The sequence below is a fragment of the Ranitomeya variabilis genome, chromosome 7 (genome assembly GCF_051348905.1).
Source record: "Ranitomeya variabilis isolate aRanVar5 chromosome 7, aRanVar5.hap1, whole genome shotgun sequence".
Classification (NCBI taxonomy): Eukaryota; Metazoa; Chordata; class Amphibia; order Anura; family Dendrobatidae; genus Ranitomeya; species Ranitomeya variabilis.
Genome location: NC_135238.1, coordinates 3,618,236 through 3,762,414, shown reverse-complemented (window position 1 = coordinate 3,762,414; position 144,179 = coordinate 3,618,236). Strand labels below are relative to the sequence as shown.

At 45.8% G+C, this 144,179-nt stretch overlaps 4 protein-coding genes across 9 annotated transcripts; 1 reads left to right on the top strand and 3 right to left on the bottom strand.

Moving 5' to 3' along the window:
* Positions 1–8,136: 8,136 nt before the first annotated feature.
* On the top strand, positions 8,137–18,822 carry LOC143784155 (uncharacterized). The gene is made up of 4 exons (XM_077272032.1): positions 8,137–8,574; positions 15,036–15,162; positions 15,286–15,359; positions 18,176–18,822. Exons 1-4 carry the CDS (start codon positions 8,256–8,258, stop codon positions 18,601–18,603), a joined length of 948 nt encoding a protein of 315 aa, XP_077128147.1. The 5' UTR covers positions 8,137–8,255; the 3' UTR covers positions 18,604–18,822.
* Positions 18,823–24,651: 5,829 nt separating this feature from the next.
* Positions 24,652–25,815, bottom strand: LOC143785173 (olfactory receptor 10AG1-like). The gene has a single exon (XM_077273874.1). It carries the CDS (start codon positions 25,813–25,815, stop codon positions 24,811–24,813), a length of 1,005 nt encoding a protein of 334 aa, XP_077129989.1. The 3' UTR covers positions 24,652–24,810.
* A 12,694-nt stretch (positions 25,816–38,509) lies between these two features.
* Positions 38,510–39,304, bottom strand: LOC143785172 (olfactory receptor 5AN6-like). Its single transcript, XM_077273873.1, has one exon. It carries the CDS (start codon positions 39,302–39,304, stop codon positions 38,510–38,512), a length of 795 nt encoding a protein of 264 aa, XP_077129988.1.
* Positions 39,305–54,206: 14,902 nt separating this feature from the next.
* On the bottom strand, positions 54,207–123,230 carry LOC143785030 (uncharacterized). 6 transcript variants are annotated; one of them, XR_013217948.1, is made up of 7 exons: positions 123,019–123,230; positions 87,401–87,696; positions 85,868–86,140; positions 84,082–84,132; positions 83,928–83,980; positions 75,822–75,978; positions 54,223–54,897 (listed from the first exon to the last, which is right to left on the bottom strand). XR_013217948.1 is itself a non-coding variant. In XM_077273680.1 (6 exons), exons 2-6 carry the CDS (start codon positions 87,675–87,677, stop codon positions 55,791–55,793), a joined length of 873 nt encoding a protein of 290 aa, XP_077129795.1. In that variant the 5' UTR covers positions 87,678–87,696; positions 123,019–123,230; the 3' UTR covers positions 54,207–55,790. The 6 variants fall into 6 exon arrangements, 5 of the variants coding, with proteins under 5 accessions (XP_077129795.1, XP_077129796.1, XP_077129800.1 ...); XM_077273680.1 differs by lacking the exon at positions 75,822–75,978 and having other exon boundaries at positions 54,207–55,987; positions 83,906–83,980; XM_077273681.1 differs by lacking the exons at positions 75,822–75,978; positions 123,019–123,230 and adding an exon at positions 120,823–121,146 and having other exon boundaries at positions 54,207–55,987; positions 83,906–83,980.
* Positions 123,231–144,179: the final 20,949 nt, after the last annotated feature.

The following is a 144,179-nucleotide window of genomic DNA, read 5'->3' as shown; positions in this document are numbered from 1 at the left end:
CCTCGGCGTTCCGGCCACCGGTAGTGCGCCTCAGTAGGATGTTGCCCCCTTCTCACAGCATCACCCCTACTGGTATTCTCCTATTGCTTCGATCTCGTTTCTCACTCAGCACAATATATCTCTCTTCTAGTCCTTCCTTAGGGCACCGCCGCTTCTCAGTGCAGGCACGGTCCCGTTACTTTCTTTCTTGTAGCCAGGTCTCCATCAGGGTCCCAAACCTGACAGAGACCCTACCGAATCCTCTCCTGCAACACCCTCTGCCACAAGGTGTTGCCTGGTTCATATCCAGTCAGCTTTCTCCCTAACTTCCTGCCTGACCCCCAGTTTTACCTGTAAGTGGAGAGTGGCCTAGTAAATAGAACCCTTAGCTCCCCCTGGAGGCCCGGCGGTGAAATGTATTGGTGTCTGTGATACCTGATCAGATGAACTCCTTCAGTGCCATCAGACGCACCATAGCTCCCCATAGTGGCGGAGCCACAGTACTGCAACGACCAGGACTCTGGGGCGCTGCATACAGGTGGTGTGTGAGGAATGTTTGGATGTATACAGGTGGTGTGTGGTGGAGGGTGTACTGGCTGTGTGTGGGGTGTTTGTGAGGGATATTCGGGGGTATACAGGTGGTGTATTTGTTGGGGGTGTACAGGCGGTGTGTGGTGTATTTGAGGAATGTTTCGGGGTGTACAGGCGGTGTGTGGGGTGTTTGTGGGGGATATTCGTGGGTATACAGGTGGTGTATTTGTTAGGGGTGTACAGGCGGTGTGTGGTGTATTTGAGGAATGTTCCGGGGTGTACAGGCGGTGTGTGGGGTGTTTGTAGGGGATGTTCGGGGGGTATACAGGCGGTGTATTTGTTGGGAATGTTCTGGGGTCTACAAGCGGTGTGTGGGTTCTTTGTTGGGGATGTTCTTGGGTGTACTTGCTTTGGGTGGTGTATTCGAGGAATGTTCCAGGGTGTACAGGAGGTGTGTGGGGTGTTTGTGGGGGATGTTGGGGCATGTACAGGTGGTGTGTGAGGAATGTTTGGATGTATACAGGTGGTGTGTGGTGGAGGGTGTACAGGCGGTGTGTGGGGTGTTTGTGGGGGATATTCGGGGGTATACAGGTGGTGTATTTGTTGGGGGTGTACAGGCGGTGTGTGGGGTGTTTGTGGGGGATATACAGGTGGTGTATTTGTTGGGGGTGTACAGGCGGTGTGTGGTGTATTTGAGGAATGTTCCGGGGTGGGGGATGTTCGGGGTGTATACAGGCGGTGTATTTGTTGGGGATGTTCAGGGGTGTACTTGCAGTGGGTGGTGTATTTGAGGAATGTTCCGGGGTGTACAGGAGGTGTGTGGGGTGTTTGTGGGGGATGTTGGGGCATGTACAGGTGGTGTGTGAGGAATGTTTGGATGTATACAGGTGGTGTGTGGTGGAGGGTGTACAGGCGGTGTGTGGGGTGTTTGTGGGGGATATTCGGGGGTATACAGGTGGTGTATTTGTTGGGGGTGTACAGGCGGTGTGTGGGGTGTTTGTGGGGGATATTCGGGGGTATACAGGTGGTGTATTTGTTGGGGGTGTACAGGCGGTGTGTGGTGTATTTGAGGAATGTTCCGGGGTGGGGGATGTTCGGGGTGTATACAGGCGGTGTATTTGTTGGGGATGTTCAGGGGTGTACTTGCAGTGGGTGGTGTATTTGAGGAATGTTCCGGGGTGTACAGGAGGTGTGTGGGGTGTTTGTGGGGGATGTTGGGGCATGTACAGGTGGTGTGTGAGGAATGTTTGGATGTATACAGGTGGTGTGTGGTGGAGGGTGTACAGGCGGTGTGTGGGGTGTTTGTGGGGGATATTCGGGGGTATACAGGTGGTGTATTTGTTGGGGGTGTACAGGCGGTGTGTGGGGTGTTTGTGGGGGATATTCGGGGGTATACAGGTGGTGTATTTGTTGGGGGTGTACAGGCGGTGTGTGGTGTATTTGAGGAATGTTCCGGGGTGGGGGATGTTCGGGGTGTATACAGGCGGTGTATTTGTTGGGGATGTTCAGGGGTGTACTTGCAGTGGGTGGTGTATTTTAGGAATGTTCCGGGGTGTACAGGAGGTGTGTGGGGTGTTTGTGGGGGATGTTGGGGCATGTACAGGTGGTGTGTGAGGAATGTTTGGATGTATACAGGTGGTGTGTGGTGGAGGGTGTACAGGCGGTGTGTGGGGTGTTTGTGGGGGATATTCGGGGGTATACAGGTGGTGTATTTGTTGGGGGTGTACAGGCGGTGTGTGGGGTGTTTGTGGGGGATATACAGGTGGTGTATTTGTTGGGGGTGTACAGGCGGTGTGTGGTGTATTTGAGGAATGTTCCGGGGTGGGGGATGTTCGGGGTGTATACAGGCGGTGTATTTGTTGGGGATGTTCAGGGGTGTACTTGCAGTGGGTGGTGTATTTGAGGAATGTTCCGGGGTGTACAGGAGGTGTGTGGGGTGTTTGTGGGGGATGTTGGGGCATGTACAGGTGGTGTGTGAGGAATGTTTGGATGTATACAGGTGGTGTGTGGGGTGTTTGTGTGGAATGTTCCTGGGGTGTACAAACTTTTTTGTATCTTGTATATGGAGGTGACTGCTCCTAGTCTGCACCTGTTCACATTAGCCTGGAAATTCTAGTCAGTCTTTTTGTCCTTGTATATTAACTCTCTGACTGAGTACTTTGCTCTTCAACATGTGGTGGTTTTAATTCAGGATCCTACCTACCCATAAATACCAGTTATTGAGAGAGGTGTCCACGTTTACCCTGGAATTCAGACTTCAGCCTAAGGCCGGGGTCACACTTGCGAGTGCAAAGCGTGAAACTTGTGAGAGTCTCTCGCATCAATACCCGGCACTGCCGCCGGCACTCGGGACCGGAGTGTGTATTTCTGTGTAGGTAAACGCTCCGGTCCCAAGTGTCGGCGGCAGTGCCGGGTATTGATGCGAGAGACTCGCGCAAGTGTGTGACCCCGGCCTAAGAGAGGTATTCACAGTAGACAGGTAGGGACCCAGCAGCGTGAGACCACCTTGTCGTTGGTGGCTTGGCATGCATGAATTGGCCACATTATGTGCTAAGTGTCTCCATTTCTTCTCATTTCCAGAGCAGTATTGCTATTCATACTCCATATATTCCATGTCTACATGCTTTTTAATGACAGAGTGCAACTTTTTTTTGTATCTTGTATATGGAGGTGGCTGCTCCTAGTCTGCACCTGTTCACATTAGCCTAGAAGAGCCAGTCAGTCTTTTGTTATTGTGAGAAGTGTCTCGTCCATGTGGCCTCGGCTCTGCTGCTGCCCGGCCATTTTCACCAAATAATTAATGTCTTTAACAATAAAAAAAACACGAGATGAGAACGGCATTCTTATTCTTCACAGCATTTTACCGCACACAATGTGGACAGTCAGGCATCTTCCCCTTTCAGGACTTGTGACTTGTCTTTCTCGTGAGTCCATGTTCCCGGAGGAGGCGCTGCAGGACCCTCCTCATACATAGTGAGGGGGAGGGGGACAGTGCTAGTCTGAGTCAGGAGGAAAGTGAAAGTCTGAGCGATTCCTGGAAATGAGCAAACAAATGAAAAATAGGAGAAGGGGAGTCACGTAGGCAATGTATAAAATGGAGCAGAGACGGCAGCAGAGACCGCAGCAGAGACCACAGCAGGAGGAATCAGGGCAAAAACAAACGAACAAGAATGAATTCTCATTGCTGCACAATGAAAGACAAAAGAACAGATCTACCTGTGGCCAAACATTTTTGTATCCCTGATCACAGCACCATGGACATGAAATTGCTAGCAATAAAAGTGCAAATTGCCTCTTCAGAGAGAAAGCGATCCCACAAGTCACAAGTCACAATTAACCCTTTAATGAGTCTTGCAATATGACTTAGTATAAAAGCTAAATCAGAATCTCAGTTTGCAGACACGGTGTTCCGGGCTGATGGCCCTCGTCAGTGTGAAGTATGAGAACTGATTTGGTTCGATGAGAGACTCTGGTATTAAAAGGTAATTTCAACTTTCAGAGGGACAGCAACATTTGGGAGTACAAGCTGCTGACGTCGGTGACACACTCAGTGCAGGAATGAATGTGTCGCATGGATTTATGTCTTTTTACATCAATTAAAAAATGTGCTCTTCAGACCTTCTGGGGGCATCACAGCACAGAACCAGACCCCAATCACAGGACAATAAAACATTCACTCCTTATCTGCGAACTGTTCCAATATTTATGTTTCTCCCTCTCACATAATGACAATTCTGCTTCACGTCACCTGTCTTATCTATCGCATTATTCCTGTGCTGTATTGTGTATAAATATGTGATTCTTCAGACTTTGTGTTAGTCTGTGCCTGATGAAGAGACCTGAGTAGTCTCGAAAGCTGCAGTTTGTTACCATCTCTTCAGTTAGCCATTAAAAGGTATCAACCACTGAGGACTCTCAATTCTGAATCTGTACAATAACCTTGTTCACCTTTGGTTGGAAACATCAGTTGATGGCCTTGCATAGATAACAAAGATACAAATGAGAGAAAGAAAAGGGGGAAGAAGGAGAAAGAAGAATGGGATTAGGATGTCACTGATCTGAAGAAAACTTTAATATGTATCTAATCAAAATCATCTTGTGTCCGCCATGTCTGAAATTTCTTAGATTCCGGATCCCAGGATCCCATATCGCCAACCATACTGAGTCCGATGTGTTACCGAACGTCCTGAGCTCCTCCACTCGCTGCAGCGCATTTACCGCCTCTACCCAGTCTATTCTTTTTGGTGAGACAGGAGATCTCCATAGCTGAGGGATAATTTGTCGGGTGGCTAACATAAAATATGGTCGCAGATCCCTCTTAATTTTAGAAATAGACCATGAGAAAATAGATGGTAGAGCTATCTCAGGATCTGGCTTAATCCCTAAGTTGTGATGGTGATTGTAGAGGGAGAATTTTTCCCTCCAGTGAGATCTGATTCCTAGGAGGTCCACCAGATGTGAAGCCTTGATCCAGGTGCTGAGGAATACCTCCAGCAAATGTCTGACATGTCTGGGTAAATTCTGTGTACATTGACAGGCGTTCTGTACCACTGGATCCAGATCGTAAAATTCAGTTCTCGTTGTGTACAAGACACGGTCATTTTCTGAGTGAAGATAAAGGACTTAGCCCACCTCTCAACTGGATTGACCCATACAGTTCAAAAGATTGTTACCCATCTATCCCGACCCGACTATATAACAAAAATATGGCGTGAGCTGGTGCTTTTGACATGAAGTATAATTGTTCAAAGTAGGTGAGAGAGTGTGGGAGACCCAGGAGTCCGGGACTTTATATTTCTATGTAGTTGAAAGTATTGTAACCAACATCCAAGTGCTCTCCTCCTACCACCCAAGATGGCCTCTAACATTTTTACTCAGAGTTTGGATTTTCTATCATGGAACAAGTCTAGTATGCTATTTCCAATAGTTGCTTCATGATAGGCCCTCAGATTAGGCAGTCCTGCATCCCTGGTGTCCTTGGACCTGCACATCACTCAGTTGAGGTCTTCCACTATGCCACACAAAATTTCTCATTTACCTAGTTTAGTAAAGAAAAAAAAAACATCAATGTCCCAGAGAATGATCTGTAAGAAGTAAAGTATTTTGGGTAGACTTGCCGGAGGGCTTCAGAAAAATGTCACCAATGTTGGTGCATGCAAAGTTTGAGATCTCAGCTCAATAATAAGCCAAAATCTCAATATGCTAAAGCGCAGTCTGAGGCGCCAGTTTCCTGAAGCCCACCGCCGGTAGATCAATGTGTGCAGCAGAGACTCTGCTGCTTCTACGCACCCTCGTCATTTTCCTGAAGCCCATGCCAGGAAATCAACGGCTTCTGCCTCCCACCACTGGGACACTTTTTTTTCCCAGCCCTTGGCTTGCAGCATCTCCCTAATCCTGCCGCAGTTACTGCAGCAGCGACTCTGTCTCTTGTGACTCCGCTCCACCCCCAGTAAACGAAATTTGGATTATAAAATGCCCCCCATTTTCATATTAAAAAATGCGTGTCTAATGGTCCAAAAAATACAGTAATCAAATCTTTATTGTTTACATTAGAGCATCCAACTTTTGGTGGAAAAAATATGCAGCATGTTGTACCTGTTCTTCTAGTTAATATGGTGAAACTTACGACTGAGCCTCCTAATAAATTCAACTACACAAAGGTGTACCTAGCCGGAGCATTGAAATTTATAGTGGGCCCATGGAGTCAATCCTGCTGGTCGGCCCTAGGCACCACAGTCCGACACTATGTTATTGCAGCTTCCGTCACTTATTTTTCGCCATGTCCTGGACAAGCTGTCTTTGTAGGCGGTTACGTGAACGCAGACAGGAATGCACTGATGACTCTGCACCTCTCAGACGCGTGTACCTATTAGCCCTGCTAAAATTCCCAGCTTACTGCTAGGAGCTGCCAGTTATAGTTTTACAAACCCTGGTTCACATCTCTAGTCCAGCTCCTATATAAAGTTTGGCCCACTCACTGTGGTGAGCATTGACAAAGTGCCGGAGGAAATTGGTCAGGATCTAAACAGACATTTTGAAGAAGATTAGCTCAGAGGGTTATTATAGGAGAACTCATCTGCAGCGCCCCAGAGTCCTGGTCGTTGCAGTACTGACGCGCCGCCGCTAAGGGGGGCTATGATACGTCTGATGGCACTGAAGGAGTTCTTCTGACCAGGTATCACAGTCACCAAAACACTTCACAGTCTGGCCTCCAGGGGGAGCTAAGGGTGCTATGTATTAGGCCACTCCTCACAGTCTGGTAAAACTGGGGGTCAGGCAGGAAGTTAGACAGAAGCTGACTGGGAATCGAACAGGCAACATCCTGTGGCAGAGGGTGTTGCGGGGAGAGACTCAGGGGGGTCCCTGTCAGGGGTGGGATCCTGACAGAGGCCTAGCGAACAGAGAGAACGTTACGGGACCGCGCCTGCACAAGATAGCGGCGGTGCCCTAAGAAAGGACAAGAAGCGAGGTATATTGTGCTGAGTGAGAAACGAGATCAACGCAACAGGGAGAAATACCAGTAGGAGTCGTGCTGTGAGACGAGGCAACATCCTACTGAGGCGCGCAGCCGGTGGCCGGAACGCCGAGGAAGTAATAGGCTCCAAGCAATACTTCAAACCTACGGCAGGACAGTCAGTTATAGGCGGGCTGTCTCACACAAATCACCTACGAAGACACAGGGGGCAACAATAGGAGAGGGGCGACGCTAGGGTCCCGGAAGAACTCCGAGCCTACCCGTCATACAGGTGCGTCCTAGCCATATCATCTGGGGGACGAAGAAGAACATCATAATCGAGTTGTGAGGGAACTTCAGAAACAGACACAACAGTTGTGGGGACTATCCTGTAAGCACAGCAGGGGAGGACCACAACACACAAGCGCTAGAAGGAAGGCACAGATTTCCACCTGCAAAGGGAACTCTGGAGGTGCCATCGGACCGGCCGGACTTGCGCAGCCTGGTTGACCGTATTCCGGACTGAGGATCCTGAAGCCTTCAGTAAAGAGGTAAAGAGACTGCAACCTGGTGTCCTCGTTATTTACTGCAACCTGCACCGCACCACCACAACATCATCACCATTCCCTCCACCTTCATTGTACGCCCCTCAGCAGGGTCACGGACTGGGCCTAGCCACCGTGACAACCCCAGAACAGAGACCGGGAGAGGAAAAGTATAATAGAAATTCGTCACAACTTCTGCATTTGTCATTATCTTTGCCTTACAAATACTGATGTAAAATACTGACCAAATACTGAATGTGTGAATGTGGCCTCAGAGCAGCCAACGCAAAGACTAAGAGCTGCCAGGCGACCACAGACGGAACGTAATAAATCCTCACCCTGTAAGTCTGGGGAGCGGTCCTGTAAGAACTGAGGCACTGCGAATGACTCAGAGGGAGCAGGATCTTCTGCAAGTTCTCCTGAGCTCTCCCCACTCTATCCTCGGCCGTAGAAGATGGAACATGAGAGTAGGACACATATTCATTTCACATTTATAAACTGTGCAAAATATAGAGGGAAGAAGGAGAGGGGGATGGGCGGCTTCTTATTTCTTCCTCTTCACAAAGGGTTAATACGGTGTCCTTTATATAGAAGTAACCGGAAAGTTTTACTTTCACTTTCACCTTCAAAAGACAGTGAAAAATTACACTCCTGAGAAAGAGAGGAACAACCCAATTTTTTTTGTGACAATCGGCTCCTCTCTACAGAACCGACTTCAAAGAAACAGTTCCTTTCCAGAACCAACTATGGATTCTCGGTCCATGAAGGATTATATCAGGAACTTCACCCTGAATAATGGGCCTCATGGTAATCAGGGATACTCCCGGGTTCTCCTGCAGCTCTTCGGTTACACTGGTCATGGAAAATTCTCCTTCATCAACTCCTGTAAGTACGTGGTGGATGATGGACCCTATACGGCCCATGCTAAGGTGGCCGGGTCAGCGGAGAAGCCCAAGACCATGATAAGGAATGCGTATGAGCTGACGGAGACCATCACCTTGGTGGACAACCGAGGATGTGCCAAAATGAACAAGGATGAGACCGGGGAGATCTACGCTCAGCTGGGTGAGTGCCGGGGATGACTTCATGTTGTGCCACAATGTGGATGGCATATGAATTACAGAGATATAAATATATATACATAAAGCTGTACAAAAGCTTAAAACAAGTGTAGAAAAATACTGCAAAGCAAGAAGCTTTAAAAACTAGAAGTGTTAATAGTAGAGACAGCAACTGCACAGTACAGGATTAGATGAACAGATTTGTGACTGTAACGGGTCGGCAATGGGCCGCTCTGGCAGCAGGAGTACTACAGTATAGATGACATGATGGACGGGTGTAGACGCCCGGCTGAGTATGGGCGATCAGCATAGGCTGCAGCAGAGTAGAAGACAGACCACGGATGGTCAGACAGATGGCACTGCAGATGTGAGCATCCACAGCAGCCATAGGTGGATGAAATTCATCACTGATTCATGCCTGATTTATTCTGAAAACGTCAGCTCGTTTCCTCGTTTACAGAAAATTACCTGGTCCACTCAGGTGTGAGAAAGCCACCGGCCTAGCTGAGGAGCCTAACAGACCCCAATGAGAATGTTGTTACTATTTTTCCCTCCATGTATTTCGACCCATATGGACTCAGTATCCTCATTCCCTTCACTAATATCCTCCCTTAAAGAGGACTTTAGACAAGACTTTACATAGAGACAAACCCCTCCTCCTCTCTGATTTTTACGATCCTTTCTAAACAGACTGTAACCCTGTAAGGTAACTGCCCAGTCATAGCTTTCATCTAACCATGTCTCGGTTATTCCCACTATGCCATAGTTACCTGTAGAGATTTCTGCTTCTAGTTCTTCCATCTTGTTTGTCAGGCTTTTGGCGTTTGCGAGCATGCAGTTTAGAGGATTTTGTTTTGTTCCAATCTCCTCCCTGTGGATTGTTTTAGAAATTTTCTTACCTCCCTTCCGAGTATGTTTTCCTGGGTCTTCTTTGCCACACCTCATATCCTTCATCAGTATATTTTCTAGCTTCATGTTTCGAGTTTAACGCGTTTTTCTTCCCGTCCCCTCTTCTTCTAGTTTAACGCCCTCCTGATGAGTGTAGCGAGTCTTCTGGCGAATGTGTGTTTCCCAGGTTTGTTGAGGTGTAGTCCGTCTCTGGCGAGGAGTCCATCGTACAGGTAATTCACACCGTGGTCCAGGAATCCGAATCCTTGTTGACTGCATCATTCTCTTAGCCAGTTGTTCGCATCAAGGATCCTGTTCCATCTCCTGATGCCATGCCCGTCTACTGAAAGGATAGAAGAAAAACTACCTGTGCATCCAGCTCCTTTACTTTCTTCACCAACTCTTCAAAGTCTTTGCAGATTGTTGGTAGGTCCTTCCTTGCCGTGTCATTGGTGCCAACATGTATCAGAAGAAATGGGTGGACGTCCTTGGAACTGATGAGCTTTGGGATCCTATTTGTCACATCCTTGATCTTCGCACCTGTGAGGCAGTGGTTATGTCTGGTCTGCAGATGGCTGCTTCTGTGCCTCTCAGTAGTGAGTCTCCCACCACTACCACTCTTCTTTGCTTCTTGGCTGCACTTTTTGTTGTCACTTCTGGGTGATGCTGTGTGCCCTCTTATTCTTTGCTTGCTGGTAGTGCCTAATCCTTAGGTGTGCGCTTGAAATACCTTCGATGACGTTGCGGCTTCTGATTGGTCGCGTGAGCGTTCGCGTGACCGCTACGCGACCAATCACAAGCCGCGACGTCATCTAAGGTACTTTCAAGCGCGCATTCTTAGGAACAACGGCTCACGGTTACGGCGGTAAAGTCCAGGGGCCGCCGGAGAGGTGAGTATATCCCTATTTTTTATTTGAATTCTTTATTTTACACATTGATATCAATCCCGATACCGATTCCCGATACCACAAAAGTATCGGAACTCGGTATCGGAATTCCGATACCGCAAGTATCGGCCGATACCCGATACTTGCGGTATCGGAACGCTCAACACTACTTCTGAGTCATATTTGTTTTTGAAGACCCACTTACATCCGAATCCAATAGCTCTTTTTCCTTGTAGTAGCTCAGTAAGCTCCCATGTCTGGAGTTGGACTCATCTCTTCATCAGCAGCATTTATCCACTTCTGCGTCTCGTGGACAGGCAGTTTTTGCATCTCTTGCCATGACTGTGCTCTGGCTCAGGAAGTGTTCTGACCCTATAAGAAAGGCATCTAGCTGGGATACCTTTGTTTGGCCTTTCTGATTTCCTGACTTTCTCTCCACCTTTCTCTGCAGTGTTTTGGGGTCTGTCTCTCCTCCTTTCACTGCAGTCGTTGGGGGTCTGTCTCTCCAGCATTGCACATCTACAGGTGACATTTTGCCCCTTCTTCTATGCCCCCTCGCTCAGTGACATTGGATGGAAATGTCTGTAATCAGTAATTTTCACATCTTGTCCCCGATTCTCTGGGATTTGCATCTGGACTGTTGTGAATTCCGTTCTCCCTCCTGTGGTTGTGAATGGTACTTTTGAGAATTCTGCCCTTGGGCTCCCTCTGGTGGTTTTGAGTGGAACCGCTTCACCTTGAGTTTTGTTGTTCAGCTGCGTCCACTTATCGTTTCTCCTGGCTCTGCTATTTAACTTTGCTCTGGTCTTCACTTCATGCCAGCTGTCAATGTTTTCTGGGTTGGATTCAGATCTCTCCTTGGATTTCTCTGTTGGCCTGCCACTTCAGCAAAAGATCAGTTCTTGCTGGTTCTTGTTGTCCATTTGCTTTGGACTTATTGTTCAGCTCATGTTATGTTCTTTTTGTCCAGCTTGTCATCATGATATATTCAGGCTAGCTGGAAGCTCTGGGGCAGCAGATTTGCCCCTCCACACCGTGAGTCGGTGTGGAGATCATATTTTGTAAACTCTGCGTGGATTTTTAGTTTTTTTAATACTGACCACATAGTGACCTTTCCTATTTCTGTCTATCTAGATTAGAAATTGGCCTCCTTTGCTAAAGTCTGTTTTCATTCCTGTGTATGTCATTTACCTCTCTACTCACAGTCAATATATGTGGGGGGCTATCTTTCCTTTTGGGAATTTCTCTGAGGCGAGATAGTTTTCTGTTTCCATCTTTAGGGGTAGTAAGATCTCCGGCTGTGACGAGGCGTCTAGGGAGTGACAGGAACGTCCCACAGCTACTTCTAGTGTTGGTGTTAGGATTAGGGATTGCGGTCAGTAAAGTTACCACCTCCTCAGAGCTTGTTCATGTTTCAGTTTAACCACCAGGTCATATCAGTGTTGCTTCTTAACCACCAGGTCATAACACTGGACGGTGACAGCGCTGTTCACACACATGAATATGCTGTGAGCTGAACCCTCCATTGTAGCTCTGGCAGGATGTTGAGAGTCATTGTCATGCTGGGAGGTGAACCTATGACCCGGTTATAGGATCTTTCGCCCCCAGCAGCTCACACCTGGGTACATTTCGCCCCCGCACATTTTATCCCCAGCATTTGGCCCCCAGGATGATACTTACCTGTCACAGCTGCAGCTCCTTGGGTCACGGAGTGGTTCTCTGTGACGTTAGATGGAAACAGTTTATTTAACATGTTACAAAAGTGCAGCACTCTGTACAGTACTTTTGTGACATGTGGATGACGGATGGGAATTCATGAACCACAAGGACTGCCGGGGGAAAACTGCTGGGGGCAAAATGTACCTGGGGCGAACTGCTGGGGGCAAAACATCCAAATCCCCTATGACCCAATCTCAGGTCTTCTGCAACTTCTAACAGGTTTCCTCCAGGATTGTCCTGTATTTAGCTCTATCCATCTTCCCATCCCCGTTGACCAGCTTCTCTGCCCCTGCTGAAGAAAAGCATCCCCAAAACAGGATGCTGTCTCCACCATGTATGATGGTGGGGATGTTGTTATCAGGGTGATGTGCAGTGTTAGTATTCCACCACACATAGTGTTTTGCATTTAGCCCAATAAGTTTCCCTTTGGTCTCATCTGGCCAGAGCCCCTTATTCCATGTGTTCAATATCTACTATATGGATTTTTGCAATTTGCAAATGGGATTTCTTGTGGCTTGTTTAAAAAGTGGTATGAATACTTTTTCAACGCAGTGTATACTGCGACTGCTTCAGCTACTTGCTCCTTCACCTTATGTGAAGCCTTTGGATCAAACAACTCGACGCTAAATATCCGCATGGGATGAACTACAAGAATGATTTATCTTCTATCTATTGATTATTCATTCTTATCCTCTTGCTGCAGTCGAGCGTTTCCATTCTCATGACTTCTCCTGGATACTGACAACTTTGGCTTCTATAATAGGATTCATGCTTCTCTACAGTGATTGGTTCTTTCTGCATGTCAATCTTCTCCCATGATTCAATCCTATATCCTATGACTACGGGCGCCTGTGTGCGCCAGAAATGCGTCAGGTTTTGTTTTTACTTTTATCATTTTTAATGGCTATTCAATAAATTCTGCTTTTATTGCCGGGATGGCTGTGCCGGATATAATCCTCTTATTTTATATGGTGGCTGAACCTCACCAGCAGAATCGGCACCTACCACCGAAGTTCCAACCCAGACAGACAAGTTGTGCAGCGCGGGGAGCTCCATACCCCCCTTTCAATCGTTGAGTGATACTTGTTCTAACCCTAGTGATGGCACAGGCCGGGATCATTTGTTCCCCACAGAGCTAAGCGGGGTCTCCTAGTCATCCAGTGGTCTGCAGTTGTCTATTCTTTGAAAGCTTCACTGAGCAGGGGACATACCTTCTCCTGGTAATATGCCAATTTTGAAAAAAATGCTTCCATTTTGCGTTTAGAGCGAGAGAGTTTAAAGGTATTCTTTCACTTAATGCTAATAATAAACACGTCATCCCAGGACCAGTTGATCAGATTTTCACCAGCATGACTGAGCCTCATTGGTTCTCTTTCATCATGGTTAAGTTCAACGCAATGTCTTCTTCCACATCCACCTGCTGCTGCTCCTCCTCTTACTCCTCCTGTTCCATATTCTGCTGCAGGAAACATTCATCTTGAGGGTCCCAGAGATACTGAGAGCAGCAATTAACATGTAGAAGCTGCTGTTTTCTGCTGTTTCTTAACTGTGGGTGTTTTTCCAATTTAAATATGATGAAGATGACTCCGGTGATACCACTGTTGTCCCTGGTGACAAATTTAGTATCATTTTTGAAGAACCTCAGAAGGTGACGCACATCCCTCATCAGCTGCCAATGGCAGATTTCAATGTAACCCGCGCTCCAGTTTGACTGCTGCATTACATGCTCAGTCTACACTTTATATTGCTTCTTCAGATGTTCCAACATATGCCGAGATGAATTTCAGCAGGTTGACACTAAAAATCAGGCTCTTTCTGGCAGGCTGGCCTATTTTTACTAAGTCTGGAAGGCATGCTTCACCACCAAAGAATGATTGACATGCTCTTGAACATGGCCACTACTTTCTTCAGGCAGATATATATCTTTAAGAAATTGTGCGCTTTTAAGAGCATGCACCATGCAGGGAGCATCAAGAATGTGCCCCAAATGTAGAGATGCTGCAATGATCTGAGCATTGTTGCTTCTGACAAGGCCTGGGGGCAGGTGGTGGGAACCCATCCAGCATATGTGCTGCTTAAGGCAGAGGAGCAACTCATCCTCTGTTCTGTCATCCAGAGCCACAAGCTGAAACACTACTTGGGTGGGTTTAAGCTTACAAGACAGAAAAGACCGATTGTGAAGAGTGCATGCAATCATAGAATCCTAGAATGGTTAGAGTTGGAAGGGACCTCCGCAGTCCTCGTGTCCAACCCCCTGCTCAATGCAGGATTCACTAAATCATCCCAGACAGGTGTCTGTTCAGCCTCTGTTTGAAGACTTCCATTGAAGAACTCACCCCCTCTCGTGGCCGCCTGTTCCACTTGTTGATCACTCTCACTGTCAAAAAGTTTTTTATAATATCTAGTCTGTATCTTCTCCCTTTCAATTTCAGTGCTGTGCAACCCTCTGCTCTGATATTTTCAATAATGTCCTTTAAGGATCTTGTGGAGGAGTTGTAGTTAAGAAGGAGATAACCATTGCCTGGAGGAGGGACCATCTATGGAGTCTTCACCACCACATCTCCTACTTGCAGTAATCCATTGCTGCTGCTGAACACATTGACCTAGAGGGCTATGAAAGACATGTATGGTGTTTGTCCATAATTGCTGCTTCACGTTTCCAATACCGAGTCCAATATTGTAGATATGGTCTTAAAAGTAAGTTATTGAGTGATTTTATCTGAGTTTGTAACAGCCTCCTGACATTGAGCACGGCTTCTTAGCTACAGTGTAGTCTGTGGGTCCAGGTCCTTGGATCCGTTATTCCTGGTTATGCCCTTCTGATGATGGTTTCTAGACCCCAGAGAACAATGAGATGCCATCAGGAGTGGAACACTTTGACAGAAGACACAATAGCACAGAGCGAGATAAGAAGAGAAGTTTGGTGAGTGACTCCATGACATTTAGCAGATGTCTCTTCTCCACGATCCAGGGAACTTTCTACCTTTGGGCTGTGAAGTCAGATGGCGCTCTGCATATAAAGACATGGTGAACATAGTGCTGACCGCAGACTTAGTGGATCGCTCAGCAGATTTCATCGTTCCTGTGTTCGTCTACAGGTGAGACCTCCACATTAATATCTGCAGATGTTCTACAGTACAAGGAGATGAAATATCTCTGAGAGCCTCTGCTCCATGACATCTCCAGAGATAATCATGGTGTCATTCTCCGTTATCTCACAGTGCGAACACACAGATCGCCTCCGCAGAAGAAAGCGAGCTGAAGGAAATCCTCACCAAGGCCAAAAAAATAACAGGTAACAACAGAACCAGATTATATCCATATGTGTCATATAGTATCAATATATAATAACATACAGTGCCTAGAATAACCGTGCCATACACATATCTGAGTGTGACCTCCTGATGCAGGTAATATCTCATATCACCAACACAATTGGAAAAGAATTAATAAATAGAATTCTCTGCCTTCTACATTACTCTGTGCTCCTCCTCCTAGACCTGTCCTCTGTCTTCTACATTACCCTGTGCTCCTCCTCCTAGACCTGTCGTTTGCCTCCTACATTACTCTGTGCTCCTCCTCCTAGACCTGTCCTCTGCCTTCTACATTACTCTGTGCTCCTCCTCCTGGACCCGTCCTCTACCTTCTACATTACTCTGTGCTCCTCCTAGACCTGTCATCTGCCTCCCACATTACTCTGTGCTCCTCCTCCTCCTAGACCTGTCCTCTGCCTTCTACATTATTCTGTGCTCCTCCTAGACCTGTCCTCTGACTTCTACATTACTCTGTTCTCCTCATAGATCTGTCCTCTGCCTTCTACATTACTCTGTTCTCCTCATAGACCTGTCCTCTGCCTTCTACATTACTCTGCTCTCCTCCTAGACCTGTCCTCTGCCTTCTACAATACTCTGTGCTCCTCCTCCTAATCCTGTCCTCTGCCTTCTACATTACTCTGTGCTCCTCCTCCTAGACCTGTCAGGTGCCTTCTACATTAATCTGTGCTCCTCCTAGACCTGACCTCTGTCTTCCACATTACTCTGTGCTCCTCCTCTTAGTCCTGTCCTCTGCCTTCTACAATACTCTGTGCTCCTCCTCTTAGACCTGTCCTCTACCTTCTACATTACTCTGTGCTCCTCCTCCTAGACATGTCCTCTGCCTTCTACATTACTCTGTGCTCCTCCTCCTGGACCTGTCATCTGCCTTCTACATTACTCTGTGCTCCTCCTCTTAGACCCATCCTCTGCCTTCTACATTACTCTGTGCTCTTCCTCCTAGACCTGTCCTCTGCCTTCTACATTACTCTGTGCTCCTCCTCCTGGACCTGTCCTCTGCCTTCTACATTACTCTGTGCTCCTCCTCCTGGACCTGTCCTCTGCCTTCTACATTACTCTGTGCTCCTCCTCCTAGACCTGTCATCTGCCTTCTACATTACTCTGTGCTCCTCCTCCTAGACCTGACCTCTGTCTTCCACATTACTCTGTGCTCCTCCTCCTAGACCTTTCATCTGCCTTCTACATTACTCTGTGCTCCTCCTCTTAGACCCATCCTCTGTCTTCTACATTACTCTGTGCTCTTCCTCCTGGACCCATCCTCTACCTTCTACATTACTCTGTGCTCCTCCTCCTAGACCTTTCCCCTGCCTTCTACATTACTCTGTGTTCCTCCTCCTAGACCTGTCCTCTGTCTTCTACATTACTCTGTGCTCCTCCTCCTAGACCTGTCCTCTGCCTTCTTCATTACTCTGTGCTCCTCCTCCTAGACCTGTCAGGTGCCTTCTACATTAATCTGTGCTCCTCCTAGACCTGACCTCTGTCTTCCACATTACTCTGTGCTCCTCCTCCTAGTCCTGTCCTCTGCCTTCTACAATACTCTGTGCTCCTCCTCCTAGACCTGTCATCTGCCTTCTACATTACTCTGTGCTCCTCCTCCTAGACCTGACCTCTGTCTTCCACATTACTCTGTGCTCCTCCTCCTAGACCTGTGCTCTGCCTTCTACATTACTCTGTGCTCCTCCTCCTAGACCTGTCCTCTGCCTTCTTCATTACTCTGTGCTCCTCCTAGACCTGTCATCTGCCTTCTACATTACTATGTTCTCCTGCTCCTAGACCTGTCCTCTGCCTTCTACATTACTCTGTCCTCCTCCCTATACCTGTCCTCTGCCTTCTACATTACTCTGTGCTCCTCCTCCTAGACATGTCCTGTGCCTTCTACATTACTCTGTGCTCCTCCTCCTAGTCCTGTCCTCTGCCGTCTACATTACTCTGTGCTCCTCCTAGACCTGTCCTCTGCCTTCTATATTACTCTGTCCTCCTCCCTATACCTGTCCTCTGCCTTCTACATTACTCAGTGCTCCTCATAGACCTGTCCTCTGCCTTCTACATTACTCTGTGCTCCTCCTCCTAGACATGTCCTGTGCCTTCTACATTACTCTGTGCTCCTCCTCCTAGTCCTGTCCTCTGCCGTCTACATTACTCTTTGCTCCTCCTAGACCTGTCCTCTGCCTTCTATATTACTCTGTCCTCCTCCCTATACCTGTCCTCTGCCTTCTACATTACTCAGTGCTCCTCATAGACCTGTCCTCTGCCTTCTACATTACTCTGTGCTCCTCCTCCTAGACATGTCCTGTGCCTTCTACATTACTCTGTGCTCCTCCTCATAGACCTGTCCTCTGCCTTCTACATTATTCTGTTGTTTCTCCAACATCAAGTCAATGTGTCAACAGCAATTCTAATACACATCTTCAACCTTTCCCACCTGGATTATTGCAACGTCCTGTTCCGTGACCTCCCATCTATCTCTAGCTGCTATGTGTTCCTTATAAAGTGACTTTTATATTCTCCTCCATGTTTTGTTTATAGAATAATTTCCATACTGTAGTTCATCTGCTAGTCGGCCATGTTAATATAAGAGAGAGAGGAAACTGGGATATTCTCTGCAGATTCTGTGATCTTAGCTCCGTGGCTGGAAAATGCTGAATATATTGAACTATTGCCTGGATCTGCGGTGAGATGAGGAACCAGGACAGAGCTGAGGGACGGAGTTCTAGATATCTGCGGAATAAGTAATAACCTGCATTCCATGTATAATATCCTCTGCACCATTATCTCCTAGGTCTCTTCCCCACCGTGGTCATCACCCGTAAGCTGAGTGAGCATCTCCCAGACATTCAGGAGAAGTTCAGGAGGATGGGAGTGGACAACATATTCCCCGTGGACAATTACACAGTGGAGGATCACGAGAAATCTCGGGGGAAACATGAGGGGATCCTAAAGTGTCTGTACGAGATCATGAGAGATGTGGATTTCCGGATGGAGGAGACACGAAATCCCAGTGCCGAGAAGATGGAGAGGAAGAAAATCTTATTAGAATTTGCCCATGATAGAGATGTGGAAAAAGTACAGAAAAAATTGGACAGAGACCGTGCCAAGTGGGACGACTTGGATAGATGGATAAGGGAGAGGAATGTTATCACAAAAGGCGATTTGGAGAGATGGATGATGGTGAACAGAGCTAATATAAAACAATGTAGCACGCAATAAAGTGTCACGTCTTATAAGGCGGTGCTATCCTGAATGGAGGACATTCACTCAACGGACATTGTCACATCTGGAACCTGCTGTAAAGGTGACAGAATCATGATCCCTATGTGTCTGACATGTGAGAGTGAGGGCTCCTCGGGGGAGGAGACTGAAGTTCATGAACAAAAATATAGACAAATATAAAAATATATTAAACGGCTAAATAATTGGTTCTCTATCAATAAGACAATCATATTATAGAGACTTTCATCATAACTATGAGAGCCAATGTAATCAATCATGTGATCCATGTAAATCAGTGCAGCCGCTCATCGCAGAGCGGAGGAGGGTGAGGATGCAGTGCTCGGGTCCTGCGGTCAGGTGTCATTACTCCCCTTCACTTTGGTAGCTGATTTGGACACTTTACATTTGGATATTAACACAACAATCGGCAGCAACAACAGATAAGCAAATATAATTTGTGTATAACGTTTTGGTATTTGTCAAAAACAGCAAAAGCAAACAGTAGGCTATTCATTTTACACAAGTAGCCTAAAAGGCTTGCCACCATTTTACACATTTCAGAAGCCAGAGAACATTGCCCCAACCCTAGGCTGTGCCTAACCGGCCTCCCCATAACGTCTTACTGCTATCACATCACATGATATAGTGCAGCCAATCAGGAGAGACTATCACAGCCTGTATAAAAGCAGAGGCAGGGAATGCAGCAGTCATTTTTATAGCGAATATGCATAGCTAGAGCATGTCACAGCTCACAGGTCAGCAATAGATCCATAAATATAGAAGATACTGGATAGAGAGATTGACAGTACAGATGTGAGGAAGAGAAAATAATTCAGATTTCATTGATAAGGAGAAGGACATGATAGCAGACCATGAGGCAGGGGTATGGACACATAGATGGCTGAGGCTTTCTTGATCCTTGTGGTTATAGTGCTGCTGTAATAAAATCACACATTTTTGTTTGCATTTATGCAGAAGCAGGCCGCTAATATTGCTGAAAACAAAAATTATAAGATGAGGTCTCTTGGACATTGCTTATGTTGAGCTTGTAAAGTGTTGGCTACGGTCATATGAGACATATCTTTTGATTAATTTCTAATCTGAATTCGTGGTCACATTCAGTAAAACTGGTGAACTCAGAAGATTCATCCATCACTGCCATCATACATGGTCCCGCTGGGGCCCAGGAATCCAGAGGGGCCACATCAGATGGGTTATTGATGACGGTCTTTAATACGGGAAGTCTGACAGTACAGCAAGTTCTGAAGATCAGGACCTTTTCTCAAGTGAGAAGCTCTTGTCTAGTACTTTACACCTTGGCTATCATTAGACCATCAAGGTGACCGTATCTGGTGATTCTGGGATTGTGGACAACAGTCCATGCAAAGTGACCTCACTAACATGACTGAGGGTGCCAGGCTTAGGGTTATGCCACGGCTGCTGGCTGTAGTAAGTCAGAGGAGACCTGTACGTGGTACTCTACTACTCTTCTTCACTTCTGCATCCCTTGGCTATAATTCTTGGAGTGCTATAAACAACAATAGGCCTTGGAAACAGTCACTGCCCATTACACTGAAGACTTTGATGACTACAACACAATGATGTTGGCTCATCCATGGTTGACCTTCTCTGAACTAGTCTTCCAAAATGTTTGTGCCTGTTACTGTCACAAATTGTGAGGAGTTTGGTCCTCAACAAGAAGAAAGTGTTCTTTTCTGTGGCATTCCCATGTCCATCTGCAGGTGGACAGCATGTCAGTGACACAAGCTCTTGGTATTGCAGATGTTATGCCACAAAGATGCCCTCATGAACCAACGGTAGTAAAATACAGCAGTTCTTGGCAGAAGGAGGAAGAATTACGGTCTTAGACACTGTGCGGCTCCTCATGATCATTTCTATCTCTCCTGATTATAAAGTGGTAAGTGCTCGCAGGACCTGAGGGCTTGAAGATGTTCCACAGATTTTACATTTAGGACATACTGTACATATGCTGTGCTTGCACCAGAAAATCCCATGGATCATACATTTATCAGACCGTGTGTGGCCCTCCCTCCTACCACTAAATGCCACCTACTTTATAAAAAATGGAGGCAGTCGTGGAAAATTTAAAAGTTGCAAATCATTGAGAAAATATGTTGTGCACCATAACTTGTGATACCAGGAAACGGGAATAGGGGGATCATGGATTTCGCACACTTTGTAAAGCTTGAACGTGACTTTTACCAGCAGAAGAGTTTTAGGAGGAGGGCAATCTTTAATGAGTCATGTGGGCCATCACTGCCCCTGTCCTCTACCCCAGTGCACATACTTCTCAGGAGGAGAATGAGCTGGCCTCTTCTTGGAGCAGCCATGTGCTAGCCACCTAGGCTGATCTCTCCTTCGGGTGGCGCTCTCACAGCCCACGCTGCTCCTGCTAGGGCTCACAGTTTTGCAGTCTATCATAGACTCTTTATCTTTACGGATCAGCAGCTTCTCCTTAGTCCACATGAATCCCAAGGCCTTCCTTTATAGCTTGCTCTGGCTGTCCCACGACAGACGCTGCTAGCAATTCACCTCTTCGTAATCCCACCAATACACTCCTAAGTGTCTGGATGGGGCCTGCTCCGTACTCAATGACTATGCTCTTCAGTCAGATCAGACAAAGGGGTGAAAAGCGCCTCTCCATAGACACCTCCGCCCAGGGCCGGGACAAGGTATTTTGGTGCTCCAGGCAGATGATAGCGATGGCACCCACCACCACATGAACCCTCAGCCCCCATGTAAAGGAATGGGTCAGAGACTAAGGTAGCAGGACGCTTCCTGCACGCAGCCACCCTACGATGGATCAGGTAACAAGCTCTGATGACCACTTCCACTAGAATTGTCACCTGTTTCAGAAAAAATACCAGAAAAAGTTAAAAAGTGGTGTACTTTAGAGGTGAGGCGCAATGTGGAATGTTCTGTCATAGATATGGAAACATTCATCCATGCAGAACCTGCAGTGCCCCAGGATCCTGGTCGTTGCAGTAATATCATTCTCCTCTAGGGGGGAGCGATGTTACGTCTGAAGGCAATAAAGGAGATCTCTTTACCAGGTATCACAAACCACACAACACACTTCACACTCCAGTCCACCAGGGGGAGCTATGCTCCTATCTATTAGGGCACTCTTCACAATTAGGTAAAACTGGTGGTCTGGATAGGAAGTTAGTCAGAAGCTCACTGGGCTTCACTCATTCAGTACCTGTCAGGCAGACAGAGGGGAAGGAGGAACATCGAAGAGCTGCAGACAGAGTGGGTCCCTGACAGGGGTGGGATCCTGTCAGAGGCCTTGACAGAAGGCCACGGAGCTGCGCCTGCCCGACGTGCGGCAGCATCCTAAGAAAGAGACACGAACAGCGAATTGTATTGTAGAGGGTGAGAAACGAAGTCATAGCAAAAGGAGAGGAAACCAGAAGGAGTTCTGCCCTGTAAAGGCTGCCTCTTTCTGAGGCGCAGGATCCGGTAGCTGGAACACCGAGGGGGCAATCGTCTCCAAGCCTGGCTCCAGAGACCGGCAGGACAGATAATTCCATGTTACCTGCCTGACCTATACCCAGGAGGCATGGTGGCAACTTGTGGGGGCCGGGGCGTGCTAGAGTCCCTGTAAAAAGCCTCAGGCCACCAGTCATACAGGTTTGTTCCTATCCATCTGGGGGACAGAGAAAGACATAACATCTAGAACATCTACAACAGCTGTGAGGACCTTATGAGAGGCTCAGCAGTAAAGTACTACAACACACAGGCGCTAGAGGAAGGCTATTGACTTCTACCTGGATAAGGGGACTCTGGATTTGCCTTCAGACCGGCCGGACTCTGCCTGCCCTGTGATCTGGTGCTCTGGACTGTGGACACTGAAGCCTTCAGTAAAGGTAAAGAGACTGCAACCTTGTATCCTCGTTCTTCACTGCGCCTTTCACCATCCACCATCCACCATCTACACACCGGGAGCCCTGGGGATATACTTCACCTGTGGGAAGGTATAACATTTAGCTGCCATAACATCACCCCAGCGGACTCCTCAAAGCAGCGTCGGTCACCCTGACCGAATACCACAGGTGGCGTCACGAACACTTTCACTTTAAAGACCTTTCCCCATTTTTCAACGGACGTCCCAAGCGCCACGGACCGGGTCAGGCCACCGTGACATTCCCGCCGAGAACCGAAGGACCCGGTACCGAGTACCCCGCCGCCCTACTGGGGGATCTCCAAACCACGTACATGATACCAGGGAAAAATAGCGAAATTCATCCCTCAGATCCGATATTTAAATGATAAACCCAAGAACGGTCATAGAAACTAATATTACAGAACTATAACGGGGTTGTTTGGTTTCAATAAATCCCCATAGTCAGCTCCTTATATCCCCATGTGATGTCCACACAGCCTATTTCACGCCCCCATAGCATAGCCACTTATGCCCCCATAGCCAGCCCCTCTTGTGATGTCACCATAGCCAGCCCCTCATGTGATGTCACCATAGCCCCATGTGTCCCTATAGCCAGCCACTTATGCCCCCATAGCCAGCCCCTCTTGTGATGTCCCCACAGCCCCTCATGTCCCCATAGCCTGCCGTTCTTGTAATGTCCCCACAGGCCCTAGGTATAATAACCTACACTCATTAGGAAAATATTAGAATACAAATTTTAAAAAGCTTATAGTGAATTAATCCCGGCTCCGTTTCCAGCGCTGCTCCGTCTCCTCTTCCATCTAATGCAGCAGTCGGTGGTGGTTGGTGCGATGATGACACTCCATCGCGATGTCCGATGTCCTCTGCGTACGATGGAGTTCCTGACAGAGGACGGGGCTGATTATTGCTCCTCCGCTCCTGTGTCGGGTGGCGTCGACATCAATTGCACTTGTGTCTTGCAGATGAGAATACAGTTGAGAAGGAGCGACGGCCGAGGCGCAGGAGAGAGAGGTGAGCGGTGTGAATGACTGACACTGATCCCCGTGGGCCCGCGCCTCCGCCGTCACTGGGCTAGATTACCAAAAAATAGTGTGACATGTTATTCAGAGTTTACAAAAACTAGAAACAGTCAATAAGAAATAACTCCGCTAACTACAAAAGGATCCCTATAATAATCAATAGATTAGATATGTGCATACAAAAATAAATACAGTAATACAATATATTACAAAGAGACAAATATTCTGGTGGTATCTAAATAATATATCAATGCACTTCATTAAAATGTTCACTCCATTGCTACAAATATCCCAGAACAGACACATCATAGAAGTGACACGGCCCACACCGAGAAATGTGTTGGATGGGCCACTAATAAAGCCTGACGCGGTAATAAATGTGATAATAATCAACGTAATACTAAATCTAGGCCTATATGTCTCACAGTAATATCTCCCCTGAGTGGGGTAGTAAGAAGTAACATCAGTATGCCGAAATAATGATACTACACAGAGCTGCCACAACAATCACCCAGCTCTTATATCTCATCGGAGCACAGAATGCTTCCAATCGTAAGTTACTAGCGTGCCAGCACCAGATGTGAAGTCAACGTTACAACCATAGCAGAAAGTAACCCATGAGTTTAGGGACTAATCACACAATAGTTACCACCAGACCCTCTGACGCACGTTTCGCACTATGGCTTCCTCAAAAAGGGAAACCTGCAGCCGAAGGAAGGTGAAGACAGACCACAGGAATTCAGCAATGGGAGTGTTTGTTTTATCCGATATGCGCCTCCTTGGGTAGGCAGGAGGTACCGCCGTAGGTAGGTGCCTACCATTCCTACCCCTCTTCCTGGCCCTGCCTTCTCCTACCAGTATTGTGACTCAGTTTTCAGTACCATATCCTCTTCAGGTTCTTCCTGGGCTTGGCACGACATAAACATAATGGAGGGAAAAGATCCAGCTCACCATCATATAATTCCATTGCAGTGCGTAACTCAGACGTTGCCTGGGCGCAATGTAGCCCAAACAAGGAGGAGATGATCCAGCTCCACCAATGGGCAATCCGGATCATCTCCCCCTTGTTATGACATAGACGTACAACAGGAAGGGACTTGTAAACCTACAAACATACAGCTTTACATCAGGAGGGGAAATTCAAGGTTTACCCTGTCACAAGTAATTAGGACACGAGGTCCATGCTGGAGGCTTCACATCTGGCCGGCTCGTTCTTACACAATTACCAGATAGACTTGTTTTAGCTTTAGAAACTGCCTAGAAATACCTTGGCGTTCTCCAGAGAAGTGTCCATATTGCGTTCTTCATCTCCTTGTTCCGCAGACTGTAGATCAAGGGGTTAATCGTTGGAATGATAACGCAATAGAAGAGAGCGATCATCCGGTCACTTTTGCTGGAAGCATCAGAGTCTAAACGTAGGTACATAAACATGGCGGTGCCATAGAAGAGAAGGACGGACGCCAGGTGGGAACCACACGTGGACAGGGCCTTGCGTCGTCCCTCTGTGGATCGGATGATGAGGACGGAGCTCAGGATGTTTATGTAGGAGCAGAGAATGAGCAGCAGAGGTAAGGTCGCTCCGCACAGACAGGCCATGAAGACCGAAACCTTGTTCATAAAGGTATTTGCACATGCCAGAGTCAAAAGTGGGGGAATGTCGCAGAAGAAATGGGCAATGAGGTTTGATCCACAGAAAGGCAAGCTAAAAATAAAGCTGGTTTGACCTAAAGATACAAAAGACCCAACCACCCATGACCCAATCGTCATTCGGCAGCACAGTTTGGGACTCATCACGGACATATATTGTAAAGGGTGGCAAATGGCCATGTATCTATCAAAAGCCATCACTCCGAGGAAGACGCACTCCGAAACTGCAAAGGTAAAATAAATATACATCTGAATGATGCAGCCTACTCTAGAGATGGACCTCTTCTCCGACATGAAGTTCTCCAGAGCCTTGGGGACCACGACGCTGATGGAGCATAACTCGATGGCTGAGAGGTTACGTAAGAAGAAATACATGGGTGTGTGGAGCACAGGGTCCAGTGTCACCGTCACGATGATAAGACCATTGCCAATCAGGGAAAGAATGAAGGAACAGACAAAGAAAGACAAGAAAGACACTTGGTATGAAAACGCAAAGTCTGAGAATCCAAGGAAGAGAAACTCGGTGACGTTACTGTGGACGCTTCTTGCCATGAACTTGGAGTGTTCATTTTCTCCAGGAGTAAAATTATTAGTAAAGTGAAGCAGGCAAAGCATCGTGAAAGGCTCCTCACACCTTCGACATCTACTCCATGTTCTGTTGTGCAGGAACCTAGGGAAGGAAAAGCGATTGGGCACTAAGCAAAATGTTCCAAAACTCCTGCTCAATTTGTGAAAATAAACCCGAACGTTCACACTGTGCACCAGATTGAGTACGTGTATTAGACACTTGAAGGGTACGTGTACTTTCAGAATAAACTGTCCTATGTGCGCACATGAGAATTAGCATCATATCTGGTCATTATATGACGTTTTCACCAGTTTTCACCAGTTTTCGACTCTGCAGCCTTTCTAATTCTCAGTTAACTCTCAGCTAGTGGGAGAAAAAGCCCCAAATCTTATTATCTAAGCAGTAACAGTTTGTTCACACATGTTTTTTGCTGAGCAGCATGAACAGCAGAAACTCTACAGAAGCCAAGATTTCAAAATCCACAGGTTTTGAGTCGAGAGTTGTAGTGTTTCCGCTACAAAAATTCAGCAAAAAAGTCAGTGTGAACACACCCTTAGTGAATTCACACACGGAGGTTTATTGCTGAGTTTCAAGAGCAGAAACTAAGCAGAAGCTTCATGTTTTTGAGGTCTTTTGGAGGAGGATTTGGAGAGTTCCGCTCAGTTTCTGCTCCAAAACCTCCTAAAAAACCTCGAAGTGCACATATTTTCAAGTGGGGTTTCCAAAGAATTGAATTCAAAGAGTTTTCCTAGAGTTTTTGTAGCAATATCTGAGGAGGATTTTGGAGGGCATCCAAGTCACAAACTAAAAAAGTCCTTCAAAAATCTTCAAAAGCAAATGCTGGGAAAACACCAATGTGTACATTTAGCAGAAGCCCTTGAGGACGCCATCCAGGCACCCATCCATCCGGCCATCCATCCATCCATCCAGCTGTCCAGCCATCCATCCAGCCATCCATCCATCCATCTATACATCCATCAAGACATCTGTCTATCTAGATATCCATCCAGACATCCATCCATTCAGCCATCCATCCATTCGTCCATCCAGCCATCCATCCAGCTATCCATCCAGCCATCCATCCAGCCATCCATCCATCCAACCATCAGTCCAACCATCCAGCCAGCCATCTGTTCAGCCATCCATCCACCCGTCCATCCAGCCATCCATACATCAGTCCATCGGTCCATCCATTCAACCATCCATCTAACCATCCATCCGTCCAACCATCCATCCATCCAGCCATCCATGCATTTTTTTTGTTCGCTAGAAATGTTTGCACGAATGTTAGATTTGTGTGTGACGTTTTTGGGGAGATGCAGTGCTTTGATGTAAACAGGTGCAGAAGAAGGTAAAAGACAAAAAGCAAAAACATTTCAGCGCTTGCACATAATTCAAGAACCCCCGAGTGCCACTCAAACAAATGAATGTTGCTCCTAAAAGAAGATTGACTGAAAGTAAAAACGCAAACGATGACTGAGGTCAATAATGTCCAGGATGTGGTACGAACGCTGGTGCGAATGTACGCTGCCAAAAAACAGACGAAACTAAGTAACGTTAACTTTAAAGAAAGTGCAAGCTAAATATTGAAAAGGCACAAAAGTCACTATTAGGACAATTTTATTCCGGAACAAAGAAGTGGAGAAAATGGTGATGAATCGATGCCAGCGTTATTATAGCATGAAGCTCCACTAAAGTGCAAAGTGGAAATACACGGCATGGAGAGGGCGACCCCGGTCTCGGACAGGATGCAGGGGTGGGTTTCTGCAGGAATGCAATCTGCTGCCAGTGAGAACACAATGCGGCTCTTGCAGACAGTGGACTAGAAAGACCTGGACCAACAGCAGGAGTGAGCGAACGCACCGCCATCTCCTCTTGGTCTTACCAACTCGTGAGCTGCCCAATCTTAGTGGCCAAGATGCAGCCGCAGAAGGACTAAGTCAGACACTACAATGACCACACGCACAAATGTTACAAGGACCACAGGCACACAAATGCTACAAGGACCACACACACAAATGTTACAAGGACCACAAGCACAAATGCTACAAGGCCCACAAGCACAAGCGCTACAAGGACCACACACACAAATGTTACAAGGACCACAAGCACAAGCGCTACAAGGACCACACACACAAATGTTACAAGGACCACAAGCACAAATGCTACAAGGACCACACACACAAATGCTACAAGGACCACAAGCACAAATGCTACAAGGCCCACAAGCACAAGCGCTACAAGGACCACACACACAAATTTTACAAGGACCACAGCCACACAAATGCTACAAGGCCCACAAGCACAAGTGCTACAAGGACCACACGCACAAATGCTACAAGGCCCTCAAGCACAAACGCTACAAGGACCACACGCACAAATGCTACAAGGACCACAGGCACACAAATGCTACAAGGACCACACTCACAAATTCTACAAGGACCACACTCACAAATTCTACAAGGACCACACACACAAATGCAACAAGGACCACAAGCACAAATGCTACAACGACCACAAGCACAAATGCTACAAGGACCACACGCACAAATGCTACAAGGACCACTCACACTTCACACTAGCAGGTTCCTTACATGCAGATTCTCCCTGCTGAATGGGAATAATACTTCAATACTGCATAAAAAGCTGCAAATCTGAGGACCGCCTTGTGTTCCTGCTACAGATTCTCCTGTAAAATCGATTGTGTGAACACACAGTCATCTGAGGCGCTCCATAAAAAGCTAATGACTGAAAAGATGCAACATGACCTGCCAACCCGCTGTGTGCCGAGTGCAGCAGAGTTACGACTGTCACCTGCAAATAATGGCAATGGTCTCCTCAAGGAATCAGACACAATCAGGGCAATAATCGGCACAATCCCTGCTATCTCTCAGAGGCAGCACAGATTGAGAACTTGTTTTTATCATCTGGTTCCTCCCTTGAGGTGTTGTCCCTCAGAGATTGACTATTCCCTGTCTCCTGTAATGAGACTGAAAAGTCAGAAGATGGAGATTTCCTAATGGACGTAAGAGCCATAAAAATTTCCAGTGCTGCATTATAGAAGGCGGCATTATCTGATTAATTACTTTCTTAATCTAGAGATAACATGTTGAAGATTTCCCAAAAGTGTTCACGTCCCTCAGGAGCTAATGAGTCCATCGTTAGACTTGTTACATCTTTGAGTCTTGGTGACCGAGGCTCATTGGCTTGTGCTTCTTGGCTAATGGATCCAACGTAGATCAGTGGCACAAGTTTAGAGCTTGATTAATTACCCCAACCATAGCAAGACAGAATCACGAATGGTTTTCAGTATTTTTATGACTCCTGCCCATTGAGCATTTTCATCCCATTGTGATCCCTTTACTTCCAGAATGCTAAGAGAATATGTAGATGGACTTTGCTGTACAGACTCACATTCGACAACTTGATCATGTGCAGATCTACAACATCTGGGTGGCACGACAGATCCACACAGGTCACAGTCACAATAAGAAAGCACTTTTCAGACACTCTCTACCAGAAAGCCTGTAATGTAAGAAGATGGAAACATTTCTCACGTTCCCCATTGAAGACGCGAGTATTGTTATGGTTTATGATGTGCATTGTGACTTGCGTTGCTAGTGATAGAGTTGTGCTCTGCCCAGCAATAGTTAGCAGGGGGAGACAGTGTTAATAGTTGAGACTAGCCCAGAGTGCGAGGTGCTAAAGTGCAGAGACAGAGACAGCTTTCTGTAGTAAAGTCAGTTTAGACCTAGCTTGTAGCCTAAACCTACTACTTTGGCTTCAGCATCTCTGGACTTGTCTCCATCGAGCACATCGTAAATGGTCGATGATTACACAGGAGCTGGCGGCAGTGGATCCTGATTATTTGTACAATATGTGGCTGAACCTTCCCCAGACGATCATTAATAACTTCAGTGATAGCATCTGAGGTTGGATGTACATGGCTTGCAGATCATTAACTTGTCTACCAATCCTGTGATTTCAGTAATTCCATGACTTTTCCTTTTGGTGCTACAATTTCAATGTTGAGGAGTGTATTATTGGCATGGACGTCCACCACATAAGAAGACCTCAATATTATAAATGGTACATAGATTGTGCTGCGCTGCGCATATTTTGCACTTTCATGCAAACCCCTGAATGATATTTTGGTGGGTCCTTACATGTAGGTACATGTGAGTAAAGTGATGAGTACATGTCCTTTCATCCTCACAATGGTTGTGGATGATTGGCCACGTAGTTCCTCATATATCATGGCTACTGTTTTCAGTCTTCCCCATCTTAGACAGCGCCAAGGACCATCACAGGCCAGCATTCATCTACACTGTCAGTGTGAGGCCTGCGACTAAGATTTTGTTACCCAACGATCCTACTGAATATATCAGTATAATATCCAATAACACAATATGCTACTAGATGGAAATCAAACAGTAGATTATGTAATGATTTCTTTATTTTGCGTGCTTATATCATAGCAATGAGGGATGTGAAGTCTGAATGACACTAGGACCGATGTATGTGGGTCTGACTTCTGGGCAAAAGTATGTGGAGTTTGACAACAGGGTGGGTGTTTGAGGTCTCACACCTGAGACCAGGGCAGTTGGACGTCTTCAGAGTAGGAGAGGATTTATTGAGGACCAAAAGATGTAGTTAGAAGATATGAAAAGTATTTGGAATTTTTGAGGTGGAGGAGCCAGTTTCCTGCAATTAGTTTTTAAATGGATGGCTTTGGTGGAAAGCCAAACCTTACGTCCAAACCTTACGTCCAGATGAGATGCTAAGAAAAGGTGGAAGGAGACTCTCTTCTCATCACTCTTCTTTGCTTTTATAGCAGCTGGATTGCACCTCAATGCAAATGTTATGTATGTTTTGATACACATTGCTCACAGCAGGATGAAGACTTTTAGATGGAACTAGCAGAAGAAGGCACTGCAAAAATGGAGATTTTCCAGGTGATATTGAAACTGAATTGTTGTGGGCAAATGCAACCCGTAGAAGAAAATGCAGCAAACTATCTTGAGGGAGGAAAATGTGTAGATTTTGTTCTATGGAATAATCATTTCTCTCAGTTTGTCCATTTTTTGGGGGATGATAGGTTGAGATGAATCCTAAAGGGAGTTTTACATTCTTGCCCATTGCCCTCCAGAACTTGGAGACAAATTCCATGCTACGGTCAGAAACTATACAAGCTGGGAGTCCATGGACCTGCAAAATGTATTTAAAAAACATTTGAGCCAATTGTGGAGCAGATGGAAGTCCATGTAATGGAACAAAGCGAGACATTTTGGAGAAACAGTCCACTAAAATCCAGATAATAGTGAAATTTCCTGCCATGGGAAGATCTGTAACAAAGTCCAAATAAATCTCAGCCCAGAGCTCTAATGGTATATAAAGAGTCTGTAGAGGACCGAGAGGCACCTGATGTGAAAATTGGAGCTGGACACATTGAGGGCAAGATGCCACCAATTGTTTCATGTCTTGGTTCCCTTTGGGCCACAAGTAAAATCTCAAATTGACTTCTGCAGTTGTTTAACACCTGGGTGACTCGAAAGAAAAGAAGAATTGGCGCAAGGTAAGAATTTCTGGTGAAGTACTTTTGAGACCAGAGAACATTCTATAGGGCTCGCTCTCACGAGTGTAAAACATGGCCAACTGCTGGGTGACAATAGCACTCGGACCAGTGTTATTATATGGGACAGCTTAGGTTGAGAATTGGAAGAAGAGATGGAAGCATGGCTAACTTCAGGTTCTATTACACATGAAGGCCTTTCTTTAGAGGCATCACATAGATCAAAGGACCGCTACAGGACGTTGGGTCTTCAGCTTTTCTCAACAGTACAGTAGGTCAGAATGAAGTCAAATCTTAAGAAGATGTGGGACATTGAGCATGATGGGGATTCAGCCTATAGGCTAACTAAGATTTGCCAACAAAAGCTTACTGTAACTACCTCATCCACAGGGATGATTTCTTGATTCAGAGGAGTATTTTGACAGGACTGCTCATTCACCAGTAGTAGAGGCATCCACTTGAAAGAACAGTTGCCTGATTACATGAAGATTTTGTAGGACTGGAGCAAAGGAGAAACAAAATGTAAGTTCTTGGAAAGCTTGAACAGCGTAACCTGACCCGTCCTGGGAAATATCGCCCTTCAGGTTTAGGGCTGTAAGAGGAGCAACCATTTGAGAGTAGTTTTTAATAAACTGCCAATAATTAATAGAGGGCGGAAGACTCTTTAGAGGGCTTGAGACCAACTAGCTGTGGCCAATGCAAAATAGGGCAGAGTTTGTCTAGATTCATACCTCCAGAAGAGATGATATATCTGAGAAATGACAATTTGTCATGCTCAAAGAGACATTTGTGAAGCCCAGCATGGACCGTAACAAAGGATGGCAGCCACTTGAGAAGGAAGCAGAGCCAGGCTTAGTCACATGAGGAACGAGCAAGAGTGGGGTCCGATATCAGGGCTGATGTATGGGGGATCTGACACTGGGATACCAGGGCAGGTGTATGTGAGGTCTGACACTTGAGGAGTGTATGTAGGTCCTTATACCAGGGTCAATGTTTGAGGGATCTAAAACCAGTGATGTAATATGGGGGGTATAACATCAGGGCAGTTGTATGTAGGCTCTGATACCAGGGCAGTTATATGGGGGGTGTAACATCAGGACCGGTGTATGTGGGGTCTGACACCCGGGCCGGTGTATGTGAGTCCTGACAGAAGGGCAGTTATATGGGGGGGTGTAAAACCAGGGCAGTTATATGGGGGGTGTAACATCAGGACAGGTATATGTGGGGTCTGACACCCGGGCCGGTGTATGTGAGTCCTGACACCAGGGCCGGTATATGTGGGGTCTAACATCAGGGCCGGTATATGTGGGGTCTGACACCTGGGCCGGTGTATGTGAGTCCTGACACAAGGGCAGTTATATGGGGGGTGTAACATCAGGGCCAGTATATGTGGGGTTCTGACACCTGGGCCGGTGTATGTGAGTCCTGACACCAGGGCCAGTATATGTGGGGTCTAACATCAGGGCCGGTATATGTGGGGTCTGACACCCGGGCCGGTGTATGTAAGTCCTGACACCAGGGCTGGTATATGTGGGGTCTAACATCAGGGCCGGTATATGTGGGGTTCTGACACCCGGGCCGGTGTATGTGAGTCCTGACACCAGGGCCGGTATATGGGGGGTGTAACATCAGGGCCGGTATATGTGGGGTCTGACACCCGGGCCGGTGTATGTGAGTCCTGACACCAGGGCCAGTATATGTGGGGTCTAACATCAGGGCCGGTATATGTGGGGTCTGACACCCGGGCCGGTGTATGTAAGTCCTGACACCAGGGCTGGTATATGTGGGGTCTAACATCAGGGCCGGTATATGTGGGGTTCTGACACCCGGGCCGGTGTATGTGAGTCCTGACACCAGGGCCGGTATATGGGGGGTGTAACATCAGGGCCGGTATATGTGGGGTCTGACACCCGGGCCGGTGTATGTGAGTCCTGACACCAGGGCCGGTATATGGGGGGTGTAACATCAGGGCCGGTATATGTGGGGTCTGACATCAGGGCCGGTGTATGTGGGGTCCTGTCACCTGGGCCGGTATATGTGGGGTCTAACATCAGGGCCGGTATATGTGGGGTCTGACACCTGGGCCGGTGTATGTGAGTCCTGACACAAGGGCAGTTATATGGGGGGTGTAACATCAGGGCAGTTATATAGGGGGTGTAACATCAGGGCCGGTGTATGTGAGTCCTGTCACCAGGGCCGGTATATGGGGGGTGTAACATCAGGGCCAGTATATGTGGGGTCTGACACCCGGGCCGGTATATGGGGGGTGTAACATCAGGGCCGGTATATGTGGGGTCTGACACCCGGGCCGGTGTATGTGAGTCCTGACACAAGGGCAGTTATATGGGGGGAGTAACATCACGGCAGTTATATGGGGGGTGTAACATCAGGGCCGGTATATGGGGGGTGTAACATCAGGGCCGGTATATGTGGGGTCTGACATCAGTGCCGGTATATGTGAGTCCTGACACAAGGGCAGTTATATGGGGGGTGTAACATCAGGGCAGTTATATGGGGGGTGTAACATCAGGGCCGGTATATGGGGGGTGTAACATCAGGGCCGGTATATGTGGGGTCTGACATCAGTGCCGGTATATGTGGGGTCTGACACCCGGGCCGGTGTATGTGAGTCCTGACACCAGGGCCGGTATATGGGGGGTGTAACATCAGGGCCAGTATATGTGGGGTTCTGACACCCGGGCCGGTGTTTGTGAATGCGGCACACTGCGTTTTCTATTGAGTATTGATGAGATATTTCGGCATCTTCTGTCTCCGCTCAGGGAGAAGTAATGTGGCTGTGGGAGAAGGAGGTCTGGGAGCTTCAACGGGATCCACATGCAGCACCATATGGGTAGAGCCAAATCAGAAGGCAGGTGGGTGCTCGCAAGGCTGGTGAGCATAGCCAAACAGGAAAGATAGAGAGGAGTACACCACTGATGAAAAAATGGAGAAAACTTTATTCACACATAGCAAGCCATAGTGAAAACATGAAAAGCCTTACGCGTCTCAGGTGCACTCAGCACTACAGTCATAGGATATACAAATAAAATCACAGCCGGAATAAGTATTAATGAAGAACCAATCATAGATGGCAAATAATTAATTACATATGCACAAGGGGTGGATTCAAACACAACACAGAAAAGGAAAAAAAACAATGAAAAGACCATATCAATAAATATAAAGTAAATTGTTTCTTGAGTTCATGCCCAGTGGATATCTCGAGTCCAGCTTTAGAATCCAGAACGCCTCCCTGGAAGTCAATAGTTTCTGTTTGTTTCCATCCCAAAAGGGTCATAACTTGACAAATGGATGTTACCAGCTGGATGTTTCCTTGTGCTACAAGACGCCCACATAAGTCCTGATTATTCCTGTCTCTGCGGGGTGCGGAGCTCACTGTGATGCTCGGGGGGTAACGTCATTGTCATTGCTCTGAACTGTTATCATTTTGGATCTTATCATCTCTCTTGTCTCCATCCGAAGACAGCAGCGTCCGATCGTCCCAGCGACCCGGTCCAGGTGAGGGGTGAGGAGCCCCCCAGGGGTCCTGTATCATTATCTGCCCCCAGGGCCAGAGTCAGAGTAGAGAGAAATGGGGCAAATCTGCTGCAAATAAATAAAGTGTGAGATTTGCCCCGCGGCGTCCGTCCTACAACGTCAGGTCTGGGATGAGGTGGGATCGGGGTTATGGCAGCAGGACACTGGTGTTCCCAGGGGGCGTCCACCCCTCACCCACCTATAGGACATAACTGCAGAGCCCACGAGTCAGAGCCTGGCACCGACCCGATGAGTCCTCATGGGGGTGACCACAGACCCCACTAATCAGATGAGTGATGGAGAATGACATTACACCCCTCTCCTCTTCTCCTCTGTGGCCTTATCTATTCTCTGTGCTACATTTCTCCTCTCCTCTTTGACTTCCTACATTCTTCTGTCCCGTCTTCTCTCCTCCGTTCTTCTCTCCTCTCTTCTTTTCTTTTCTCTCCTCTCTTTTCATCGCTTTTTCCTACATTTCTCTTTTCCCCTCACTTTCTCATTTCCTCACCTCATGTTTTGTTTTCTATCCTCGCTAGTCCTCTTCTTCCCTCTCCTTTTCTCTCTTCTTCACTTTTCCGTTTTTTCTACTTTTTCCCCTCCCTGGTCTCTTCTTAACCTTAAGTAAGAAGCTTTCACAACTAAAAGAGTTAAAAAATAACTGATTATTAAGGGGAGCAGCTCCTGCCGGGCAGTGGCATGATACAGAAGATACATGGCCAATCCAAAAGGTGTTCCTGCAGGTCCAGGTCCATCCGACAAACATGACCCCTACATGGCCGCCACGGACTGCTAGACCAATGGCAATGAAGGGCTCAGAGGCCTCCAGCCATCGTTGCTTTTTCTCCAGTTTTCTGGAATCCTTCCCTTCTTTGTAGCTGCTTTAGTTTGTATCTTATTCTTTATAGATGTTGTGCCACTTTTTAAGTTAATTTTCTTTTTCTAGGTCTTTTTTTATTTTTCCTCAACAAATTTGCTTATCAATATGATTTAGACAGATTCACGAAATGTCACTTTTATTTGCTGTCTCGCACTGGAGAGTTTTCACCTTTGTGCACTTTTTCTTATCCACTTAGCAACCAGTGTTGTGCACGTACTACGCTGGTCAGCAGACAGTGAAGGCAAACTGCCCAGGAACCGGCCTGCCCTACTCCGAGCAGATGATGGCTGGGTCATTATCTGCCTTCAACAGCCACAAGTGGAGCAGAGCTACGACCATCACTGGTAACCTGTTAAATGCCACTGTCATTCTCTTTACATGTCCTGGGGGGTGCGCTGTTCTAACCCCTCATCGGTGCTCCCATGATGTGATCGTGAGGAATGATGGTTGCCATGATGGCCGGATGTCTGCCTGTCATGATGGTCCTCCTGTGAACGCCAGCTTCTGGATGACCGTGATTTGTGCTATACACAGCAGTGCGGTGGTATTGCAGCACAGTATTTAGATAAAAAAGTGTGAAAACCATGCCACCGTGACAAGGTGTATCCAGCAGGATGGTCCTATCTCTAGTATAAAAATGTCACATTGTGTCAGGTGATCTCAATATAGATGGGGCAGAGCAGTACCGTGACCCGACTGTTCAAAAAACATTAAAAAAATATTTCTAATAATAAAGATGTAAAAGATTTTAAAAATATATATATAAAATACACATATGTGGTATCGCTGCAGCCATAAAAGTCAGATCTATCAAAATATAAAAATAGCTAACCGGATCTGTAAATGCGGTAAAGTAAAAAAAGAATCAAAGCACCAGAAATGTGTTTTTTTTGGTCACCACAACGCCTCAAAAATGCAAGAAGAAGAGATCAAAATGTCATATCTTTGAATTTGCACCATATTCATGAACTCTGACCACAATTTTGAAAAATTTGTTGGGGAAAAGCCATCAACAAGTACCCAAAGCAAAAGAAGAAAAGTGACTTCAATAAATCGCAGATCGAAATGTTGCCACAGGAGGCGGAATAAAATGTGATTCTTTTCACCAACGTTTGAGGCGCTGTCTTTTCTACTACTTGCAGAACACTGTGGTCACAATTCTGGGCAAGTGTGCATTGAATTTGGAGTAAATCACCAACACTGTCAACAGTAAATCAATGCCAATGGCATTATCTACCCCCCATACTTCACACAGGCACCACATCTTAATGTTAAAGGGAAAGTGAACCTGGAAGTGGTCCATGTTTACCAGCATGTAACCACACTGCTCCCGAGGACAATTCCTGTCCTCAGAGCTCCTACACTTCAGATTGTCCCTCACACAGAGTTTCCCATGGAAGCAGCGCCAAGCCAAGTCCCAAAACTTCGAGGGGATCCTGATAGAATTCAGAAGATGCAAGCACACCCCAAGATCCTGACTTGGGCAATCCCTGAGCGCCAGAGGCCTCTGGAAATGAGTGAACAGAACCCTATTGTCAAGGAGTTTCCTTGGCAGAGTCCTGATCTCCCACATTCTCAGACCCCACCAGCGAATTACCTTCCGAACCAAGGTAGCGAAAGCCAAAAGATGTGCATGTGGTGTGCGAAGATCCTTCACTTGCCCTCCTGTCTCCCATTCCTGGAAGAAAGGCTGAAACCATCCCCTACAGGAGAATACCCACGGAGGAGCCCTCTCTTTCCAGAGGTTTGCAATGTTGATCTTTGTGAAGGTATTCACAAGGAATACCACAGGGTTGACCATACCCAACCCTCCTAGTCTCCTCGTACGGTAAGTAACCTCCCTCTTGACCAGGTTCAGTCTATTCCCCCATAACAGTTGGAAGAACAAACTGTAGACCCGAGTCCAGAGAGACTCCGGCAAGATGCTAGTAAATTTACAAAGGGAGCAGATAGGCCTTGGTCAGATCTACACTTACACTTCCTTTCCTCATGGACAAACACCATTTTATCCATTGGTTCACCTTCTGAATGGTGACATTAAGAGAACCTGTCAGCAGGATTTTGTCTATAATGGGGCCATAATACACAATAAATTGATACCTTTAGTGAAGAAATTTGCTTTGTGGTTCTTCTTAGATTTTAGTGCACAAGGGCAGAACTGTACACGGGTCTTCTCCTCCCTGCCTGTGATTCACCTCCACCTGCCTCCAGTCTGTGATTCCCCAATGCCTCAACCAGCCTCCAGTCTATGGTTCCCCAGCCCCTCTGTCTCCAGACCATGATTCCCTGGCCCTTCCACCTGCCTCTTGTCTGTGATTCCCGGCCACTCTATCTGCCTCCGGTCAGTGATTCTCGGCCCCTCTGCCCACCTCAATATGTCATTCCTGCCCCTCTGTCTGCCTACAGTTTGCGGTACATGTCCTACAGTTTGAAATCCCTGTTCTCTTCGCCTGCCTCCAATCTGAGATGCCCGAGCCCCTCAGTCCAGGAATATTTCTCTTTGTTATAGATCCTTTATACCCCCCCCCCCCCCACACACACACACACACACACACACACACACACCAAAGTAAATACTTTTTCATTGTTCACTAAAACCAGAGTTAAATTTATTTCCTTTTACCACTGATATCCTGATTATAAACGATCCATCAAAAATTAATCTGTGAGACGAAGAAGTGAAGATGAAGAAGCAAAATCATGGACATAGCCTTCAGAAGGTTCTTGTTTTTACATTCGGGTTCTTTCTCACACATTAATGTAAAGTCATTCTCAGGCTGAGTTTACTGATGGCGTCCTTCATTTCTTTATTCTTCAGGCTGTAGATCAGGGGGTTGATGGTCGGGATTATCACACAGTAGGAGAGAGCCAACATCCTGTCCTCATAAGGGGAAAATGGATTGTCCAATCGAAGGTGAACAAACATGGCGGTCCCAAAGAAAATAATAACAGAGACCAGATGAGAACCACAGGTAACATAAGCTTTATGACGAGACTCTGCAGAATGGAGGAGCAATATGGAGGTCAGGATCCTGATATAAGAGCAGATTAATAAAATTGGGAGCAAGGATGAAGTTGCACTAATGACTAGTTGATAGATCTCGACTATGAATGTGTTGGCACAAGCGATACTCATCATTGGCGGAATATCACAGAAGAAATGAGCAATAACACGAGAACTACAATATGGCAAACTGTATATGAGGAAACATTCGATGAGGGCATTCCCAAGTGCCAAAGCGGAAATATAAAGTGTCACCCGATAACAAAAGCTGACAGTCATCACAGACATGTATCTGAGAGGGTGACATATGGCCATGTACCGGTCAAACGCCATCACTGTGAGTATGGCACATTCACAAGCTGCAGCTGCTATAAAGACAAAGAACTGGGAGGCACAACCAACTAAGGAAATGGTCCTTCCCACCCAGAAAAAGCTCTGAAGAGCCTTAGGAACTGTAGAGCTGATAGACACGAGCTCAACAAAGGACAAAACCTTCAGGAAAAAGTACATAGGAGAGTGAAGCCGAGGACTGAGATTAACGGCCATGATAATGAGACCATTACCAACCAAAGAGAGAAGATAAGAAAGTAAGAAGAACGTGAAGAGTGAGATCTGGGATGTAAGAGACAAATCCGAAAACCCAAGAAGAATAAATGTTGTCCCATTACTTAGGGTCTCTCTTCTCCTCATCTTCTTTAAGGAGACTCTTTCCTACAAAGCATGACACAACAGTTTTCATATAGACGAGGCTATTGGTTTTGGCTCTGGACAAGTCATTTGTAAATAAAATCCTCTCAGTTTCCTTAGGGACACGTTATACACTGCAGTGATTGGACAGTGGTTGTGTGGCAGGAGACACAGAGATTGTACAGATGTCCTGACAGGAAACCTCCAGAGGAGACGCCTCAGATCTCCTAACCTCTCATTATCTGAAAGACAATTAAATGAAAGATGGTGGGAAGGAAGTAAAGCGCTTCACCATCTGTGAGGACTTATTGGGGTGATTGGGTGATCCCACATCTCCAATACACAGGGCAGAATTAAGAACCACCATGGACAAGATACAATGGAGACTCACATAAGAGTGATATGGAGCAGCACTTGGGTAAAAAGTTCATACATTAATTTGTTAAAAAAGAGAATGGACAGCACCTCCAAAAATCATACATTGATCTAATGCCGCTAGGCAAAAATATATATAACTGACCATGAGGTTCTTAGGAGAACACTCTGATCAGACTGTTTGAAGCCCACTGCCATGTCATGGTGAACCTCTCAGTAGGTACCTGTAGCCTTAAAGGAGCAGTATGTGCGCTAACCACCATCGCAGTGACAATGCACCGGCAGGGTGGACGGCCTGATGCCTCACACCACCCGTGCTGGAAGAGCGAGTCCCCATGACTCCAGACCACGCCACCCCACCAGCACAAAGCCACAGCAACAATGGCTGCCACACATTAATTTATCACCGAGTTTCGAATATCACATGCGCATCTCTGAAGCCCATGTTATATCACACATATCGTACAGAGTATACATAGAAATTATGGATGGAAAATAAATGTAATGTTTGTGATTGCTCTAGTAATGGGGTGACAAAAAATCTTCCCACATATCCATGTAACGCCCATTATACACATACACATTCATGGAATGAACTTGCACCCCACTTTATTCTTCGGCTGGTCACTTAGTCTGGATGTTGTACTGAGGGCCCTGCATCTATGAGTGCTCTGCATGATCTATGAGGGCTCTGCATCTATGAGGGCTCTGCATGATCTATGAGGGCTCTGCATCTATGAGGGCTCTGCATGATCTATGAGGGCTCTGCATCTATGAGGGCTCTGCATGATCTACGAGGACTCTGCATCATCTATGAGGGCTCTGCATGATCTATGAGGGCTCTGCATGATCTATGAGGGCTCTGCATCTATGAGGGCTCTGCATGATCTACGAGGGCTCTGCATGATCTACGAGGGCTCTGCATCATCTATGAGGGCTCTGCATCTATGAGGGCTCTGCATCATCTATGAGGGCCTTGCATAATCTATGATGGCTATTCTGACTCTTCAAGGCAGTATGAGTCTCTAAATCCTTAGCCACCAATCCCTTAGATAACTGTATGATTGTTGTACTCACATGCCAGGCGTCCTCAGACAGTGCCAAGTCAGCCACACTAACTTGTAACAAGTGTCCAGGAGAAACAAAGTCGATTTTTTCTGAAATATTGTATTAAGTGCAATGCAGCAGGTGGAAAGAGTAATCCAATCAGAGAAGTATACCTGTGCATCCAAAGATGGCTACAGCAACTGATAATGAAAGGGAAGAGAGGGGCAAGGGCTAACAATCAACTACAGGAAGGAAGAAGGGACAAACTTCAAAAGGCAGAGCTTCTCCCTAGCAACAGCATAATGAAATGCACAACACAGAAAATACACAAAAAGTTGTTCCAGTCATGGGAAACAACAATGGCCCTGCATCTATGAGGGCCCTGCATCTATGAGGGCTGGGGTGGTACCATCTATCTGTTATCATTCCCGCATGGTACCTGACCCCTATTACATCTACCATGTCCAATATCGCTGCGTTCTACTAAGTCTATCCTCGGCCCACCAGATGATCACTATAGCATAAAGAATATTTTTTTCTCTATCTCACACACTCATCATGGACCTCCAGATGATGTAGAGCTCTCTCGGGATAATGTATGCAGATTAGCTCCTATGCAGGGGAAGACAGCTTCTCTTTGATGCCTACTCTCTAGGTATGACCCATTGATGAACCTTGTATTATGAGTGGGGATACCAAGGTCATGCCTCAGCAGAGCAGAGCAGGGTAATGGTTGGCTGCAGGGTTTGGATGGGAGTCTACGTGGACAGATAGGCTTCCACAGTTTGATGAAAGTGAGCATTAAGAACCTAGTAAATAAGAAGACAACGCCATTCACAATAATTCAGATGTTCTCGGTCTCCATATGTCTGGGCGCGGTTGTATCTGTTGTGTTTGCTTTTCATTTCACTAACTGCAGCCGGTACTCCAGCATAATTTCTTGTTGCCTGCACCGGCTGCTGTCTCTTTATTAACCTTTATTAAGCTTCTGAAATCATTCATGATGAGAGTAAATCACAGAGTAGGGAAGGATGTGTGCTATAACACATGGCTATTGGTCTGACTCCAGCATGGAGCACTTTAGGGGTCCTGACCACTGCTGAGATGCCAGAGTTCTCAAAGATCTCCATAAGTTTGCCTGAGGTCCCTGGTATTGGTCTTCTACTGTAGACATTGCATATGTAGCTTCAGGACGCGTTATCATCATCTCAGTAAATGAGACCTTTGCTGGTATGAATGATGTTTCCAGGATAAACCTATTGATAAAGTCATTATAACATTTCTGCATTTAGCATTAGAGCATGACCCAACCTGGACCCAAAGCCCAGAGAGCTCGAGCTGTCTGACCCTGCAGTGAGGGGCTGTTGAAGATGCTTGGTCTATAGGATGTAGCATACTCCAGGTGTATGGCGACTCACCTCAGTATATGTTCACTAGAGCTCCAGAGACATAATGTGCTGCGGTAATATAAAGTCTCATTAGTCCTTAGAGATCTGAGATCATAAGTCAGTGATGTGCCTGGGGCTCTGTGCTATCGTCAAAGGTAGAAATAACTCAAAAACCTTTGGGAAAACCAAGAGGAAAAACACAAATATTGTATTATTGTACTGAGATCAAGCAGAAAAAAATTATATCAATCTGTAAAATGAAATCAATAACTTTGTTCCTGGTAAAATTACTTATAAACAAATTAATATGCGGTATATCAGAGAAGAGCCCTCACTATAGTGTATAAGGAGCTGACCTCGCTATGGAGCCCGCTGGTCACAAGTCTAATTTACAAAGGAAATTCATTACTAGACAGGAAACCAGTAAGGCATGAGGACGGTTCTGCTGCTGAATGTACAAATCATCAGGATCCGCTGCCGGCAGCTCCTGTGTAATCACTAACCAAAGGTGTCAACGATGTGCCCTGTGGAGACAAGTCTGGAGATGCTGCTGGCAGCTCCCATGTAATCAACGAGCAATAATGTCTCTGATGTGCCTGATAGAGACAAGTCCTGAGATGCTGCCGGAAGCTCCTGCGTAATCACCAACCGATACCGTCACTAATGTGCTCAATGGCAACAGATCTAGAGATGCTGCTGGCAGCTGCTGTGTAATCGCTAACCAAAGGCAGCCCCGATGTGCCCTGTGGAGACAAGTCTGGAGATGCTGCTGGCAGCTCACATGTAATTAATGAGCAATAATGTCTCTGATGTGCCTGATAGAGACAAGTCCTGAGATGCTGCCGGACGCTCCTGCGTAATCACCAACCGATACTGTCACTAATGTGCTCAATGGCAACAGATCCGGAGATGCTGCTGGCAGCTCCTGTGTAATCACCGACCAAGTGGCAGCAGGTGAAAACTGTGACCCAAAGAGGTGGCACCAGGTGCTACTCCATGGCTGACCTACAGAAGGTGGTAGAGCGGGTAAGCTGCTACAGCCCAAAGGAGGGATGAAGAATGAGGGCAGGCACTGTAGGGACTCTGGAACCACGGGTGCAGATTGGACTGGCTGAAGAACAGAAAAGTACTGTCAGGTGCGGGCTGGACCGGGTGTGAGACAGATGGGCAATGGCAGGTGCAATCTGGACCGGCTGATGGACAGAAGAGTGCAGAAAGGCACATGCAGACGGGCACAGACAGGTAAGAGCAGACAGGTACTGAGTAAACAGGCAATCAGGCGGATCTGAGGAACCTGACAACTAGCAATCATGCAAGGCATACCAACAATGTAGCTCAGGCACCGCCATATAGGAGGAGAAGCCTTAAATAGAAGAGAGCAAGAGGAGAGGTGGGAGAGTTCAAAATGTACACGTTGTTCCAGTAGTTTGGAGGCATAGGGGAGAAGTGATATGGGGCGATAGGTCAAGGGTGGGCTTTTTGAGGATGGGTGTGACCGAGGTATGTTTCAATCAGGATGGAAGACACGAGTTGTTATTGACAGGTTGAAGAGGTGGATTAGACTTGTGATGAAGACTGTGGTAAAGTTTGGAATGAGGTGGGACGTTTTTGTGTCACGTTCACAGGTGGTGAGGCAAAGTCTTCAGCTGACATGAGAGGGAGGGGGAACTGGTGGACGCAGGAAATAACTGAAAGTACTGAATAGCTGTTTAGGGTTGTGAGACAGGTATGATATGCGGGAGGAGAAGTCGGGTTGTTTTGCTGCAGTCAGAATTTGCACAGCATTTTTACAACTTCTGTTACTTGACGGGCAACTCCGCTTCTTTTCTTTGGCAGACGTACAATGGTAGCATTGTAGATGAGGGCCATAAAGAACATGACATAATTTTGTTTCCATTTCCAATTATGAATTGGAAATGGAAACAAAATTATACTTGGCTGAGTTGCGACGTTGTGTCGCTGTACACAAGTATACCCCATGACATAGCTATGAGAGCATTACAATTTCATCTTATAGATTTTGGACAGTACTCTCAAGATTTAATAAATTTTGCTTTACAGGTTATATTTTTTCTTATAAAACATAATATCTTTTTGTTTGGTGATGAAATATATGTTCAAAAGTTGGGAATCCCAATGGGGGCGAAATACTCACCGTCCCTAGCCAATTTAACCATGGCATATTGGGAACAGAAATATATATATTCGGCAGAGAATCCTTTTATTGATCACATCTCCTGGTATGGCAGATACATTGACGACACCCTCATTATTTGGGGGGGCGATGTGTCTGCCATACCGGGATTTGTGGAGCATATTAATGAAAACGATTTTGGTATAAAATTTACATATGTTTGTGATCAATATAATATATCCTTTCTTGATCTTGATTTGTGCGGTATTGCTGAGGAATACATCATTAGCAAGACGCACGTAAAGCCAATTAGTGGGAATACGATTTTACATGCCAGTAGCCATCCTGCCCACACAATTAAATCTATACCTGTGGGAGAGTTCACTAGGTTGAGACGAAATTGTAGCAGGGAAGAAGATAAATTAAAGGAATTTGGTGAACTCAGGAACAAACTTAGGGCTCGGAAATATCCGAACTGGTCGCTGAATAGAGCCACAAACATAGTAGACAAAAAATGCAGAGAAGATCTATTGGCACCTAACATGACTAATGGCTCCACTAAAAAGAAATATAGTGATAAACCTCATGTTTGCCAACAATTTAGCTCTCAGTTTAACCAAATTAAAAAAATTATTAACAAAAGGTTACCTATTCTGTATGAAGACAACACGCTCATGAATATTCTGAGGGATGGAGTGAGTGTAGTAGCGAGGAGGGCGCAGACTATTGGGGATATAATTGCCCCTAATTCAACCTTGCCTAAATTTAGATCAAATACATGGCTTGAATTTAAGAGTTTTTTCAAATGCGGCATTGTAGCTTGTAGCACATGTGCACACTCGCATTTGGGTAATACCTTCCAAAACTCAGAAAAAAACAAAAATGATAATATAAATAGTTTTAGCAACTGTCACACCAAAAATGTGGTATATAAAATAGATTGTGTGGCATGCCAGGTCTCTTATATAGTATGCACGTCAAGGAAATTAAAAACACGGGTTACCGAACATCTGAGGGATGTTAATAACTGTAATATAGCAAATAGAAATGTCTCAATGGTATCAAGACACTTTGGCATAAAACACAATGGTGATACCACAGCTTTAAGAGTACATGGCATTGAGAGAATTTACCCTCAAAGCCGCGGGGGTGATGTTAAAAGACACCTACTCACTAGAGAGGCTTTTTGGATTTACAATCTTAATACTCGTTTCCCTGCAGGTTTGAACAAAAGAAACGAAATACTGTATCATTACTATTAATATTTTATTGTTTATTGTTTTTTAAGCTTTGTGTGCTGTTTTATAATTGTATTTGGATATTTTGATAATTGTGATTTCAGGACCTTCTCGGTTAATCATGTGACAAATGAAGGGTTTGTGATAGGTCTATGGGTGCTATATGTGTAGTACTCTTTTTAGAAATCATATGGGCATGAGTAACATCTATAGTGATTGAAACGCGTTGCCATAATCCATGCAATCACCTGTTTTGTCTACCACCTGTAAGGATTATCCTGTCATGACTATGTTGGATTAATAAAGAATTTCACCATACGTTTTTCGTAATTGCATGTGCTCCAGTAGATGGCAAGTGCTGCATCAAGTGGTCTCTGCTCCTCTTCCTCCACCTTAACATCACACACAGTACAGTCCTCAGCGGTAGCACCCCAATCACCTTTTTTTTCCCCTACATCACAACTCTCCAAGTGCCCAACTGACTGTTGGGCCCCCTAACAGCCGTCGGTCCAGTTGACTATGTGGGGTAGCTTCTTCCTGGTGAGGTCCGTTAAGGGTTTTGCCAGGCTACTATAGTGCTGTAGGAAGCGCCTATAGTACCTGCAGTGCCCAGGAAGGACATCACCTATTTCTTGGTCCTGGGAGTGGGCCAGAACACAATCGCGTCCACTTTTCCAGGTTCTGGCTTTATGGAGCCCCGCCTATCCTGTGCCCCAGGTAGTGGACCTCACTCATGCCCATCTGGCTCTTTCCCGGCTTGATGGTAAGACCGGCTCTATGAATTCACAAATTCACCTGAGCACCTCCTCAAGGTGCTGCAGGTGTTCACCCCAAGAGGAACTGAAGATGGCAATGTCATCCAGGTATGCCACAGCGTACTTCTCCAGTCCCTGAAGCAGGTGATTTATCATCCACTGGAAAGTGGCAGGAGCATTCTTCATGCCGAAGGGCATAACCGTGGACTCGTACAGTCCAAAAGGTGTGATAAAGGCGGACTTCTCCTGCGCCTCGGGGCTCAGGGGAATCTGCCAGTATCCTCAACTCAGATCCATTATGGTTAGATATTTTGCGCCAGCTAAACTCTCAAACAGCTCATCGATGTGCGGCATTGGGTGCGCGTCAGAGGCTGTGATGGTGTTGAGCACCCTGTAGTCCACGCAGAACTGGGTGGTCCGATCCTTCTTTGGTACGAGAACTACAGGTGAGGCCCACACGCTTTTGGACCATTGAATCACCCCCAGCTTTAACATCTCATCGATCTCCTGGCGCATAACCTGCTGCACCTCGTCAGAGATCCGATAGGCTGTTCGCCATAGTGGGGCATGATTCCCGGTGTCCACCTCGTGGACCGCTAACTCAGTCCTTTCAGGTCGGTTGGAGAACACGGCCTGGAAGAGTTCTAGCTTGGTCCGCAACTGCGACCGCTGAAGTTTGGTTAGCAAGGCGCTTACCTCCACGTCCTCAATGAACCCACCGGCCTTGGCTTGGGCCAGCATGTCCAGGAGGGGGTCTTCTACTCATCTTCGGGCAGGCTGCAGACCAGTAGGATGTAAGGTTCACGTTTGTGATGAGCCTTCATCATGTTGATGTGAAAGGCCTTTCACCTACCCCGAGCGTGGACAAGCGTGACCACGTAGGTGACTGGGTTGAACTGTTGGTGGACGACGTACGGGCCTTCCCAGGCTGCCTGAAGCTTATCCTTTGGTACGGGGTCCAGCACCCACACCTTTTGACCCATGTGGTAAGTCCGCTCCCGGGCATTCTGGTCGTACCAGTGCTTCTGATCAGCCTGAGCCTGCGTCATGTTGTCATGCATCAAGTCTGCATTTTTTCAAAGAAGCGCATGACATACTCCACTGTGGACACTTCAAAAGGGTTCAGCTCCTCTTCCCAGGATTCCTTTACCAACTCAAGGGGTCCCCGGACTCGCTTGCCGTACAGGAGCTCGAATGGGGAGAACCCCCGTAGAGGCCTGCGGAACCTCTCAGTATGCGAGTATTAGGTGTGGGAGGTACTGCTTCCAGTCACATCCTTGGGTCTCAACCAGCATGCGTAGCATCTGTTTGAGGGTACCATTGAAGCGTTCACACAAGCCATTGGTCTGTGGGTGATACGCACTTGATACCAGACGCTTCACCTGCATTTTCTAACATAGAGCCTCCATTAGGCGAGACATGAATTGAGTCCCTTGATCGGTAAGCATCTCCCTGGGAAATCCTACATGTGAAAAGATAGCCAACAGTGCATCCGCCACCTTATCAGCCCTAGTTGAGGACAGAGCCACTGCCTCTGGGTACCGGGCTCTCTGTCCATCACGAACTGTCGCACCTCAGCTGGGAAAATATGTAGAAACTAGTCTTTGATCATCAGGTCCGCAGCTGTGCAAAGGTGGTCACTGACAGTCCTTGGGTCCACTGGTCAAAGTGGGTCCCGAGTCCATGCACCACATCGCTATGACTGTCATGTGGGCCACGTTGGAGGTTCCGGAACTTTTTACTGTAAACTTCAGGTGTAAGCTGGTACTTCTTTATCAGGGCCTGCTTGATGTCCTCAAAGTCATCATCTTGGTCTTGAGGAAGAGAAGCAAATGCATCCAGAGCTTTGCCTTTTAGCCCTGGGGTCAGGTATCGGGCCCATTGGTTCCCAGGCAGCCGGTACTGTCAGCAGGCTTTCTCATAGGCCCGCAGAAAAGTGTCCAAGTCCCCGTCCTTTTCCATCAGAGGAAAGTGCTCTGGCCGGGGCTTAGGGATCTGAGCGCTGTTGGGCTCACTGCTAGACTGCAACGTCCTTGGCATCTGGAGTCAGGCTAACTCCTGCTGGTGCTCCCGCACCGCTTACCGCTTGCCGCTCAGCTCTTTCCGCCTCCCGCTGTGCCTCCCGCTCAGCTCGGTGCTCAGCTTGGGCCTCCTGCTGATATTGCTGGATCATCCTCAGATGTCCATCACGGTCATCAGTGGGGAGTTGTTCCAAGGCCGAATGCAGGAGGGGGTCTAATCTGCCCTGGTTGCTAGTAGGGCTGGCATTCAGTGGTTGGAACTCGGCTGCAGCACCATTTTCGCTTGTGCTGGTTTCTGCATCCACTGGTCTCGGAGACCAGGCTTGGTCTACTTCAAATTGCACCAGTTCTGTGACCATTGATCCCTGGTTTTGCTATGGGGGTCCAGGATGTGGTACATGCATACTCCAACAAGAGTTTCCTTCTTCTGCTGGGTGTACCAGGCGTCTCCTTTTGAGGCCATCATTGCCAAATAAAAGGTAGGATAGAAAAACAAAGAGAAGGGAGGGGGTAATCGCAAGTACACACGGTATCGTCTCAGGACTAGTAAACACTGAGCTTGCTCTCCAAACTTATTTGTGCAGAGTCCTCTCCAAACTTATTTGTGCAAGTTTTTAGTGAGAGGAATGATTGCTCAAACCAGATCACTAATGCTCTATTATCCCACCACTCTGCCACCAATATGTCACGGTTCACACTGTGCAGCCAACAATATGTCACGTATCCCAACAATATGTCAGGGATCATGGGGAGGATAATAATAATAATAATCTTTATTTTTATATAGCGCTAACATATTCCGCAGAGCTTTACAGTTTTGCACACATTATCATCACTGTCCCCGATGGGGCTCACAATCTAAATTCCCTATCAGTTTGTCTTTGGAATGTGGGAGGAAACCGGAGAACCCAGAGTAAACCCACGCAAACAAGGGGAGAACATACAAACTCCTTGCAGATGTTGTCCAAGGTGGGATTAGAACCCAGCGCTGCGAGGCTGCAAAGATACCTGTATCGTCCCCACTTCTCACACCAATTTGTCACGAACCGGGGTTGTTTGGTTGCTCCTGGTTCCTTCTGAAGGGGATTTATCTATATCCCACCTCCCTGTTCCGGTTTGGAATTTGCAGATCTCTGATGCCACCCTTACCCTCAGGTCAGAGGAGGTACTGCACCTAGGGTAATTAGTCGACAGAAAGGCTGCCTGCTATGTACTGGCTATTGGCCATGCTGCAGCGAGGGCAATATAACTACTCCCATGCAGGCAGGAACAATAATTATCAACGCTGCTGTCGCTACAAAGATTCCCAATCGCACAGAACAAAGTATGCTGCAACAAGCTCTGATTAATGGGTCCGGAGCCAACCCAAATCAGTAGCGTAATTTATCTCAGTTTTTTAAAAGAACGAAAGAGACAAGCTAGTAAAATTAGATATTTTACTCCATAAAAGGTAGGCAGTATTTACAAAGTATTAAAGATATTATAAAGAAGACAACATCATGTGTACATTGCAATTACAAAAAAAAGGGATTAACATTGAAAAACACTTACAGGTCGTTATATCATGGCATCATTATGGCAGCCGTGTACTGAGGAGGAGAAAGGACTTCCATATATATGTAGATGCATGACAACAGCTTGCCGACTGTTGTTAGCTCGCTTCCTGGACCTACTCTGCCCCCCCTTAGCAGGGGTAAGAGATATGCCCTCTCCTCGTAACATCACTGAGTGGCTGAGTAATGACATGTACTCCTCTTCTACTATTTTATGTTTCTGAGTTCCCAGAACAAAGACATTCCTGAGTGAGCAGGGAGGGGGAATGAGTGCCTTTACGGGATTAATCATCTGCAGCCTACAAGCCATACCCTGCTCACACATTGGTATCACGTTGCAGTGTCTGTTGGTTTGTGGTATGAGCGAATGCAGAGGGTGGAGAAAAGGGGGGTCGAAGCTGCAGTGTGTAAGTTATAGAGAAATGGCGTGCCCTCAGTGAATGGTTAGGTAGGTGCTGGCTGAACGTGGAGGTGATCCAGTCAAAGTCATAAGACTGCCACGACTGTGGGAGCATACCTGAGAAGACTGAGAATTTCTGTCCTCTGCCAGCCTCCCTGTTGGTCCTCTCTTAATACAAAGTATATTTTGCTATATTATAGTCTGAACTCTGTTACGCCATTATAACTAATCCGTTTGGGCTTTTTTTTAAATTTCCCCTTGTATATAGTCCTTGTATATATTTCTGTATATATTTTGTACATATGCTACAACCACAAAAAAAAATTTGTACCTTTTTCACATGTCTGTGTATAGCTCGGCATCCCCAATGTTGGGATTGGTATACCAATTTCTCTGTTTTTTTGTATTTATCATTTCTTTTACTCTGCCTCTAATTATGTGTATACTTGTTTTCTATTGAGGTTTGACAAAGACCCATCACGGGGTCAAAACGTTACCTACTTTAAACCTACTACGGAGACCTTCTCTAAATTGCCTTAATATTGTGGTGACTTTAATAAACGTTTGCTCTTGTTAGGCATTCAAAAATCCAAAATCTGAGTGTGGCTGTTTTCTCAAATATATGAAGCTGCAGTGTGTGTCTGACATAGTACTTTTTAGAATGAATCTCACATTATGACATTTTTTACATTACCTTGACATGGTGGATGACCATTGCGGCTTTTCTATTTTTGCAGATGTTTCCTGGCCCTCAAAAGAATCCAGTAGAATGCAATTCAATTGTAATCAAATCCTGACAGTGTTGTTGCGATGTTCTGCAAGGTCATGTAGCGATGTTCTGCAGGGTGACATGACGATGTTGTGCGGGGTGATGGGATGATGTTCTGCGGGGTGACGGATTGATGTTCTGTGAGGAGACAGGTCTCTGTTCTGCAGGGTCATATAGCGATGTTCTCCAGGGTGATGGGTCAATGTACTGCAGGGTCATGTAGTGATGTTCTGCAGGGTGATGGGTCTGTATTCTGCAGAGTGATGAGTTGATGTTCTGCAGGGTCATGTAGTGATGTTCTGCAGGGCTGTGTGTCGATGTTCTGCAGGGTGATGGTTTGATGTGCTGCAGGGTGATGGGTCAAAGTTCTGCAGGATGACAGGTCGGGTGACGAACTTCTAACTCCCAGACTTTCACTAACTTCTAACTCCCAGACTCTCACTAACTTCTAACTCTCAGACTTTCACTAACGTCTAACTCCCAGACTCTCACTAACTTCTAACTCCCAGACTTTCACTAACCTCTAACTCCCAGACTTTCACTAACGTCTAACTCCCAGACTCTCACTAACTTCTAACTCCCAGACTTTCACTAACCTCTAACTCCCAGGCTTTCACTAACTTCTAACTCCCAGACTCTCACTAACTTCTAACTCTCAGACTTTCACTAACGTCTAACTCCCAGACTCTCACTAACTTCTAACTCCCAGACTTTCACTAACCTCTAACTCCCAGGCTTTCACTAACGTCTAACTCCCAGACTCTCACTAACTTCTAACTCCCAGACTCTCACTAACTTCTAACTCCCAGAATTTCACTAACTTCTAAGTCCCAGAATTTCACTAACTTCTAACTCCCAAACTTTCACTAACTTCTAACTCACGGACTCTCAATAACATCTAACTCTCAGACTTTCACTAACTTCTAACTCCCAGAATTTCACTAACTTCTAACTCCAAAACTTTCACTAACTTCTAACTCACAGACTCTCACTAAATTCTAACTCCTAACTCCCAGACTCTTACTAACTTCTAACTCCCAGACTTTCACTAATGTCTATCTCCCAGACTTTCACTAACTTCTAACTCCCAGGCTTTCACTAACTTCTAACTCCCAGACTCTCACTAACTTCTAACTCCCAGAGTTTCACTAATGTCTATCTCCCAGACTTTCACTAACTTCTAACTCCCAGGCTTTCACTATCTTCTAATTCAAAAAACTTTATTTAACTTCTAACTCCCAGACTCTCACTAACTTCTAACTCCCAGACTCTCACTAACTTCTAACTCCCAGACTCTCACTAACTTCTAACTCCCAGACTTTCACTAACTTCTAACTCCCAGGCTCTCATTAACTTCTAACTCCCAGACTCTCACTAACTTCTAACTCCCAGACTCTCACTAACTTCTAACTCCCAGACTCTCACTAACTTCTAACTCCCAGACTTTCACTAACTTCTAACTCCCAGGCTCTCATTAACTTCTAACTCCCAGACTTTCACTAACTTCTAACTCCCAGACTTTCACGATCTTCTAATTCAAAAAAGTTTCACTAACTTATAACTCCCAGACTCTCACTAACTTCTAACTCCCAGATTCTCACTAACTTCTGACTCCAAGACTCTCATTAACAACTAATTCCAAGACTTTCACTAACTTCTAACTCCCAGAATTTCACTAACTTCTAACTCCCAGACTTTCACTAACTTCTAACTCCCAGAATTTCACTATCTTCTAACTCTCAGACTTTTACTAACTTCTAACTCCAAGACTCTCACTAACTTCTATCTCCCAGACTTTCACTAACTTCTAACTCACAGACTCTCACTAACTTCTAACCCCCAGACATTCACTAACTTCTAACTCCCAGACTTTCACTAACTTCTAACTACAAGACTTTCACTAACTTTTAAGTCCCAGACTTTCACTAACTTCTAACTTCCAGACTTTCACTAACTTTTAAGTCCCAGAATGTCACTAACTTCTATCTCCCAAACTTTCACTAACTTCTAACTACAAGACTTTCACTAACTTATAACTCACGGACTCTCAATAACTTATAACTCCCAGATTCTCACTAACTTCTAACTCCCAGAGTCTCATTAACATCTGACTCCAAGACTTTCATTAATTTCTAACTCCCATACTTTCACTAACTTCTAACTCCCAGACTCTCACTAACTTCTAACCCCAGACATTCACTAACTTCTAACTCCCAGACTTTCACTAACTTCTAACTTCCAGACTTTCACTAACTTCTAAGTCCCAGAATTTCACTAACTTCTAAATCCCAAACTTTCACTAACTTCTAACTTCCAGACTCTCACTAACTTCTAACTCTCAGACTTTCACTAACTTCTAACTCCCATAATGTCACTAACTTCTATCTCCCAAACTCTAACTTCTAACTCTCAGACTTTTACTAACTTCTATCTCCCAGACTTTCACTAACTTCTAACTCTCAGACTCTTACTAACTTCTATCTCCCAGACTTTCACTGACTTCTAACTCCCAGAATTTCACTAACTTCTAACACCCAGATTCTCACTAACTTTTAACTCACGGACCCTCAATAACTTCTAACTCCCAGACTTTCACTAACTTCTAACTTACAGAATGTCACTAACTTCTAACTCCCAGACTTTCACTAACTTCTAACTCCCAGACTCTCACTAACTTCTAACTCCCAGACTTTCACTAACTTCTAACTCCCATACTCTCACTAACTTCTAACTCCCAGACTTTCACTAACTTCTAACTCACGGACTCTCAATAACCTCTAACTCCCAGACTTTCACTAGCTTCTAACTCACAGACTTTCACTAACTTCTAACTCCCAAACTTTCACTAACTTCTAACTCTCAGACTTTCACTAACTTCTAACTCCCAGACTTTCACTAACTTCTAACTCCCGTAGTTTTTTACTTTTCCTGTATGCAGTTTTGTGGGGTCTTACTTTATTGTGTGCTCACGTTTTAGTTTGCCATTTTAGGTGCATAACATTTTTCGATCACTTTTAAATTCATTTTTGTGAGGCGGTATAAGCAAAATCCAGCAATTCTGTAATTGTTTTTTATATTTTTATTCTTAAATCGTGCAGCATGCAGAATAAGTAGTGATGTAGTTTTGTAGTTCAGGTCAATAGTTACATAGATATCCAGCTTCTATCATTTTTGTACATTTTAATACTTTTGCACAACAAAATCACTTTTTACCACCATTTTTATTGGCATCATTGCTGAGAGCCAGAACTTTTGTTCTTTCTTTCAGTTACAGAGATGTCTGAGGGCTTGGTTGTTACATAACAAGTTGTAGATTTATTGGTACCATTGATAGTGCTTGTACCGGTGAGAACACAGGTCCTCGCAGTCCCACTGGAGCCTGGCTGTGTGTAGCAGAGGGATACTGGCAGCTGACCACATCAGGACAGAGCTGCACCATGCAATTCACATGACACACATACTCGTTTTAGAGCACAAAGCCACCAGTACTCGTCATGGATATATCCATCATACAGCATTAGGAACTTAATGGGAACGTGTTCTTTCCATGTTTTTCACAGATAAAACATAAATGAGTCCTAAGATGAAGAAGAAACCAGGATTTTGCCTTCAGAAGGTTCTTGTTTTTTTATTCCGGTTCTTTCTCGCACATTAATGTAAGGTCATTCTCAGATTGAGTTTCCTGATGGCGTTCTTCATTTCTTTATTCTTCAGGCTGTAGATCAGGGGGTTGATGGTCGGGATTATCACACAGTAGGAGAGAGCCAACATCCTGTCCTCATAAGGGGAAAATGGATTGTCCAATCGAAGGTGAACAAACATGGCGGCCCCAAAGAAAATAATAACAGAGACCAGATGAGAACCACAGGTAACAAAAGCTTTATGACGAGACTCTGCAGAACGGAGGCGGAATATTGAGTTCAGGATCCTGATATAAGAGCAGATTATTAATATACTTGGGAACACGGTTGCAGCCACAGACACAACTAATAGGTAAATCTTGACCATATATGTATTGGCACAGGCTATTGTCATCATTGGAGGGACATCACAGAAGAAATGAGCAATAACATGAGATCTGCAATACGGCAAATTGTACATCATAACACATTCAATGGCTGCATTCCCAATTGCAAACACAGAGATACAAAGTGTCACCCGATAACAAAAGCTGACAGACAACACAGACCTGTATCTGAGGGGGTGACATATGGCCATGTAGCGGTCAAACGCCATCACTGTCAGTATGGAACATTCATAACCAGCGGTAGCTATAAATATAGAGAACTGCAGGAGGCAGCTAAACGTGGAGATGGTCCTTCCTACCGGGATGTAGCTGTGAAGAGCCTTAGGAACTGTGCAATTGATGGACACAAGCTCAATGAATGACAAAACCTTCAGGAAAAAATACATTGGAGAGTGGAGTCGAGGACTGAGAGTGACGGCCACAATGATGAGACCATTACCAACTAACGAGAGAAGATAAGAAAGAAGAAAGAAAATAAATAAAGAGACCTGGGACATAGGAGACAAATCTGAGAACCCAAGAAGAATAAACGTTGTCCCATTACTGGGAGCCTCTCTTCTCTTCATCTTCTTTTAGGAGATGGACTCTTTTTACCAACACATAAGTCAACAGTTTAAATCTGCCGCACCCAATTGGTATTAGCACCAGATATTGGTTGTATAGCACCAGATATGGTGGTTGTATGGCACCAGGTATTGGTTGTGTAGCACCAGATATGGTCTGTATTCTGCAGTGATTGGACAGTGGTTGTGTGGCAGGAGATTAAGAGATTGTACAGATGTCGGGACAGGAAACCTCCAGAGGAGACGAATCAGATCTCCTAACCTCTCGTTACCTGAAAGACAATTAAATGGAAGATGGTGGGAGAAGGAAGTAAAGTGTTTCACCATCTGTGATGACATTTTGGGATGCTGGGACATTTCTGGAACAGAAAATCTCTCTTTACTTCTGTGGAGTCGCCATGAACAAGGTACAATGGAGAATCAAAAGAAAGAGATGGAAGCAGCACTCAGTGTAAATGGTCCATGATGTGACCCACCACACCAGCTCTCCCCATATGTCTTTATGGTTTACGTGGTCATATGTATGTGCGTGCTCCCTACTTTATCCATCTGCGGATCCCTATGTTAGTCCGGGGTCCTGTGTATCTAATCTAATGGCTGTCACATACTGATCTTTCCTCGTAATGAACATCGTGCCATGTTCAGTGCAGCACAGGGTAATGGTTGGAGAGTAGTGATGAGCGAACGTGCTCGCCACTACTCGTTACCCCCCCAAGTATCACTATGCTCGGTGTACTCGGCGAGCACCGAGCATTTCCAGGATTATCCGTCAGTCTCCAACCAGCAGTTTTGGCGGACTTTAGAGACCCAATCATGGTGCAGGGATTGTCTGCCAGGCCATGAAATGCAGCAGCCATCTTTGTTGTGGTCGTGCAGTGATTGGCTGGGCCGCACAGCAGCATCCCGAGTATAAGAGACCTGGTGCCGCCCTGCTCGCCGCATTCTGTTGCTGTTTCAGCGAGAGTAGGGAGAGCTGCTGCCGAGATAGGGTCAGAATCGTGGTTTTAGAGTTAGTGCAGATCTGCAACTCTTACATCCACAACTCCTGAGAAACCAACAGTCCTTTTAAGGGCTAATTCATGGGTCCCGATATTGCAGCGCTAGGCAGGCAGAGCACAGCATATCCACATCAGTGCAAGGCCTGCAGGCACTGTATGTGTGTCCATTGCTCCCACTGCATCCCTCCCAAAGCTCCATAACTGCCTGCTGCTGCTTCTTTACTATATACTTTTTTTTTTTTCAAAAAATTCACCCCCAAAAAACGAAAATATACAGTCTGTTCTGTCAGACTGAGGCCTATTGAAAAATCCTAGTTTGTCAGGCATACGTAGCATAGTTGTGTGTGCTACCCTTGTGCCACTTTTTTTTGTGTCTGTGTTTTAAATTCAGTGTAAAAGGCCTCATACATCTGCGTGCTCCAAGTTTGTGCATTGTAGGCCGGTGTACCTCTTTTTTTTTGCTGTCTGATACTCTAATTCTATACAGCACTAGTTAGCATGCATTTACTTCACAAAAAAGCCCACAAAAATTGAATACAGTCTGTTAGATCAGGTTGAGGCCTGTCTGGTGTTTGGGTTAAAAAAGTCGTTGATTTGCAGGAAAATTGATCAGATATTATTTTGCTACTAATAAATATATTTTTGTTGAGCATTTGAAATAGTGCAGTAGTCCATTTAAAATGGTTAAGGCAAGGGGCGGGGAAGTGGACGTGATGATGATGGTGCATGCAGAGGACGAGGCCGTGGCCAAGGTGAAAGTGGGCAACAACCAAGGACCACATCTTCTCGCTCGACCTTTCTGTCCCAGTTTCTAGGGGACCGCAGCACACCACTATTGAAGCCAGAGCAATGTGAAATGGTTGTTGGTTGGATAGCGGATAATGCTTCCAGTCACTTAGTCACCACCACCACCTTGTCTTCCACACGGTCAAGTGTGAGTAGCCGTGAGTGTGGCCCGGATATTCCTCGACCTGATCCTCCTTCTTTCCACCATGCCGAGTGCCCTGAGACAACTGATCCCACACTTGGACACTCTGAAGAGCTGTTCAGTTTTCCATTTCAAGATTCCGGACTCTCTGTGTCACGGGAGACCTAGGTAGGATAGAGCTAATAACCCGGGCCCCTGCGATTTCCCTCAGACTAGGGAAACCCTGACTGACCCTCTGCCCAGAGTTTACACTGATGGTGTGCATGTCTGAGCCTCCACCCTCGCCCTATCTCCTGTTTCAACCCTAGGCTGAAATCACAACCCACCACCCAGTGAAGAGTCCACACTCCAATACCCACAGTTAGCACAGACAAGGATAACGGAAAAATAAGCACAACGCCGCAGTCACTCAGGAATACACTATAAATGCAAAGGGCAAAACAAATACAAATATAGGAAGGAGCAAATAAGACAAAGGGAAATACACCACCAGCAACGATACTCCAACTTCTAGCTCACCACTCCAGACCGAGATAACATGCACAAGACAGAAGCTATAATCGGCGATGCCCAGTGTTCAGGAGAACTATTTAAAGGCAGTGGGCATGGCCCAGCTTCCAATCCGAGTACCAGGTAATTTAACCCTGGACCAGCTAGATAAAATCTAGCCGACGCCAATGAGCGCATAGTGGTCAAAAGCGGAATTACCACTGTCTGTCGAACGACCTGGTCTGAACAGCGTCCGACATGACACTCTGCCAGTCAACCTCAAATGGGGACAGATGATATCGCATGTAGAGCTGCCCAAAGCTTTGACCAGCCTCGGCCACACGAAGGCGATGGTGGGAAAGTGTCACAAGAGGTGGATGATGATGAGACACAATTGCCAGAAAGTCAGCAGGAGGAGCAGGGTGCAGATGTGGAAGACGAGGTGGTGGATTATATATTGAGTGACCCAACCTGGCAGGAGGACATGCACAGCGAGGACAGCAGCACACAGGGGGAAGGAGGCATATCCCCTCCAACAGGCAGGAAGAAGCAGTGTGGTGGCAACAAACAGAAGGTGTTCATCCGTTCCCCGTAACACCAACATAAAGTTGCCATTCCACCTGTGAGATCTTCCCAAGTCTGGCTATTTTTTTAAAGACTCTGCCAATAACCCAAAACAGGCCATTTGCAGCACCTGCCATGCGTGCGTCAGCAGGGGTAGCAAAACAACCAGCCTGACCACCACCAGCATGACCAGGCACATGGCAGCAAAGCACCCGACTTTGTGGGCCGAACCCAAGGCTCCAGAACCACTGCCTGCAGGTCACACCACTGCTTCTTCCACTGTTTTGCTGTGAAGCCAATCCCCAGTACACCGTGCATGTGAAGATGCCTCTTGCCCTGCACCTGTTGTGGCCCACAGTCAAGCAGCACCATCAGCAAGCCCATCCACGTCCTTGACCCAGCACAGCGTTCAGTTGTCTATAACTCAGTCTTTGGAACGCAAGCAGAAATACCCAGCCAACGCCCCACAGGCCACAGTCCTCAATTCTAATATTTCTCTTCTGCTTGTGCTAGAAATGCTGCCTTTTAGGCTTGTTGAGACGGAAGCATTCCGCAACCTGATGGGGCGGTCATCCCAAGGTACTCGGTCCCCAGTCGCCACTATTTCTCCCAGTGTGCCGTACCAGCATTACACCAGCATGTGTCCCACAACATTACCCGTGCCCTCAACAATGCTGTTACTGGGAAAGTCCACCTAACCACGGACACGTGGACAAGTGCTTGTGGGCAGGGACGGTACATCTCAATGATGGCACACTGGGTTAACATAGTGGAAGACGGGACCCAGTTGGACCTTGGGATGGAACACATCCTCCCCACGCTGAGGATTGCTGGCCCTATGTCTATCAGGGTTGCCCCCACAGTCTACAGCTCCTGCACCTCCTCCTCCTCCTCTTCATCCTCCATCTCTGAAATCAACACACCAGTCAGAAGCTGGAAGCACTGCAACACTGCCTCAGCCAAGCGGCAACAGACTGTACTGAAGCTAATCTGCATAGGTGAGAAACCGCACAATGCAAATGAGTTGTGAACAGCTCTGAAAGAGCCGTCAGATGTTTGGATGACACCGCTGAACCTGCAGCCAGGCATAGTCGTACGTGACAATGGCAATAATCTTGTGGCGGCTCTGAGGCAAGGTGAGCTGACACACGTATCTTGCTTGGCCCATGTGCTTAACCTCGTGGTTCAACGTTTTCTGAAAAGCTACCTGGAGCTGCCGGATCTGCTAGTGAAAGTACGTCGTCCGTCTGCCCATTTTCGAAAGTCAGCTACAGCTTCAGCCGCCCTTGCCGTGCTTCAGCAGCATTTGCAGCTTCCAGCTCACTGACTGGTGTGGGATGTCCCCATGTGCTGGAACTCTACGCTGCGTATGTTGAAAAGGATTTGTGAGCAGAAGAGGGCAGTTGTTGACTACCAACATCAACAAGGGCATAGATATTTAGTTCAGACTCCACACATAAGACCTCAGGAGTGGACATGGATGTCAGACATATGTACCATCCTCCAAAACTTTGAGGACTGCAAATAGATGGTAAGCGGCGATGACGCCATAATTAAGGTCACCATTCCGCTTCTCAGCAATCTGAAAACCTCTCTGCTCACAATTAAAGAGGATGCATTGCTGGCCGAGCACGAGGACATGGAGCAAGGAAACATACAGGGGGATTACACTCAGCCCAGCCTCATGTCTTCTCAACATGGATTGGTAGACAATGAGGAGGAGAAGGAGGAAGAACAGGAGCTACTTTCATGGGCTATAGATGGTACTACAAACACATCTGTATTAGCTTCTGTTCAGCAGTGATGGCCTGAGAACAGGGTGGAGGAGGATGAGGATGAGGAGGAGAACAGCTTGGTCAGTCATCCTGTTGGTGAGGACTCAGAAGTCTTCCTTTTAGCAGTCTGGCACGCATGGCTGACTTTATGTTGCGCTGCCTTTCACGTGACCCTCGTATTATCAAACTTTTGGGTGACACTCATTACAGGTTGGTGACACTTCTAGACCCACGCTACAAGGAGAACTTTCAATCTCTTCTGCCTGAGGCAGAGAGGTGTACTAAAATGTTGCAGTACCAGAGGGCTCTTGTAGCGGAATTACTTAGAAAATTCCCATGTGAGAACGCTGGCAGCAGATGTCAGAGTTTGTTGTACAGCCAAGGAGTCCAAGCAAGAGAGAAAGAAGTGCAATCCAGCTCAGGCAGGGGAACAATGGCCAAGTTCTGGCACAGTTTTCTCAGACCCTCCCATCGTGGCGGCCCAGAGGCAAGGGTTGCTGTCACAAGAAGTGCAATGTTTATGAAGATGGTGAGGGAGTACCTTGCAGATCGTACCTCTGTGCCTTTTAATTATTGGGTATCCAAGCTGGACACGTGGCATGAACTGGCTCTCTATGTGTCACGGGGGTACTGGGTAGACTAAGGCTGGTTACCCGGGCCCCTGCGATATCCCTCAGACTAGGGAAAACCCCATCTGTCCCTCTCCCAGAATTTACACTAATGGTGTGCTTGTCTGGGCCACCAGGCCTGACCCTGACTCCTGTTTCTGCCCTATGCTGAAACCACCACCCGCCACCCAGTGATTAGACCACACACCAACCCCCACAGAAAGCACAGACAGGGAAAACTAAAAACGCACCACGCCGCAGACACACAGGAAAACACTATAATGTGCCCAGGGCAAAACAAATACAAATATAGGAAGGAGAAATATAACAAAGGATAATACACCACCAGATACGATATTACTTCTCCAAGACCACCACTCCAGACCGGAATCACTAGGCACAAGGCACAAGGTATAATCGGCGACACCCAAAGTCCAGCAGAACTATTTAAAGGCAGTGGGCGTGACCCAGCCTCCAACCCGAGTACCAGCTAAATTAACCCCGGACAACCTAGATAAAATCTAGTAGGCGCCACTGAGCGTATAGTTGATGAATGCGGAATTACCGCTGACTGTCGGACGCCCTAGTGTTGTGTATCCGCTTTTTGGGCTCCCCTGGTGGTTGCTGGTGGTACTGGTGACTTGTTTGCACTTTGCTTCTTCTGTTCACCTGCTTCCATCAGTGTTTGGGAGTTTCCTATTTAGCCTTGCTCTCCAGTCATTTCCTTGCCGGTCATCATTGTAACCAGAGCCTTCGGTTGCATGTTCCTGCTACTAGTCTGCTGATCAGCTAAGTGGACTTTGTCCTTTTGTTTTGTGCCTTTTGTCCAGTTTGCAGTTTTTGTATTTCTCTGTAGCTGGAAGCTCTTGCGGGCTGAAATTGCCACTCCTGTGTCATGAGTTGACACAGGAGTCTTAAAGTAATTTCAGGATGGTTTTTGAAAGGGTTTTCAGTTGACCGTGAAGTCCTCTTTTGTATCCTTCTGCTATCTAGTAAGTGGACCTCTCTTTGCTAAATCTACTTTCATACTGTGTATGTCTTTTCCTCTTAATTCACCGTTATTACATGTGGGGGGCTGCTATCTCTTTTGGGGTATTTCCCTAGAGGTAAGCCAGGTCTGTTTCTTCCTCTACCAGGCGTAGTTAGTCCTCCGGCTGGCGCGTGGCATATAGGAAGCCGTAGGTATGCTCCCTGGCTACTGTTAGTTGTGTGGTAGATTTAGCTCACGGTCAACTCGAGTTTCCATCACCCGAGAGCTCGTTCGTTACTTATGTGTTTTTTACGTTCCCTTGCCATTGGGAACCATGACAGTATGACCGGCCTACAAAGTGTTAATTGTTTGGGCTGAAGCAGGAGAAAAAGAAGTGTTGAAGGGAAATTTTTTTTTTTTTTTTCCCTCAGAGTTTTGCTGCCTAGCCCTTAATTGCTGTCTAGCTGCTTCTTACCTCCTCTTAACCCTTGAATGGCTCTGACCTTAGCTGTTTAACATGGATGTCCAGAGTTTGGCTGCAGGTTTAAATAATCTTGCTACGAAGGTTCAAAATTTACAAGATTTTGTTATACATGCTCCTATTTCTGAACCTAAAATCCCTACACCAGAGGTGTTTTCCGGAGATAGATCTCGGTTTTTGAATTTCAAATATAATTGTAAATTATTCCTTTCTCTCAGACCTCACTCCTCAGGAGATCCTGTCCAGCAGGTTAAGATTGTAATCTCTTTGCTGCGAGGTGACCCTCAAAATTGGGCATTTTCATTGGCACCAGGGGATCCTGCGTTGCTCAATGTGGATGCGTTTTTCCTGGCTTTAGGGTTGCTTTATGAGGAACCTAATTTGGAGATTCAAGCTGAAAAAGCTTTGATAGCCCTATCTCAAGGGCAAGATGAAGCGGAGATATACTGCCAAAAATTTCGTAGGTGGTCTGTGCTTACTCAGTGGAATGAGTGCGCCTTAGCGGCAAATTTCAGAGAGGGCCTTTCTGATGCCGTTAAAGATGTTATGGTCGGGTTCCCTGCGCCTACAGGTCTGAATGAGTCCATGACAATGGCAATTCAGATTGATCGGCGTTTGCGGGAGCGCAAACCCGTGCACCATTTGGCGGTATCTTCTGAAGAGACGCCAGAGAAAATGCAATGTGACAGAGTTATGTCCAGAAGCGAGCGGCAGAATTATAGGTGTTTTGTGTCTGCGGATCAGGATGATTGGGTTGCCTTTCTGCCGTTGGCGGAGTTTGCTCTTAATAATCGGGCTAGTTCTGCCACTTTGGTTTCTCCTTTCTTTTGCAATTCAGGGTTTCATCCGCGTTTTTCATCTGGTCAGGTTGAATCTTCGGATTGTCCTGGAGTGGATGCGGTGGTGGATCGGTTGCATCGGATTTGGGGACAAGTGGTGGATAATTTGGAATTGTCCCAGGAGAGGACTCAGCAGTTTGCTAACCGTCGTCGTCGTGTTGGTCCCCACCTTCGCGTTGGGGACTTGGTGTGGTTGTCTTCCCGTTTTGTCCCTATGAGAGTTTCTTCTCCCAAATTTAAGCCTCGGTTCATCGGTCCTTATAGGATTTTGGAGATTCTTAACCCTGTTTCCTTTCGTTTGGACCTCCCGGCATCTTTCGCTATCCATAATGTGTTCCATCGGTCGTTGTTGCGGAGATATGAGGTACCGGTGGTTCCTTCTACTGAACCTCCTGCTCCTGTGCTGGTGGAGGGTGAATTGGAGTACGTCGTGGAGAAGATCTTGGACTCCCGTATTTCCAGACGGAGACTTCAATATCTGGTTAAATGGAAAGGCTATGGTCAGGAAGATAATTCTTGGGTAACTGCCTCTGATGTTCATGCCTCGGATTTGGTTCGTGCCTTTCATAGGGCTCATCCAGATCGCCCTGGCGGTTCTTGTGAGGGTTCGGTGCCCCCTCCTTAAGGGGAGGGTACTGTTGTGTATCCGCTTTTTGGGCTCCCCTGGTGGTTGCTGGTGGTACTGGTGACTTGTTTGCACTTTGCTTCTTCTGTTCACCTGCTTCCATCAGTGTTTGGGAGTTTCCTATTTAGCCTTGCTCTCCAGTCATTTCCTTGCCGGTCATCATTGTAACCAGAGCCTTCGGTTGCATGTTCCTGCTACTAGTCTGCTGATCAGCTAAGTGGACTTTGTCCTTTTGTTTTGTACCTTTTGTCCAGTTTGCAGTTTTTGTATTTCTCTGTAGCTGGAAGCTCTTGCGGGCTGAAATTGCCACTCCTGTGTCATGAGTTGACACAGGAGTCTTAAAGTAATTTCAGGATGGTTTTTGAAAGGGTTTTCAGTTGACCGTGAAGTCCTCTTTTGTATCCTTCTGCTATCTAGTAAGTGGACCTCTCTTTGCTAAATCTACTTTCATACTGTGTATGTCTTTTCCTCTTAATTCACCGTTATTACATGTGGGGGGCTGCTATCTCTTTTGGGGTATTTCCCTAGAGGTAAGCCAGGTCTGTTTCTTCCTCTACCAGGCGTAGTTAGTCCTCCGGCTGGCGCGTGGCATATAGGAAGCCGTAGGTATGCTCCCTGGCTACTGTTAGTTGTGTGGTAGATTTAGCTCACGGTCAACTCGAGTTTCCATCACCCGAGAGCTCGTTCGTTACTTATGTGTTTTTTACGTTCCCTTGCCATTGGGAACCATGACACCCTAGTGTGAATAGCGTCCGACATGACACTATGCCTTGGAGGTCCAGGCCTGTCCTGCTGCTAGCGTTCTGTCAGAGAGAGTTTTTAGAGTCACTGGTGGAATTATAACAGATAAGCGCATCCGCCTGTCAACTGAAAATGCTGACAGACTGACTCATAAAAATGAACAAGGCCTGGATTGGGAAAGACTTCTGTACACCACCAAGTGAAAACAGCGAAACATAACCTCAAATACATTCTCTCTTTTGGGGAGGTGTACTCTCATGCACCTCTTCACAACCACACATGGTTATACGCTTCCAGATTTGGTCTGTTTGTTCTTATCCTCCTCCTTATCCTCATCCAGAACCACTATATCACCAGGTTGACCGTAGTAGGTACTGTTATAGGCCAGTGAATTTTGGGCAAGGGGGCTGTAAAGGCACTCTTATTTTTTTAAAAAAGGATCCCACATTGGGGAATTGGGCATGACATTACATTGGGCCTACTTCTTAACTCGGTCTCCTGCAATCTGTACTGTACGTGCCAGTAGATCACCAGGGTGAACGTGCTTTGTACTGTTATGGGCAGGTGAAGTTTGGCCAAGGTGCCTGCGATGTCACTAATCTATTTTTAAAAAAGGTACCCCCATTGAGCAATTGTTTGGCAGATCATGCACTGCATTACAAGTCTCAGAGACACACAACACTACATTGAGCCTAATTCTTAACTCTGTCTCCCGCAATGTCTCTTGTTTAACTGCTACTAGATCACCAGGGTGAACGTGCTCTGTACTGTTATAGGCCGGTGAAGTTTGGGCAAGGGGGGCTGTGATGGTACTAGTATATTTTTAAAAAAGGTACCCCCCATTGGTGAAACCACATCCTTGTTGGCAAACACTTCATAACATTTGTGTACCTTAAAGAGCTCACTTGAAAAGCTCCTTTTTGTGTTGCCTGGTTGCTCACATTGGACACAATACACTTCATATAAATTTGGTAAGGCAATGCTGTTAGCTTGGCTCAGTAGTTCATTAAAAATATAGCTTTGTCCACTATATTAGTTTCTCTCCTTGAGAGCCTTAACTTCGTCTGCCTCAAATGTACACAAATGGAGAATATACAAATGGTGATTTGTAAACAAGATTGAAATACTGTATACCGAATGCATTCAGACAATCACATTTCTGCATTTCTTGTAAAACATTTACAAATGTGACAGACAATGCTCATAGTGACACAATCTTGATAAATGTTTGTTTATTCACTTCACAAACAGTTCTAAAGGCCCCGTCTCACATAGCGAGATCGCTAGCGAGATCACTGCTGAGTCACAAGTTTTGTGACGCAACAGCGACCTCAGTAGCGATCTCGCTATGTGTGACACGTACCAGCGATCAGGCCCCTGCTGCGAGATCGCTGGTCGTGTCGGATTGGCCTGGACCTTTTTTTGGTCGTTGAGGTCCCGCTGACATCGCTGAATCGGTGTGTGTGACACCGATCCAGCGATGTCTTCACTGGTAACCAGGGTAAACATCGGGTTACTAAGCGCAGGGCCGCGCTTAGTAACCCGATGTTTACCCTGGTTACCAGCGTAAATGTAAAAAAAACCAAACAGTACATACTCACCATCTGTTGCCCGTCAGGTCCCTTGGCGTCTGCTTCCTGCTCTGACTGCCGCCGTAAAGTGAGAGCACAGCAGTGACGTCACCGCTGCGCTCTGCTCTCACTGTACGGCGGCACACAGTCAGAGCGGGAAGCAGACGGCAAGGGACCTGACGGGCAACAGATGGTGAGTATGTACTGTTTGTTTTTTTTGGTAACCAGGGTAAACATCGGGTTACTAAGCGCGGCCCTGCGCTAAGTAACCCGATGTTTACCCTGGTTACCCGGGTGCTGCAGGGGGACTTCGGCATCGTTGAAGACAGTTTCAACGATACCGAAGTCGTTCCCCTGATCGTTGGTCGCTGGAGAGAGCTGTCTGTGTGACAGCTCCCCAGCGACCACACAGCGACAAAACAGCGACGCTGCAGCGATCAGCATCGTTGTCTGTATCGCTGCAGCGTCGCTGTGTGAGACGGGGCCTTAAGTCTCTACATGTTTGCTGTTTGTCATTGTAAAACATTAAGGTTTACTGAAACTATGCCTGTGGTGGTTTAATCAAAATCCTTGTGGCTTTTATTTTCTAGGGGTTTATGGCCCCTCGTCTGATGACTCCATGATATCTCAGTTTCATACAACCTTGAAAAGTGGCCACTTGAAGGTCTGGGTGAAACTAGAGTGACTACATAGTGTAATTCACTATATAAGACCAGAGAAACATGACTAAGGCAGATGCCAAAACTGGGGTACCTGTACATGTACAGTGTGCTGATACCTGCATAATTGAGGATGCTCATGCAGTGTAGGTAATCTCCCAGGGGTTCTCTGTCTTGGTGATGCTTCTCTGATATTCCAGACGGATGTTGTTTAAAAGCCTCTTGGTGATGATCTAAGTATACTGTATGTAGTTAATCTTCATATACAGTATACGTAATCACTATATGTATTTAATCCTTATATGTACTTATTAACCTTTGTATGTTAACACATACAAAAGTGTACGCACACACACCATTCAATCATACTATTCCTTGCATTTTGTAGTTTGCAATAAAATTGCCTTGTATTTGCCTTTTTTAAAGCCGTATCTGAACCTTAGTGTTAAAAACATGGCAAATAAAATTGCCAAATTCTCCTGTAAATAATTGTGCAAAGAGGGAACCATCATACCATTAAAAAATACAATTGGATTTTCCTGGGCCCATCCAGTATGTGGGTTCCAAGGCCTAACGGGGTGCATATGACTATGCAGCAGGGCTGGCCTTCCTGCCAATGTATAAAACAATGGAGTATGGAGCACAAAATGCATATTGAGAAGTGGATTTTCAGGGGCCCATCCAGTATGTGGGTTCAAAGGCTTATTGGGGTGCATATGAATTGGTAGCAGGGCAGGCCTTGAATTCAATGAACCACTTTTTCAGGAGTCCCCCCTGGACATCTTATGATGGGGTATTGTGGTGCGTCGTAATTCTTGGCAGGCCAGCCACTCACAGCCTAGGCTACAACAGCTTAGGAGACCCACAGTTTAATAATGGCCCTGATGCACCAGTACAAATGGGCTCTGTGACTTTAAGAGTCCCTCCTTCATAAATGAAACAAGATGGGTCTCCTTATGTGTCGCACACCACATGGCCAGCTAGGGTTGTAAAATGTTATAATGACATTTCCCAGTGAATGCATTTGTAGTGGTTGAAAGCAATGTTAAAGTTGAAAAACGCTTCAAAAAAGCTGCGTCTGAACTAAGTCTAAGTGGGGGAGGAAATTTTCAATCTGGGGTTCATTATTTGGCCTTACAGGCAAGTCATTAACCTGCAAAGGATGGACCTTGACATATTTCCCAGCAAAACCCGTTTTGGTTTCTTTTTAGTGTGTTTTTGTGGCACCGGGAAAAATGGCATGAATCTCGGAAAAAAATGATTAAGGCTGTGACCTAGGAGTCAGGAATGCTTCCAGGGGCGATCCCCATGATGTCCCTGTGTGATTTAAGCAGGGTTTCCATCATTTTCAGACGTTTTTAGACCTTTAGACAGGAATCTCTGCTGCCATGCATGCCTCCTAGGCTGACTCCGGCATGTTCGGCAGGTGACAGGAATCTCTGCTGCCATGCATGCCTCCTAGGCTGACTCCAACATGTCCGGCAGGGGGCAGGAATCTCTGCTGCCATGTATGCCTCCTAGGCTGACTCCGGCATGTTCGGCAGGTGACAGGAATCTCTGCTGTCATGTATGCCTCCTAGGCTGACTCTAACATGTCCGGCAGGGGACAGGAATCTCTGCTGACATGTATGCCTCCTAGGCTGACTCCAGCATGTCCGGCAGGGGACAGGAATCTCTGCTGCCATGCATGCCTCCTAGGCTGACTCCAACATGTCCGGCAGAGGGCAGGAATCTCTGCTGCCATGTATGCCTCCTAGGCTGACTCCGGCATGTTCGGCAGGTGACAGGAATCTCTGCTGTCATGTATGCCTCCTAGGCTGACTCTAACATGTCCGGCAGGGGACAGGAATCTCTGCTGACATGTATGCCTCCTAGGCTGACTCCAGCATGTCCGGCAGGGGACAGGAATCTCTGCTGCCATGCATGCCTCCTAGGCTGACTCCAACATGTCCGGCAGGGGGCAGGAATCTCTGCTGCCATGTATGCCTCCTAGGCTGACTCCAACATGTCCGGCAGGGGACAGGAATCTCTGCTGACATGTATGCCTCCTAGGCTGACTCCAGCATGTCCGGCAGGGGGCAGGAATCTCTGCTGCCATGTATGCCTCCTAGGCTGACTCCGGCATGTTCGGCAGGTGACAGGAATCTCTGCTGCCATGTATGCCTCCTAGGCTGACTCCAGCATGTCCGGCAGGGGGCAGGAATCTCTGCTGACATGTATGCCTCCTAGGCTGACTCCAGCATGTCCGGCAGGGGGCAGGAATCTCTGCTGCCATGTATGCCTCCTAGGCTGACTCCGGCATGTTCGGCAGGTGACAGGAATCTCTGCTGCCATGTATGCCTCCTAGGCTGACTCCAACATGTCCGGCAGGTGACAGGAATCTCTGCTGCCATGCATGCCTCCTAGGCTGACTCCAGCATGTCTGGCAGGGGACAGGAATCTCTGCTGCCATGTATGCCTCCTAGGCTGACTCCGGCATGTTCGGCAGGGGACAGGAATCTCTGCTGACATGTATGCCTCCTAGACTGACTCCAACATGTCCGGCAGGGGACAGGAATCTCTGCTGACATGTATGCCTCCTAGACTGACTCCAACATGTCCGGCAGGGAACAGGAATCTCTGCTGCCATGTATGCCTCCTAGGCTGACTCCAGCATGTCCGGCAGGGGGCAGGAATCTCTGCTGCCATGTATGCCTCCTAGGCTGACTCCGGCATGTTCGGCAGGTGACAGGAATCTCTGCTGTCATGTATGCCTCCTAGGCTGACTCTAACATGTCCGGCAGGGGACAGGAATCTCTGCTGACATGTATGCCTCCTAGGCTGACTCCAGCATGTCCGGCAGGGGACAGGAATCTCTGCTGCCATGCATGCCTCCTAGGCTGACTCCAACATGTCCGGCAGGGGGCAGGAATCTCTGCTGCCATGTATGCCTCCTAGGCTGACTCCAACATGTCCGGCAGGGGACAGGAATCTCTGCTGACATGTATGCCTCCTAGGCTGACTCCAGCATGTCCGGCAGGGGGCAGGAATCTCTGCTGCCATGTATGCCTCCTAGGCTGACTCCGGCATGTTCGGCAGGTGACAGGAATCTCTGCTGCCATGTATGCCTCCTAGGCTGACTCCAGCATGTCCGGCAGGGGGCAGGAATCTCTGCTGACATGTATGCCTCCTAGGCTGACTCCAGCATGTCCGGCAGGGGGCAGGAATCTCTGCTGCCATGTATGCCTCCTAGGCTGACTCCGGCATGTTCGGCAGGTGACAGGAATCTCTGCTGCCATGTATGCCTCCTAGGCTGACTCCAACATGTCCGGCAGGTGACAGGAATCTCTGCTGCCATGCATGCCTCCTAGGCTGACTCCAGCATGTCTGGCAGGGGACAGGAATCTCTGCTGCCATGTATGCCTCCTAGGCTGACTCCGGCATGTTCGGCAGGGGACAGGAATCTCTGCTGACATGTATGCCTCCTAGACTGACTCCAACATGTCCGGCAGGGGACAGGAATCTCTGCTGACATGTATGCCTCCTAGACTGACTCCAACATGTCCGGCAGGGAACAGGAATCTCTGCTGCCATGTATGCCTCCTAGGCTGACTCCAGCATGTCCGGCAGGGGGCAGGAATCTCTGCTGACATGTATGCCTCCTAGGCTGACTCCAGCATGTCCGGCAGGGAACAGGAATCTCTGCTGTCATGTATGCCTCCTAGGCTGACTCCAACATGTCCGGCAGGGGACAGGAATCTCTGCTGCCATGCATGCCTCCTAGGCTGACTCCAACATGTCCGGCAGGGGGCAGGAATCTCTGCTGCCATGTATGCCTCCTAGGCTGACTCCAGCATGTCCGGCAGGGGACAGGAATCTCTGCTGTCATGTATGCCTCCTAGGCTGACTCCAACATGTCCGGCAGGGGGCAGGAATCTCTGCTGCCATGTATGCCTCCTAGGCTGACTCCGGCATGTTCGGCAGGTGACAGGAATCTCTGCTGTCATGTATGCCTCCTAGGCTGACTCCGGCATGTTCGGCAGGTGACAGGAATCTCTGCTGCCATGTATGCCTCCTAGGCTGACTCCAACATGTCCGGCAGGGGACAGGAATCTCTGCTGACATGTATGCCTCCTAGGCTGACTCCAGCATGTCCGGCAGGGGGCAGGAATCTCTGCTGCCATGTATGCCTCCTAGGCTGACTCCGGCATGTTCGGCAGGTGACAGGAATCTCTGCTGCCATGTATGCCTCCTAGGCTGACTCCAGCATGTCCGGCAGGGGGCAGGAATCTCTGCTGACATGTATGCCTCCTAGGCTGACTCCAGCATGTCCGGCAGGGGGCAGGAATCTCTGCTGCCATGTATGCCTCCTAGGCTGACTCCGGCATGTTCGGCAGGTGACAGGAATCTCTGCTGCCATGTATGCCTCCTAGGCTGACTCCAACATGTCCGGCAGGTGACAGGAATCTCTGCTGCCATGCATGCCTCCTAGGCTGACTCGAGCATGTCCGGCAGGGGGCAGGAATCTCTGCTGCCATGTATGCCTCTAGGCTGACTCCGGCATGTCCGGCAGGGGGCAGGAATCTCTGCTGCCATGTATGCCTCCTAGGCTGACTCCAACATGTCCGGCAGGGAACAGGAATCTCTGCTGCCATGTATGCCTCCTAGGCTGACTCCAGCATGTCCGGCAGGGGGCAGGAATCTCTGCTGCCATGTATGCCTCCTAGGCTGACTCCGGCATGTTCGGCAGGTGACAGGAATCTCTGCTGCCATGTATGCCTCCTAGGCTGACTCCAACATGTCCGGCAGGGGGCAGGAATCTCTGCTGACATGTATGCCTCCTAGGCTGACTCCAACATGTCCGGCAGGGAACAGGAATCTCTGCTGCCATGTATGCCTCCTAGGCTGACTCCAGCATGTCCGGCAGGGAACAGGAATCTCTGCTGCCATGTATGCCTCCTAGGCTGACTCCAGCATGTCCGGCAGGGGGCAGGAATCTCTGCTGCCATGTATGCCTCTAGGCTGACTCCGGCATGTCCGGCAGGGAACAGGAATCTCTGCTGCCATGTATGCCTCCTAGGCTGACTCCAGCATGTCCGGCAGGGGGCAGGAATCTCTGCTGCCATGTATGCCTCCTAGGCTGACTCCGGCATGTTCGGCAGGTGACAGGAATCTCTGCTGCCATGTATGCCTCCTAGGCTGACTCCAACATGTCCGGCAGGGGGCAGGAATCTCTGCTGACATGTATGCCTCCTAGGCTGACTCCAACATGTCCGGCAGGGAACAGGAATCTCTGCTGCCATGTATGCCTCCTAGGCTGACTCCAGCATGTCCGGCAGGGGACAGGAATCTCTGCTGTCATGTATGCCTCCTAGTCTGACTCCAGCATGTCCGGCAGGGGACAGGAATCTCTGCTGCCATGCATGCCTCCTAGTCTGACTCCAGCATGTCCGGCAGGGGACAGGAATCTCTGCTGCCATGCATGCCTCCTAGTCTGACTCCAGCATGTCCGGCAGGGGACAGGAATCTCTGCTGCCATGTATGCCTCCTAGGCTGACTCCAGCATGTCCGGCAGGGGGCAGGAATCTCTGCTGCCATGCATGCCTCCTAGTCTGATTCCGGCATGTCCGGCAGGGGGCAGGAATCTCTGCTGTCATGTATGCCTCCTAGTCTGACTCCAGCATGTCCGGCAGGGGGCAGGAATCTCTGCTGCCATGTATGCCTCCTAGGCTGACTCCGGCATGTCCGGCAGGGGACAGGAATCTCTGCTGTCATGTATGCCTCCTAGTCTGACTCCAGCATGTCCGGCAGGGGACAGGAAACTCTGCTGCCATGTATGCCTCCTAGTCTGACTCCGGCATGTCCGGCAGGGGACAGGAATCTCTGCTGCCATACATGCCTCCTAGTCTGATTCCGGCATGTCCGGCAGGGGACAGGAATCTCTGCTGCCATGTATGCCTCCTAGGCTGATTCCGGCATGTCCGGCAGGGGACAGGAATCTCTGCTGCCTTGCATGCCTCCTAGGCTGACTCGAGCATGTCTGGCAGGGGACAGGAATCTCTGCTGCCATGTATGCCTCCTAGGCTGACTCTGGCATGTCTGGCAAGGGGCAGGAATCTCTGCTGCCATGTATGCCTCCTAGTCTGATTCCGGCATGTCCGGCAGGGGACAGGAATCAGCTGCATTGCATGCCTCCTAGGCTGACTCCAGCATGTCCGGCAGGGGACAGGAATCTCTGCTGCCTTGCATGCCTCCTAAGCTGATTCCGGCATGTCCGGCAGGGGACAGGAATCTCTGCTGCCATGTATGCCTCCTAGTCTGACTCCAGCATGTCCGGCAGGGGACAGGAATCTCTGCTGCCTTGCATGCCTCCTAGGCTGATTCCGGCATGTCCGGCAGGGGGCAGGAATCTCTGCTGCCTTGCATGCCTCCTAGGCTGATTCCGGCATGTCCGGCAGGGGACAGGAATCTCTGCTGCCTTGCATGCCTCCTAGGCTGATTCTGGCATGTCCGGCAGGGGACAGGAATCAGCTGCATTGCATGCCTCCTAGGCTGACTCCAGCATGTCCGGCAGGGGACAGGAATCTCTGCTGCCTTGCATGCCTCCTAGGCTGATTCCGGCATGTCCGGCAGGGGGCAGGAATCTCTGCTGCCTTGCATGCCTCCTAGGCTGATTCCGGCAGGGGACACTAATCTCTGCTGCCTTGCATGCCTCCTAGGCTGATTCCGGCATGTCCGGCAGGGGACAGGAATCTCTGCTGCCTTGCATGCCTCCTAGGCCGATTCCGGCAGGGGGCACTAATCTCTGCTGCCTTGCATGCCTCCTAGTCTAACTCCAGCATGTCCGGCAGGGGACAGGAATCTGCTGCCTTGCATGCCTCCTAGGCTGATTCCAGCATGTCCGGCAGGGGACAGGAATCTCTGCTGCCTTGCATGCCTCCTAGGCTGATTCCGGCATGTCCGGTAGGGGACAGGAATCTCTGCTGCCTTGCATGCCTCCTAGTCTGACTCCAGCATGTCCGGCAGGGGACAGGAATCAGCTGCCTTGCATGCCTCCTAGGCTGACTCCAGCATGTCCGGCAGGGGCGAGGAATCTCTGCTGCCTTGCATGCCTCCTAGGCTGATTCCGGCATGTCCAGCAGGGGGCAGGAGTCTCTGCTGCCTTGCATGCATCCTAGAATGACTCCAGCATGTCCGGCAGGGGACAGGAATCTGCTGCCTTGCATGCCTCCTAGGCTGATTCCGGCATGTCCGTCAGGGGACAGGAATCTCTGCTGCCATGTATGCCTCCTAGGCTGATTCCGGCATGTCCGGCAGGGGACAGGAATCTCTGCTGCCTTGCATGCCTCCTAGGCTGACTCCAGCATGTCTGGCAGGGGACAGGAATCTGCTGCCTTGCATGCCTCCTAGGCTGACTCCAGCATGTCTGGCAGAGGACAGGAATCTCTGCTGCCTTGCATGCCTTCTAGGCTGATTCCGGCATGTCCGGCAGGGGACAGGAATCTCTGCTGCCATGTATGCCTCCTAGGCTGATTCCGGCATGTCCGGCAGGGGACAAGAATCTCTGCTGCCTTGCATGCCTCCTAGGCTGATTCTGGCATGTCCGGCAGGGGACAGGAATCTCTGCTGTCTTGCATGCCTTCTAGGCTGATTCCGTCATGTCCGGCAGGGGACAGGAATCTCTGCTGCCTTGCATGCCTCCTAGGCTGATTCCGGCATGTCTGGCAGGGGACAGGAATCTCTGCTGCCTTGCATGCCTCCTAGGCTGATTCCGGCATGTCCGGCAGGGGACAGGAATCTCTGCTGCCTTCCATGCCTCCTAGGCTGATTCTGGCATGTCCGGCAGGGGACAGGAATCTCTGCTGCCTTGCATGCCTCCTAGGCTGATTCCGGCATGTCCGGCAGGGGACAGGAATCTCTGCTGCCTTGCATGCCTCCTAGGCTGATTCCGGCATGTCCGACAGGGGGCAGGAATCTCTGCTGCCTTGCATGCCTTCTAGGCTGATTCCGTCATGTCCGGCAGGGGGCAGGAATCTCTGCTGCCTTGCATGCCTCCTAGTCTGACTCCAGCATGTCCGGCAGGGGACAGGAATCTGCTGCCTTGCGTGCCTCCTAGGCTGATTCCGGCATGTCCGGCATGGGACAGAAATCTCTGCTGCCTTGCATGCCTCCTAGGCTGTTTCCGGCATGTTCGGCAGGGGACAGGAATCTCTGCTGCCTTGCATGCCTCCTAGGCTGATTCCGGCATGTCCGGCAGGGGGAAGGAATCTCTGCTGCCTTGCATGCCTCCTAGGCTGATTCCGGCATGTCTGGCAGGGGGCAGGAATCTCTGCTGCCTTCCATGCCTCCTAGGCTGATTCTGGCATGTCCGGCAGGGGGCAGGAATCTCTGCTGCCATGCATGCCTCCTAGGCTGATTCCGGCATGTCTGGCAGGGGACAGGAATCTCTGCTGCCATGCATGCCTCTAGGCTGACTCCAGCATGTCCAGTAGGGGGCAGGAATCTCTGCTGCCATGTATGCCTCCTAGGATGACTCTGGCATGTACCAGGAGCTCAGTCTACTGCAGAGACTTCAGAGTTCTCCACGTTTTCTAGTGTTTTGCCCTGTATGGGACATCTACTCTGGGCATGTCAGTACTAGCTTCAGTCCTACACATGGTTTATTGTCATCATTTTAATAAATGAGATATTGGGCGATATGAATGGTTGTAGTGTTATGTCATGAAGTCATGATGACTTATCTGCACTTGGTAGAGGAGCACGATCCATCCCCAACCCATAGCCCATAGCCCATCCATTGTGAGTCTCACCCTGCGGTGCTGGACCGGTGAGGAACGTTATTCTATAGTGTGGATGTTTTCAGGCGCGCAATGACTCACCTGTGAATGTGATCACTTGGGCTCCTGAGATATAATGTGCTGGGGTAATATAAAGTATCATCAGTCCTCAGAGGTCAGGTCCCTGGACCTGATGCCATAAATCATTAATGTGCCGCGTCCTCTGCGCTATCATCAAATATAGAAATAATTCACAGGCCTGTGGGAAAAACCCAAGAAAAACACACAAATATTGGGCTCAGATTGACCCCTTTCTGACATTTCCAGTAACAGTACATTCACGTGACCTGGACATTATTGACCAGGGATGTACAGTGGGGGAAATACAGTTGTGTTCAAAAGTTTACATACCCCGGCAGAATTTTTGCTTTCTTGGCCTTTTTTTTAGAGAATATGAGTGATAACACCAAAACTTTTTCTCCACTCATGGTTAGTGGTTGGGTGAAGCCATTTATTGTCAGACTACTGTGTTTTCTCTTTATAATTCATAACAACAACCCAAAACATCCACATGACCCTGATCACAAGTGTACACACCCTGGTGCTTTTGGCCTGATAACATGCGCAGAAGTTGACACAAATGGTTGTGAATGACTACTAAAGGTGACATCCTCACCTGTGACCTGTTTGCTTGTAATCAGTGTGTGCATAAAAGCTGAGTGAGTTTCAGGGATCCAGACAGACTCTTGCATCCTTCATCCAGCCACTGACATTTATGGATTATGAGTCACTAGACTGTGGCCCGATTCTAATGCATCGGGTATTCTAGAATATGCATATCCCCGTAGTATATGGACAATGATGATTCCAGAATTCGCGGCAGACTGTGCCCGTCGCTGATTGGTCGAGGCAACCTTTATGACATCATCGTCGCCATGGCAACCATTATGACATCTACGTCGATACTGTGCCCGTCGCTGATTGGTCGAGGCCTGGCGGCAGACTGTGCCCGTCGCTGATTGGTCGAGGCAACCTTTATGACATCATCATCGCCATGCTGTGCCCGTCTCTGATTGGTCGAGGCCTGGCGGCCTCGACCAATCAGAGACGCGGGATTTCCAGGACAGACAGACAGACTGTCTGTCTGTCTTTCTGTCTGTCTTTCTGTCTGACAGACAGACAGACAGACGGAAAAACCCTTAGACAATTATATATATAGACTAGATTGTGGCCCGATTCTAATGCATCGGGTATTCTAGAATATGCATGTCCCCGTAGTATATGGACAATGATGATTCCAGAATTCGCGGCAGACTGTGCCCGTCGCTGATTGGTCGAGGCGAATTCACGGCAGACTGTGCCCGTCGCTGATTGGTCGAGGCCTGGCGGCCTCGACCAATCAGAGACGCGGGATTTCCAGGACAGACAGACAGACAGAAAGACAGACAGACAGACAGACGGAAAAACCCTTAGACCCTTAGAATACCATTATGACATCTACGTCGATACTGTGCCCGTAGCTGATTGGTCGAGGCCTGGCGGCTTCGACCAATCAGAGACGTGGGATTTCCATTATGACATCATCGTCGCCATGCTGTGCCCGTCGCTGATTGGTCGAGGCCTGGCGGCCTCGACCAATCAGAGACGCGGGATTTCCAGGACAGACAGACAGACTATTCTAGAATATGCATGTCCCCGTAGTATATGGACAATGATGATTTCAGAATTCACGGCAGACTGTGCCCGTCGCTGATTGGTCGAGGCAACCTTTATGACATCATCGTCGCCATGGCAACCATTATGACATCTACGTCGATACTGTGCCCGTCGCTGATTGGTCGAGGCCTGGCGGCCTCGACCAATCAGAGACGCGGAATTTCCAGGACAGACAGACAGACAGACAGACAGACAGACAGACGGAAAAACCCTTAGACAATTATATATATAGATGGGGAAAGCAAAAGAATTGTCAGCGGATCTATGGGAAAAGGTAGTTGAACTGTATAAAACAGGAAAGGGATACAAAACGATATCCAAGGAATTGTTAATGCCAGTCAGCAGCGTTCACACTGTGATTAACACATGGAAAATCAGGGGCTCTGTAAAAACAAAACCACCGTCAGGTAGACCAACAAATGTCGTCCATAACTGCCAGGAAAAGTGTTCAGGATGCAAAGAAAAACCCACAAATAACATCAGCTGAAATACAGGACTCTCTGAAAACTAGCGGTGCGGCTGTTTCAAGATGTACAATAAGGAGGCACTTGAAGAAAAATGGGCTGCATGGTCGAGTCACCAGAAGAAAGCCATTATTGCACAAATGCCACAAAGTATCTTGATTACAATATGCAAAACAGAACAGAGACAAGCCTCAAAACTTCTAGAACAAGGTAATTTGGAATGATGAGACCAAAATTGAACTCTTTGGCTACAACCTTAAACATTACATTTGGAGAGAGATCAACAAGGTCTATGATGAAAGGAACACCATTCCTACTGTAAAGCACGGAGGTGGATCGCTGATGTTTTGAGGATGTGTGAGCTACAAAGGCATAAGAAACTTCGTCAAAGTTGAAGGAAAGATGAATGCAGCACATTAGCAAATACTGGAGGCAAATTTGCAATCATCAGCCCAGAAGTTGCGCATGGGACGTACTTGGATGTTCCAACATGACAACGAATCAAAACACAAGGCCTAGTCAACCTGTCATTGGCTACAGCAGAGCAAAGTGAAGGTTCTGGAGTGGCCATCTCAGTCTCCTGACCTCAATATCATTGAGCCAATCTGGGGAGATCTCAAGAGTGCAGATCATGCTAGACAGCCCAGGAATTTACAGGAACTGGAAGCTTTCTGCCAAGAAGAGTGGGCAGCTTTACCATCTGAGAAAATAAAGAACCTCATCCACAATTACCACAAAAGACTTCAAGCTGTCATTGATGTTAGAGGGGGCAATACACGGTATTAAGAAATAGGGTATGTGAACTTTTCATCAGGGTCATGTGGATGTTTTGGGTCATCATTATGATTTAAAAAGAGAAAACACAGTAGTCTGAAAATAAATGGCTTCACCCAACCACTAACCATGAGTGGAGGAAAAGTTTTGCTGTTATAATTCATATTCTCTGAAAAAAGGCCAAGAAATCAAAAATTCTGCCGGGGTATGTAAACTTTTGAGGACAACTGTAAGTATTTTGATTTGATGCATTTTCTTACTATTGCACCAACAGTTGTCTCCTCCTCACCCAGCATCTTACTTATGGTTGTGTAGCCCATTCCAGCTTTGTGCAGGTCTATGATCTTGTCCCTGACATCCTTATAAAGCTCTTTGGTCTTGCCCATGTTGTAGAGGTCAGAGTCTGACTGATTAATTGAGTCTGTGGCCAGGAGTCTTTTATAAAGGTGACTATGTAAGACAGCTGTCTGTAATGCAGGTAACGAGTTGATTAGGAGAGTCTAACTGGTCTGTAGGAGCCAGAACTCTTAATGGTTGATAGGGGATCAAATACTTATTTCTCACTGCAAAATGCAAATTAATTTATAGAATTTATACAATGTGATTTTCTGGATTTTATTTTTGATATTCTATCTCTCAATGTTAAAATTATCCTGCCCTTAAAATTATAGACTGTTCATGGCTTTGTCAGTGGGCAAACTTACAAAATCAGCAAGGGATCAAATACTTATTTCCCCTACTGTATTATTACTGCATCAAGATCGTGCATGCACACAAGCTGTGAGTGGGCGATCATCGCCGGGTGTCAGCTGATTATGACAGCTGACACCTGGCACTGGCACTAAGTGCCAGGAGTGGTCCTGCACCGTTCCCAGCGCTTTAACACCTAAATGCCACAATCAAGACTGCGGTAATCCACGCAAACACCCCCAGTGATCCTCCTCTCCCTCCACATCCAAAAATATCCCATCTAACAATAAGGAGGCAAGCACAAAGAATTGATGGGTGAAGGTCGGTCACAGCTTTAATTATTTAATAGAAATATATAGCAATAAAAGGAAGCACTTGAAAGTTAACAAAAAGACCAGTAGCCAAAAGCCCTGCAACATCTGCAGGCAAGGCAGCCTACGTAGTCACAATATTCCGGTGCTTCCTTCATTGAAAACAGCCAAGTAGGATCCTGAATAGTACTACACAGGACTCCGACCCCCACCCATCAGGCACAAAGCTTGGTCTATCCTATATTGCAGACCCGACAAGAGAATATCCACTCCAATATCAATGAGGTTGACACCATCTGACCTCAGAACAGATGAGTTGTCGCCTTCGAGCTGACGATGCCTCACCACCAAACCAAACTTATCCCACACAAACTTGGATCAGAGCAGGGATGGCTTTGATCAGAGCAGGGATGGCCTTCATTAGAGCAGGGATGGCATTGATCAGAGCATGGATGGCCTTGATCAGAGCAGAGATGACCTTCATCAGAGCAAAGATAGTCTTGATTAGAGCAGGGATGGCATTGATCAGAGCAGAGATGGTCTTGATCAGAACAGAGATGGCCTTGATCAGAGCAGGGATGGTCTTGGTCAGAGCAGGGATGGTCTTGATCAGAGAAGACATGGTCTTGATTAGAGCAGGGATGGCATTGGTCAGAGCAGGGATGGCCTTGATCAGAGCAGGGATGGCTTTGATCAGAGCAGGGATGGCATTGGTCAGAGCAGGGATGGCCTTGATCAGAGCAGAGATGGTCTTGATCAGAGAAGACATGGTCTTGATTAGAGCAGGGATGGCATTTATCAGAGCAGAGATGGTCTTGATCAGAGCAGAGATGGTCTTGATCAGAGCAGTGATGGTCTTGATCAGAGAAGACATGGTCTTGATTAGAGCAGGGATGGCATTGGTCAGAGCAGGGATGGCCTTGATCAGAGCAGAGATGGTCTTGATCAGAGAAGACATATTCTTGATTAGAGCAGAGATGGTCTTGATCAGAGCAAAGATGGCCTTGATAAGAGCAGGGATGGTCATAAACAGAGAATGTGTTTAGTCCCTTGAATAGTGGATCCACATCAGGGACCGTGGATGATGGATCATATAAAGAGGCTTCTCATAAAATTAGAATATCATCAAAAAGTGAATTTATTTCAGTTCTTCAATACAAAAAGTGAATCTCCTATATTCTATAGAGTCATTACACACACAGTGATCTATTTTACATGTTTATTTCTGCTAATGTTGATGATTATGGCTTACAGCCAATGAAAACCCAAAAGGCATTATTGCAGTAAATTAGAATACTTTATAACACCAGCTTGAAAAATGATTGTAAAATCTGAAATGTTTCCTACTGAAATGTATGATCAGTAAATGCACTCAGTACTTGGTCGGGCTCGTTGTGCATCAATTACTGCATCAATGCGGCGTGGCATGGAGGCGATCAGCCTGTGGCACTGCTGAGGGGTTATGGAAGCCCAGGTTGCTTTGATAGAAGCCTTCAGCTCATCTGCATTGTTGGGTCTGGTGTCTCATCTTCCTCTTGACAATACTCTATAGATTGTCTATGGGGTTAAGGTCAGGAGAGTTTGCCGCAAATCAAGCCCAGTGACACTGTTGTTTTTACACCAGGTATTGGTACTTTTGTCAGTGTGGACGGGGCCAAGTCCTGCTGGAGAATGACATTTCCATCTTCAAAAAGCTTGTGGGCAGAGGGAAGCATGAAGTGCTCTAAAATGTCCTGGTAGACGGCTGCGCTGACTTTCATCTTGTTAAAACACAGTGGACCTACACCAGCAGATAACATGGCTCCCCAAACCATCACTGATTGTGGAGCCTTCACACTAGACCTCCAGCAGCTTGGATTGTGGCCTCTCCACTCTTCCTCCAGACTCTGGGACCTCGATTTCCAAATGAAATGCACAATTTACTTCAATCTAAAAACAACACCTTGGACCCCTGACAACAGCCCAGTTCTTTTTCTCCTTGGCCCAGGTAAGACGCTTCTGGCATTGTTTATTCATCATGAGTGGCCTGTGTAAAGCTGCAGTAGCATCGTACGCAGTGAAGAAGTAGTGACCCACAAATTCCAACACAAAAGTTTCTTTTAATGTGTTTCTTCACAGCATTAAAGTCCGATTCACATAAATGCATATAACTTCAGTGGATTGGGCTTTCCTTCTACAGAAGGGTGTCGATAAGGGTCCACTCCGCACCCTGCGACCACAGCCACCTTCCCCAGCGCTTCCGTCTATTTACTGTCCCCTGTTCTTCTCGGCAATCCTTGTCTGATGAAGGTCCCATTGGTGGTACCAATACATCGCTGAACCTTTCTGCTTTGCCTTACAATAATTTTTTTCTATCGGAGCGCCAAGCACCTTTCTCATGTTATGTTGAGTCTTATGCCACCTTTTGTACCTGCTTAATTGTTCAGAAACCCTGCAGTGGTGAAAAGAAGGGACCTGCTTGTTCCATGCTCTACACTTAGAGTAAAACGTGAAACACATCAGTGGTGGAGCCACTGCGAGAACATCGGCTGTATCGACAATGAAGTCACTGCAGCAAAATGACCACAGGTGTTTTCCAGAAGTGGCTTTCTGTAGGAAACTGAGTGGGAGCACCATTGTCTGATACACGCCGTGTGCACAGAGCCACATTTCCCTCTGATTGGTCCACACCTTCCATAAAGTTTCTGAGCATTTACTTCTCCACTGACCTAAAGGAATTACGGTACACAAAAATCATGTTCCACCAGAACTAAACCATAAAGCTCCTTAATCTCAAGCTGGTCCGTCCCTTACATATTGGCTCTACAGGAAAATCCTCATAAAAAGTATAATTTGGCCTAAAATGACTTAACTCCTACAAGCTCTCCCAATTACTCTACCACAAACTGTCATCTGTTTTTCAGTAAACTCATCTCTGTCTTTTTGCGGGACCACAACAATCCTAGAATTACACACCACACATTGATTGCCGCACCCTGAAGGTGAACCTGACCTCATAGCCCCACTACAATCTCAATAAGCAATCCACCTTCAAGGAATATCAGACTGGATCCGACGTTCTGCTACAAAGCCTGGATACACATGGAAGGAACTACAGTGATGAGCAAAAGGGTAACAATGTTGTGACCTTCTGACTCTCAGGCTCCATATCTCACCATCCACCTCTGCTCTGATCGTGAGACCACCATCATCTTATAGACAATCATCTTTTCTATCTCAGACATAAATTTCACTTGCGATTCTTTAGCATATGATTAGTTATGCATCGTAGGGTCAAAGAACTTTTTAAAACCTCCTCTATCTCATGAAAAAATATATAGAGTCCTCACTTGAAGTTCCTCAGTAGGAAACACATCCCAGGAAAATGAACAATTACTGTAAGTGGTACACTCCTGAGCTATAGTTTTACTAAGTCCCAGTTCGGTCACGATGCAACTACTGTCTAATAGCAGAAAGTCTTGTCACCCCACCTCATCCCCTCCATTTACCCCCATTACCTTCTCCCTCTTCTCCTTCTCTCCCCTATTCCTTATTATAATCCTTTAATCTTTATGTGCTAATAGAAGGCAGAAGATCAGTTTTGTTCCATTGGTTATCAACGAAAGAGCAATAGTCCAACCACCTGGTAACACATTTAGTTTTCTCCGTTCTGAGCTCCATACTGGATGTAGAAGATGGTTCATGATAGATGAGATGAGTGTTACAATCCAGAGGTCACTCACTGACAGTAGCACATTCTGCAGTCTGCTATGTGCTATGATACATAGTGGATGTAGAAAAAAAATGCCCAGAAGGTATAATGGAACCCGACCAGAAAAATTATTTTCTAAATAAAATAATGTAATAAGTCGACATCCCATGAGGTAAAAGCATCAACTCAGTGTAGTGAAAGCATCAAATCTACATCTGTTTACTATCAATGGTCACTTTGGTGTCATGTAGGAGCAATGACTGACTGCAACACTACTACCCTCACTAATAGAAGGAGATAATGTAAAGAAGGTGGAGATGTGGTCAGGATTATTATCAGGGTGCGATACCTCAATGTTGTGTTCACCCAGTAAAAGGTCATACAGGTGTTTAATAAGCAGGTCGCATCAGGAGAGCGGACAGATCATCATTAAGGTCTCACTTTTCCATCCTTTCGAGTGGCTCCAATGCACAAACCATTCATGTAGGAAGAGAACATGAGATGGATTGTAAATCTGAAGCTCTGTATATTACACTGCACCTTCTGGTTGTATCATCAGCACCTTTCCAGGAGACCTGAAGCCACTGGTAGAAGTCCCCCCTGATGGGACTGGTCCTGAAATAGAAGAGACTTGTGAGAAGACGGCACTTCAGTCTAGAGGTCGTAGTCAATCTTTGGCAGAATCTCTGCTCCTCATCATGTCTCGTAGGGTTTACCTGTTCTCCTGCCGCCACACGAGGACTCAGATGAGGTCGAATCATGACGATCTTGGAAATAGAGAACAAATCCTGAATTGCATTCTGATCACTATAAAATATGCGCTGATCAGTGATAGAGACCACCGGCCGGAGCGATGCTGACACTGACATTTGCATGCTTCATACGGTATATAAGACCCCATAATATTCAGCTCTATGTTCTGTCTACCACCGAGAATCACCACTCAGCTCCCCTCCAATGTATAGGACATGGAAAAGTACAAAATTTGAGCTTGGTTTAAGGTATACATGCAGCACATGTTCACATTGGCCATAAAACATACAAAACATACAAAACCTACAAGAAGCAAAATGAGCAAAAACCCTGCTGTAGCTAAATAAGTAAAAAACAAAAGTGCATTTAAATAACACAGGGTTCTTAGTAATACTGTTTTTTAAAACAAAAATAGCATTAAAGCCATCCCACAACGACAAGGTGACCCTGATCTGGACGGTCCTACACTGTCCGATATTAATAACCTTGCCATGTGTCAGAGTTGACCTCAATGTGTGAATAACTATCTCTCTCCTCGCTACTCCTCCGTTTCCCGCTTCTGCAAATCTCTTCACTGGCTCCCATTCCCTCAGCGTATCCAGTTCAAATTACTAATACTGACCTACAAAGCCGTCCATAATCTGTCCCCTCCCTATATCTCTGAACTAATCTCTTGATATCTTCCCTCACGTAATCTCCGGTCCTCCCAAGACCTCTTTTCCTCCACACTTATTCGCTCCTCACCTAATCGCCTCCAAGACTTGTCCAGAATATCCCCCATCCTCTGGAATTCTTTGCCCCAACAGGTCCGACTATCAACCACATTCAGATCCTTCAGACGGAACCTGAAAACCCATCTCTTCAGGAAAGCCTAGAGCCTGCACTGACCCCGCTGCCTCCTCATCACTACTGAAGCTACCGCCTCACCAACTCCAGAGCTCCTGCAACCCTCAACCTATTGTCTCCTTCCCCACCATCCTGTAGAATGTAAGCCCGCAAGGGCAGGGTCCTCCCCCCTCTGTATCAGTCTGTAATTGTTAGTTTACTGTAAGCGATAACTATAATTTGTATGTAACACCTTCTCATGTTCAGTACCGTGGAATCAATGGTGCTATATAAAAAATAATAATAACAATAATAATAAGGGCAGACAAAAGGACCAGGTCCCAACCTATGAATACCAGTGTGGGAAAGCCTCAGGAGAGGGAGGCCACACCTCGGCTTGCACAGAATGCAAAAATACAGAGAAAAAAAACGCAAACATTGAACTAGGTTTAAGTTGGTATACATGCAGCACATAAACGCATGTTCACGTTGGTCATAAAGCTACATTTTTGCTTTTTTCTCTGTGTTTTTGCATTCTGTTCAAGGCGGGGTGCGGCCTCCCTCTCCTGAGCTGGAAATTACATTTAAAGGCTTCCCCACACTGGTGTCCACAGGTTGGGACCCGGTCCTTTTGTCTGCCCTTATTCACACACTGAGGTCAAGTCTGACACATGGTAAGGTTTTTAATATTACACAGTGTAGGACCGTCCTGATCAAAGTTACCTTGTCGCGGTGGCATGGCTTTTATGCTATTTTTGATCAAAAACAGTATAAAAACCCTGAGGTTTTTTAAATGCACTTTTGTTTTTTACTTATTCAGTTACAGCAGGGTTATTGCTGATTTAGCTTCTTGTAGGTTTTATATAAGACATGGTCAGTGAGAACATCTGGCCACTTTACCCCTCCTGGCCCTGTGGCTGGTACCTGTGTTTCTGTACGGAGCATTGTTGATGACGTCCTTCAGTTTAAGCAGCTTGTGATACAAGGAGTTGTAGGCGTCGTGCAACTGGGCAGAGATCGGTGATTCACTAAGGCTTGGATTGGGACCCGTCAGACTGGCCGATTCCTTCTCCTGCTCACTGATGAGGATCAGTTCTGTGGCGTAGGAGTCCAACTGCTGCTCCTCTAATATCCGCCTCCTGTTACTGTCACCGCTGTCCTCCACGTCATCCACCAGCACAACCACATTACTTCTCCCTGAGCGGAGACAGAAGATACTGAAATATCTCATCAATATTCAATATAAAACGTAGTGTGCCGCATTCAGATATACCAACACCAAGAGCTGGAGGGCACCACTGCCAGGGATCTCCCATTACATGCTAAATATATTGTACAAGCGAACAAAGAGTAAGTAGCCTGCACACAACAGGGATCACCAAAAAAAATTGCAAAAATTAAATAAACTTTATTGAGTGATAATACAACAACGCTGCAAAAGTTAAAATCAATTAAAATTGCATGACGCAAACAACGCTAAACATTGAGCCACAATAGAGTCATGCACCTGCCACACCCCAATTATGTGACCAAAAAACCTACATCAAATAATATATATATATGGTGCCAATATTAATCCAAAAGATGAGCAAAGATGAGATAAAGTCCTACTATGTAGATAATGCAGCTGGACATTAGAAGGAGGCACTGCTCTATGAGCAGGAAACAACGAACAAACAATGAGAATTGTAAATGCAAAATGCTGAGAACTCCCAACTCCAGAGGCAATGAAAGCCCATGTGGCCTGAGCCTAATACATATGGAACCCGTATAGAGCAATGCCTGCATGGAACATCGATGCAACAAGAGATGAGAGCAATGGCCAGGGTTTCTGGCGACACGCGTTGGGCATCTTTGGTGCCCTTGCCTCCCCCATTCTTCTCATCTCTTGTTGCATCGATGTTCCATACAGGCATTGTCCTGTGGAGATCCTATCCACTGGCTCAGGTTGTATAGGTTCCTTTTTAGCCTCCTCATATGGGAGTTTGTCCTACAAATATGGCATAAGCCTACCCTGGTCTTTAAATACAATTCTGTCCTCATTACATGCTTTAATAGCGGACCGACCTTCCATTTTATACCTTTACAGGCACTGCTCTAGGCCAAGTTGTTATTTCTTCTATTTATAGATAGGAATTGATCATAAATCCCTGTGTGGAAGATTCAGTTACTATGATTTTTGTAGTGATTATCTGAGCATAGCTTTACACGTGCTATTCCTATTGATATATTCTGTTATTGGCTTGTTACATATTACGTTATCTTATTCAGAAGGACCTCCTGGTCACTAATCTTCTGTCCTCACGCTGTGACTGTGGATGGCAGTTGCATCTGTGGTTGTCTTTGTGCTACACAGCTCCGCTCTGACCAAGGTGGGGAACCGTGGGCCCAGTTACCACAGAAGCCATCTCTTTCATGGAGATCAGTTATGTGTTATATGAGCTTTCGTCTCCTTACCAAAGTGATCTCTTAGATCCTTCAGCTCCTCATCATACAGAGAACCGGTCACATTTGCAATATTTAGGCGGCCTCTCTTCTTGGTGTGGTACAAAATGGCAAACGAGCTCTGAGACAGGCCGCTGATGAAGTTCCCACCACTGTTGGAAATATATATAGGCTTGACCTTCCCCACCAAGCTCTGAAACATTGTGTAGAGCAGGTTAATCAGCCACTTGGAATTGGCCTCTCCATCTCTGGAGAAGATCCCGACCTTGTGTTTTTGATTTTCAGTCATTTTATCTTCAGTACCGTTCCTGGGGAGAAATCATAGGAAACATTTCATGTTACTGGTGTGTTGGAATCATGGAGGAGCTAATATCAGTATAACGTGACCATCCTGAGCCCATGTTGGACTTACATTTTCTCTCTACGGCTGATGTGAATCTATCTGCAGATATTATGACATGTACAAAATGAAACCAGCCTAAAGGTCACGGAGGTCCTAGGTCCCCCTTGTGATCTGGAAGGGGGATCAAGGGACAGGCACTCGGCTGTCCTGGACAGCGTGTCCTGAACCGATGATAGAGCACCATTTTCATATTTACTATCACTCCCTCCATATTTCATGTCATTATGACTTTAACGAGATCGCAAAAAACATGTGCCAGATGGTCACTGCAACACCAGAAATAACCACAGACAAGGGAGGCGATATTAGATATGGCAGCCAGCCAGAGATGGAGCATCAATAAAACAGAACACAGATCTGGAATCATTGCTGACAATTGTATAAAGTGAGATCGGCATCTCTGCTTCCAGTTATTATCTCTAGATTAATGACGGAACTTCTCATAGAAAACTGTATGACATGGTTTATACCAAGGGGTATTCTCAGGGTAATGATGCTTGAATTTCATCACTATATCTATGAATCATTACCCTGAAAAACCTCCTATGATGAAACATCTTCTTTGTGTCGCCTGGTGAATCAGCATCAAAATGGGAAAACGCGTTGAATTCATGGTGATATGGTAGCTACAGTATGCGGGGTTCCTTGTATTTCATTTTATATTGCCATTTTTGGTGGATCTGGTAGAGATGTGGAATTCTGACCATTTTTTGATTTCCCAATATTTCCCTTCTATATTGTAATTAGGGTTCTCTACACTTTTCCCTTTAAGCACTCTAGCACTTTACTCTGGTCGATAATCGCCATTTGTGAGAGGTTGATACAGTGTGTCTTATATAATCATTTTGTATGGATACAAGTTCTATCTTCCCCTTCTAGGGTAACCCTTATATTAGGGGTGGACATTATAGTATAGGGCTTCTCTAGGGTATCCTAAGGTAAAACGACACCGAGCGGGGATGCCCAACTTTCGTGCTTTTTAGGGTGCCAACCAGGGCCGGCTCCAGGTTTCTGAGGGCCCCGGGCGAAAGAGTCTCAGTGGGCCCCCCCCCTTTAACACATACCACGATTCATAATGCACAGATAGAGGAGAGAAATATAGCACAGCCACGTAGCATATAACACAGCCCACGTGGTATATAGCACAGCCCATGTGGTATATAGCACAGCCACGTAGTGTATAACAGCCCACATAGCATATAACAACCCAGATAGTATATAGCACAGCCACGTAGTATATAGCACAGCCACGTAGTATATAGCACAGCCACGTAGCATATAGCACAGCCCACGTAGCGTATAACAGCCCACATAGCGTATAACACAGCCCACGGAGCGTATAGCACAGACCACGGAGCGTATAGCACAGCCCACGGAGAGTATAGCACAGCCCATGGAGTGTATAGCACAGCCTGTCATGTAGTATATAGTCTATAAGTCCCACCCACACCCAGCATCACTCAGATGCCATACTGTAGGTCTGTGGTGGCCCCGTACAGTCGCACCTTGTCCTCCCAGGCTGCATCCCCCCGCAATGCTTTGGGACCAGCCTGGAACTTGGAAGGAAGACTCACTGCTTTCACTGTCACCCACGCCGTCGCCCACATTGTACAGGGATGGCCCGGGTGCACCGTTCACTGACTGCTGGCTGCTCGTGCTCGACATCATCTTCCTGCTTGGCGTCGGACCTGGCTGGACAGTGGACGATCGCTGAGCGCCTGAGTTCACCTGGAAGTGACGACACAGACGACCGCCGGCCTGGAAGTGACTCTTCATATCCATGGTGACGGTGTGGTGAGTATTCCAGCACCTGCGCAGCGAAACTCAGTCACAGAGAGAGTTCTGTGCCGCGCCTGCTGCCAGGGATGGCTCCACCTCCGAGTCCTGGCTGGGAGACGGAGATCACGGAGCTGATCTTGTATACTAATACACACACAGCACAGCCGGATGTAGTCTGGCTGCGGGGCCCCCCAGGTCATTAGTGTAGTACCGTCCGTGTCTGTACTGTTACTACCTTAAGTGGGCCCCCCCGTCTCGCCAGGGCCCCGGCACTTGCCCGGGTACGCCGGGTGCTGACGCCGGCCCTGGTGCCAACCTCCACAGTCAGGTAGGATGATTGTTTAGAATTTACTGTTGAGGTAAATGTTGTGAACATACACAGCTCTGCTACATCTCTCTGGTTGTGTTATTGACCAGCTGCAGCCCCTCCTTCCCCTTCCTGCAAGCTAGCTGTAATAATTATAGGGGATAACTCAGGAGACTCTTTGCATGGAACAAGACAACTACAGGACACAGTTTTATAAGTGGTAAAGTTTATATTATCACATGCTGATTCAAACAGGTGCAGAGAGAAACTCAAGTCCACAACACTTGGTGCAAATAATAAAAGCAGCTTAGCAGTCTATAGGAAACTTCAGAGGTAGATGCAAACAAACAGAAAGTCTATGAAGCACAGATATTCTTGAGGATACTTGACACGAATAAATCCTTGTCTTAGTCCAGACACAGGTAGATAAGCTTATAAGGCAGTTCAAATCATATCTTATCTCAACCAGGGAGGCCTGGTTAATAGTCTCAGGTTTTGCAGAGCAGAAACAGCTTACATGTCCAGCAAATGCAGATGGAAGTAACACGAACAGCAGATGAAGAAGGATTACTGGAACTGGTGTGTTATGATCCGGTGACCCTGGAGCCGCATGAGACTATCTCTGGAGTAGGTGGTACCTGTACTGACCGCAACCCTAATACTGACACCACAACTAGAAGTAGCCGTGGGGTGTTCCTGACACGGCCTAGACACCTCGACACAGCCGGAGGACTAAATACCCCTAAAGTTGGAAATGGGAATTCTATCTTGCCTCAGAGCAGAACCCCACAAATATTGACTGTGAGTTTAAGAGGAAAATACGTACGCAGGCAGAAAAAACAGTATTTAGAAAAATAGGCACTTCTAGCTAAATAGAAAAGGATAGGACAGAATTCTAAGCGGTCAGTATTAAAACCCTAAAAACATCCACAGCAGGTAATACTAATATTCTACATCTAACTAAAGACATAGAATGTATATCTGCATCTCCAGAGAATCCAGCATGACAGAAAAATCCAAAGTCTAAGCTGGACAAAAACACCATAAATTGCACTGAACAGAAAAGCACACAGAATGCGTGCTGCAGAGACAAAAAAACAGACACTTATCTTAGCTGAATTGAAAGCAGGGCATGAGGAGCCAGACAGAGATGCAATCCCTCCATGAACAATGGACAACTGGCATGGAATGCTGGATCCTACACACCTAAGTACCTAATAGAGCTGCAATCAGCAGAAACACCTGCCCTGGATTACAATCCAGAGACAACAGCACTACCACTAACAACCACCGGAGGGAGCCCAAGAGCAGAATTCACAACAGTACCCCTCCCTTGAAGAGGGGTCACCGAACCCTCACCAGAGCCCCCAGGCCGATCAGGACGAGCCAAATGAAAGGCACGGACCAAATCAGCAGCATGGACATCAGAGGCAAAAACCGAAGAATTATCCTCCTGGCCATAACCCTTCCATTTGACAAGGTACTGAAGCTTCCGTCTCGAAAAACGAGAATCCAAAATCTTCTCAACCACATACTCCAACTCCCCATCAACCAACACAGGGGCAGGAGGATCAACAGAGGGAAGAACAGGTACCACATATTTCCACAATAAAGATCTATGGAAAACATTATGGATGGCAAAAGATGCCGGAAGGGCCAAACGAAAAGACACCGGATTGATAATCTCAGAAATCCTATAAGGACCAATAAACCGAGGCTTAAACTTAGGAGAAGAAACCTTCATAGGAACATGAAGGGAAGACAACCAGACCAAATCCCCAACCCGAAGCCGGAAACCAACACTGTTGTGAATTCCGCTCTTGGGCTCCCTCCGGTGGTTGTAAGTGGCACTTTTGTGAGTTCTGCTCTTGGGCTCCCTCCGGTGGTTTTAAGTGGAACGGCTGCTCCTTGGATTTAGCAGTCAGCAGCTGCTTCCACTGATCGTCTATTCTGGCTCGGCTATTTAAGCCTGGCTCTATCCTTCAGCCAGTGCCAGTTGCCAATGGTTCCTGGTTGGATTCACATCTCTGCTTGGATTTCCCTGATGTTCTGACCAGTTCAGCAAAGATAAGTCCTTGCTTGGTTCTTTTGCTGTCCACATTTTGTGGACTTTATCGTTCTGCACTTTCTATGTTTTTTCTAGTCCAGCTTGTCAGTATGGATTTATTCAGTTAAGCTGGAAGCTCTGGGAAGCAGATTTACCCTGGCCTCCACACCTTTAGTCAGGTGTGGAGATTTTTGTAAACTCTGTGGTGGATTTTTCTAGTTTTTTAATACTGACCGCACAGTATTCTGTCCTATTCTATCTATCTAGCTAGAGTGGCCTCCTTTGCTTCATCCTGGTTTCATTCTGCGTATGTCATTTCCCTCTCCACTCACAGTCAATATTTGTGGGGGGCTGTCTATCCTTTGGGGATTTTCTCTGAGGCAAGATAGCTTTCCTGTTTCTATCTTTAGGGGTAGTTAATCCTCCGGCTGTGACGAGGTGTCTAGGGAGTGACAGGAACATCCCACGGCTACTTCTAGTGTTGTGTTAAGCTCAGGAACTGTGGTCAGTACAGGTACCACCTCCTCCAGAGCTCGTCCCATGTTGCTCTTAAACCACCAGTTCATAACAGTGAAACTGGCCGAAAATGAACTAAATGCATCTCAAAAGAAGGAAAAAAAAGTTCTGAGCCATTTTTTTTTCTGCAGTCTGTTTTGTCTTTTTTTTCCTCTTAATCTCTGGGTGGTTCAGGATTTTGGCGTGGGCATGGATGTTCAGGGTTTGTTTTCTCATGTGGATCAACTTGCTGCAAAAGTACAGAGTATCCAAGATTATGTTGTTCAGACTCCGGCTTTAGAGCCTAGAATTCCAACTCCTGATTTGTTTTTTGGGGACAGATCTAAGTTTTTGAACTTTAAAAATAACTGCAAATTGTTTTTTGCTTTGAAACCCCGTTCTTCTGGTGATCCCATTCAGCAGGTTAAAATTGTCATCTCACTGCTGCGTGGTGACCCTCAGGACTGGGCATTCTCCCTTGAATCAGGGGATCCCACATTGCTTAATGTAGACGCATTTTTCAAGCGCTCGGATTATTGTATGACGAACCTAATTCTGTGGATTATGCAGAAAAAACTTTGTTGGCCCTGTGTCAGGGTCAGGAAGCGGCAGAATTATACTGCCAGAAATTTAGAAAATGGTCTGTGCTTACTAAATGGAATGCCTCGGCTGCAATTTTCAGAAAGGGTCTTTTTGAAGCCCTTAAAGATGTTATGGTGGGGTTCCCCACGCCTGCTGGTTTGAGCGAATCTATGTCTCTAGCCATTCAGATTGATCGGCGCCTGCGCGAGTGCAAAGTTGTGCACCATATGGCGGTATCCTCTGAGCAGAGTCCTGAGCCTATGCAATGTGATAGGATTTTGACTAGAGCAGAACGGCAGGGATTCAGACGTCAGAATAGGCAGTGTTTTTACTGTGGTGATTCTGCTCATGTTATTTCTGGTTGCCCTAAGCGTACTAAGAGGGTCGCTAGGTCTGTTACCATCAGTACTGTACAGCCTAAATTTCTCTTATCTGTGACCCTGATTTGCTCATTATCGTCCTTTTCTGTCATGGCATTTGTGGATTCAGGCGCTGCCCTGAACTTAATGGACTTGGAATTCGCCAGGCGCTGTGGTTTTTCCTTGCAGCCTTTGCAGAGCCCTATTCCTTTGAGGGGCATTGATGCTACACCATTGGCCAAGGATAAACCTCAGTATTGGACTCAGCTGACCATGTGCATGGCTCCAGCCCATCAGGAAGAGTGCCATTTTCTGGTGTTGCATAATTTGCATGATGTTGTTGTACTGGGTTTTCCATGGTTACAGGTACATAATCCGGTGCTGGATTGGAAATCTATGTCTGTGACTAGTTGGGGTTGTCAAGGGGTACATAGTGACGTTCCTTTGATGTCAATTTCCTCTTCCCCCTCTTCTGAAGTCCCTGAGTTTTTGTCGGATTTCCAGGATGTATTCGATGAGCCCAAGTCCAGTTCCCTTCCTCCACATAGGGACTGTGATTGTGCTATTAACTTGATTCCTGGCTGTAAGTTCCCTAAGGGCCGACTTTTCAATTTGTCTGTGCCAGAGCATGCCGCCATGCGGAGTTATGTTAAGGAGTCTTTGGAGAAGGGGCATATTCGGCCGTCTTCGTCACCATTGGGAGCGGGATTCTTTTTTGTTGCCAAGAAGGATAGCTCCTTGAGACCCTGTATTGATTATAGCCTTCTTAATAAGACCACGGTCAAATTCCAATACCCTTTGCCTTTGCTTTCTGATTTGTTTGCTCGGATTAAGGGGGCTAGTTGGTTTACTAAGATTGACCTTCGAGGGGCATATAATCTTGTTCGTATTAAACAGGGTGACGAATGGAAAACTGCATTTAATATGCCCGAAGGCCATTTTGAATACCTTGTGATACCTTTCGGGCTTTCTAATGCTCCTTCTGTATTTCAGTCCTTCATGCATGATATTTTCCGCAATTACCTTGATAAATTCATGATTGTGTATTTGTGATGATATTTTGATTTTTTCCGATGATTGGGAGTCTCATGTGAAGCAGGTCAGGATGGTATTCCAGATCCTTCGTGATAATGCTTTATTTGTGAAGGGGTCTAAGTGCCTATTTGGAGTTCAGAAGGTCTCTTTTTTGGGTTTTATTTTTTCTCCCTCGTCTATAGAAATGGATCCTGTTAAGGTCCAAGCCATTCATGACTGGATTCAACCCACATCTGTGAAGAGCCTTAAGAAATTTTTGGGCTTTGCTAATTTTTATCGCCGTTTCATTGCCAACTTTTCCAGTGTGGTTAAGCCCCTGACCGATTTGACGAAGAAAGGCGCTGATGTGACGAATTGGTCCTCTGCGGCTGTTGAGGCCTTTCAGGAGCTTAAACGCTGATTCACTTCTGCCCCTGTGTTGCGTCAGCCGGATGTTTCTCTTCCTTTTCAGGTTGAGGTTGACGCTTCTGAGATTGGGGCAGGGGCCGTTTTGTCTCAGAGGAATTCTGATGGTTCTTTGACGAAACCGTGTGCCTTTTTTTCCAGAAAGTTTTCGCCTGCGGAGCGCAATTATGACGTCGGCAATCGGGAGTTGTTGGCTATGAAGTGGGCATTTGAGGAGTGGCGACATTGGCTCGAGGGAGCCAAGCACCGCGTTGTGGTCTTGACCGATCATAAGAATCTGATTTACCTCGAGTCGGCCAAGCGGCTGAACCCTAGACAGGCTCGATGGTCCCTGTTATTCTCCCGTTTTGATTTTGTGGTCTCGTATCTTCCAGGATCTAAGAATGTTAAGGCTGATGCCCTCTCTAGGAGTTTTTTGCCTGATTCTCCTGGAGTCCTTGAGCCGGTTGGCATTCTTAAGGAAGGGGTGATTCTTTCTGCCATCTCCCCTGATTTACGGCGGGTGCTTCAGGAATTTCAGGCTGATAAACCTGACCGCTGTCCAGTGGGGAAGCTGTTTGTTCCTGATAGATGGACAAGTAAAGGCCCCATCTCACATAGCGAGATTGCTAGCGAGATCGCTGCTGAGTCACTAGTTTTGTGACGCAACAGCGACCTCAGTAGCGATCTCGCTATGTGTGACACGTACCAGCGATCAGGCCCCTGCTGTGAGATCGCTGGTCGTGTCGGAATGGCCTGTGTTGTGATTCGGTTCGTGGGCTCCCCCGGTGGTCTCTTGTGGTACTGGTGTCCTGCAAGCTTTTCCTTCTCAGTTCACCTGTTCCTATCAGGATGTGGGAGTATCCTATTTAACCTTGCTCCTCAGTCATTCTAATGCTGGCCATCAATGTATCCAGAGTGATTCTGTTGCATGTTCCTGCTCCCAGTTTTCTGCTCAGCTAAGTTGGACACTTTAGTCCTTAAGTCTATTTTTGTATGTTTTGTCCAGTTTGCACTTATGTGAATCTCTGCAGCTGGAAGCTCTTGTTGGGCTGAAATTACCACTCCAGTGGCATGAGTTGTCACATGAGTTAAGGTAATTTCAGGATGGTGTTTTGAAGGGTTTTGCAGCTGACTGCGAAGTCCTCTGTTGTATCTTTCTGCTATTTAGTTAGCGGGCCTCTCTGTGCTAAATCTGCTTTCATACTACGTGTGTCTTTTCATCTGCTCTCACCGTTATTATATGTGGGGGGCTGCTATCTCCTGTGGGGACATTCTCTGGAGGCAAGCCAGGACTGTGTTTTCTTCTACCAGGGGTAGTTAGTTCTCCGGCTGGCGCGCGGCATCTAGAGACAACGCAGGAATGCCCCCTGGCTACTTCTAGTGTGGTGTGTAGGTTTAGCATCGCGGTCGGCTCTAGTTTCCATCACCCGAGAGCTTGTCCGTTTATTCTATGCTTCTGATGTTTCCTTGCCATTGGAAACCATAACAGTATGGCCAGACAAAATGTTTAATCTATAGGCTGAAGCAGGAGAGAAAAGGAACTGTGTGAAACCTTTTTTTTTTTTTTTTTTTTTTCTTCCTTCCTCTGAAGTTGCACTCCAGCTCTAATTGCAGTCTCCTGTTTTCCTCTCCTCTTAACCCCTGAATGGCTCAGACTTTATCTGTTGAAATATGGATCCCCAGAGTCTGGCTACCAATTTGAATAATCTTGCCTCTAAAGTTCAGAATATACAAGATTTTTTGTTACATGCTCCTCGGTCTGAACCTAAAATTCCTATACCGGAGTTTTTTTCTGGAGATCGATCTTGTTTTCTAAATTTTAAATACAATTGTAAATTGTTTCTTTCGCTGAGATCTCATTCTGCTGGAGATCCTGCCCAGCAAGTAAAAATTGTTATTTCTTTACTGTGGGGTGACCCCCAAAATTGGGCATTTTCATTGGCACCAGGGGATCCTGCGTTGCTCAATGTGGATGCGTTTTTTCTGGCTTTGGGGTTGCTTTATGAGGAACCAAATTTGGAGATTCAGGCTGAGAAAGCCCTAATAGCCCTCTCTCAGGGGCAAGATGAAGCCGAAATATATTGCCAAAAATTTCGAAAATGGTCTGTGCTTACTCAGTGGAATGAGTGCGCTCTGGCGGCAATTTTCAGAGAAGGTCTCTCTGATGCTGTAAAAGACGTCATGGTGGGGTTTCCTGCGCCTACTGGTCTGAATGAGTCCATGACAATGGCAATTCATATTGATCGGCGTTTACGGGAACGCAAACCTGTGCACCAGTTGGCGGTGTCTTCTGAAGAGGCACCACAGAGTATGCAATGTGATAGCTTTCTGTCCAGAAGCGAACGACAGATTTCTAGGCGCAAAAATCATTTGTGCTTCTATTGTGGAAATTCTACTCATGTTATATCAGCATGCTCTAAACGAACAAAGAAAGTTGATAAATCCTCTGCTATTGGCACTTTGCAGTCCAAGTTTATTTTGTCTGTAACTCTAATTTGTTCGTTATCTTCTATTGTTGCGGATGCGTATGTGGATTCTGGCGCCGCTTTGAGTCTTATGGATTGGTCCTTTGCCAGGCGCTGTGGGTTTGATCTAGAGCCTCTGGAAGTTCCTATACCTTTAAAGGGTATTGATTCTACACCATTGGCTAGTAATAAACCACAATACTGGACACAAGTGACTATGCGTATGACTCCAGACCATCAAGAGGTGATTCGCTTCCTTGTACTGTATAATCTACATGATGTGTTGGTACTGGGATTGCCATGGTTGCAAACTCATAACCCAGTCCTTGACTGGAAAACAATGTCTGTACTAAGCTGGGGATGTCAGGGAAATCATGGGGACACATCTTTGGTCTCCATTGCTTCATCTATTCCCTCTGAAATTCCTGAGTTTTTGTCTGATTATCGTGAGGTTTTTGAGGAATCTACTCTTAATTCTCTTCCTCCTCACAGAGATTGCGATTGCGCCATAGATTTGATCCCTGGCAGTAAATTTCCTAAGGGTCGTCTATTCAATCTGTCTGTACCTGAACATGCTGCCATGCGAGAGTATATTAGGGAGTCCTTGGAAAAGGGACATATTCGTCCTTCTTCGTCTCCTCTTGGAGCGGGGTTCTTTTTCGTAGCTAAAAGCGATGGTTCTTTGAGACCTTGTATTGATTATAGACTCTTGAATAAGATCACAGTCAAGTATCAGTATCCTTTGCCATTGCTGACAGATTTATTTGCTCGCATTGAGGGGGCGAAGTGGTTCTCTAAGATTGATCTTCGCGGTGCGTATAATTTGGTGCGAATTAAGCAGGGGGATGAGTGGAAAACCGCATTTAATACGCCCGAGGGCCATTTTGAGTATTTGGTGATGCCTTTTGGTCTGTCAAATGCCCCTTCGGTCTTTCAGTCTTTTATGCACAATATTTTCCGTGAATATCTGGATAAATTTATGATTGTGTATTTGGACGATATCTTGATTTTTTCGGATGACTGGGAATCTCATGTTCAACAAGTTAGGAGGGTTTTTCAGGTTTTGCGGACCAATTCTCTGTTTGTTAAAGGTTCAAAGTGTGTTTTTGGGGTTCAGAAGATTTCTTTTTTGGGGTACATTTTTTCCCCCTCTTCTATTGAGATGGATCCTGTGAAGGTTCGGGCTATTTGTGACTGGACGCAACCGACTTCTCTTAAGGGCCTTCAGAAATTTTTGGGCTTTGCTAACTTTTATCGTCGATTCATAACTGGTTTTTCTAGCGTTGTCAGGCCTTTGACTGATTTGACTAAAAAGGGTGCTGATGTTGCAGATTGGTCTCCTGCTGCTGTGGAGGCCTTTCGGGAGCTTAAGCGCCGTTTTTCTTCTGCTCCGGTGTTGTGCCAGCCTGACGTTTCTCTTCCTTTTCAGGTGGAAGTTGATGCTTCCGAGATCGGAGCGGGGGCGGTTTTGTCGCAGAAAAGTTCAGATTGTTCAGTGAAGAGACCTTGTGCGTTCTTTTCTCGAAAATTTTCGCCCGCCGAGCAAAATTATGACGTCAGTAATCGGGAACTTTTGGCGATGAAGTGGGCATTCGAGGAGTGGCGTCATTGGCTTGAGGGTGCTAAACATCAGGTGGTGGTCTTGACTGATCACAAAAATTTGATTTATCTTGAGTCGGCCAGACGTCTGAATCCTAGACAGGCGCGCTGGTCGTTGTTTTTCTCCCGGTTTAATTTTGTGGTTTCGTATCTGCCAGGTACTAAGAATGTGAAGGCGGATGCCCTTTCTAGGAGTTTTGAACCTGATTCCCCTGGTGATTCTAAACCTACGGGTATACTTAAGGATGGGGTGATATTGTCTGCTGTCTTCCCAGACCTGCGACGTGCTTTACAAGAGTTTCAGGCGGATCGGCCTGATCGTTGTCCGCCTGGTAGATTGTTTGTGCCAGATGAGTGGACCAATAGAGTCATCTCGGAGGTTCATTCTTCTGCGTTGGCAGGTCATCCGGGAATTTTTGGTACCAGAGATTTGGTGGCTAGGTCCTTCTGGTGGCCTTCCCTGTCTCGGGACGTGCGTACTTTTGTGCAGTCTTGCGATGTTTGTGCTCGGGCCAAGCCTTGTTGTTCTCGGGCTAGTGGGTTGTTGTTGCCCTTGCCTGTTCCTAAGAGGCCTTGGACACACATCTCTATGGATTTTATTTCTGATCTCCCTGTTTCTCAGAAGATGTCCGTCATTTGGGTGGTGTGTGACCGCTTTTCTAAGATGGTTCATTTGGTGCCCTTGCCCAAGCTGCCTTCCTCATCTGAGTTGGTGCCCCTGTTTTTTCAGAATGTGGTTCGGCTGCATGGTATTCCGGAGAATATCGTTTCCGACAGGGGATCCCAGTTTGTGTCCAGATTTTGGCGGGCGTTTTGTGCCAGGATGGGCATTGATTTGTCTTTTTCGTCTGCATTTCATCCCCAGACAAATGGCCAGACGGAACGTACTAATCAGACCTTGGAGACTTATTTGAGGTGTTTCGTGTCTGCTGATCAGGATGACTGGGTCTCCTTTTTGCCGTTGGCTGAGTTTGCCCTTAATAATCAGGCCAGTTCTGCCACTTTGGTCTCCCCTTTCTTTTGCAATTCAGGGTTCCATCCTCGTTTTTCATCTGGTCAGGTGGAGTCTTCGGATTGTCCTGGAGTGGATACCATGGTGGATAGGTTGCATCGTATTTGGGGGCAGGTGGTGGACAATTTGGAGTTGTCCCAGGAGAGGACTCAACGTTTTGCTAATCGCCATCGTCGTGTTGGTCCTCGTCTTCGTGTTGGGGACTTGGTGTGGTTGTCCTCCCGTTTTGTCCTTATGAGGGTCTCTTCTCCTAAGTTTAAGCCTCGGTTCATCGGTCCTTATAAGATTTTGGAAATTCTTAACCCTGTGTCTTTTCGTTTGGACCTCCCAGCATCCTTTGCTATCCATAATGTCTTCCATCGGTCATTATTGCGGAGGTATGAGGTACCACTTGTGCCTTCTATTGAGCCTCCTGCTCCTGTGCTGGTTGAGGGTGAATTGGAGTACGTGGTGGAGAAAATCTTGGACTCCCGTGTTTCCAGACGGAGACTTCAATATCTGGTGAAATGGAAGGGCTACGGTCAAGAGGATAATTCTTGGGTTACAGCTTCTGATGTTCATGCTTCTGATTTGGTCCGTGCCTTTCATAGGGCTCATCCAGATCGCCCTGGTGGTTCTTGTGAGGGTTCGGTGCCCCCTCCTTAAGGGGGGGAGTAGTGTATAATCGGGTGGTTTCGTCAAACTCAATTTGACAGGTGGACACGCCCCTATCAAGATGTATCAAAGTGTGTAACCCCTCCCCCCTGCCAGCTGGCCTCCTTGTCTTCTAACAGCAGCTGTGTGGCAGCTCCCCCTCCCTTTTTATATAGTTTAATTTGTTAATACAGGGAATATTATGCCAGTAATTGTTTTATATTAGAGTTTTATATTTATAGGGGATTTATAATGCGCGCATTATGTATGCGGGCATGTTACAACATGAATGTTATCCCCGGGGCATGTTACAACATGAATGTTATCCCCGTAATTGTTTTATATTAGAGTTTTATATTTATAGGTGATTTATAATGGGCGCATTATGTGTGCGCCCATATTACAACAAGCACAAGGTATGAATCGTGGGTGTTTTATACGTTTATAAAAAAGCAAAATACAGGGTATTGTAAAAGTAAAAGATATTTATTGTAAATAAACACATCTCAGTATAAAAGCACTCGCGTTAAATAGCACGTTTGGTTATACAGCAACAAACTCTTACCGAATAATGTGATTATTTATCCACTATAAGTTGTGATTCATTATCACTGAACACATTCTAACTGCAGAAACTCTGGCTGTCTAGTTAACGGCCACACAACTGCGTGCATTTAAGTAAGGAATACTGTCTCCTACTTAATTACCCTAACAGCTGCGATCACGGTGCTTGGAAAATGACCGCGTATGATTCAAACCATTGTTTGTGGGGCTCCCCGCAGCTGTTTCTCCGGTACCCCAAATAACGGCGCAAGCAGAGTTTGGCTAAAAATAGTTTACTGTGTGAAGTAAGGTGTGCTAGAATTCTCACTAGCTGAGAAAACACAGAATTTGCTAGCAGCTGTCACACAAAGCAACTGTCACCTTGAACGTCCTCTAAGAATTTAAACAACTAGTTAGATCACCGAAGACAAGTGCAGTTTTGATTAAACTGATAATTGCAATTAGAACGAGTTAAGTTTGAAAATGTTGTCGAAATAAACGTGAGTGAAGACAAGTGCAGTTGGCCACTGCACATTTAGAGTGAAACAGCATATTTTTCAGCTTATAACGCAGTTTCTCATTTTCATGAGTTTTAAGAGGTCGTGTTATGTGTGATACGGGGGCTACATGCTCGTGTGGTTAATAGATAAAATACAGATATGATATGCCAATTCACCAACAGTGACCGGCTTACACATAACTCGACAATAATCAAGGGTAGATATACAATACAAGGCAATAGACTTTATTAAAGTATGTATCAGACAGGCGTGATATTTACTAAGGCAGCTGAAATGAATTTGCCTCTGTAATCAGAGCAGTGTATTTTATACACAGTGTTCACATATAGTGAATAGTGCTTCTATATGTATTTGTGCTGAGAGTGCATTCTGCAACCAGAGCAATACTGCTAGCTATCACTGTGAAACTTTCAGACAAGCACAGTATATTCTGGACATATTATGTATAATTATTAGTTAATTGTTCACTAAAACGATCATTTCTGACAGAACAATGTCAAATTTTGACAAAGACAATTCAATAATATAAAAATTCTTACAGAATATAAAAAGCAAAAACATTAAATATGTATGTACACATGCATGATTTAGCTTAAAAGACATATTATGTATAATTATTAGTTAATTTTTCACTAAAATGACACAAAATTGTGTTTTATAATACACCATGCTGTTTATTCATTATATGTTGTATTAAATAGAGGCTAACTATCACATTACATGTCTTGCTGTACCAGTATGTATCAGACTGCAGTGGCACATCACACTGCTTGCTGTAGTGAATAGAGCTTCTATATGCAATTGTGCTGAGAGTGCAATCTGTTATCAGTGCAATACTGCTAACTATCAGTGTGAAACTTTCAGAGGACTGTGTTATGTGTGATAACTTACCGAAGCGGTAAAAGCAAAACACAGATGTAGAAGTGCAAAAATGACAGTCACTGTATGAGTTTTAATAGACTTTAATAAAGTATGTATCAGACAGGCGTGATATTTACTAAGGCAGCTGAAATGAATTTGCCTCTGTAATCAGAGCAGTGTATTTTATACACAGTGTTCACATATAGTGAATAGTGCTTCTATATGTATTTGTGCTGAGAGTGCATTCTGCAACCAGAGCGACACTGCTAGCTATCACTGTGAAACTTTCAGACAAGCACAGTATATTCTGGACATATTATGTATAATTATTAGTTAATTTTTCACTAAAATTATAATCTCTGCCCGAACAGCGGATTAAACTTGAAAATTTTGACAAAAACTATCCTATATTAATGTGCGTATTTTTATTACACTCACCCCAGGTCATATTATGTATAATTATTAGTTAATTGTTCACTAAAATGATAATTTCTGCCCGAACAGCGGGTTAAACTTGAAAATTTTGACAAAAACTATCCTATATTATGGCTCGTATTTTTATTACACTCATCCCCAAATGAGCCATTGCTAATTTGATGACACAATTTTTAGCATTTCAATACTATACATTAACTAAATGCTAGAGCTTATGTTACAGTATTTTATCTGTTTATTTTATAGCATTTTATCTGTTTATTTTATAGCATATTAGATTTTCACATTATTTGTAGCTGTTTGTGTGGCTGCCTCTGTAAGCCGCATTTTTCTGCCGACAGGCCATAAAGATGTGACCGTAGCCGCAGCTCGCTGAGCGTTACCACCGGACTCACTTCTCTTTGGAGGCTTCTGAATGTACACTATTCCCACCCACGGACAGTTTTCATTTAAAAATATGAATATTATTGAATATAATGTATTACCTATGTTACAGTGTTTTATTTTCCCGGTGTTACATTTGTTTTGCTGTCTGTTTTACCACTTCAATGCTATACATTAACTAAATGCTAGAGTTTCTGTAACAGAAACTAGGGACCAGTGTTTTGACAGGGTATAAAGCAGTTGTTTTATACATGACAGGTATATGAATATAAAAAGTAAAAATCATCACATGTACAATTAACACACACCATTACACTTCTTATAAAATAGAGTATATTATGTATATTCTGTGTTTCTGCCCGATTATTTGATTATTTGATTTATACCTCACTGTATGGGATTATTATGTATAGATATGAATATTACTGAATAGTCTCATATCTCCCCGGCCGTAATAGGCTCTAATGCTATAACATCCCACCTCTGCTTGCTGTCTCAGATCTCAACCACAGTAATAGAGTCTGGGGGTATAACCGGCCACCTCAGTTTCTGTAGGGGGAGCGGGGTGTGTTTCTACAGTATTATTCTGTTGTGAGCTTGAAGTCTGGGCACTATAACTGCTAACAGCTGCTAAGATTTTCTGTGGTGCAGATACAAGCACTCAACTTGCTAGCAGCTGTTAAAATGTATCTGTACTGACCACTAACTAGATGTCAGGTTGTGTGATATAGTTTAATTTGTTAATACAGTGAATATTATCCCAGTAATTGTTTTATATTAGATGTTTATATGATATATTAAGATTAGTCTTGCTTGACAAGCCAGTGTTCTGACATTTTCATAAACCTATAGCCCCAATAATATTTATTTGGACTGCAGATAATTAATTAAAAGCGCATAAAGCGTGTTAAATAGACAGTACACCAAAATCACAGCGAATCAAAATGTATTAAATTGATTACTGATACGCTTCCAACAAATTGATAATAATATCAAAAGTGTACCAACAATATTTATTCTCTTTTATTGACATCGGATATCGTAGCGCCTGTGCCGGCTATTTGCACACAATCATTTTGAAACCGTGTTTTGCTGACCTTAAACATTTTGTATAACAGATGTGTTTCTCCGGATTTTTCTAGCGCAGCTCGCTGAGCGTTACCACTGCACTCACCTCTCTTTGCTGTTTCTGAATGTACACTATTCTTACCAATAGACAGCTTTCCTTTAAAAAATACGAATATTATTGAATATAATGTTTTACATATGTCACAGTATTTTATTTTCCTGGTGTTACTTTAATAATAATAATGATAATAATAATAATAATCATACACCGCAAAATTGTGTCAATATTGAACGACTTTGAAATTTTCCATAAAAATCTTCTTGGTTAACCCAAGACACGTAAGAAACAAATGCAGGACTTTTACAACCGCCACAGACACGTATATTATTCCATCATTCTTTAATTCAACATTATTTTATCACACATTAATTTCACAGATGTCTGTGCCATCTATTTGCACACAACCATTTTGAAGCCGTGTTTTGCTGACCTTAAACATTTGTATAACAGCTGTGTTTCTCATGATTTTTCTAGCGCAGCTCGCTGAGCGTTACCACTGCACTCATTTCTCTTTGCTGCTTCTGAATGTACACTATTCCCAACCATGGACAGTTTTCCTTTAAAAAATATGCGTATTATTGAATATAATGTTTTACATATGTTACAGTATTTTATTTTATTAATAGTTACTTTTAACTATTCTTTTAGAGTGCCTAGTAGATTTATATTCTTTGCCTGATATATTTCTACACAAAGCTTCAAACTATTTTGTAATTTATAATGTATCACAGTAGTTTCATATGAAGTTACATCTTAGGCCCCATTCAGACTATTGTAATATCTGTAGCTTAAAATAGAGCCAAATAGCTACTTTCAAATCCGGACATACACCACTGATTTTAATGGGGTCTAAGGGGGTTCTATCATTATCATGGTTTCCACATAATAGTTATGGAAAGAATAATGCTACAGAATTGGCCGCTCCGGTTATAAAACAAAAATGATGAAAATTATCCATGATGTTAATGTGAAAAAGGCTTATGCCGTGGGTTTATGGATCTCTACAATAAACACCATGTGTAGAAATTTGGCTCTAGAACTTGTTGGATTAGTGAATATAATAACGTTTGTCATATTTTATAACATGCAGCTAATGATTCCTGCTTTCAACTTGTATGTAACTGGATTAAAATAAAGAATAATGACCTAGCTGATTTGGGTGATATTGTAAAACCATTTATTGTTTCTACTACTTGGCAATTGTTACATTCAGTTATTTTTATTTATTTATTTTTATTTTTATTTATTTATTTATTTATTTTTCCATGGAATTTGTTAGTCATTACAATTATTTTTGCTCCCAAGATAGGCTATTAGAGCCACCAAGCTACATAAGTGTGCAGGCTCCTGAATATTACAATTACAAAACATTCAAAGTTTGTTTCTCCACTTTTTGCAGATAATAAATCTTAATTTCTTTATAATCTGACTTTTAGTTATAGTTTGTCGCCGTTCTTTGGCGTTCTATGTATACCGTAAATTTTGCTTCCTTTCAGTGAATAATATAAGACAGATTATTTTTATTCAAAAAACATCTAACTTATGTATACTTTTAAAGCTTTGTTACATTTCTAACCGGTCTTCACCATGCTGTGTAACATAAATACATGCGGCCTTGTAGTGATTTAATATAGTGCACCAAACATGATATGGTTTTTGGTTTCTCTGAACTGACGCAAACAAAACATATAAGGTAGTACGGCACAAGACGTGAGACACAACACATGCAACACACACAACAAACACACACAACACATACAGCAAACACACACAACATACAGAACACACACAACACATACAACACAAACAACAAACATACACACACACAACATACAGAACACACACAACACATGCAACACACACACACACACACACAACAAACACACACAACACATACAACACACACAACAAACATACACACACACAACATACAGAACACACACAACACATGCAACACACACACAACAAACACACACAACAAAACACACACACAACAAACACACACAACACATACAACACACACAACAAACATACACACACAACATACAGAACACACACAACACATGCAACACACACACAACAAACACACACAACAAACACACACAACACATGCAGCACCTTTCGACAATTCTCACCTCTCTTTACAGAGCCACAAACTTATAATGGCAAAATGTTGATGCCTCCATCAGCACAAAGCTGGATTTTTGCATTATTTCACAGTGAATGATGAGTTCAGGAGGCAAAGGTGGAGGAGAAGTGGCCATGAGTGCAGAAGTATTATTTCTATAAAGATTGAGCTGCGGGCACGCTCACGTCTTGTGCCGTACTACCTTATATGTTTTGTTTGCGTCAGTTCAGAGAAACCAAAAACCATATCATGTTTGGTGCACTATATTAAATCACTACAAGGCCGCATGTATTTATGTTACACAGCATGGTGAAGACCGGTTAGAAATGTAACAAAGCTTTAAAAGTATACATAAGTTAGATGTTTTTTGAATAAAAATAATCTGTCTTATATTATTCACTGAAAGGAAGCAAAATTTACGGTATACATAGAACGCCAAAGAACGGCGACAAACTATAACTAAAAGTCAGATTATAAAGAAATTAAGATTTATTATCTGCAAAAAGTGGAGAAACAAACTTTGAATGTTTTGTAATTGTAATATTCAGGAGCCTGCACACTTATGTAGCTTGGTGGCTCTAATAGCCTATCTTGGGAGCAAAAATAATTGTAATGACTAACAAATTCCATGGAAAAATAAATAAATAAATAAATAAAAATAAAAATAAATAAATAAATAAAAATAACTGAATGTAACAATTGCCAAGTAGTAGAAACAATAAATGGTTTTACAATATCACCCAAATCAGCTAGGTCATTATTCTTTATTTTAATCCAGTTACATACAAGTTGAAAGCAGGAATCATTAGCTGCATGTTATAAAATATGACAAACGTTATTATATTCACTAATCCAACAAGTTCTAGAGCCAAATTTCTACACATGGTGTTTATTGTAGAGATCCATAAACCCCCGGCATAAGCCTTTTTCACATTAACATCATGGATAATTTTCATCATTTTTGTTTTATAACCGGAGCGGCCAATTCTGTAGCATTATTCTTTCCATAACTATTATGTGGAAACCATGATAGAACCCCCTTAGACCCCATTAAAATCAGTGGTGTATGTCCGGATTTGAAAGTAGCTATTTGGCTCTATTTTAAGCTACAGATATTACAATAGTCTGAATGGGGCCTAAGATGTAACTTCATATGAAACTACTGTGATACATTATAAATTACAAAATAGTTTGAAGCTTTGTGTAGAAATATATCAGGCAAAGAATATAAATCTACTAGGCACTCTAAAAGAATAGTTAAAAGTAACTATTAATAAAATAAAATACTGTAACATATGTAAAACATTATATTCAATAATACGCATATTTTTTAAAGGAAAACTGTCCATGGTTGGGAATAGTGTACATTCAGAAGCAGCAAAGAGAAATGAGTGCAGTGGTAACGCTCAGCGAGCTGCGCTAGAAAAATCATGAGAAACACAGCTGTTATACAAATGTTTAAGGTCAGCAAAACACGGCTTCAAAATGGTTGTGTGCAAATAGATGGCACAGACATCTGTGAAATTAATGTGTGATAAAATAATGTTGAATTAAAGAATGATGGAATAATATACGTGTCTGTGGCGGTTGTAAAAGTCCTGCATTTGTTTCTTACGTGTCTTGGGTTAACCAAGAAGATTTTTATGGAAAATTTCATAGTCGTTCAATATTGACACAATTTTGCGGTGTATGATTATTATTATTATTATTATCATTATTATTATTAAAGTAACACCAGGAAAATAAAATACTGTGACATATGTAAAACATTATATTCAATAATATTCGTATTTTTTAAAGGAAAGCTGTCTATGGGTAAGAATAGTGTACATTCAGAAACAGCAAAGAGAGGTGAGTGCAGTGGTAACGCTCAGCGAGCTGCGCTAGAAAAATCCGGAGAAACACATCTGTTATACAAAATGTTTAAGGTCAGCAAAACACGGTTTCAAAATGATTGTGTGCAAATAGCCGGCACAGGCGCTACGATATCCGATGTCAATAAAAGAGAATAAATATTGTTGGTACACTTTTGATATTATTATCAATTTGTTGGAAGCGTATCAGTAATCAATTTAATACATTTTGATTCGCTGTGATTTTGGTGTACTGTCTATTTAACACGCTTTATGCGATTTTAATTAATTATCTGCAGGCCAAATAAATATTATTGGGGCTATAGGTTTATGAAAATGTCAGAACACTGGCTTGTCAAGCAAGACTAATCTTAATATATCATATAAACATCTAATATAAAACAATTACTGGGATAATATTCACTGTATTAACAAATTAAACTATATCACACAACCTGACATCTAGTTAGTGGTCAGTACAGATACATTTTAACAGCTGCTAGCAAGTTGAGTGCTTGTATCTGCACCACAGAAAATCTTAGCAGCTGTTAGCAGTTATAGTGCCCAGATTTCAAGCTCACAACAGAATAATACTGTAGAAACACACCCCGCTCCCCCTACAGAAACTGAGGTGGCCGGTTATACCCCCAGACTCTATTACTGTGGTTGAGATCTGAGACAGCAAGCAGAGGTGGGATGTTATAGCATTAGAGCCTATTACGGCCGGGGAGATATGAGACTATTCAGTAATATTCATATCTATACATAATAATCCCATACAGTGAGGTATAAATCAAATAATCAAATAATCGGGCAGAAACACAGAATATACATAATATACTCTATTTTATAAGAAGTGTAATGGTGTGTGTTAATTGTACATGTGATGATTTTTACTTTTTATATTCATATACCTGTCATGTATAAAACAACTGCTTTATACCCTGTCAAAACACTGGTCCCTAGTTTCTGTTACAGAAACTCTAGCATTTAGTTAATGTATAGCATTGAAGTGGTAAAACAGACAGCAAAACAAATGTAACACCGGGAAAATAAGACACTGTAACATAGGTAATACATTATATTCAATAATATTCATATTTTTAAATGAAAACTGTCCGTGGGTGGGAATAGTGTACATTCAGAAGCCTCCAAAGAGAAGTGAGTCCGGTGGTAACGCTCAGCGAGCTGCGGCTACGGTCACATCTTTATGGCCTGTCGGCAGAAAAATGCGGCTTACAGAGGCAGCCACACAAACAGCTACAAATAATGTGAAAATCTAATATGCTATAAAATAAACAGATAAAATGCTATAAAATAAACAGATAAAATACTGTAACATAAGCTCTAGCATTTAGTTAATGTATAGTATTGAAATGCTAAAAATTGTGTCATCAAATTAGCAATGGCTCATTTGGGGATGAGTGTAATAAAAATACGAGCCATAATATAGGATAGTTTGTCAAAATTTTCAAGTTTAACCCGCTGTTCGGGCAGAAATTATCATTTTAGTGAACAATTAACTAATAATTATACATAATATGACCTGGGGTGAGTGTAATAAAAATACGCACATTAATATAGGATAGTTTTTGTCAAAATTTTCAAGTTTAATCCGCTGTTCGGGCAGAGATTATAATTTTAGTGAAAAATTAACTAATAATTATACATAATATGTCCAGAATATACTGTGCTTGTCTGAAAGTTTCACAGTGATAGCTAGCAGTGTCGCTCTGGTTGCAGAATGCACTCTCAGCACAAATACATATAGAAGCACTATTCACTATATGTGAACACTGTGTATAAAATACACTGCTCTGATTACAGAGGCAAATTCATTTCAGCTGCCTTAGTAAATATCACGCCTGTCTGATACATACTTTATTAAAGTCTATTAAAACTCATACAGTGACTGTCATTTTTGCACTTCTACATCTGTGTTTTGCTTTTACCGCTTCGGTAAGTTATCACACATAACACAGTCCTCTGAAAGTTTCACACTGATAGTTAGCAGTATTGCACTGATAACAGATTGCACTCTCAGCACAATTGCATATAGAAGCTCTATTCACTACAGCAAGCAGTGTGATGTGCCACTGCAGTCTGATACATACTGGTACAGCAAGACATGTAATGTGATAGTTAGCCTCTATTTAATACAACATATAATGAATAAACAGCATGGTGTATTATAAAACACAATTTTGTGTCATTTTAGTGAAAAATTAACTAATAATTATACATAATATGTCTTTTAAGCTAAATCATGCATGTGTACATACATATTTAATGTTTTTGCTTTTTATATTCTGTAAGAATTTTTATATTATTGAATTGTCTTTGTCAAAATTTGACATTGTTCTGTCAGAAATGATCGTTTTAGTGAACAATTAACTAATAATTATACATAATATGTCCAGAATATACTGTGCTTGTCTGAAAGTTTCACAGTGATAGCTAGCAGTATTGCTCTGGTTGCAGAATGCACTCTCAGCACAAATACATATAGAAGCACTATTCACTATATGTGAACACTGTGTATAAAATACACTGCTCTGATTACAGAGGCAAATTCATTTCAGCTGCCTTAGTAAATATCACGCCTGTCTGATACATACTTTAATAAAGTCTATTGCCTTGTATTGTATATCTACCCTTGATTATTGTCGAGTTATGTGTAAGCCGGTCACTGTTGGTGAATTGGCATATCATATCTGTATTTTATCTATTAACCACACGAGCATGTAGCCCCCGTATCACACATAACACGACCTCTTAAAACTCATGAAAATGAGAAACTGCGTTATAAGCTGAAAAATATGCTGTTTCACTCTAAATGTGCAGTGGCCAACTGCACTTGTCTTCACTCACGTTTATTTCGACAACATTTTCAAACTTAACTCGTTCTAATTGCAATTATCAGTTTAATCAAAACTGCACTTGTCTTCGGTGATCTAACTAGTTGTTTAAATTCTTAGAGGACGTTCAAGGTGACAGTTGCTTTGTGTGACAGCTGCTAGCAAATTCTGTGTTTTCTCAGCTAGTGAGAATTCTAGCACACCTTACTTCACACAGTAAACTATTTTTAGCCAAACTCTGCTTGCGCCGTTATTTGGGGTACCGGAGAAACAGCTGCGGGGAGCCCCACAAACAATGGTTTGAATCATACGCGGTCATTTTCCAAGCACCGTGATCGCAGCTGTTAGGGTAATTAAGTAGGAGACAGTATTCCTTACTTAAATGCACGCAGTTGTGTGGCCGTTAACTAGACAGCCAGAGTTTCTGCAGTTAGAATGTGTTCAGTGATAATGAATTACAACTTATAGTGGATAAATAATCACATTATTCGGTAAGAGTTTGTTGCTGTATAACCAAACGTGCTATTTAACGCGAGTGCTTTTATACTGAGATGTGTTTATTTACAATAAATATCTTTTACTTTTACAATACCCTGTATTTTGCTTTTTTATAAACGTATAAAACACCCACGATTCATACCTTGTGCTTGTTGTAATATGGGCGCACACATAATGCGCCCATTATAAATCACCTATAAATATAAAACTCTAATATAAAACAATTACGGGGATAACATTCATGTTGTAACATGCCCCGGGGATAACATTCATGTTGTAACATGCCCGCATACATAATGCGCGCATTATAAATCCCCTATAAATATAAAACTCTAATATAAAACAATTACTGGCATAATATTCCCTGTATTAACAAATTAAACTATATAAAAAGGGAGGGGGAGCTGCCACACAGCTGCTGTTAGAAGACAAGGAGGCCAGCTGGCAGGGGGGAGGGGTTACACACTTTGATACATCTTGATAGGGGCGTGTCCACCTGTCAAATTGAGTTTGACGAAACCACCCGATTATACACTACTGGGGGGGTACTGTTGTGATTCGGTTCGTGGGCTCCCCCGGTGGTCTCTTGTGGTACTGGTGTCCTGCAAGCTTTTCCTTCTCAGTTCACCTGTTCCTATCAGGATGTGGGAGTATCCTATTTAACCTTGCTCCTCAGTCATTCTAATGCTGGCCATCAATGTATCCAGAGTGATTCTGTTGCATGTTCCTGCTCCCAGTTTTCTGCTCAGCTAAGTTGGACACTTTAGTCCTTAAGTCTATTTTTGTATGTTTTGTCCAGTTTGCACTTATGTGAATCTCTGCAGCTGGAAGCTCTTGTTGGGCTGAAATTACCACTCCAGTGGCATGAGTTGTCACATGAGTTAAGGTAATTTCAGGATGGTGTTTTGAAGGGTTTTGCAGCTGACCGCGAAGTCCTCTGTTGTATCTTTCTGCTATTTAGTTAGCGGGCCTCTCTGTGCTAAATCTGCTTTCATACTACGTGTGTCTTTTCATCTGCTCTCACCGTTATTATATGTGGGGGACTGCTATCTCCTGTGGGGACATTCTCTGGAGGCAAGCCAGGACTGTGTTTTCTTCTACCAGGGGTAGTTAGTTCTCCGGCTGGCGCGCGGCATCTAGAGACAACGCAGGAATGCCCCCTGGCTACTTCTAGTGTGGTGTGTAGGTTTAGCATCGCGGTCAGCTCTAGTTTCCATCACCCGAGAGCTTGTCCGTTTATTCTATGCTTCTGATGTTTCCTTGCCATTGGAAACCATAACAGGCCTGGACCTTTTTTTGATCGTTGAGGTCCCGCTGACATCGCTGAATCGGTGTGTGTGACACCGATCCAGCGATGTCTTCACTGGTAACCAGGGTAAACATCGGGTTACTAAGCGCAGGGCCGCGCTTAGTAACCCGATGTTTACCCTGGTTACCAAAAAAAACAAACAGTACATACTCGCCTTTCGGTGTCCCTTGCCGTCTGCTTCCTGCTCTGACTGACTGCCGGCCGGAAAGTGAGAGCAGATCACAGCAGTGACGTCACCGCTGCGCTCTGCTCTCACTGTACGGCGGCACTCAGTCAGAGCAGGAAGCAGACAGCAAGGGACCTGACGGACATCAGATGGTGAGTATGTACTGTTTGTTTTTTTTGGTAACCAGGGTAAACATCGGGTTACTAAGCGCGGCCCTGCACTTAGTAACCCGATGTTTACCCTGGTTACCCGGGTGCTGCAGGGGGACTTCAGCATCGTTGAAGACAGTTTCAACGATGCCGAAGTCGTTCCCCTGATCGTTGGTCGCTGGAGAGAGCTGTCTGTGTGACAGCTCCCCAGCGACCACACAACGACTTACCAACGATCACGGCCAGGTCGTATCGCTGGTCGTGATCGTTGGTAAATCGCTATGTGAGACGGGGCCTAAAGGTAATTTCTGAGGTTCATTGGCCATCTTTGTCGCGGGATGTGCGTTCTTTTGTGCAGTCCTGTGGGACTTGTGCCCGGGCCAAGCCTTGCTGTTCCCGTGCTAATGGGTTGCTTTTGCCTTTGCCGGTCCCTGAGGGGCCCTGGACGCATATTTCCATGGATTTTATTTCGGATCTTCCTGTTTCCCAGAAGATGTCTGTTATCTGGGTGGTTTGTGACCGGTTCTCTTTCACAGTCAATATTTGTGGGGGGCTGTCTATCCTTTGGGGATTTTCTCTGAGGCAAGATAGCTTTCCTGTTTCTATCTTTAGGGGTAGTTAGTCCTCCGGCTGTGACGAGGTGTCTAGGGAGTGACAGGAACATCCCACGGCTACTTCTAGTGTTGTGTTAAGCTCAGGAACTGCGGTCAGTACAGGTACCACCTCCTCCAGAGCTCGTCCCATGTTGCTCCTAAACCACCAGTTCATAACACAACACACCGACGATGGTTAGCAAAACGCTGAGCCTCCTCTTGAGACAACACCAAATTGTCCACCACATGAGCCCAAATTTGCTGCAACCTGTCAACCACAGAATCCACACCAGGACAATCAGAAGGCTCAACCTGCCCTGAAGAAAAACGAGGATGAAAACCAAAATTACAAAAGAAGGGCGAAACCAAGGTAGCCGAACTAGCCCGATTATTAAGGGCAAACTCGGCCAATGGCAAGAAAGCCACCCAATCATCCTGATCAGCAGACACAAAGCATCTCAAATAAGTTTCCAAAGTCTGATTAGTTCGCTCGGTTTGGCCATTTGTCTGAGGATGAAATGCGGAAGAAAAAGACAAATCAATGCACAGCGTAGCACAAAAGCCCGCCAAAACCTAGAAACAAACTGGGAACCTCTGTCGGACACAATATTCTCCGGAATACCATGCAAACGAACCACATGCTGAAAAAACAACGGAACCAAATCAGTAGAGGAAGGCAACTTAGGCAAAGGCACCAAATGAACCATCTTAGAAAACCGGTCACAAACCACCCAGATAACCGACATCCTCTGGGAAAATAAAATCCATAGAAATATGCGTCCAGGGCCTCTCAGGGACCGGCAAAGGCAAAAGCAACCCACCAGCGCGGGAACAACAAGGCTTGGCCCGCTCACAAGTCCCACAGGACTGCACAAAAGAACGCACATCCCGCGACAAAGATGGCCACCAAAAAGACCTACCAACCAAATCTCTGGTACCAAAAATACCAGGATGGCCAGCCAACACAGAACAATTAACCTCAGAAATCACTCTACTAGTCCATCTATCAGGAACAAACAGTTTCCCCACTGGACAGCGGTCAGGTTTGTCAGCCTGAAATTCCTGAAGAACCCGTTGTAAATCAGGGGAGATGGCAGAAAGGACCACCCCTTCCTTCAGAATGCCGACCGGTTCAAGGACCTCAGGAGAATCAGGCAAAAAGCTCCTAGAGAGGGCATCAGCCTTAATATTTTTAGAACCCGGAAGATACGAGACAACGAAATCAAAATGGGAGAAAAACAGGGACCATCAAGCCTGTCTAGGATTCAGCCGTTTGGCAGACTCGAGGTAAATCAGATTTTTATGATCGGTCAAGACCACAATACGGTGCTTGGCTCCCTCAAGCCAATGTCGCCATTCCTCAAACGCCCACTTCATAGCCAATAACTCCCGATTGCCGACATCATAATTGCGTTCAGCAGGCGAAAACTTTCGGGAAAAGAAGGCACACGGTTTCATCAAGGAACCGTCAGAATTCCTCTGAGACAAAACGGCCCCTGCCTCAGTAGCATCAACCTCAACCTGAAATGGAAGAGAAACATCCGGCTGACGCAACACCGGGGCAGAAGTAAATCGGCGTTTAAGCTCCTGAAAGGCAGCGACAGCCACAGAGGACGAATTCGTCACATCAGCGCCTTTTTTCATCAAATCGGTCAGGGGTTTAACCACACTGGAGAAGATAGCAATGAAACGGCGATAAAAATTAGCAAAGCCCAAAAATTTCTGAAGGCTCTTCACGGATGTGGGCTGAATCCAATCATGAATGGCCTGAACCTTAACCAGATCCATCTCTATAGATGAGGGAGAAAAAATGAAGCCCAAAAAAGAAACCTTCTGCACTCCAAAGAGACACTTAGACCCCTTCACAAATAAAGCATTATCACGAAGGATCTGAAATACCATCCTGACCTGTTTCACATGAGACTCCCAATCATCGGAAAAAATTAAAATGTCATCCAAATATACAATCATGAATTTTTCAAGATAATTCCAGAAGATATCATGCATGAAGGACTGAAAAACAGATGGAGCATTAGAGAGCCCGAAAGGCATCACAAGGTATTCAAAATGACCTTCGGGCGTATTAAACGCAGTTTTCCATTCGTCACCCTGCTTAATACGAACAAGATTATATGCCCCTCGAAGGTCAATCTTAGTAAACCAACTAGCCCCCTTAATCCTAGCTAACAAATTGGAAAGCAAAGGCAAAGGGTATTGAAATTTGACCGTGATCTTATTCAAGAGGCGATAATCAATACAGGGTCTCAGGGAGACATCCTTCTTGGCAACAAAAAAAAATTCCGCTCCCAGTGGTGAAGAAGATGGCCGAATATGCCCTTTCTCCAAAGACTCCTTAACATAACTCCGCATGGCGGTATGTTCAGGCACAGACAGGTTGAAAAGTCGGCCCTTAGGAAACTTACAGCCTGGAATCAAGTCAATAGCACAATCACAGTCCCTATGCGGTGGAAGGGAACTGGACTTGGGCTCATCGAATACATCCTGAAAATCAGACAAAAACTCAGGAATTTCAGAAGAGGGGGAAGAGGAGATTGACATCAAAGGAACGTCATTATGAACCCCCTGACAACCCCAACTAGTCACAGACATAGATTTCCAATCCAACACCGGATTATGTACCTGCAACCATGGAAAACCCAGCATGATAGCATCATGCAAATTATGCAACACCAGAAAGCGATAATCTTCCTGATGGGCTGGCGCCATACACATGGTTAGCTGTGTCCAAAACTGGGGTTTATTTTTAGCCAAAGGTGTAGCATCAATACCCCTTAAAGGAATAGGATTCTGCAAAGACTGCAAGGGGAAACCACAACGCCTGGCAAATTCTAAGTCCATTAAGTTCAAAGCGGCGCCTGAATCCACAAACGCCATGACAGAAAATTATGACAGTGAGCAGATCAAGGTCACAGATAACAGAAATTTAGGTTGTACAGTACTGATGGTAACTGAACTAGCGATCTTCTTTGTCCACTTAGGGCAGACCGAAATGACATGAGAAGCATCGCCACAGTAAAAACACAACCTATTCTGACGTCTGAATCCTTGTTTTTCTGTTCTAGACAGAATCCTATCACACTGCATAGGTTCAGGCATCAGCTCTGAGGACAACGCCACAGCGCTCACAGCTCTGCGCTCACGCAAGCGCCGATCAATCTGAATGGCCAGAGACATAGAATCACTTAGACCGACAGGCGTGGGAAACCCCACCATAACATCTTTAACAGATTCAGAAAGACCCTTTCTGAAAATGGCCGCCAAAGCATCCTCATTCCATTTAGTCAGCACAGACCATTTTCTAAATTTTTGACAATACAATTCTGCAGCCTCTTGACCCTGAAACAGGGCCAACAAGGTCTTCTCAGCATGATCCACAGAATTTGGTTCATCATATAATAACTCTAGAGCCTGAAAAAAGGCGTCTACATTAAGCAAGGCCGGATTCCCAGATTCCAGGGAAAATGCCCAATCCTGAGGATCGCCACGCAGCAGGGAGATGACAATTTTAACCTGCTGAATGGGATCACCAGAGGAACGAGGTTTCAGAGCAAAAAACAGGTTACAGTTATTTTTAAAACTCAAAAATTTGGACCTGTCCCCAAAAAACAAATCAGGAGTAGGAATCCTAGGCTCTAAAACCGGAGTCTGAACAATATAATCGGAAATACCCTGTACCCTAGCAGCAAGTTCGTCTACACGAGAAGCCAATCCCTGAATATCCATGCCAGCACAAAACTCCACAGTCACCCAGAGGAAAAGATGGAAGGAAAGACAAAAGAGACTACAGAAAAAAAATGGCTCAGCACTTTTCTTCCCTTCTTCTGAGATGAATTTAACTCATTGTTGGCCAGTTGTACTGTTATGATCCGGTGACCCTGAAGCCGCATGAGACTATCTCTGGAGTAGGTGGTACCTGTACTGACCGCAACCCTAAACTGACACCGCAACTAGAAGTAGCCGTGGGGTGTTCCTGACACGGCCTAGACACCTCGACACAGCCGGAGGACTAAATACCCCTAAAGTTGGAAATGGGAATTCTATCTTGCCTCAGAGCAGAACCCCAAAGGATAGGCAGCCCCCAACAAATATTGACTGTGAGTTTAAGAGGAAAATACGTACGCAGGCAGAAAAAACAGTATTTAGCAAAAGAGGCACTTCTAGCTAAATAGAAAAGGATAGGACAGAATTCTAAGCGGTCAATATTAAAACCCTAAAAATATCCACAGCAGGTAATACTAATATTCTACATCTAACTAAAGACATAGAATGTATATCTGCATCTCCAGAGAATCCAGCATGACAGAAAAATCCAAAGTCTAAGCTGGACAAAAACACCATAAATTGCACTGAACAGAAAAGCACACAGAATGCGTGCTACCGAGAACAAAAACCAGGCACTTATCTTAGCTGAATTGAAAGCAGGGCATGAGGAGCCAGACAGAGATGCAATCCCTCCATGAACAATGGACAACTGGCATGGAATGCTGGATCCTGCACACCTAAATACCTAATAGAGCTGCAATCAGCAGAAACACCTGCCCTGGATTACAATCCAGAGACAACAGCACTACCACTAACAACCACCGGAGGGAGCCCAAGAGCAGAATTCACAACACTGGTGTATGCAGCAGGAACTCAGAGCTGAGTAGCAGGATATCCCCACAGGTTCAAAGGAGTAGGTATATAGCCAGGGAGTAATCAGAGGTCAGGAGCTGGATGCAAGGCAGAATACTCTAGCACAGACTGAAGGCTGGGGTGGAGTTATATAGCAGGAAGACACAATGCACATGAGACCAAAGACGCCATGTTGGAAAAGGGCAGTGATGCACAAAAGGTAAATAATGTTCAGAGTCCTGACACTTGCTCTTCTTTTCACTGTCAGCCTCCCCCTCCCCCTGCATTCAACTGTAACATGAGTTCCTTTCCCCCTCCCTCAAGAATGTGAGCAAGTCTACTCAGCCGTGTGGAAAAAAAGCACATGGTCGGGGAGGGCATTACTTTTGTTTTCTTAAACTGGTATATAATCGTGCAGATTAGGTCTGGAAGCCGGACAAATACATTTTTGACCTCTGCACTGGCAGAACCATACTCCAGTGAATTTTCTAAGCTTAGGAACCAGCAGAATCCAAATAGTCGATTGCGGATTAACCAAGGCACATAGCCAAATCATGCTTAGACTTAAATGAATGTCCGTTTCATGCTGAGAAAAATGATCATTTGTCTTCCTTCTACGGGCTTCTCCCCAGGAGTTATGGTCAATAGCCGGATTTCATAACTTTCAAAAAGGGGACTATCCAGCCCCTCAGTGATGTCATGATCAGAGGGTATAAGAGATTCAGCCTCATTTTAGGAGTGAGTTTTTTTGCCCAGGGAATCAGCTGAGAGAGGCTCTGCAAATCTGCTCTAATGCAAAGGGATGTATCGCCCTTCCTCCACCACATGGTCAGCCATGATATGAGAGAACTATAAGTACTTTTCATCTTTAATCCCTTTTGTTTGGTAATCGTTCTGTACATACTATATTTGTCTTATCTTGTAATATCTTTTTTTATATACTTTTTGTAAACACTGACTAATCTTTTTGGAGTAAAAGCTATAATATTTACAAGTCTCGTCCTCATTGCTCTAAAACGTACCTCCAACGTCCTCTGAAGTAAATTACGCTACTGATTGGGTTGGCTCCTGACCTGCTATTAATCATAGGAATAGGAGCTGGTGGCAGTAGAGCATACTGAGCTTGTTGGGTATAGCTGCCAGTGACGGAAAGGGGTTTATAAGGCTATTGCCCGGCTGTGGCAGGGAATAGGTATATTGTCCTCACTGCAGCGTGCCCAATAGCAGGTACATGACCAGGCAGCCTTTCTGGTGACAAATTCATCAGTCAATCCAGGGGGCAGGATGCCTCTCCTGTCTCCAAGACACTGCTGCTCATGTGCAGGGCAGGGGTGAGATCAGGCAGAAGAAGAGGAAGCTGGGAAGAAGGAGAGGACTCGTGGTGGCCTCCGGATCCAACATAGCAATTGCTAGCCCACACAGCCAGGAGAAGATCAGGCAAAGATGCTGGGGGAGAAACATCCGGGGGTGAACTGCTGGGGGCGAAATGGGCAAACTGCTGAGAGCGAAATGTGCGGGGTGAAATGTGCGGTGGCGAAACATCCAGGGGGCCAAATGACCAAATGCTGGGGATGAATTTTGCGGGGGCGAAATGTAGCTGGGGCGAACTGCTGGGGGGGGGGCAAAAAATCCAAATCCCCTTCTGGATAATCCAAATACTCTCTAGCAAACTTCAGATGGGCCCGGACATGTACTGGCTTAAGCAGGGGGACACGTCTAGCACTGCAGGATCTGAGTCCCAGGCGGAGTGGTGTGTTACTGATGGTAGCCTTTGTTACAGTGGTCCCAGCTCTATGCAGGTCATTCACTAGGTCCCCTTTGTGTGGTTCCGGGATTTTTGCTCATCGTTCTTGTGATCATATTGACCCCATGAGATGAGGCGAGATCTTGCGTGGAACTACAGATCAAGGGAGATTATCAGTGGTCTTGTATGTCTTCCATTTTCTTATTATTGTTCCCACAGGTCATTTCATCACACCATGCTGCTTGCCTATTGCAGATTCAGTCTTCCCAGCCTGGTGCAGGGCTACCATTTTATTTTTGGTGTCCTTCGACAGCTCTTTGGTCTTCACCATAGTGGAGTTTGGAGTGTGACTGTTTGAGGTTGTGGACAGGGGTCTGTTATACTGATGACAAGGTCAAACAGGAGCCATTACTACAGGTAATAAGTGGAGGACAGAGGAGCCTCTTAAAGGAGACGTTATAGGTCTGTGAGAGCCCAAAATCTTGCATGTTCTTAGGTGACCAAATAAAAGATGAACTTACATACCTCAGTTATTGGTACGCCATGTGGATTGGGGGAGGGGTTCCCAAAGGCAGAGATTCTGTCCCCAGCATGGATGGTATATGAAACCTTTTGAAAACTATAACTCTGGCTGTGAGGCTTGTAGGATGATATCAGGAAAATCATAGGTTTGCTTATGAGTTTTCCTTTCAGTTAAGATTAAACATGCCGTGGCTGGCTTGGTTGGATCGAAATCCGTTTCTTGGCTCCTGCTGGACGTCAAAGTTTTAAAACTCACCAGTGGGTAGCTCCACAGATGTAAATGCCAAAAATGTAGGTTTCCCGCTTGTATGAGTATTCTGTGCCATTATATGTGATCTGAGATACACAAAGACATTGGATTGCCATGTGCTTTCAGGAACTGCTTTTAACTAGTTTTCTCAAGCTGCTCTGTTGTACACTAGGGTCTCAGGTTACACAGCTGTATAGCATGGGACAGGGAAGGGGCTGGAATCACACACATGCAGCTGTGAAGGGGCAAGCTGCAAGGGGGATCAGGGGGCTGGAGCATGTTAGTACAAAGCCAAGGAGATGCAGCAGAGCTCTGTATGAGTAATTGAACAATGAGGCTTATGCCATATTTCATGACATTAGACGTCCTCTTGACTATTATAGAGAAAAGATCACTACTCAGTGGAGGAGACCATCACTCTACAGAGGAGATCATCACACTGCAGTGGAGACCATCACTCTCCCCCACTCTACAGATAAGACCTGCACTGCACAGATGAGGCCATCGCTCTACAGAGGAGACCCCCATTCTTCAGTGGAGATCCCCACTCTACAGAGGAGATCCCCGTTCTACAATGGAAATCATCAGTCTAGTCTACAGTGATAATGACCATCACTCCACAGTGGAGACCCTCACTCTACAATGGAAATCATCAGTCTACAGTGATAATGATCATCACTCCACAGTGGAGACCATCATTCTACAGAGGAGACCCTCACTCAACAGAGGAGATCCTCGCTTTACAGATGAGATCATCACTCTACAATGGAGATCATCAGTCTACAGTGATGATGACCATCATTCCACAGTGGAGACCCTCATTCTACAGATGAGACCATCACTCTACAGTGGACACCTTCACTCTTCAGTGAACATTACTTAAAAGAGGGGACTCTCATTCTACCCTGGAGACATTGCTTTTCAGTTATCTGTGGTCCTACAGATTATTCCATCACTTTACAGAGGAGACCATCACTTTACTATTCAGTCAGTGGTCCTACAGATCATTCTCAGTCATGAAGACCACTACTGAATGAAGGCTAACTCTAAGTGGAGAACCTCACTCCATAGAGGAGACCCTCACTCTACAGAGGAGGTGTTCACTCTACAGTTGACACTACTCTACACAGGAGAACATCACTTAAAAGAGAAGACTCACACTCTACAGTGGAGACATTGCTTTACAATTGTCTGTGGTCCTACATGTTATTCTATACAGAGGAGACCAACACTTTACTATTCAGTCAGTGGTACTAAAGATCATTTGGACATTAAGACCACTACTATATGAAGATGACCTGAACTCTAAGTGGAGACCCTCACTCTACAGAGGAGACAATTGCTTCACAATTGATTGGGGTTCCACACATTATTCCATCATTCTACAGTGGATCCCCTCACTCTACAGGGGAGTCCTACCGATTCTTCCATCATTTTACAATGCAGACCATCTCTCTTGTCAGTGCAGACCATCTCTTTAAAGAACTGACACTTTCTTTACTTATTAATCTTTGGTTTTACAGATTATACATCATTCTAAAGACAAGACCACTACACAATGGAGGAGACCATCATGCTACAGAGGACACCATTGCTTTACAAGTATCTGTGGTCCTACAGAATATACCTTAATTCTATAGTGAAGACCATCAGTCTTTAGAGGAGACCATTGCTTTGCTGGAAAGCCTTGTTCTACATATTATTGTGTCATTCTACAGCCAAGACCATAAGTGTATGGGACAGAGACCATCTCTTTACAGAGGACACCATTGCTTTACACGTCAGCCTGTTGTTCTCTAGATTATTCCATTGCTCTATAGAGGAGACCACTTTAGACTATTTGTCTACAGGTGAGACATCTTCTCTATAGTTCTCACCATTCACTACTATCAGTTGTCTGTTATTAGTCCCCCAAAGACCCCAGTCCTTGTCGTCTCCATTACATGTACCTGTGCAGCCTGGTTTCTGTGCATCTGTAGAGACTTCAGAGCTCTGATCTTTGATCTCTCCTCACACCCTCGTTGTACCAGGAAGAAAGCGTAGATACAGCTGCAATCATGGTGTAGGGTGTGGTGTGCGAGATTATTGCTGGAAGGTTGTAGTTTCTGTTTTATTGGACTCAAATTTGGTCTTTTGCCAACCATAACGACTGAAGAAGGAAATGTAGTGAGATAGCAGTGTGAACCAGCCCAAAAGACTGACGGGAGAGACCAAGCCTGGACTCGGAAGATTCTCACACATTGTTATATCCACAGACAGAATCAATGATGATGATCAATGATGTGAATAGAACCATAAAAGTGGAGGTGAGAGCTGACTAATACAGGAAGGCCCCCGGCCTTGTCAGAATAGAAAACAGTCAACCTGATGAAGTCACAATTATATAATGTAGTCACTATAGATGAAACGTAGCAGCTCCAGCCCAGCAGAGGCTAAGATGGGTGAAATCCTGAAAATTCTGAAAATAATATATACCGTATATACTCGAGTATAAGCTGATCTGAGAATAAGCCGAGACCCCTAATTTTGCCACAAAAAACTGTGAAAACTTAATGACTCGAGTATAAGCCTAGGGTGGGAAATGCAGCAGCTACTGGTAAATGTCAAAAATAAAAATAGATACCAATGAAAGTAAAATTTATTGAGACATCAGTAGCTTAAGTGTTTTTGAATGTCCATATTGAATCAGGAGCCCCATATAATGCTCCACACAGTTTATGATGGGCCCATAAGATAAGATTAACCATAGAAACATTTGCCCCATATGCTGTTGCTGCTATTAAAAAAAAGAATCACATACTCGCCTCTCGCCGCTCAGCCCCCGGCACTTGCGATATTCACCTGTCCCCGTTCCACGGCCGTGCGCTGCTCCGTCTTCCGCGTCCTCTGCAGTGACTGTTCTGGCAGAGGGTGCGCACACTAAACACGTCATCGCGCCCTCTGACCTGAACGTCACAGCCAGAGGATGCGGAAGATGGAGCTCGGCGGTGGAACGGGGACAAGTGAATATCGCACAGCTCACCCTCCCCCGTTATACTCACCTGCTCCCGGCACGGTCCCTGCTTCTCACTGACAGATGGTCTCTGATGCCGGTAGCTTGTTTCGGTGTTCAGCAGTCACTGGTACCGCTCATTACAGTAATGAATATGCAGCTCCACCCTTATGGGAGTGGAGTCGCGTTCATATTCATTACTTTAATAAGGGGTACCACGTGACCGCTGAACACAGGAAGAGCTGCCGGCGCCAGGAAACCATCGGAGATGTAGGGACCACGCCAGGAGCTAGTCAGTATGTGACAGCCGCCGTTGCCCCTCCCCCGCCGACCCTCTGGGACAATGACTCGAGTATGAGCCAAGAGGGGCGCTTTCAGCCTAAAAAAATGGGCTGAAAATCTCGGCTTATACTTGAGTATATACGATATAATGTATTTGTGCTGGTGACTACAATGAGAACTAATGAGACCCAATGACAATGTCCCGCAGTGAATAAACTGCACCAGGCAATGACCACCAACCAAGTGACCTAATAGGGAGTCTCGGAGTCCAGGTGTGCAGGTGTCAGATGCAGACAGATCTCCTCCAATGGTTGTGCTGGTGAGTGGTCCAATAATCTCCCTTATACAATGGTTGATAATTCAAGCCAGACATAATAAATTAGGAAAATCACCGGCTGAAAGCAACTCCACCACCAAACACCGGACTACTACCCACAATTATTGGTGGTGATCTGCCAGCATGGGACACTTGAAGACCGGCACACCGAAACCCTTCATCAGGCCGGTTGATAAGTCTTTTCATTGCTTAGTGAAGTTTGTTCACTGCGGGACATCGGCGTCTGCTGTCCTTATTGCTTACATCATTGGTAACACAACAGCTGCCATCTGTTATTATACTCCTTGTCATTAGAGTTGAGTGAATTTTTAAAAATTTGGATCCAATTACGATCGGCGGTGAATATTGGTTTTGCATTATTCGACGAACGTCATTGTAGTCAAAGGGAGTAGAAATTACTGAATATGTTGTAAGGGGTTGACACACTCCGCTGCTTCGCAAGGTAGTCACAGGAACAGTTCTGGTAGTAATTCACCTGCTGGTTTATTGTAGGCAGCATAAACCTTAGCAGGGTTCAGAAAAATGAACAGAGCCTTTCACGCATAAAGGTAAAACAAAGCTAAAGACCATCAGAGGCCTTTTTACTGCAGGTAACACACACAGCGTCCTTAGCTCCTATGGGAGCCACGTGGGAGTTCCACCTCTCCCCAATACAACCACCCACTGGCTCTCATGGCCTCTCTGGCCAGGTATGTAACATCCATGCGATGGTCACATGACCTAGATCTCACACAGGTCCTGCCAGGACTCTGCATGTGGAGATATGGTGGACCCCCTCCCACCCGCTCTATGGAGGTCCACTAAAACCAGCCCGTTACATAGGTATCTATTAACCCTCTCAGCACTTAGCGTGCTGGAGGCAAAAACACTCTGATCTTACATCACAGACCGCAGTATGAACAGTGAGGCGTATCTTCCTTCACACACTATGAGAGTGACTCTGTCATAATGTTCTGAACTGATCATCAAAGATAAATTTGGCACAAGTATGGTAAAAATATGGTACAAATGTGGCAAATTCAGATTCGGTGCTGGTTCCGAACATATTCGCTCATCTCTAATCATGATGTAATTATAGAGGGCGCAGAGACATATCTACAGTGCCTTGCAGAAGTATTCATCCTTGGGCATTTTTTGTATTTTGCAACCTAATAACCTAGAATTTCACTGTTTTTTTTAAAGGTTTGCATCAGTTCATGTAAAGAACATGTGGAGCGCCCCCACACCACCGCAGGGCCGAGGGGTACCCGGAGCCGGGCCTCTAGGTCTCAGTCCTGGGGTTGTCACGGTGGCTGGACCCGGTCCGTGGCCCTGTCCGTCAGTGGGGGACGTCCGGTGCAATAAGTGGTGATGTAACGGTGCAGTCGTGGGGTGCAGGTCGCGGTAAATAACGAGGACACCAGGTTGCAGTCTCTTTACCTCTTTACTGAAGATCTCTGGGTCCTCAGTCCGGAATACGGTTCACCAGGCTGCGCAAGTCCGGCCGGTCCAATGGCACCTCCAGAGTTCACTTCACAGGTGGAAATCAGTGCCTTCCTTCTTAGCGCTATGTGTTGTGGTCCTTCCCTGCTGTGCTCACGGAAAGTACCCCACAACTGTTGTGTCTGTTTCTTAAGTTCCCTCACAACTCGATTAACTGGTCTTCTGCTAATCTTCCGTCCCTTCCTGATGTTACAGTCAGAACGGCACCCGTTTGTCGGGTAGGCCTGGAGTTCTTCCGGGACCCTAGAGACGCCCCTCTCCCGCAATTGCCTCCCAAGACTTCATAGGTGATATGTGTTAGACAGCCCGCCTGAGACTGACTGCCCTGCCGCTGTTTGGAGTATGGCTTGGAGCTGTATGTTATTCCACTCCCTCGGCGTTCCGGCCACCGGTAATGCGCCTCAGTAGGATGTTGCTCCGGTCTTACAGCACGACCCCTGCTGGTATTCTCCTATCGCTTGATCTCGTTTCTCACTCAGCACAATCTATCTCGCTTCTAGTCCTTTCTTGGCACCGCCGCTACCCGGAGCAGGCACGGTCCCTTTACGTTCTTTCTCGTTGCCAAGCCTCTGTCAGGATCCCACCCCCGACAGAGACCCTACTGTCTCTTACTCCACAACACCCTCTGCCACTAGGTGTTGCTTCGTTCAACCCAGTCAGCTTTCTCCACTAACTTCCTGCCTGACCCCCAGTTTACCCACTATGGTGGGGAGTGGCCTAATGAATAGAACCCTTAGCTCCCCCCGGAGGCCCAGCTGTGAAATGTATTGGTGTCTGTGATACCTGATCAGCGGAACTCCTTCAGTGCCATCGAACGCACCATGGCTCCCCATAGTGGCGGAGCCACAGTACTGCAACGACCAGGACTCTGGGGCGCTGCACTCCCCCCTGGTTAAACACAGTACTCCGGGACTGGGAAGAAAACAACAATACAAGTTAGCAAAAAGACATACAATTTTGTTGAGTGCAAAAACAATAAGTATACTTGAACAAGCTTCCCTTTATGGGAGGTGAGGACACTTAAACGTTACAAACATGGTTAACATTATAAATTACAGGCTATAAATAACTCCTGACAACATACTGACTTCAGAGTTTTTTAAAACTCCTTTTAGTCAAGAAGCATTATTTAAATTTTGTAACAAGATTACTTTATTGACACATAAAACAAACACATTTAAAACCAATGCCTCACAATCAAAAAATAATAAACTAAGACAGAAATCAGCGAAATATAAATACAGTGTGCCCAGATAAACCATGCTCCAAAAAATATATGCACATATAATTTCACTTTCTGGGAAATTGATGCGGTGAGGAAGGGAAAAACATTTGATGTCAAGAAATACACTATATAACCCTGTTATCCTCCAATAAACGCATTGAGGAGTGAATTACTCCATAAAGCGATGGGACAAATCCCCACTTGAAGATTAGCAAGTAAAGTGCTTCAGGTCGCCCGCTGACATAAAGATCATATAGCAAATATGCCCATGATGAGCTAGCCCGGGCAGTTTGGCAGCCCGTCACACACAGCGAACAACCACACAACAAGGTTCCCAACTAATCTGAAACTGCACCTCCCATATTGAGGATTCATGGTTTGTGCTGAACGTGGAGAACATAGGTATAATCCCGGTTCAAAAACATATTACCTGAGCCAAACGCTGCAAGCACAGAATCTCAGCCTCGTGGCACGCTGAATCTCCGTCACCCCGACGCGCGTTTCGCACTCGCTTCTTCCTGGGGGCGTGTCATAGGTAAGGCGTCACTATCTTTTAAAAGCCGAGACAACCAATCCAGGTATCCGCGGCAGGGCAATCCCTAGATGAGTCATGCTTCCTAGAACACCTACAACGGTGACGTATCACAAAGCAGCCTCACATCCATAGATCTATTGCGGAGGCTGCGAAAAATCGCGATCGCACCTACTTGAACACATGCCACACATAGAATCTCTCAGATAAATCACCGTATCAGGATAACCATGCCCGTCCAAACAGAATTGTGGTTTAAACCATCAGTGCTGCTATAGAGGTAACAAATCTCTGTGAACGAGCTGTACTTACGCCAGAAAAAAGGCCATGTAACAGGATAGTGAGGCAGGACTGGAGCTACCCCTGCAGGATGAAGCACCAGTGACTGCCATCAACCCCCACACATGAACCCATATATTTCCACAGGGCGAAAATGGCCAATACCTGAAACCCATACGGATTCCCAAAGACATACTGCAAAAATATAAACCTGATCACATTCATGTTCTATTGCACCCTATCCCTATAAACCCCAACACCAAAAGGGCATAATATACTCATATTGGTGCCACCTAAAATGAACCTGATAATTACACCCTATGCTAAAACTATGTCTAAATTCAAAAAAGCGGCCATCCAATAAATATGAAAAAAAAGAGGATGCTCATATGTCCACCACCCAATAATCTAAACAACTATATGGCATTGCATACATATAAATTATTGAATGCAACACCTAAAGGATCATAGGCTTAGCAATTCATCCCTACATCCCTGGTAAGTATGAATACAATATAACTGTTACCTACAAATCCATAACTTGTCTACAAATAAATCTACACAGATTACTCCGTACAGTACATAAGAATCAAAGAGTACATTAAGTACAAATCAGTCATATGTTGTCCGGAAGAAAGTTCTCCATTGTCTTGCTATCCAGAAAAAATCTTCAGCCTCTCAGCCTAATATTGATAACCACCAATTAGAGTTCTGATGAGTAGATAAAACGATACTTTGTGCAGACAGCAATCTTGGTAGATGTAAAGATCTTGAGCGCCGGATAGAGCAAGTCCTGTGGTACAGCATGGAACAGTAAGACAGCTCATACACTTCCTCGTAAAGCCGGCCGTCTTAGCAGATGTACAATCCTTTGGTACAGGGTGATCTCACACCAACGTATACAAGATCACCTCAATGTCAATGATGCATGATAAAAATGTTGGCCACACGTCAATAGAGTCCCACCGTATAGTTTCTAGAAAGAAAAAACTCAATTAAAAACAGCACAAAACCAAACCAAAACCAACACAATTTAAAATGTTTAAAAAGACCGACTAATACTCCTATATGCACAAAAAGACCAAGACACTAGTGGCCTACAAAAAGGAGCCAAAACCCAGATTTTCATTAAGGCCCTGCGGGGCCAGTGTGCCCAAGCGATATATCCATCTGCTTTCGACCTGCGCAAGGGCTTTACCCAAATCTCCACCCCTAGGGCCCACAGTCACAAGATCTATACCTTTCACCGTCATATGACGGGGATCACAATTGTGGAACTTCTTGTAGTGCCTCGGGAGAGTTTTTAAACTGGCCAGATCATCTATTGTTTTAGCTTTTTCTATGTCCAGCACATCCTTATCAAAGGAATGACAAGATGAAGGTAATCAACCTGTCATCACATGTGTTATCTGAGGAGCAGACATCTATTCTTGAAAAGGGTCTTACTTTTTGTCCCTCTTTCTCCTTAGACCCCTTCACATGTGTAAAAGACTTACATCTGTTCTCAAGAAAGCTGATTTTAAAGAGATTACATCACAAGGGGCAGGGTGACACCATTTTTGACACTGAGGAGGAGAGGGAGGCTTTGGCTAACCTAGAGGCTTTGGAATTGGAGAGTAATCCTATCGAGGTGAGTGGATTTCCAGACCATCTGGTTGGGAAGCCAAAGAAATTCCCCACCTTAAATCTTTGCCCGGCAGTGGAGGTTTTCACGAAGCTGGTGGCTGGGGATATTGAGAAACTTGCCCAAAAGGGTTTTGGCCCATCTAACATCAGGCAGTCGGAGAAGAAAGCTTTGGACATCCTCAAGGGCTGGGAGGATGTCGTTTTTAAACCGGCCGACAAAGGGGGAAATCTGGTAATCTGGCCTCACACCCTGTATGCAATGCCATATAGTTGTTTAGATTATTGGGTGGTGGACATATGAGCATCCTCTTTTTTTTCATATTTATTGGATGGCCGCTTTTTTGAATTTAGACATAGTTTTAGCATAGGGTGTAATTATCAGGTTCATTTTAGGTGGCACCAATATGAGTATATTATGCCCTTTTGGTGTTGGGGTTTATAGGGATAGGGTGCAATAGAACATGAATGTGATCAGGTTTATATTTTTGCAGTATGTCTTTGGGAATCCGTATGGGTTTCAGGTATTGGCCATTTTCGCCCTGTGGAAATATATGGGTTCATGTGTGGGGGTTGATGGCAGTCACTGGTGCTTCATCCTGCAGGGGTAGCTCCAGTCCTGCCTCACTATCCTGTTACATGGCCTTTTTTCTGGCGTAAGTACAGCTCGTTCACAGAGATTTGTTACCTCTATAGCAGCACTGATGGTTTAAACCACAATTCTGTTTGGACGGGCATGGTTATCCTGATACGGTGATTTATCTGAGAGATTCTATGTGTGGCATGTGTTCAAGTAGGTGCGATCGCGATTTTTCGCAGCCTCCGCAATAGATCTATGGATGTGAGGCTGCTTTGTGATACGTCACCGTTGTAGGTGTTCTAGGAAGCATGACTCATCTAGGGATTGCCCTGCCGCGGATACCTGGATTGGTTGTCTCGGCTTTTAAAAGATAGTGACGCCTTACCTATGACACGCCCCCAGGAAGAAGCGAGTGCGAAACGCGCGTCGGGGTGACGGAGATTCAGCGTGCCACGAGGCTGAGATTCTGTGCTTGCAGCGTTTGGCTCAGGTAATATGTTTTTGAACCGGGATTATACCTATGTTCTCCACGTTCAGCACAAACCATGAATCCTCAATATGGGAGGTGCAGTTTCAGATTAGTTGGGAACCTTGTTGTGTGGTTGTTCGCTGTGTGTGACGGGCTGCCAAACTGCCCGGGCTAGCTCATCATGGGCATATTTGCTATATGATCTTTATGTCAGCGGGCGACCTGAAGCACTTTACTTGCTAATCTTCAAGTGGGGATTTGTCCCATCGCTTTATGGAGTAATTCACTCCTCAATGCGTTTATTGGAGGATAACAGGGTTATATAGTGTATTTCTTGACATCAAATGTTTTTCCCTTCCTCACCGCATCAATTTCCCAGAAAGTGAAATTATATGTGCATATATTTTTTGGAGCATGGTTTATCTGGGCACACTGTATTTATATTTCGCTGATTTCTGTCTTAGTTTATTATTTTTTGATTGTGAGGCATTGGTTTTAAATGTGTTTGTTTTATGTGTCAATAAAGTAATCTTGTTACAAAATTTAAATAATGCTTCTTGACTAAAAGGAGTTTTAAAAAACTCTGAAGTCAGTATGTTGTCATGTATATTGAAGTATTGCCCATCCAGTGTATAGAGGAAATGGGCTGGTGCGTTGTGCTTATTATAAATAACTCCTGTTACCCAACCGGGTATTCTAGTAAGTGCAAAATTGTTGAACAATACTTTAACATTGCCTTTAAGGACCCACACTCTAAATCCACTAAAGACCTTCCTATAATCACATTATAAGGCACTTTAACTTTTTTCATTCTCCTACTTTGGATCTGCAGGACCGCCTGTCCTATCGGCACCAGACCTACTGCCTCTCCTTTCTGTTACAGGACCGCCCCGTTCAGCCAGGGCCTACTGCCTTTTCAACTACTATACACAGTATAGAACATAACTTTTCTTTCAGTTTGAGAACACTGAGCCGGCTCTACTTGGCTCTTATAAGGACTCACTCACTAACCCCTACGGGTTCACTTTCTGTCCTTAGTAACACATTATTAACTTTCGATGGGGAACGCAGGGTCTACCTTCTATCCCCCCCCTTCTTTTTCTTACCAACATTATTAACTAGCTTCTTTTTACAACATTAAACTTTCCCTCTAATATGCATGCTGGACACCACGTCTACCTCTACGGGTCCACTGCATCCTTCTACTACCTTTTGCTTCCTTCTCTCCGGAAACATTATCAGCATTCCTTTACATTTAACCAATTGCATACACATAACTTTTACATGTAAACGTTATCATCACTTTTCTTTATCAGCATTATTGCAACAATTGAACATCCCCTTTAAGAGGGGCCAAGTCTCTGTGAGGCAGCGCGTCTTCGCTAGCTACCAGTCCATACTCAGCAAAGGCTCCGGTGTGGTATCTTCGCAAAGAGTCTCTTTGAGTAAAACCAGTAGAGAGCGCCTTTAATAAGGTGCAAACTATTTACAAGAAGTTTGTATCATGCATTGTTCATGATTCAGCAGTTTTTATAACATTGTGGAACAAAAAGCAAAAATGAAAGTGAAAGCAAAAATAAAAAGCAATAGGGATCCCGGGTAAACAAAGGGACCCCTTTAAGAGTTACCCCAGGACGGGTTTTAGCAGCAAAACAGCAAGGAAATAAACAGTTAACTATGTACAGTTTCAGGTTTCCGAGGTTTAGTTGAACGGCTTCCAGGGCTGCACCTGGCACTTAACCCTTCCTGGCCTGGGAAAAGTGAGGTCCAGAGCTACACCCAGTGCTGGACACATGCCGTTAATCCGTCTTTCATGTATGGTTAAATCATGCGCAGCGATGGAGGTCTGCGCAGCTTGAGTATGGGCACTTGCGGCAGCAAAGGTATAGCGGCTGCTGCAAGATCAGTCACTGGAACGGAGTCAGCAGCTGTGGCACTAGCAGTCACTGGAGTGGTGTCGGTCGTCAGGGCAGGGTGGCTCTTCCTACCTGCTTCAGATGCGGTTCCTCTGGTGCCGGTCTGCTCCGTCTCCGCTGGGGTCTGGAACGCTGGCTGCGGGGCCTTGTGCTGCGACGTTATCATCTCTGCTTGCAGCACCTCGCTTTCCGGCAGGGCCTTGCTTTCCAGCTTCGGAGCGCTGGGACTTCTTTCCTGCTCCGGACCAGATGAGGCTGCCGACAGATGTCTGGTGAGGCTCCTGATGATGGCCTTCTTCCACCCGGCCTCAGTGCTCAGCTGCGTCCGCCGGGGTCGGTCGCTGAGCTCGTCCACTCCGGTCTGCAGGAATTCAGCATCAGCGGTGGAGGCCTGGTTGCGGTGCCCCTCCGGGTGGCTGGGGGAGTCCTCTGCTCCGACCCCACGCTCCGGCTCCGGGCGGCTCGCCATGGCGTCCTCTGTTGTGAATTTGGATTCTGGGCTCCCCCGGTGGCCGCTTGTGGAATTGGACTTGTCATCCTCTTTCCTGTTTCACCTGGTTCCATCAGTAGTGGGTGTCGCTATTTAAGCTCATTTCTCTGGTGGTTTCTTGCCGGTCAACAATGTTATCTGATGCCTCTCAGTGCTTGTTCCTGCTTCTAGACTACTACTAGATAAGTTGGACTTTTGTCCATGTTTTGTTTTGCCTATTTGTTCCAGTTCACAGCTGAAGTTTTGTTACTGTGTCTGGAAAGCTCTCGTTGATCAGGGATTGCTACTCTGGCGTTATGAGTTAATGCCAGAGTTTAAGGTAATCTCTGGATGGTGTTTTGTTAGTGTTTTTCTGCTGACCATGAAAGTATACTATCTGTCTTCTGCTATCTAGTAAGCGGACCTCAAATTTGCTAAGACTATTTTCCTGCTGCGTTTGTTGTTTCATCTGAACTCACCGTCATTATATGTGGGGGGCTACTGTCTTCTTTGGAATATTTCTCTAGAGGTGAGCCAGGTCTTATATTTCCCTCTGCTAGCTATTTAGGTCTTAGGCCAGAGCTGGGCATCTAGCGATAAATAGGAAATGCTACCTGGCTATTTCTAGTTGCGCGGCAGGCTTAGTTCATGGTCAGTATAGTTCCATCTTCCGAGAGCTTGTCCCTCTATAGGCTTGCTATGATCTCTGCCTGCAGAGATCATGACAGTTTGACCGGCCAATAAAGTGTTAAAGACCCAGGTTGAGAAAGGAGAGTTATAAGAAGTCTGCTGGAATTTTTTTTTTTTTTTTTTTCCTCCAGTCTGCCTTGCTGCAGTCTTTTTTCTCTCTCTCCTCCTAATCTCTGTATGCTCTGTGTGCACCTGACAATAATGGATCTCCAGAGTGTAACTGCGGGTTTGAATAATCTCATCACGAAAGTACAAAATTTACAAGATTTTGTGGTACATGCTCCGGTATCTGAGCCGAGAATTCCTTTGCCGGAGTTCTTCACAGGGAATAGAGCTAGCTTCCAGAATTTCCGAAATAATTGTAAGCTTTATTTGTCCCTGAAGTCTCGTTCAGCTGGAGACCCTGCTCAGCAGGTTAGGATTGTGATTTCCTTGCTCAGGGGTGACCCTCAAGATTGGGCCTTCTCATTGCCAGCAGGGGATCCTGCGTTACGCGATGTGGATGCGTTTTTTCTGGCCTTGGGCTTGCTTTATGAGGAACCTCATTTGGAACTTCAGGCAGAAAAAACTTTGATGGCACTATCTCAGGGGCAAGACGAAGCTGAAGTTTTCTGCCAAAAATTCCGTAAATGGTCTGTGCTTACTCAGTGGAATGAGTGCGCCTTGGCGGCAACTTTCAGAGAAGGTCTCTCTGATGCCGTTAAGGATGTTATGGTGGGGTTCCCTTTGCCTGCAGGTCTGAATGAGTCCATGACAATGGCTATTCAGATTGATAGGCGTCTGCGGGAGCGCAAACCGGTGCACCATCTGGCGGTGTCTATGGAAAAGACGCCAGAAAGTATGCAGTGTGATAGAATTCTGTCCAGGAGCGAGCGACAGAATTTTAGACGGAAGAATGGATTGTGTTTCTATTGTGGGGATTCTACTCATGTTATATCAGCATGCTCTAGGCGTACAAAGAAGCTTGATAAGTCTGTTTCCATTGGCACCATTCAGTCTAAGTTTATTTTGTCTGTAACCCTGATTTGCTCTTTGTCATCCATTGCCACGGACGCCTATGTTGACTCTGGCGCCGCTCTGAGTCTTATGGATTGGTCCTTTGCCAATCGTTGTGGTTTTGATTTAGAGCCTTTGGAGACTCTTATTCCTCTGAAGGGGATTGACTCCACCCCATTGGCTAATAATAAACCACAATACTGGACACAAGTAACCATGCGTATCAATCCGGATCACCAGGAGATTATTCGTTTCCTGGTGCTGTATAATTTACATGACGATTTGGTACTGGGATTGCCATGGTTGCAGTCTCACAACCCAGTCTTGGACTGGAGAGCAATGTCTGTGTTGAGCTGGGGATGTAAGGGTATTCATGGGGACGTACCTTTGGTTTCTATTTCGTCGTCCATTCCCTCTGAAGTCCCTGAGTTCCTCTCTGATTATCAAGACGTCTTTGACGAACCCAAGCTTGGGTCGTTACCTCCGCACCGTGAGTGCGATTGTGCCATAGATTTGATACCGGGTTGTAAATATCCTAAGGGTCGTTTGTTTAATTTGTCTGTGCCGGAACATGCTGCTATGCGGGAATATATAAAGGAGTCTTTGGAAAAGGGACATATTCGTCCATCTTCTTCTCCCTTGGGAGCTGGGTTTTTCTTTGTCTCAAAAAAAGACGGCTCTTTGAGACCATGTATTGATTATCGGCTTCTGAATAAGATCACTGTTAAGTATCAATACCCATTGCCATTGCTTACTGATTTGTTTGCTCGTATAGAGGGTGCTAAGTGGTTCTCTAAAATTGATCTTCGTGGGGCGTATAATTTGGTGCGGATCAGGCAGGGGGATGAGTGGAAGACCGCATTTAATACGCCCGAGGGCCACTTTGAGTATTTGGTCATGCCTTTTGGTCTTTCTAATGCCCCTTCAGTTTTCCAGTCTTTTATGCATGATATTTTCCGCGATTTTCTGGATAAATTTATGATAATATATCTGGATGATATTCTGATTTTTTCTGATGATTGGGACTCTCATGTCCAGCAGGTCAGGAGAGTTTTTCAGGTTCTGCGGTCTAATTCTTTATGTGTGAAGGGGTCTAAGTGCGTTTTTGGGGTCCAGAAAATTTCCTTTTTGGGGTATATTTTTTCTCCCTCTTCCATTGAGATGGATCCCGTCAAGGTGCAAGCTATTTGTGACTGGACTCAGCCCTCCTCTCTTAAGGGTCTTCAGAGATTTTTGGGCTTTGCCAACTTTTACCGCCGATTTATTGCTGGTTTTTCGGATGTCGTTAAACCACTGACTGATTTGACCAGACAAGGCGCTGATGTTGCTAATTGGTCCCCTCATGCTGTAGAGGCCTTTCAGGAGCTTAAGCGCCGTTTTGCCTCTGCCCCTGTGTTGCGTCAGCCTGATGTGAATCTGCCTTTTCAGGTTGAGGTTGACGCTTCGGAGATCGGAGCTGGGGCAGTGTTGTCGCAGAAAGGTTCCGACTGCTCCGTCATTAGGCCTTGTGCCTTCTTTTCTCGCAAATTTTCGCCCGCAGAGCGGAATTATGATGTTGGGAATCGGGAGCTTTTGGCCATGAAGTGGGCGTTTGAGGAGTGGCGCCATTGGCTCGAGGGGGCTAGGCATCAGGTGGTGGTATTGACTGACCACAAAAATTTGATTTATCTTGAGACTGCCAGACGCCTGAATCCTAGACAGGCGCGCTGGTCTTTATTTTTTTCTCGCTTTAATTTTGTGGTGTCATACCTACCGGGTTCTAAGAATGTTAAGGCAGATGCCCTTTCTAGGAGTTTTGACCCGGACTCTCCTGGTAATTCTGAACCCACAGGTATCCTTAGGGAGGGAGTAATTTTGTCGGCCGTTTCTCCTGATCTGCGGCGGTCCTTGCAAGAGTTTCAGGCGGATAGACCGGATCGTTGTCCGCCTGATAGACTGTTTGTTCCGGATGATTGGACCAGCAGAGTCATCTCTGAGGTACATTCTTCTGCATTGGCAGGTCATCCCGGAATTTTTGGTACCAGGGATTTGGTGGCAAGATCCTTCTGGTGGCCTTCCCTGTCACGAGATGTGCGAGTCTTTGTGCAGTCATGTGACGTTTGTGCTCGGGCCAAGTCTTGTAGTTCTCGGGCTAGCGGACTGCTGTTGCCCTTGCCTATTCCTAAGAGGCCTTGGACACACATCTCGATGGATTTTATTTCAGATCTGCCTGTTTCCCAGAAGATGTCTGTCATCTGGGTGGTCTGTGACCGTTTCTCTAAAATGGTCCATTTGGTTCCTCTGCCCAAGTTGCCTTCTTCTTCTGAGTTGGTTCCTCTGTTTTTTCAGAATGTTGTCCGATTGCACGGTATTCCTGAGAATATTGTTTCTGACAGAGGTACCCAATTTGTGTCTAGATTTTGGCGGGCATTCTGTGCTAGGATGGGCATAGATTTGTCTTTTTCATCTGCTTTTCACCCTCAGACTAATGGCCAGACCGAGCGGACTAATCAGACCCTTGAGACATATCTGAGGTGTTTTGTCTCTGCTGACCAGGATGATTGGGTTGCTTTTTTGCCATTGGCAGAGTTCGCCCTCAATAATCGGGCCAGTTCTTCCACCTTGGTGTCCCCGTTTTTCTGTAATTCGGGGTTTCACCCTCGATTTTCCTCCGGTCAGGTGGAATCCTCGGATTGTCCTGGAGTGGATGCGGTGGTGGAGAGATTGCATCACATCTGGGGGCAGGTTATGGACAATTTGAAGTTGTCCCAGGAGAAGACTCAGCGTTTTGCCAACCGTCATCGTCGTGTTGGTTCTCGGCTTTGTGTTGGAGATTTAGTGTGGTTGTCTTCTCGTTTTGTCCCTATGAGGGTCTCTTCTCCTAAGTTTAAACCTCGGTTCATCGGCCCTTATAGAATATTGGAGATTCTTAATCCTGTTTCTTTCCGTTTGGACCTCCCTGCGTCCTTTTCCATTCATAACGTTTTTCATCGGTCGTTATTGCGCAGGTATGAGGTACCTGTTGTACCTTCAGTTGAGCCTCCTGCTCCGGTGTTGGTTGAGGGTGAGTTGGAGTACGTTGTGGAGAAAATTTTGGACTCTCGTGTTTCCAGACGGAAACTCCAGTATCTGGTCAACTGGAAGGGTTACGGCCAGGAGGATAATTCTTGGGTCAATGCATCTGATGTTCATGCTTCTGATCTTGTTCGTGCCTTCCATAGGGCTCATCCTGGTCGCCCTGGTGGATCTGGTGAGGGTTCGGTGCCCCCTCCTTGAGGGGGGGGTACTGTTGTGAATTTGGATTCTGGGCTCCCCCGGTGGCCGCTTGTGGAATTGGACTTGTCATCCTCTTTCCTGTTTCACCTGGTTCCATCAGTAGTGGGTGTCGCTATTTAAGCTCATTTCTCTGGTGGTTTCTTGCCGGTCAACAATGTTATCTGATGCCTTTCAGTGCTTGTTCCTGCTTCTAGACAACTACTAGATAAGTTGGACTTTTGTCCATGTTTTGTTTTGCCTATTTGTTCCAGTTCACAGCTGAAGTTTTGTTACTGTGTCTGGAAAGCTCTCGTTGATCAGGGATTGCTACTCTGGCGTTATGAGTTAATGCCAGAGTTTAAGGTAATCTCTGGATGGTGTTTTGTTAGTGTTTTTCTGCTGACCATGAAAGTATACTATCTGTCTTCTGCTATCTAGTAAGCGGACCTCAAATTTGCTAAGACTATTTTCCTGCTGCGTTTGTTGTTTCATCTGAACTCACCGTCATTATATGTGGGGGGCTACTGTCTTCTTTGGAATATTTCTCTAGAGGTGAGCCAGGTCTTATATTTCCCTCTGCTAGCTATTTAGGTCTTAGGCCAGAGCTGGGCATCTAGCGATAAATAGGAAATGCTACCTGGCTATTTCTAGTTGCGCGGCAGGCTTAGTTCATGGTCAGTATAGTTCCATCTTCCGAGAGCTTGTCCCTCTATAGGCTTGCTATGATCTCTGCCTGCAGAGATCATGACAGTCCTCCATGTCGCTCACTTCTTCTTCCTGGTCCTTTTCCCGCTCTCTCCTTCGTGGGCGGTTTCGTTTTCTTTGTCTCTGCCCACCATTGAGGATCAGGAGGCAGACCTCGGCTGCTGACGGACACGTCCTCAAGGGGCAGAAATACTTAGACTGGGCGGCCATTGTCTTTCGCGCTCTTCAGCTTGTTTACGCCCACTTCCACGCCCTTCTTCTTCTCCTGCGCTCTCCTTAGCGCTATAATGGCGGCGGTTTTGGCGGGAACTTCTGGCGGCAAGTGGCAACACACAGTCCTTGTAATAAAGCACAGTCCAAGCACAATAAATCACAGTTCCAAGGCACACATGACCTGACTCTTCAGGCTTAAGTAGATCCTGTTCGTGACGCCAAGTTTGGAGCGCCCCCACACCGCCGCAGGGCCGAGGGGTACCTGGAGCCGGGCCTCTAGGTCTCAGTCCTGGGGTTGTCACGGTGGCTGGACCCGGTCCGTGGCCCTGTCCGTCAGTGGGGGACGTCCGGTGCAATAAGTGGTGATGTAACGGTGCAGTCGTGGGGTGCAGGTCGCGGTAAATAACGAGGACACCAGGTTGCAGTTTCTTTACCTCTTTACTGAAGATCTCTGGGTCCTCAGTCCGGAATACGGTTCACCAGGCTGCGCAAGTCCGGCCGGTCCAATGGCACTTCCAGAGTTCACTTCACAGGTGGAAATCGGTGCCTTCCTTCTTAGCGCTATGTGTTGTAGTCCTTCCCTGCTGTGCTCACGGAAAGTACCCCACAACTGTTGTGTCTGTTTCTTAAGTTCCCTCACAACTCGATTAACTGGTCTTCTGCTAATCTTCCGTCCCTTCCTGATGTTACAGTCAGAACGGCACCCGTTTGTCGGGTAGGCCTGGAGTTCTTCCGGGACCCTAGAGACGCCCCTCTCCCGCAATTGCCTCCCAAGACTTCATAGGTGATATGTGTTAGACAGCCCGCCTGAGACTGACTGCCCTGCCGCTGTTTGGAGTATGGCTTGGAGCTGTATGTTATTCCACTCCCTCGGCGTTCCGGCCACCGGTAATGCGCCTCAGTAGGATGTTGCTCCGGTCTTACAGCACGACCCCTACTGGTATTCTCCTATTGCTTGATCTCGTTTCTCACTCAGCACAATCTATCTCGCTTCTAGTCCTTTCTTGGGCACCGCCGCTACCCGGAGCAGGCACGGTCCCTTTACGTTCTTTCTCGTTGCCAAGCCTCTGTCAGGATCCCACCCCCGACAGAGACCCTACTGTCTCTTACTCCACAACACCCTCTGCCACTAGGTGTTGCTTCGTTCAATCCAGTCAGCTTTCTCCACTAACTTCCTGCCTGACCCCCAGTTTACCCACTATGGTGGGGAGTGGCCTAATGAATAGAACCCTTAGCTCCCCCCGGAGGCTCAGCTGTGAAATGTATTGGTGTCTGTGATACCTGATCAGATGAACTCCTTCAGTGCCATCGAACGCACCATGGCTCCCCATAGTGGCGGAGCCACAGTACTGCAACGACCAGGACTCTGGGGCGCTGCACATGCCTACAACTGTGAACCTTTGGTTTTCCATATTATTATGAAGCAAACAGCAAATAGGACAAAACAACTGTAAACTTCAGTGTGCATAACTATTCACCCCCTTACTGTAGAGCCGCCTTTTGCGGCAATTACAGCTCCAAGTTTCTTTGGATAAGTCTCTATGAAATCTCCACATCTTGCCACTGGGATTTTTGCACATTCCTCAAGGCAAGACTGCTTCAGTTCCTTAAGGTAAGACGTTTTCACTAAACCTAAGGTGAACCTCCGTCCCAGCCTCAAATCACTGACAGACTGAAACAATTTTTGCTTAAGAATATCCCTGTATTTCGCACCATCCATCGCCCCATCGACTCAGACCATTTTCCCTGTCCCTGCTACTGAAAAATATCCCCACAAGATCATGCTGCCTCCACCATGTTTCACTGTGGGTGTAAAAGAGAGGACCGGGCTGCAAGTGCTGCTGGAGCACCGGGTCCAGGACTGCTGTGGACAAGCCTCCTGTTGCTGGAGGGAATGCATTTGCTGGTAACCTGAGTGAAGGGGGAGTAGCCAGGTGAAGTAGGTTAAAAGGGGTTGCACGGGAACTGAAGGGGGCTTCCCGCCAGAGTGCTGGACAGGTGCAGACCACAGCTGCAGTGAGGAGAGCGATATTCCACAGGACGTAGAGACGGGGCAGCCGTGTGAGAGACCCCCCATATCGTCTGGTGCGCACGGACGTTCAGGTATCGGCCGGCACACAGAGGTGTGAACGCCAGGCAGAACACTGTAGAGCAGGCATTCAGGTGATGGCGGCTGCTTAGGGAGACGTGCTGAGTGGAATCTTGTGGAGAGCTCTACTCGTATGCTCCGCAGTTAAATGGACTAGGGGCACAGCAGGCAAAACCGGTGACCGCCCGTTGCTGCCAGAAGCGGGGTCATGTGTGGGGCGAGGACGCCTGAAGACTCTGCACCAACCTCCGCCGCCATCCCATTACCCACTAGACTTCCCAAGAGTGACGGACGGGAGACTGTTCATCTGCAACAGTGGGTGGCCTCGCAGCAACTTCCTAGTCAGAGGGAGAGAAACACGCTATCCACGGGGTCCCGGCGGATTCTGGGACAATGGGAAAGACTCTACTTGAGAGATGCATTGTTATATTGGAAAGTGCAGCTGTTGCGAGAAGAAGGGGTCTCTTGGCAAGTAGTGCTCCTGGAGAAGTCGGTCAGAATGGTGGCTATACACTTTATAGTGCTTTTGTGTGTTTGTTGGTTTTGTTACCTAATGAAGGCTACACTGTAAAAAAAAAAAAGCAGCCGAAACGCGTTGTACTGTATTTTAAAAATATTTTTTCCTTTTTTTGTTTTGAGAAAATAAATGAACTTTTATTAACATTTTTTCACTGGAAGTGGATGCATTCAAAAAATCTCAAAGTGCTTAGCGCCACATTTGCTTGGAGTTTATTTTCCCTTTGAATTATTTGAGGTCTAACAGGCCTAGACAGGAATGCCTGTTTGTTAGGGAATTTTCACATGTTTTCAGGCTGTCCAGCAGCTGTGAATCATGCAGCTGCAACGATGAAAACTAAATCTCCGAGCACTAACAAATACCTGGAGATCATCTGAGCGTGCTCGGGAAAACCCGAGTAACAATGATATTTGCTCATCACTACTCATGAAATGATACAGCCCTGAGAAAGAAATACAAGGGAGTGTGCAGATGAGGGTCCAGTGTGATGGCCAAGGCAATGAGTTCATTACCTAATCACGATAATGTAAGAATATCATGGTCTGAGGGATTTTTTCAGAAGATACCAGGTTCCCGACACACTGCCTAGGAAGCTTTTCTTCTCTGTCTTGGCCCGCAGGCAACTCCTTCCCCGGTGAATGCAGCTGTAACTTGAAACTCCAGTGTGGGACTCTGTCCCCCCCTCCCTCCAGAATGCAGGAATGTGTAGAAATCTTTTGTCTGAAAGCCATGTGCTCTCATGCTCATGTACAACCTAAATAGTAAGGCACAACTTGACCCCAATTAGTGACAGAGATATGGAAATTATATATTTGGTATGTGCATCGGCCGGGCCATCCCACAGTGTGTTTTCTAGGCGCAGTGCCTAGCGGATACGGAGAAATGGATTGCTGCTTAACAGGGGCTCATAACCATGTCGTGTTTGGTCTCAAATGAATGCCCAGCTCATGCCAGGAAGAGGAGTAGTTCCGTGATCGCTATACGAGGTTGCATCCTGGAGCTACGGGAGATATGAATGGTCCATAACTCAGAGTCCCTCTGAGAAAGTAGGAGTGCATTCCATAGCTCCACCCACTCAGTGATGTCATGACCAAGGGGTACAAGACCCTGAAATGCATCGGGATGTATCGCCCCACCCCTGAGCCACATGGTCTGCCAGGAGCTGAAATCATATAAGGAACTGTAAGTGTTTTTTTCTTCTGCTAATACCTTTTTATTTGTAATTGTCTGTACATGCAATATTTGTCTTCTTTTATAATACCTTTTGATACTTCTGTAAACACTGCCAACCTTTTGGGAGTAAAATATATAAAATTATAAAATTACTAGCTTTTCACTCCTTGCTCTATAACGAACTGTCACTTCCTCTGAGGTGAATTATGCTACTAATTTGGGTTGGCTCTGGATCCGTTACTACGTAGGAAATTGGAAATGGTGGCAGCGGATTTGTTCTGTGTTTTTGGGAGGCTGATTCCTGACAACCTACCAGTGAGGTGATGAAGGCAGCTAGAAGGAAGATCAGTAAGATGACTTGGACTAAGAGGGACAAGTCAGAGAAACCCAAGAGGATGAACCTCGTCACATTGTGGACACCTGGTGTTGGAGTTGACATGATTTAGGGCATACCCTCAGAACACAATGAATGTTGAGCTCAGCTATGGCCTAAGATAAGTGATCAGACATAAACTAGCCCATTACGGCTGATGGAGACTCAAGAATCTTTTGTAAAATGTGCACCACATACAGTGAAGGAGATGATTATTTGATCCCTTGCTGATTTTGTAAGTTTGCCCACTGACAGACATGAACAGTCTATAATTTTTAGGGTCGGTTAATATTAACATTGAGAGATAGAATATCAAAAATAAAATCCAGAAAATCGCATTGTTTAAATTATTTATATTTATTTTCATTTTTCAGTGAGAAATAAGTATTTGATCCCTCTGGCAAACAAGACTTAATACTTGGTGGTAAAACCCTTGTTGGCAAGCACAGCAGTCAGATGTTTCTTGTAGTTGATGATGAGGTTTGCGCACATGTCAGGTGAAATTTTGCTCCACTCCTCTTTGCAGATCATCTCTAAATCATTAAGATTTTGAGGCTGTCACTTGGCAACTCAGAGCTTCATCTCCCTCCATAAGATTTCTATGGGATGAAGGTCTAGAGACTGGCTAGGCCATTCCATGACCTTGATGTGCTTCTTTTTGAGCCACTCCTTTGTTGCCTTGGCTGTATGTTTGAGGTCATTGTCTTGCTGGAAGACCCAGCCACGACCCATTTTTAATGTCCTGGCGGAGGGAAGGAGATTGTCACTCAGGATTTTACAGTACATGGCTCCATCCATTCTCCCATTTATGCGGTGAAGTAGTCCTGTTCCCTAGCAGAGAAACACCCCCAAAACATAATGTTTCCACCTCCATGCTTGACAGTGGGGACGGTGTTCTTTGGGTCATAGGCAGCATTTATCTTCCTCCAAACAC

Coding starts and splice junctions, on each gene's coding strand:
- LOC143784155 (XM_077272032.1), top strand. CDS start 8,256: ATGGATTCTCGGTCCATGAAGGATTATATCAGGAACTTCACCCTGAAT. Junction 15,163..15,285: donor GTTCCTGTGTTCGTCTACAG/GTGAGACCTCCA, acceptor GTTATCTCACAG/TGCGAACACACAGATCGCCT. Junction 15,360..18,175: donor CAAGGCCAAAAAAATAACAG/GTAACAACAGAA, acceptor ATTATCTCCTAG/GTCTCTTCCCCACCGTGGTC.
- LOC143785173 (XM_077273874.1), bottom strand. CDS start 25,815: ATGCTTTGCCTGCTTCACTTTACTAATAATTTTACTCCTGGAGAAAAT.
- LOC143785172 (XM_077273873.1), bottom strand. CDS start 39,304: ATGGCCGTTAATCTCAGTCCTCGGCTTCACTCTCCTATGTACTTTTTC.
- LOC143785030 (XM_077273680.1), bottom strand. CDS start 87,677: ATGACTGAAAATCAAAAACACAAGGTCGGGATCTTCTCCAGAGATGGA. Junction 83,981..84,081: donor GTGTGGCGGCAGGAGAACAG/GTAAACCCTACG, acceptor CTTCTATTTCAG/GACCAGTCCCATCAGGGGGG. Junction 55,988..83,905: donor GCTGATGATACAACCAGAAG/GTGCAGTGTAAT, acceptor ATTGTCTTTCAG/GTAACGAGAGGTTAGGAGAT.